General features: G+C 34.0%; 5 protein-coding genes across 11 annotated transcripts; 3 read left to right on the top strand and 2 right to left on the bottom strand.

Moving 5' to 3' along the window:
- Positions 1-22,999: 22,999 nt before the first annotated feature.
- On the top strand, positions 23,000-35,246 carry LOC147391440 (Vacuolar protein sorting 55 (VPS55) family protein). Of its 4 annotated transcripts, XM_086457897.1 has the most exons (6): positions 24,091-24,188; positions 24,301-24,344; positions 29,614-29,781; positions 29,903-29,942; positions 33,942-34,023; positions 34,917-35,246. In XM_086457897.1, the coding sequence occupies exons 3-6, from the start codon at positions 29,683-29,685 to the stop codon at positions 35,107-35,109; spliced, it is 414 nt and encodes a 137-aa protein (XP_086314023.1). In that variant the 5' UTR covers positions 24,091-24,188; positions 24,301-24,344; positions 29,614-29,682; the 3' UTR covers positions 35,110-35,246. The 4 variants fall into 4 exon arrangements, with proteins under 4 accessions (XP_086314022.1, XP_086314021.1, XP_086314023.1 ...); XM_086457896.1 differs by lacking the exons at positions 24,091-24,188; positions 24,301-24,344 and adding an exon at positions 23,000-23,146; XM_086457895.1 differs by lacking the exons at positions 24,091-24,188; positions 24,301-24,344 and adding an exon at positions 23,006-23,163.
- Positions 35,247-38,874: 3,628 nt separating this feature from the next.
- LOC147391439 (5'-3' exoribonuclease 3-like) lies at positions 38,875-59,442 on the top strand. The gene is made up of 23 exons (XM_086457329.1): positions 38,875-39,255; positions 39,333-39,435; positions 39,529-39,605; positions 41,226-41,417; positions 41,516-41,635; positions 41,739-41,801; positions 41,928-42,074; positions 43,249-43,413; positions 43,862-43,939; positions 45,505-45,582; positions 45,921-46,055; positions 46,172-46,243; positions 46,336-46,431; positions 46,944-47,014; positions 47,316-47,444; positions 47,528-47,604; positions 47,693-47,733; positions 48,010-48,084; positions 48,188-48,345; positions 52,615-52,719; positions 53,665-53,740; positions 56,739-56,821; positions 58,493-59,442. The coding sequence occupies exons 1-23, from the start codon at positions 39,052-39,054 to the stop codon at positions 59,007-59,009; spliced, it is 2,862 nt and encodes a 953-aa protein (XP_086313455.1). The 5' UTR covers positions 38,875-39,051; the 3' UTR covers positions 59,010-59,442.
- A 2,166-nt stretch (positions 59,443-61,608) lies between these two features.
- Positions 61,609-70,109, bottom strand: LOC147391438 (UMP-CMP kinase 3-like). Of its 2 annotated transcripts, none has more exons than XM_086458910.1 (11): positions 69,929-70,109; positions 68,681-68,744; positions 66,170-66,224; positions 65,465-65,582; positions 64,371-64,527; positions 64,047-64,127; positions 63,803-63,910; positions 63,511-63,720; positions 63,237-63,300; positions 63,018-63,070; positions 61,609-61,764 (listed from the first exon to the last, which is right to left on the bottom strand). In XM_086458910.1, exons 2-8 carry the CDS (start codon positions 68,705-68,707, stop codon positions 63,628-63,630), a joined length of 639 nt encoding a protein of 212 aa, XP_086315036.1. In that variant the 5' UTR covers positions 68,708-68,744; positions 69,929-70,109; the 3' UTR covers positions 61,609-61,764; positions 63,018-63,070; positions 63,237-63,300; positions 63,511-63,627. The 2 variants fall into 2 exon arrangements, with proteins under 2 accessions (XP_086315036.1, XP_086315035.1); XM_086458909.1 differs by having other exon boundaries at positions 63,652-63,720.
- Positions 70,110-76,489: 6,380 nt separating this feature from the next.
- SUA (suppressor of abi3-5) lies at positions 76,490-89,106 on the bottom strand. Of its 3 annotated transcripts, none has more exons than XM_086417075.1 (16): positions 88,871-89,106; positions 86,314-86,451; positions 86,072-86,112; positions 85,027-85,786; positions 84,864-84,935; positions 84,669-84,761; positions 84,507-84,586; positions 83,672-83,822; positions 82,465-82,552; positions 82,285-82,376; positions 82,134-82,202; positions 81,863-82,042; positions 80,297-80,477; positions 77,936-78,928; positions 77,426-77,616; positions 76,490-76,929 (listed from the first exon to the last, which is right to left on the bottom strand). In XM_086417075.1, exons 2-16 carry the CDS (start codon positions 86,359-86,361, stop codon positions 76,750-76,752), a joined length of 3,219 nt encoding a protein of 1,072 aa, XP_086273201.1. In that variant the 5' UTR covers positions 86,362-86,451; positions 88,871-89,106; the 3' UTR covers positions 76,490-76,749. The 3 variants fall into 3 exon arrangements, with proteins under 3 accessions (XP_086273201.1, XP_086273200.1, XP_086273202.1); XM_086417074.1 differs by having other exon boundaries at positions 83,672-83,825; positions 88,871-89,105; XM_086417076.1 differs by having other exon boundaries at positions 83,672-83,825; positions 85,027-85,768; positions 88,871-89,105.
- A 15,825-nt stretch (positions 89,107-104,931) lies between these two features.
- LOC147391436 (tubulin beta-1 chain-like) lies at positions 104,932-105,246 on the top strand. Its single transcript, XM_086459066.1, has one exon. The coding sequence runs from the start codon at positions 104,932-104,934 to the stop codon at positions 105,244-105,246; it is 315 nt and encodes a 104-aa protein (XP_086315192.1).
- Positions 105,247-110,367: the final 5,121 nt, after the last annotated feature.

Below are 110,367 nucleotides of genomic sequence, written 5' to 3'. Positions count from 1 at the left end.
ACAAGTTCTCTCTGTCTCTCTCTCTGTCTCTCACTCTCTCTCTCTCTCTCTCTCACACACACACACACATAATAACTCTAGTGTGATTTCTTTTTTCTCATAATTTATATTTGGATCAAGAAAATTGGATTGACAGAATCTAATTAATGGCTGAGATGCAACAACGGACACCAAGTTCAATTTTTCGCTTAATATTCTCGTTCAAAAAATAGAAAATAACTATACTACATTTTAAAGTACTATCAATATATTTCGGAATCACTGGCTGTAGCTATGCTATTTTTGAGTCCAAAGATCGACACTACGTGGATTTGGAATCGCCACCATACGTTTCTAGAAAGAATTTTAATAAATTGACGCGATTTTTGCCGAACGTGCCTAACACCCCTTTCTCTCTCCTGCCCATAATGGAAAAAAAAACTTTCTTATCTGATCACCTTGTGAAATTCAAAAACATTATCAGATGCAATGGAGTTGTAAAGGCCAAAATGTATGAAGTTTAAAAATAAAAAATTTTAAATAATTATTTTTCACTGTTGAATTTGATTTTTAAATTTGGGTGCTCAATGGCCATCCATTTTCAGCACCTTAGATCAATATAGAAAAATAATATTTTTTTAATATTTTTTTTAGTATGAATATTTCATGAAATCTAAAAGGTTGTGTTGTTTGATTGTCAATGAGATCATCAATATGGGCCCAACGACTCTTTTTAAAATTTTAAATCTAAAAAAATAAATATTTGGACAGCGGGCAAGAAAGAGAAGTTCTCTCTATTGTTGATGTCACTCACGCAACATGTCAAACGTTTGTTGGACTATGAGCAAACACTTCAGGAGGCATCAAGGCCGTGCCCCAAAAACTACATCATATTATCAGCACTCTTTTAGAAAATGGTGTGAATGGTCACCCGAAAAGTAATTTTAAAATTTTAATTTATTTGGGTATTATAGTGACTCCCGTGCAGATAAAGTAACCAGCTTACTTAAAATCTAGATAAGGGGTTCGATTAGATATCGGGGAAGGTATTAGGCACCCCTATCTCTCCATAATCTTGAAAAAATGACTATTTTAGGAAAATTATAAATAAAATAAAATTCGAAAAAGCGACGATTTTGTATCCTTAAACATAAGGGAATTTTGATGTTGGCCTAGATCATGAGAATCACCTCATTGAAAGAGATCATTCTTACTCATGTCTTGGCTTAAGAACACAATTTTGAAAAGTGTTGGCTTCTTATGATTATGGGCCCACTCTTATAAAATGAGGAGGGGCCAATTTCCTTTTGCCTCAACATAGGTTTTAGCGGCGGGTGCATAAAGTGTTTGAGATTTAAAACAATTTTTCTTTTGAAAATTATTACAACCCTAACTCTTTCGATCGAATTGAAGTCCAACCTACCGGGAGTAGGTGATGGTGTTCATTGCATTCTAAGGCCTCTTAAATTGAAATTAAAGAAGGAGAGGGGTAGAAGAGTGTGATAAAGAAGGGAGAGGGGGCTACAATTAAACTATACCCTAATCTAACACACCTTGAAGCTTTGACTTCTTCTTATTCTTTTTTTCAGTCCTTGATTAAATTTTTTTTGTTGTGTTTTAAGATATAAAATAGAGAGTAAGGAAGTAGAAAAAAGTATGGGCTTTAGTTAACAATTTGTAAGAGCTTAGGATTCTTTTAAGGGGATTTGATAGTATAGAATTTTTTAAAGGGAGAGGGATTTTTTATAGGTGTGAAGTGTTTCTTTTAAGGTTAAAAATGTCAAAATTAGAAATAAGTCATGAAATAGAATATGGGAAGTCATGAGTTATAAACATATAAGTTGGAAAAAGGCTAAATGATGTTAGGGAGGGGTAAGTGTGGTAAAAAGGCTAAATGGATCCAATTTTCCATATTACAAGATCCATTGGGTTGAGTAAGATTAGGCAAATTAGGTGTGGGTGTTTAGGTTGAGAAAGTAAGTTAGGTGTGGGTGTTTATTAAAAGTTATGGTTAATTTGAAAAATTAAGTTATGTAGTAAAATTGAAAATGTTGAAAAAGTTGTATGGTTAATTAAAAAATAGTGAAAATGTGTGGATTTTTATTAGGAAAATGATAGTTGTATTAGCTTTTGGAAAGTAATGTGAGATTGGATGATAAATTTAGGTGGTTAATATGGAATGACATCCATAAAACAGAGGTGCCCATTGTTCTAATTCTCAAGAACCGAATGAGAAAAAAAATATTTCAAATCAATATAAAAACTATTCTACTTTCAAAAAATTAATATATTATCTACAATTATTACCTTAGTTATAATTTGTTAAACTAAAGATATGCGTTAATGATTTTTTTTCAAAAATAATATTTCATCTTTTTCTTTTGATGGGTAAGTTGGATTTGAATCCACGACCTCAAAGTTGTTTTGCAATGTGTGAAACCAATTAAGTTATGGGTCTAAGCCCAAAAAAAAAGTTTATCTAATTCAAAAGTAATAAATTTTTAGAAGAGATAACTCATTTTAAATTTCAATCTATAATTTACATGAAAAATTGAAGAAATTTATATAATATGCATTAATTTTGAAATAGAAAAATACTTTAAATCATCTATAGTATAAAAGAAATGACAAAATAAATCGATTATGGGTACTCGTTGATTAGAACCTAATGGTTCTTGTTCCTATATATCAGTTCGGTTTCATTCGATTCCAATAAAAAGGAAATCAAGACTAGGATTTTCAATTCCAATTTTAGTTTGGTTTCAATTAAATGAGTACCCATTAACACTCTACCCATAGTTTTTTTACAACTTTATAAAAAGTATTGAACATTTTTTTTTTAGATAATAAAATAAGGAATCAAGATAATCTAACTTAGCCATGTGGCATACTCAATTGACACCCCCAACATGACAGGCTTGGAAATCATAGATCTGCTCTCCTAAAATAATTTTTGTGGTTGAAACACCAAGCACTAACGTAGAACTATCTTGCAAACATATAGGAATTCCAATAGCACACGTGCATATATTAAAAGGGTAAAATCGGTATTTCATAGTAAAGTCAACTGGTCACGAGTTACGACTTTGTTCTTGCTGAATAAGAAAGGTTATCTTTTCTCTCACGCACCAAAATCTAGCAACACATGTTACTAATTTTGTTCTTACTATATAAGAATAGTTTTTCTTGAACCCAATCTCATGTCGTCTCCACATCTCTATCTCCTCTTTACCTTCAAACCCAATGTACATCTATATCTCTCTCTCAACTTGACATTGGTTTCTTTATTATTGGAAAAAGCATCTGAATCGGAAAAAACACATCAAAACCCTCTCTCTCTCAAACCTAATCTCTCTCGTGTTCAAGTCTTTGGTTTCTTTTATATTGGAAGGAAAAGGATCTGGATCTGAAGAAACCTCGATCGCACCAGCCATTGCGCCCTCCACGTAATATCTATGGAATGAATGGAAAAACTACACTCTACCCTCCCTCAAACCCCAAATGGGTGTTTCCTCTCTCTCTTCCAATTTGATGTTACGCGAGGGGCGTAATGTTTGATGTGAATCGAGTCGCCAATACATTCATTTTCAACAAGTCGTCTTTCTCTCTCTATCTCTCTCTTCCTCAACGCTTTTCAAGAATCGTCAAGATAAACAGATTGAAATGGGCTTTTGGAGGACGAAACGAGGCGGCGGAAATCTGAGGCAATTTTCAAGAATCGTCGAGATAGGCGAGAGAGTAGATGGTTGGGAGGCGCTTCCAACGGTCATTTTGTGAATCATCATTAGAAATCCCAAATCGAGGCTCTGCCATTACAGAGATGAAGAAACAAGGCGTCTTCAATATGGTGCCTTCGCGGTCTCCAATTTGACGGTAAGTTTTTTCTGAAAGTTGAAGAAAAAATAAGATAAAGAAAAAGAAGAAGAAAGGAGGTTTTTTTTTGTTCAAAACCCAAATTTGTCTAGTGTTGAACAAGTAATTTTTATTTTTATTTTTCCCCTTTTTGTCGGTATCAATTGATTTTGAATGATTTTTTATTTTTATTTATCATTAATTGGTTGAAGAAATGAAACTGGTGAAATCAAAATTCCTATGATTATGTGATCTTCATTTATTCCCTTTGTTCTCAATACCTTGTGGGGGCTTAAAAGTGATGTGCATGGAAAATAATTCTTTTTATGCTTCTTGAAGTTCTCTTTTGATTATATTTAATTTAATTGACAAGAGTAATTCCATCGAAAACCATTTCCTCTACTCTTCCAATAATCTTAGCCCATGTATTAGTATCTCAACAATTTCCAACAATTTTAGTTTGGTTTCAATTAAATGAGTACCATTAAAACACTCTACCATGTTTTTTTACCAACTTTATAAAAAGTATTGAAAATTTTTTTTTTTAGATAATAAAATAAGGAATCAAGATAATCTAACTTAGCCATGTGGCTCTATCAATTGACCCCCCCAACATGACAGGCTTGGAAATCATAGATCTGCTCTCCTAAAATAATTTTTGTGGTTGAAACACCAAGCACTAACGTAGAACTATCTTGCAAACATATAGGAATTCCAATAGCACACGTGCATATATTAAAAGGGTAAAATCGGTATTTCATAGTAAAGTCAACTGGTCACGAGTTACGACTTTGTTCTTGCTGAATAAGAAAGGTTATCTTTCTCTCACGCACCAAAATCTAGCAACACATGTTACTAATTTTGTTCTTACTATATAAGAATAGTTTTCTTGAACCCAATCTCATGTCGTCTCCACATCTATATCTCCTCTTTACCTTCAAACCCAATGTACATCTATATCTCTCTCTCAACTTGACATTGGTTTCTTTATTATTGGAAAAGCATCTGAATCGGAAAAAACACATCAAACCCTCTCTCTCTCAAACCTAATCTCTCTCGTGTTCAAGTCTTTGGTTTCTTTTATATTGGAAGGAAAAGGATCTGGATCTGAAGAAACCTCGATCGCACCAGCCATTGCGCCCTCCACGTAATATCTATGGAATGAATGGAAAACACTACACTCTACCCTCCCTCAAACCCCAAATGGGTGTTTCCTCTCTCTCTTCCAATTTGATGTTACGCGAGGGGCGTAATGTTTGATGTGAATCGAGTCGCCAATACATTCATTTTCAACAAGTCGTCTTTCTCTCTCTATCTCTCTCTTCCTCAACGCTTTTCAAGAATCGTCAAGATAAACAGATTGAAATGGGCTTTTGGAGGACGAAACGAGGCGGCGGAAATGTGAGGCAATTTTCAAGAATCGTCGAGATAGGCGAGAGAGTAGATGGTTGGGAGACGCTTCCAACGGTCATTTTGTGAATCATCATTAGAAACCCCAAATCGAGGCTCTGCCATTACAGAGATGAAGAAACAAGGCGTCTTCAATATGGTGCCTTCGCGGTCTCCAATTTGACGGTAAGTTTTTTCTGAAAGTTGAAGGAAAATAAGATAAAGAAAAAGAAGAAGAAAAGTGGGTTTTTGTTCAAAATCCAAATTTGTCTAGTGTTGAATAGGTAATTTTTATTTTTATTTTTCCCCTTTTTGTCGGTATCAATTGATTTTGAATGATTTTTTATTTTTATTTATCATTAATTGGTTGAAGAAATGAAACTGGTGAAATCAAAATTCCTATGATTATGTGATCTTCGGTTATTCACCTTTGTTCTCAATACCTTGTGGGGGCTTATAAGTGATGTGCATGGAAAATAATTCTTTTTATGCTTCTTGAAGTTCTCTTTTGATTATATTTAATTTAATTGACAAGAGTAATTCCATCGAAAACCATTTCCTCTACTCTTCCAATAATCTTAGCCCATGTATTAGTATCTCAACAATTTCCAAAAAGGGTGTTTTACTTTTATTCTTTTGTAGGGATATACAGAAATAATTTAAAATTAACATTTGTACATATAATATTTTTTTTTTCAAACTAAAGTTTGCGACGGCTAGTAGTAAATTCCATTATATTACAAGTTCACATCATAAGTGACCTTGTTATAAAATTAGCTCATTCGGTATGGTGTAATTTTTTATAATAAAAATCGCTTTATCAATAAATATTTTATTGGATAGATTTTCACTAGATACCGAAATCTATTTGTTGTAATATTCAAATGGATGCCTTGACCGAGCTGCTAGTGCTCGAGAATTGTAGCATATGTGACCTCAACATTTGTAAAAAGGTTATGCCTAGCTAATAGGTTGAAAGAAGATGGCTTAGAACTTGGTGAGTTGGGGACGGAACCAGAAGTATAAGGTGTGAGAATTCTTTTGAATGTTGTGCCATCACAGATCACACCAAATCCCCCATTTATAGGGTTTTGGGGGTGTATATAGAAGGAATTTGTAAGAAGAAGGAGTGTAAAATTAAAAAAAAAAAAAAAATCTAAAAATAGAAAATATCTAACAAAAATAAATTATTTAAAAAGAAAAAAAAATCCTAATTATGCAAGGTTACTCTATTAGGATAAACATGGATGTGGAAACATATAAAATGAGGGATTCTATCCCACACTCTATAAAAGTACAATTCAAAGGTATGTGATCTCTCAGCATTGCAATTTGGTTAAAGACCCCTCCACCGGGGGTCCCAAAGAATTAAAATATAATTTAATGAAGAACCCTCCATTAGGTGGTTCTCTAAAAATAAAAAAAAATCTTTCATTCTACGTTAAATTTAAAATCTTAATTAAAATACTTAACCTTATTTTGAAGAGACTTAATCAAACTCTAATTTCTCAAAAAGCTCTATAAAAAGGAGCATCCATAATCTAAATTCGTTGGTCAAGAAAAATCATAGAAAAGAAATGACAAAAACTTTCCCAAGCCTTTTGAAAATCTTAAATCTAAAGTCTCAAATCCCTACCTAACACCCAAACCTCATTTTTTACTCAAAAAACACCTAGAAATTCTTAAAAAACACCCGTAAACCCTCAAAACACTCAGAAAAGTCAGAAAATATTCATATCTAAGAGGAGAATACCTCATCTCAGATATCGAAAGCGGGTCTAGTGACAGAAAAAAAAAAAAAAAACAGAAAGACTCGTACGAGGAACACTCTCCACTAGTTCTGAGGAAATCGATCGTCGCAATCACCTAGATAAAAAAAAAGGTATTGTTTTAATTTTAATTTTTAGGTCGTTATTTTTGCAATGTAAATGTTTTGAAAAGTAGAAACTGGCGTTCGTAGGGCGGAATTGGTGCCTGACACCTTCCAATCTCATAATGTGATATCCAGACCCGCTCTTTTCATAGATCAGTACTTTTTTATCCTTTGTGGGTTAAAATTTTTGGAATGAGCTGATTTTTGGTGAGGATGATCTCTATGGCTAGGAGATCAAACTCACAAAAAATCAACTCATTCCAAAATATCTAACCCCATCAAAAGTGCTTTACAAAAAAATGAACAGTCCACTATTCTTCAAATTGTTTCAATGGGGCTAGAAGTTTCAAAGTGGACTGTTTTTTTGTGAGGATGATCTCCTCAGACAAAAAAAATAGAAGATCATCTTCACCAAAAATAAGCACATTCTGGAAACTTTTAACCCATAAGACAAAAATATTGGTATATGGAATGCTCGGGAAGAACTAGGGTGCTTATTTTCAAATCTATAATTCGAGCTAGTTAAGACCAGGGTTCGTATAAACTTTTTAAACCTTCTTTGGCAACTCTACATAATCCATATTTTAGACTTTACGGTTGATACAAGTTTTTCCTAAAAGTTAATTTGATCCTCTCTTTTAGAAACATAAAATAGAATAAGTCCAACCAATAGCAATGACCATAAAATAGAAGAACAAAAGTAAGTCAAACCTCTTTCAAAAAAAAAAGTAGTTGAACTTGAAATGAAACCCTTCAAGAACAACCTTTATGAACTAGAATTGGCCCAGAGATTTTGTTGTATTCAAATTAGGTCTGCAACTTTGGTGGGTCAAACACGAACCCGAAGGGTTCAACGTGACTTTGGGCCACGTTTGGCACAGTTAGCTAGGGTTCGGACTCGGGTTGGGAAAAAAAGGTTTTGACTGAATTAAATCAGTTTGGGTTCAAGCATATAGACATTAGGATGCCGACTTGTCAGAACCCAAACTTAATATGGTTATAAATTAAAAATATTTCTAAAATACCTTTGTTTTTTTTCTCATTCACAATTCACATTGTGAGATATTTATTAATTGGATATATTTTATTTGATTCATTTGGATTGCTCATGATCAGGGTCTAGAAAGTCGTTTCTAAAGCCTTAATTACATAGACTTTATCAATGAATTGAACACTAAATCCCCTTATTAAATATAGTTCATTGTTAGTTAATAATAATTCTTGTTTTCAATTTAATGATGTAATTCAGAACTAATTACTGTTATTTACGTGTAACAGGAATTATTCGCGAAGTTTCAAGGAGAATCAAGAAAATCTGAAGTTACCACTATGATCCGGGATCCAAAACAAGACCGTGAACCAAAATTCAAATCAATTGACCAAAACTTTACCACGGTGCCATAGTCAACGGCAACGATGGGGTCAAAAAAAAAATCAAGCCTCGAAATTCATATTAAAACTCAACAGCTGAAAGAAATTCGTATTGAAGTAGAACTTTGATACTTTTGTAATCACTGAATGTTTTCGAAACCCTAATTACCCAAGAAATATTAATTTGATCCCTCTAGAAATATAAGCCTAGATTAAAGGATATGAGATCTCCAATCTCTCCCGGAGGGATCTCTCATTTCCTTGGAGATCAATTTCTCTTCTTTTAATTTTAGATTTTTATTTGATGTTTCTTAATTTATGAAAATTGTAAGGAAATTCTATCGGTTTCAATTCAAGAATCAATAAAGATTTTTTTTCTCTCATCTCTACTTTTTCTTTTCATGTTTTTTTTGCTTTATTTTTTACTTTATTATCCTTGCGATGACTGTTGGTTCAATCTCAGTTAGATCGATTGAAGAAACCGGAGCAAGACTTTGTCAGTGTTTTGATTGTTCTCGTAATAGCTTAATAGTTTATTGTGATATTGTTAAGTATTTATTATTAGGTTGAATATTGAATGTTTCTCAAAGTTTTGATGATTTCTTTCTTTGATAAGTTCAAGAAGAACCATCTCTCATCTCCCTAGAGATCAACTTCTCTTTTTCTATTATATTAGTTTTAGTTTTGTATTTTTTGTTTCTTAGTTTTACGAAAGTTATAAGGAGACTCTGTCGATTTCAAGTCAAGAAGCAATAAAGATATTTCTTTTTTTTTTACTCTCTTCTCTTTTACATGATTCTTGTTTTATTTTTAACTTTAATGTTCTTACGATGACTGTTGGCTAAATCTCCGTTAAATCGGTTGAGGAAGCTAGAGCAAAATTTATTAATATTCTACTGTTCTTGTAATAGCTTCATAGTTTTATTGTGATAGTATTAGGTATTTATTATTAGGTTAACCATTGAATGTTTCTTAAAGTTCTGATGGTATATTTCTTTGATAAGTTAAAGAAGAACCATACTTTACAGATAACACTTAATGTTTATCTAATAGTTTTGACCTAATTTATTGCATACTTTTGATATTGTTTCTATTATAACTGTTCGATATTTCGATCCACAAAGATTAGCTTTGTTTAATGGATCGAGATAAACAGATAATCGAAATTCATTGATAAAACTCGTGAAGGTGGATCCAATTGATCTACACTTCTCTATCGTATTTTTAAGTCTTTCTTTTAGTAGTTTATTTTAGATAAATCTCTTTCAAAAATTATTTTTAATTATTTCCATAAACTTGAATTGGATTGAAAGTAAAAATACTTTAGATTAACGTTGTCTCTATGGTTTGACCTTTTCTTACCAAAGTTTTCTTTTGTTCTTATTTTATCATCATCTACAGCATCGAACAACTCATTATTTCAAATTGACTCAACTCTATAAATCCAATTTAAGTCAATTTTCGAGTTTTAAAATTAGGTAAAATATTTTAAGCCCATGGACTTTTACTAGTTCAAATGTTGAGGCATGACCACAAACTAAGATGGATCAAGCCCAATGGAACCTAGACCCACATAGAGTTTCACAACCTGATATTGGTAGGCTTGAGAATAAATTGGTGGGGCAAAGGCTTGGTCCATTCCTTCTAATAACTTCAAATATTACTTATTAGGTGCACCTACCACTTGGCTTTGTTATGGAACCAAAATGAAGTAACCATATAAAATAAAAATATATTTAAATAAATAAAATAATATTAAAGTAAATTTTATTGGGACTGACTAGTTGCACAAATTGCAACCTAGTTTAAAAGCTCAAGCTTAGGTTGAGCTTGGAATAGTGAACTCAAGTTGAGGGCTTTGTCAATTGAGGTGAGCCTAGGTCTACCATCCAACCACCTAAGTTGTGAAAGCACCCTCAATCTGCGAGTACGGATCTGTTTTTTTCTTTTTTAGGAGTTACTACCTAGTTTTTATGGTCTAGGAACCAAAAAATGATTCTAAACAAATAAGGAACATAAAACTACAAAAAAGATTATAGGTGCGGGGATCACGTTACGGGATTGGAAGGTGTTAGGCACCAATCCCACCCAAAGAAAATCGGTTTCTACTCCTCTCAAATATTTACATTACAAAAAAGGCTTAAAAAATAAAAATTATCTTTTCTCTATGTTCTTTCATTTTATTTCATATTGATCTTGTGATGATGTGTAGATAATCCCTCTATTAGAGAGGTCGAGGAATCTCTGAGCAAGATAATCAAAGTTAGATGCCTTTAATCTTTGTTTCATGGGAGTGTAAATGCATTAATTGATTCCTTTTATGTAGTTAAATCTCATATGTATGTTGATTTATCTTAACTTATATTAGATCAAGTTAAATCATGTTTTACCAAGATGATTAATCGTTGGTCTTGTGAGTTTTTAGCAAAAGGATTCATGGCTTTTATTAGATCTAACGTATTTTTATTAATTCATATTTTGATCCATATCTCTAAGTCTTCCATTATTGTTGGTTGCTTGTTTATGGTGGTATCGATATCTCTAAGTCTTCCATTATTGTTTTCATTAATTATGCACTCTTGATTCCTTAGATTAGTTGAGTTAATCATTCAAAAATATTTTAAGACCTTTTAGTTTTACATCAAAAACAAGTTGAACACTTGTTGTCTCTATTGATTGAACCTTACTTGCCAAAGTTTATATTTATTTGTTCTGGACCATTTTAATAAGCAATCTACAACGAACAGATGACACGAAAGAAGTTACATTAATTTGTGATAATCTCTTAATAAGATTTGAGATGAAGGAATTCGGGGAGCTCAAACACTTTCTTGGTTTAGAACTAAATCGATCTAATAAGGGAGTGTTCTTGTGCTAAAAAAATATTCTACAGACTTGTTAGGCAAGTTTGGGATGTATGACTACAAGCCAATTTCAACTCCAATAGAAATAAGTGGAAATTTGAGAAATGATGTGGGAAGGCTACTAGACGATAGAACCATTTATCGCTAGTTGGTCGAAAACTTGATTTACTTGATGTTAATACTGCCAGATATTGCTTATGCAGTTGGAGTAGTAAGCTAGTCCATACAAAGTCTGAGGAAGCCACAGTTGGATGTAGTTCGACGCATTTTACGATACGTGAAAGGCACAATTGATTTTGGGATTCTTTATGAAAATGAAGTTTCATGTGTAGTTACGCAGGTAACTTATCAACATGAAGATCCACTATTGGGTACCTATAAAGATTGGGTTCAAGAGAACCTCACTAGACCAAAAGACAACAAATAGTGTCAATTTTAAAAACTAAAGCCAAAAATAGAGCATCAACAAAGATAGTGCAAGAATGTGAAGGGCTCATGCAACTAATGTCAAACATCAAGCAATAGTGTAACTATTTAGTTGGGCTATATTGAGATAATGAGAGTACAATTCGTTTGGAAGAAAATGCAATGTTTCTCCCTTGTACGAAGCATATTGAAGTACATCATCATTTCATCAGAGAGAATGTACCGAGAGGTGATATCAGCTTTCCCAATTAATACGAAAGAATAGATGACGCACATCTTCACAAAAGAGTTATCTTTCCAAAAGCTCTCCAAATTTTGATAGCAGCTTGGTGCCATGAATAAAGAATCGACACTGAGGGGGAATGTTAGAGGCATCGTCGACTCTACCACCACCGGAGGGGTAGGGCCAATGAATTATGAATTTTTTATTTAGTTTAGTTATATTACCATTATTTTAATTGGTTTAGTTTACGTAAGAGTTGGTTTTCAAATTAGATTAGGACTATTTTTAAATAAAGTTAGAGTTGTAATTGAGTTAGGATTTTAAGATTTTATTATATATAAAGGCACCAAAGCTGTGGTTTAGTATGTGTTGAATTTTGTAGAGAAAATAATAATATTGTTTTTATTTTACTTAGAAGTGTGAAAACTTCTTTGAATCTCTTCTCATTCTCTTTTACTTGTTGGTTGGTCCTTGTTGTTTTGGACTCACATGAAGTAAAGCCATTGATAATTAACGTATGTTTGCGAAGGAATCTCAAGAACAAAAGATTGGCAGCAATAGTTACAGTGTTTGGATCACAAATTATGACTCAATTGTGGTGTAGAAACTTCAACAAAATCACCTAATGAGCAGGAGCATGAAAAGAAGAAGAAGCAATAGCATCAACTACTATTGTAGATAGAACTTGGTCAAATCACTTTAGTGTTTGAGAAGAAGGCCGGCCATTGTAGTCGAGCGTCTGCAAATCGAGAGGGGGGCCAAACATTGTGTTTGAACCTCTAGCAAATTGAGAAGGGGTCGGACATAAAGAGGGGGGACGGACATTATGCATGACCCTCTAGTGAATTAAGACTAGGTCAGACAATAAATCCGCACCTCTTGGAGAGATCAACAAAAAGGTTCAGCCAAGGTGGCCGAACCTCTCTATATTTTTTGAAGTAAGTCTATGGGTCAGATCGGGGTTTATGTGGATCCAAGCATCTGAATTTAGCAATTTTACTAATCCCTAGGAAGTAATATTTTTGGTTCCTACACATGTGATCCTCATCTATATAATATACATTAATTCATAAAATACAACTGTGCATAGTCTTTAGGCAATAGAGAAATTCCCAAAAAGGTTAAGAAAAGTTGAAAAATTCCCAAACAATAGACTATTAATTTTAATTCCCAAAACAGTAAATTACTATTTTCACAATTATAAAATTTTGGTTAAAGTGGAAAGAAAAATCTATTTTATAGAAGTGTGAATACTTTTCCTATTAAAATTTTGTGTGTAAACGGTTAAAAGAAAATAATGTTTTATAAAGTAGTAAATTTGGTCTCCACTTTAACAAAGTTGTTTTAATTCCAAAAATAGTAATGTACCATTTTTTCTATTAAAATGAATAGTCTACTGTTTTGGAAAATTCTCAATTTTCAGTGCGTGTTTCAATTTTGATTCTTGTTAATTCCGGGTCTAGTTCCAAAATAAATGGAACCAGAATAAAAACCTCCAAAAATAAAGAGGTGCCCATTGTTTTGATTCTTAATAATCGAATGAGAAAAAAAAATATTTCAAATCAATATAAAACTACTCTACTTTCAAAAAATTAATGTATTATCCACAATTATTACCTTAGTTATAATTTGTTAAACTAAAGATATACGTTAATGATTTTTTTTCAAAAATAATAGTTCATCTTTTTCTTTTGATGGGTAAGTTGGATTTGAAACTACGACCTCAAAGTTTTTTTGCAATGTGTGAAACCAACCAAGCTATGGGTCTAAGCCCAAAAAAAAGTTTATCCAATTCAAAAGTAATGAATTTTTAGAAGAGATAGCTCATTTTAAATTTCAATCTATAATTTACATGAAAAATTGAAGAACCTTATATAACATGCATTAATTTTGAAATAGAAAATACTTTAAATCCTCTATAGTATAAATGAAATGACAAAATAAGTCGGTTATGGGTACTCGTTGATCAGAACCTAATGGTTCTGGTTCCTATATATCAGTTCGGTTCCATTAAAAAAGGAAACCAACACCAGGGTTTACGATTCCAATTGTAGTTTGGTTTCGATTAAATGAGTACCCATTAACACCTTACCCAGAGTTTTTTTTTTTTTTTTAAACTTTGTAATAACACTGAACATTTTTTTTGGGATAATAAAATAATGAATCGAGATAATCTAACTTAGCCACGTGGCATACTCAATTGACACCCTTGACATAACAGGCTTGAAAATCGTAGATCTGCTCTTCTCAAGATAAACAATTATAGTTCTCCATAAAAAAGTACATTTTTGTATCCCAAAGAGCACATCAGGGGTGTCGATTGAGTATGCCACGTGGCTAGGTAAGATTTTCACCAGTCTAAAGTAATTTTTGTGATTCAACCACTCTCGGACTCCAAGCACTAATATAGAATTATCTTGCAAACATATAGGAATTCCAATATCACATGTGCATCTATTAGAAGGGTAAAATCGGTATTTCATTGTAAAGTCAACTTACTAAAGTTCTGGAAAAATAAAAAATAAAAAACACATATGTTAGTATGTTACGAGTTACGACTTTGTTCTTACTGAACAAGAAAGGTTTTCTTTCTTAAAAATTAAGCGCCTTAAAAAATAAAATCTGTTAAAATTAAACAATAAATACCCTTTCTCTCACGCACCAAAATCTAAGAAAAACACATGTTACTAACTTTTGTTCTTACTAAATAAGAATAGTTTTCTTGGACCCAATCTCGTGTCGTCTCTACATCTATATCTCCTCCTTACCTTCAAACCTAATCGCTCTCTCTCTCTCTCGTTCAAGTCGTTGGTTTCTGTTATATTGGAAGGAAAAGAATCTGGATCTGAAGAAACCTCGATCGCACCAGCCATTGCGCCCTCCACGTAATATCTATGGAATGAATGGAAAACACTACACTCTACCCTCCCTCAAACCCAAAATGGGTGTTTCCTCTCTCTTTCAATTTGATGTTACGCGAGGGGCGTAATGTTTGATGTGAATCGAGTCGCCAATACATTCATTTTCAACAAGTCGTCTTTCTCTCTCTATCTCTCTCTTCCTCAGCGCTTTTCAAGAATCGTCGAGATAAACAGATTGAAATGGGCTTTTGGAGGACGAAACGAGGCGGCGGAAATGTGAGGCGTTTTTCAAGAATCGTCGAGATAGGCGAGAGAGTAGATGGTTGGGAGGCGTTTCCAACGGTCATTTTTTGAACCGTCATTAGAAACCCCAAATCGAGGCTCTGCCATTACAGAGATGAAGAAACGAGGCGTCTTCAATATGGTGCCTTCGCGGTCTCCAATTTGACGGTAAGTTTTTTCTGAAAGTTGAAGAAAAATAAGATAAAGAAAAAGAAGAAGAAAGGAGGGTTTTGTTCAAAACCCAAATCTGTCCAGAGTTGGAACAGGTAATTTTTGTTTTTTCCCCTTTTTGTCCGTATCAATTGGTTTTGAATGATTTTTTATTTTTATTTATCATTAAGGGTATGTTTGGTAACACTTCTGAAGTCTGGAGTCTGAAGTCTGTTTTCTGAAATCTGAAATCTTATTATGGAAAAATTGTTTGTTTATCATTTTTAAAATCTTCTGGTTACAAATAGAATTTTAAAACATGATGACCATTTTGACAATAATACCCTTTTATAATTCTAATAAATTGTTAATCGAAAAACATAACATGTTATGCATAATAAAACCATCCACACGTTTAATTTCGATTTCTAATACATCGAACACCCAAAAAATATTATTTTCAATTTTAATTCATACTTGAGAAATTATATCCAACAAGATAATACTCAAACAATAAATAATCATTTATTTTCTAGTTGAAAAATATAGGATTTTTAATTATGAAACAAGAGAAAGGAGAGAGACTTTGACAATACAGTTGTAGAGGAAGGAAAGGTAGAAAAGAAATGAGAGCTAGAAAAGTTCAAAATAAGGATTTTAAGGCTCGTATAAAGAAATGATAAGTGATAGAAATTAAGGTTTTGAGGAGGGTATTTTAAAAATAAAAAAAAATTTAGATTTCAGAAGTTTCGTCCAGCATCTTTCCATCACTAGTTCAAAACTTCTGAATTTTGGTTCTGAAGTCTGAAATCTGAACTAAAACAAACGGAAATAAAGCTTCTAAAGTCTGAATTTTAAAGGTGGACCACCTCCATTCAGACTTCAGAAGTGTTACCAAACACACACTAAGGTACAACGCAAATTCGAATTCTTTTTTTTTCTTTAGAAAAATTGATTTACAGTATTTTGTTGATCCTAGAGAACTAAATCTCCTAAACTTTTGTTGTATTGCTCACTCTCTATATATCATGTAAGTAGTCACCCTTCTTCTCAAACCCTTTCTTGTTCTATTTTTCATTTTTATGTTTTTTTTATATAATAATTTTTATTTGCTTCTGTTTGATCGCTTACTGTGAAAATGTACAAATTTTTGGGTTCCGATTTTCTCTTTTCGTGTTGTTTTTGGCATAATTTGTAAGGTAATTTGTACTGTTTTTTGAAAAAAAAAAAAAAAAAATCAGAGGTGTTTGAATATAAAATATTATAATGTATTGGAATATAAAATATTATAGATGATATTTATATATGTAATGTACATTAAATCTTGAATGTATTTTTATAAAATCGAATAAAGATCAAATTGGGACTGATAAAAAAATACTATTTTTTCTATTGGATAATACTTTATTTTGGAAATCTATTTCTTTTTTTCATATTTTTGTGCTTGGGTATAATATTTTTCATTGCCACTATTAAAAATATGAGGTTGGAACAATAGATTTTTTGTAGCTTTTCTGACATAGATATGAGAAAGGATTTCCAGTTTTGTCGTCGTAAAATGCCATTGGAGATGCTTTTGTGTTCCCTATGTACTCAACCATCTCTTATACAATGTTTGTGTGGCCATTCTAACTTGAAAAGATCAACATATTGAATTTTTTTCATAATTTAATCGTTTAATAGAATGCCAATTTATATTGTAGTGGATCTGCCCTGTTGCGTTGAAAACTAACATTACTAATCAAATCTGCCTTGCTTCAAATGTCCAAAAACTTGAAACTATGATAGTCATACGACACAAAATGAGATATTTGCTCACTGAAGGAGATCCAGGAGTACAAAAGAAAAAAAAAAAAAGGAAATGTTTGAAGCTCTCAATTTTCACTAATCAAGCATGGACGAATTGATTTATCAGGATTTCTAGCTGCATGTATGGTATATTTGAAGGATGGTACGTAGATGCATTTTCTCCTAGCAATCAATTTCTTTGGAAGTTGCTTCCAAATGCTTTTTATTTATTTATTTATTATAAGTAAAGATAGAATTTTATTAATGTATCAAAATGGAGGTTAAGATGATCATCCTTAAAACCAAAGCCAAATCCTACAACAAAACAAAATACTCCTTGCTAAGATTACAAACAATGTCCCACCTTACAAGAAAGTTCTTCCAAATGCATTTTTTCTGAGCATATGAAGGAATGTACACAGTATGAAAGCCAGTATAATGTTAAGAATGTGGTCATGAAGGTTCAAGGGGTGACGTTCCATTGGACATTGAGCAAACAAGTGATGAAAGGAACTCATTTTAAAGACCTTGCTTAAGCATTGGAATCAATGCGGAATAGAATCTCTCTTTACACGTCCATACGAAAGAAGTGCTTGCCCCTCGCACAACTTTTGTGATACAAGAAAGAATGCATGGCTAACTTTCATTTTAGAATCACTTGTATGTATGTATTTCGATCTGTTTATTCAACTGTGTTGTGAATCCAAAAAGAAATCTTATTTGGTTTACTTTACCTATTTATAGATCTTTGGAGATGGAGAATTGACAGTGAAGTTGAACATAAAGGCCCGAGCCTTCTCAGCATCGGCTAAGGAAAAACTCGAGGTTGTCGGTTGTACTCTCACCATATTGCCTGGCCGGAAGAAATGGGTAAAACATTCGGTTGCTAAAAATCTCGCTCTTGTTGACGAGTACTTTGCCAAAAAGAGAGATGCTGCTGCTGCCACTGCTGGAGCTGATCAAGCTTCCTCTTGAACCACATTGACAACAAGGTCAGTCGTAGCTTTTCAATGCATGTTTCCTCTCTTTTTTCTGTAAGTTTTCGTATTATTGTATTGGATTTTGATTATGAGACCTCTTTCCCAGTGGTGAAGAATTGTCTTTTACGGAGTGACAAATCACCCCAAGAAAACCTTCCCATGATTTGTTAGTAATACTTATTGAATTTATACGGGAGCGAAAATGGATAAATATAGTCACTTATTGATGTATTCAAGTTACAAAAATGGTCGAATATCTATCAATGATGCTTCTGGGAAGACAAGAGGGATATGCATTTTTATCACAATATCAAGATTGGACAGCTAAGGAGGAAATGGCTGGTAGTTCTTCTAGTCTTTCATGGTGGAATCTCGTTCACCATCTAATGCAGACTCTTCCTCTTCAACATAGCTTGTATTCTGATCCTCTGTTAGTCTATATATTCTTGATTTGTTCTTATACATCCGTACCCAACCTTAGTGAATGATACCCTAGATCATCTTATTCTCCATCATTCTTGATTTGTTCTTTTTCTTTTTGTTTGGTAAGTCGGGGTTGATAACTTGATCAACCCAATTCATTCAAACTAAAATGCAAAGGTTGTAACATCTTAAAATTATCGCACAAGATATTTGCCAAGAATCTTTCGTTGACTTGATGAACAATATACCCTAGATCCTCATATTCTCCGTCAACAATCCTACTTTTTGAAACCCTAGAAATCTTTCACATTTTATTTTTCTTTTTGATCGGTGTTGATGACTTAATCAATCCAATTCATTCAAACTCAAATGCAAAGGTCATTACATCTTAAATTATCACACACAAAATTTTCTAGAAATCTTTCTTTCGTTGTTTCTTGCTTCCTTCATCTTTATCATCCTCATACTTAGCACCATAATCAACGGTACCCTTTGAATTGGGCAGACACCAGTTCGGTCTGATTTTAACAGCAATGATCAAAATTCCATGACATAGACCAAAGAGGAAGTAGGGGTGATGATCGTTGCGGAGTAAGTACAAGGGAAGACCGAGATTTAAAAATGGGTCCAGAAGTACTCAGATCAAAATTAAGGACACAATGATAAAAGGGGCAAATTTCAATGGAAAGGAATGTGTGTGAGCTCAAGTCCATGATGAAATTAATGGTTGAATTCAATGGCCAGAAATCACCAATCAAGTTGATTTATGGGGTGTTTTATGTGATTATATTGTCTGGATTGATTTCTTTAAATTTCCATTCCATTTCTCAATTTTACAGATAAGGCTGTGATGATGATGATGATTGCTGTATGCAACATAAGAGAATACAACATGTTGATTATATCAAAATTCCAAAGGCACTAATAATTATAGTTGATCATCGGTATGTTTTGGAAGTTGGACTAGAGTGCCGAGCAATTTAGTTAGGGCACCCAGGCCATAGCCAAAGTTTTTTTTGTCCTATGTGGGTTAGAAGTTTTAGATTGAGCTAATTTTTTGTGAGGATGATCTCTATGGTGTAGGAGATCAAATGAACAATCCACTATTCTTCAAATTGTTTTAATAGGATAAGAAGTTTCAAAGTGGGCTGATTTTTTACGAGGATGATCACCTCAAAAAAAAAAAAAAAAATCATCCTCACCAAAAATAAGCATATTCTAGAAACTTTTAATCCATAAGACAAAAACATTGGTATATGGTATGGGCAAGAAGAACTGGAGTGCCTATAAAAGTACCCATTTTTAAGTCTGTAATTCGAGCTTAAGACTGGAGTCCGTATAAACTTTTTAAACCTTCTTTGGCAATTCTATATGATCCATATTTTAGACTTCACGTTTGATATAATTTTTTTTTTCCCAAAAGTTAATTTGATCCTCTCTTTTAGAAACATAAAATAGAACCAGTGGAAACAAGAGCAATGGCCATAGAATAGAAGAACAAAAGTAAGTCAACTTCCTTCACAAAAAATTAAAAAAAAAATAGTTGGACTTGAAATGAAACCCTTCAAGAACTAATTTTATGAGCTAGAATTGGCCCAGAGATTTTGATGTATTCAAATTAGGGTTGCAACTTGGGTGGGTCAAACACAAACCCGAAGGGTTCAACCTGACCTTGGGCCAGTTTTGGCACAGTTAACTAGGGTTTGGACTCGGGTTGGTGGAAAAAAAGTTTTGACTGAATTAAATCAGTTTGGGTTCGGGCATGGATATTAGGATGCCTGACTTGTCAGAATCCGAACTTAATATGGTTATAAATTAAAAATATTTCTAAATATATTTGTTTTTTTCTCATTCACAATTCATATTAGAGATATTTATTAATTTGATATATTTTTATTTGATTCATTTGGATTGACTCATTATTTCAAATTGACTCAACTCTATGAATCCAAATTGAGTTGATTTTTGAGTTTTAAAATTAAGGTTAAATATTTAAGCCCATGGACTTCTACTAGTTCAAATGTTGAGGCATGACTATAAACTGAGATGGATCAAGCCCAATGGATCCTGGATCCACATGGAGTTTCACAGCCTAATATTGGTAGTCTCGAGAATAAATTGGTGGGGGCAGAGGCTTGGGCCTTTGCTTCTAATAACTTCAAAGTAACTTATTAGGTGAACCTACCACTTGGCTTTGTCATGGCACCTAAATGAAATAACCATAGAAAACAAAAATATATTTAAATAAATAAAAGTAAATTTTGTTGGGACTGACTAGTTGCACATCACCTAGTACTAATTGCAACCGAGTTTAGAAGCTCAAGCTTGAGTTGAGCTTGGAATAGTGAACTCAAGTTGAGGGCTTTGTCAATTGAGGTGAGCCTAGGTCTACAATCCAACCACCTAAGTTGCAGTCCTAGGTAGGATCTATTAAAATTTAAGAGTGATACATCTGAGGCCCATCATTTACTTCTTCCCTTTTTAAATTTCTTTAAGGGACTGATTAGTTGCACACCACTATCTCTCGGTTGCACTTTAACCTTAAAAATGTTCCCATTTATTTTTAAATCTATATCTTAACATATTAGCACCATTCTTGTATTTGCACATACTTCTAGTCGACATTGGCTGCCCAACTTCCATCGAAGAAAACTTGTTCCCCATCTTTATGATTGTGTAAATGCATTTCTATTGTTAATTTGATGATCCCAAAACATTTAGGTTCATACTCTACTTTTCATCGAGCATGTTTGGAAACGGGAGTTGGAGTTCCAACTCCCATAAGAATTCTAATTAGTTGTTTGGTTCACTAATCTCATAGAGCTGCAACTCCAAGAAGGTCCTCAATTCCCATTTTTAAAAGCCTATTTTGGAGAGATTTTCAACTTCGGGTAAAAATCTTTAATCCCAAAAATCAAGTTGACTCACTTGAGTCATCTAATATATAAATCATTCAACTCACTTTATATTATTTATGATCTAGATTCCTATTTAAATAATAATAATATTTTAATAAAATAAGGTGATTAGAATAAGGCATAAAATGAATCAAATTTTATCTGAAATTCAAACGATCTAAATTTATCAAGTTTTGGACCCTTGGAGTAGGTCCAAATAAAGATATGGGTTGATGTCCTTCGATCCGAGTCGAATCTAGGTTAGATACGAATCCATCCCTATATCTGCCTAGATCCGAATGATATAGAGAGATTTACTAGGCAGACCTATCTATCACAAATTTTTTACAAAAACTGCCTTCGTTTATCAACTTTGTTACTTGAAAAAACCTTACTTTATGAATCAGTCTAGCATGACTAACTTAGTAAGATTTCAAATCTTACTAAGGGTTGTTGGGCCAATCCAACACTATAAACTTCAAGATTTTATAGAAAATCCCATATTTAAAATAATAATAAAAAAAAGACCTTAATGAGTTTGATCGTAGGTGTTGCAAATGGATGGCTACTGAAGCCCCAAATTTAAAACTAAAATTTCACAAAGAAAATTAACTTTTTTTTATTTTATTTTTTTCAAAGTTCTCAGAATGTTTCCTTTTTTATAATCTTGTGTCATCAGATCATGTTTTTGATGCCACAAATTGATGTGGTTAGAATCCACTCCAAGGTATGTTAAGCAATAAATTAACCGCAATAATTTGAATTTTATGACGTAGATCCTAACTCCAAAGTTTGTTGAGTAACAAACTTGGTAATATGGGGTTTGTTGGTAACAAACTTCATAAAGTTAAGCTCTCTTGGAGTTGTTAGAACTCCAAGGGAGTTTTTGTAATTAAAATGCAACAATTAGGTTTGCCAGGTAAATCTCTCAATGATATATTGCTTTGAAAATCATTTTTTTTTTACTTTTCAAATTATCTTTTATTTACAATAAATAGAATAATAAAATGAATAAATAAAAATATATTGAACAGTTCAAAATTATTTGAACCAAATTAAGTAATTCGATCGAGTCAGATCCAAATCTAGATTTAGTGAAATCAATATGGTTTGAGCACGGTTTTAGCTAATAAGATGCAAATTGAATTTAGTTATCCGAATAAAAAAATCGGATTTGAATATTGATATACTCATATTTGACCCAAAGTCAACCTATTTTGAGCCTTAGATAAAAATATGTTTCACAACAAAATTAATCATATTTATTTAAGATAATACATATTTTAATTATTAAAAATTAATTAATTAATTTATCAAAATATATAAAATCTAATTGACTCGGTTGAATTTTATTGATTATGACAATATTTTCTAAGTAATAAAGGAATTGTATCGATCTGAGTCAAATGTGAGAACAATTCATCAATTGAATTACCATAGGAAACCAAACATTGGAGTTCATTTAAGGAGTTATGATAAATTCAACAACTTCAAATCCAACTAACTCATACTTCCAAACACACCCTTAGAAGTGATTAGTTCCAAAAGATCAACAATTATCTTTTTTTACGTGCATATGAAGAAGAATAAGGGCAAAAAACGAATTTTACCTTCCTTTTTTTATTTCTTTTAATGCGAAGTGCGAACACACTGATGGAGTGCAACTATCAATGGGTGATGTGCAACTAGTCATTCTCCTTCTTTAACCTCCATCTATCCCAAAAAGTGGCAGGGGGAATTGAAACCCTAAGATTCAGGACAAAAGTATTTTGGAGAAGATTCTTCGATGTAAGCGAGCTCCTCTGGTACAATTTCAAATTGATTTTTTGTTTTATTCTCCAATTTCTTGGAAAGAACTCGAGATCGATTAAGCGATCCGTCTTTCTGGTTCTCGCCGAAGAAATGGGAATTAGACTCTCGATTTTTTCTCATTGTTGATGAAATCTATTTTGAAATAATGCTTCTCATATTGTTGATTCTGGGTGTTTAGATCGTTAGTGATTGTTAATTTGTTTGAATTTTATTTTAAATTTCCATGTTTCAAATGAGAAAAGTCTGAATTTTTGCAAAAAAATCAGATATTGGACTCTTATTTTTAATATGTTTATTCGAGTTGTTATTATCTTTAAATTTTTTTTTTTTTAAAATTAATTTGAGTTTTATTCTAGTATTTCATGTTTTAGATGAGAAAAGTCTGAATTTTTGCAAAAAATCTGACATTAGACTTTATTTTTTATATATTATCTGTTTGAGTGTTAATTATTTTCATTTTACTTGAATTAATTTGAGGAGATCTTGCTTAACCATGAGAATTGTTGAAAAGAACTTCAAAATTATCTAAAAATACAAAAGATTAGCTACGAAAATTGAAAATAACTGAAGATATAAGAATTGTGGTATTCAGTGAAATGGTAAACTAAAAGAACTAACCCCTCGTTCTGAAACATTCTCTGTTCTAGGCATGGATCTTATAATTCGTACCATCAGCAAAACAAACCAATCCAATGGTTGAGCCAAAGTTGGCAAAAAAAAAAAAATTGGTAATTTAGGTATACCCCTTACATTGCCTAATCACATACCCTTGACAGAAAATGAGCAAAATGCCCTCATCTTCAACCTCTTTCCAAAACCTCTTGATTCTCCTGCTAAATTCCCTTTGTCTTTAACCTTAATTGCATCTTCATTTTCAGTCTCAAGATTCTATCTTCAAATCTTGAGAACAAGATAAGATTTTCAGGGAAGTTGAAGAAGTTCGATTCTTGGGAAGAAAATTCAAGGGATTCGGGCAAGAGTTTGAACGTATGGTTGAAGACGATGGATTGCGTACAAGGTAAACTAGGCTAAGAACAATGTACCCTAGTGCTTGAAGAGTTTGATGACAATGTTTTTTGGCTAGAGGTTGAAAATGAGGGCATTTAAGTTGTTTTCTTTTTGCCTATCAGAAATGATTGTGATCAGCTACACGTCACCAATTTGAAAACACAAGGTATCTCACATATCCATCAAAACTAGGAGGGTATGCCTTATATACCCATTTATTTGTCATCAATATTTTGTAGCATATTTCGTTTTCTTTGTTCTCTAGTCTCGTGCCTACCCAACCCAACGTTTCTGGTAAACTGTGATTATTCGAGAAATTAAATTATTCATAAAAAGAGAGAAATTGCTCAAAAGATTAGAAGAAAAACAAGGAGGGAGAGATTAAGTGCAGTGTCATTTATATATTTGAAGCCTAGTGATTGAATGAAGATGTGTTTCCATTGTGATATGTGACCAATGCATACTATGCAACCTTAAGGAACATTTTACAAGATGACATTAGGACATTTAATACTTTATGAAGCAAAATGTTGAGCTATGAAGAAACTAGCAGTGCATGAAATGAGTGTAGCCAAGATGGATGAAATTACTAGAAGGGGTACACCTAAAAAATGAGTGCAGCTAAGGAACTTAGGAGTCGCTCCAATGGATGATAAATTGAAAATTTACAATGAATGAAATTAGCAAAGATTGGTGATGTGGAGCACATTGGTGCAAGTTGCGTTCTCAAATAAGAAGAATAGGATGTTTAAAGGATCGTGGGCTCTATTAAAGATGTTGGATTTGTAGGCATATGCTTTGATTATGAATGAGATCTTTAATAGAATGGGATGGCAAAACATGATTATTGGTTGATTTCAAAAAGTTGGGACAATGCATAAATGGTGATGATAATCTATTGATACAATTTAATTTAATAGCATGTGACCTAATAAGTACCCTGTGTGAACCTTATATTACATTTTAAGTTTGAAATTTATTTGATGGGTCGTTAAATTATAGACCATGTTTCACATAAATTTCTGGAATAGTTATCATGGGGGATATTCCATTCTACCTTACCTCATTTCATTCTTGACTCATATTTAACTTTAATTGTCGATAGTTGTACCTCCAAAGATTATTTGACAATCAAGCTAGTGGAGATTTTAACAGAGTTTACGCTTTGGGTTTAGAGAATTGTGTACCTTTGCCTTTAAATGAGTTGTCATTTATAGGGAAAGGGCTTTTGGATTAATAATATTTTGTTCTATTGTTATCTATTATGTTGGGATTGTTGCATGATCATTGTTTGTCCTTGGGCATAGTCTTCTTAAACGGTGTGTGGTTTGTCCTTATTCACGTCATACTTTATCGGTTGTCTATTTAATGTGTATGGGTCATTGCGTCTCTTAGTCTTAATATACGAGACTAAGTGATTTGATGTGCATTAAATGTGTGTGTGCGAGGAAACATATGTATTCTCAGCAAATAGGTCTTAATGATATAACATTTGATAGTTATTTAATGTGTATGCTAAGTAATGTACTTCCATTTTTTAGAAGGTCATGGTGTTAGGTGTGCATTTAATGTACACCTCTTACTATTGTTTGTATTTCTTTGAATGCTTTCTTCAAGTTAGCTTTTCATAAAAATCGACTATACTTTGAATCCACACTTGGCCATTTGTTAAACTATGTACAATAACTTTGATTTTGGCCTTGGACCCTCCTAATGTCGGATCAAGAAAACACTTTCGACTATTTTCCAATCAAGCTTTAACTGGTAGCATGGATCTTAAGATTCTATTGTACAGTTGAGATGAGGTAGATTTTATTTACTTCACATGAGAGGAAGTACAAACACATCAAAGGTGTTTTTAAAAGAAGTACCCATCTTATTTATAAAGTAAGGAAGGTATTGAGGTTCATTGCTTATCATAAAAAGGAAAATGATTCGTCTTGAAGCTTAGGTCTTGAATAATCCAAATGACAATACAAATTAATGTGGTTTCATTCGATGCACCATTCAGAGAGTAATGCATGTCCCACTACCAAAGGATAGGTCGTGAAAAATGATCATGTCCCACCACACCGAATTTCAAGTGACGTACAAACCCAAATCAGACACATGTTGTGGTGTTTTATTTCTTAGCCTTGTTTGGAGTCAGATTGTTTTCCATGGGAAATGCTTTCACTTTTTCAAAGTTAACTATACCTCGCTGCTGGGATTGGCGTTGTAAGAGGGTGTTGTGTAACATCAATCCTTTTGTTATTTGTTGGGACATTTGCGAGAAAAAAAAGTGCGAGCCTTTGAAAGCAGGTAACAACTTATTGACGAGATGATCACCTATATATTGGGATTCGTATTCTTTTGGTGTAAATTCCATTAGGAATTTAGGGGACCTTTTGGGTAGGTGGGATTGAGTTTATAAAATTTCCATTTGATTTACTCACTAGGTTTGATATATATTTCTCTCTGACCTCCTTGTGTAGTTGTATTATTGGCTTGTACATGGTCCTTCACCTCCTTCTTGAATCTCACGAAGTTCAAAAATCCTCACCCAAGGTACTGTTTTATCTCAATATGTGAGACCAGAGTCTCCCATCTCGAGAGGGGGCATTTACGGGAACAAATAAAATCTACCTCATCCATATCATAAAATGACCCCTCGAGATATATGCTACCCATTAAGCCAACTTGGAGACAAATAAAATTGTCTCCCAACTTGACACCAAATGGGATCTGAAGTCAAGAGTAAAGTAATGCATCCTATTCCAACCAATAACAAAGTGTGCAGTCGTGGTACAATTGACTTTCTTATAAGGATTTCTTGAGGAAAACACTTAGAAAAATACATATGATAATAGGAGTATGCATTAAATGCATACCTAACACCATGATCTTCTGAAAAAGAATTGGCACATTACTTAGTGTTCATAATAAATGTAGTATTAAATATAATACCACTCAGACCTGTTTATTGAGATTGACATATAATTCCTCGTATGCATTTTTAATTACACACCAAATTACTGTCAAAACGGACACATGCAATTACCCATGCATGTTAAATGCTCACCGAACAAAGTCTAACATAGTGAATCATGACTAACCACACACTACAATGTTACAACACCTTGCACTCAAGAAATTGAATTATGTCAAAGGACAAAAAAATGAGTATTTAATAATTATAGTTAAATAAATAACAATAGAAGAAAATATAGTAGCTTCAAGGATCATTACCTTATAATTAATAGTTCAGTTGAAGGTAAAGGTACGCAATTCTCTAGACCCAATGTCTAAACTTTATTGAAATCATTACTGACTTGATTGTCAGAGAGTCTTTACAGGTGCAATCACTAATAGTCAAGAATGAAGAAGGGTAAGGTAGAAAAAAATATCACCCACACTTCTTATTGGGTTTATTTACTTAGTAATAAAGTAAAGTGATTCTATTCAAGCAAGGTATTAATGGCCAAGTTTAGATCTTGGTATATATATATATATATACAAAATAAATAATAATTACAGCCTCATATACATCACATATGTACTCTAAAAATAGCCTACTGTACGATGTTCTTATGCCTAACAATCCTTAAAGGGTACCTTAGTGAGTTGGTTGGTTGAGGTTGATAGCAACCATAAAGATTCATCCTTCTTAATGGGTGATTGGTGGATTATGCTTCAAGCAACTACCTTCTTTTAGTGAATTCTCACCAACTCTTTCTTGGTGGCTTAGAGAAGGATTGTCGAGCTCTAGGCTCTATCAATAGTTGGCCGAATGTAGTGTCAATGTGCTTAACTTGACTTGTTCAATCACGAGTTTCCAAAAAGATGCCAATCATTCTTTCATACATCTCGCCAACCTACATTTGTTTTGTTCCCTCTTCAACCCACTAATTAGTGGGCAAAGTCTCTCCTCACTAATATATTCTAGAAGGTTAATCTTGAGTTTTCTAGGATCCAAGAACAATTGGAAAACCAGGATGAATACCCTCTAAGAAGTATAAGTGAGTCGGGGAAGGAGGGTTGATGCATAGAGGATGGAATGCAGGCACGTTGTAAAGCTAATTCTTTGAGATTCTAATCAACTAAGGCATGGAAATCAGTTAGTATGAATGTAATTTACTGTTTATGGAATTTATTCTGGTAGCCGCCCCCCCCCCCCCCCCCCCCCCTCTTTCTTCTCTCCTGTTTTGCAAATGAGAATGAGAATGATCAATGTTGGGCCTTTTCCACTAACCATAACTTTTAGGATTTTTCCCTTATTTCTTTTCTTCTTCTTTTTTAATCCCTTGATGGTTTTCTGGTGTAGATGTATATAAGAGTGTTAAGAATATGAGGAAGGAGTAGGGAAGGGAATAACGAAGAGACAACTAAGAATTCAAAAAAAGTTGAAAGGGAAAAGATAGGAGTTAAACAACATTTAAGATGACTAAAGAAGGGAAATAAGGAGAATGAAGAGAAGGAAGACGATCATGATTTGGGTTTTGACCTTGGGACTTGGATCGTCTAGAGTTGAAACCAAGTTGGTATAGACAATCAGGATGATCTGGGGTTGAGTCAAAGCGAGCCAAGACAAGAAAAAGAATCCCGTCCTCTGTTTTCTTCCATTTTTTTTCTTTCGATTTTTTTCTTTTTCAGCTAAGCCCATAAAAAAAATTAGAAGTGTTTGGCTTTCTCTGGCCTAGGTTGACTTTGTCATAGTAGGCTCAGTTACAACTCACAAACAAGTCAACTAAGTCGAGAGAAATTGATTATCAATTACGATTCATGCATGGATTTTAACCCTTGCTCAGATGAGACCTAGATGACTCGGGCCAGTCAAATCAATCTTAATCAAGAGTTAAGCACTCAAATAAGGCAAATGAGTGGAGTAAGAAAAGTTGAAAAGATGAGCTAGATAATGGAGAAGAAAATAAGAGATGAAGAAAAAGGGCAATCATGTTAAGATATGGAAAAGGTTTTACTCCAGTTGTCAACCTTACGTATCCTTCATCTTGGCTCGGGACTGACAATTTAGTGTAAGAGAAACACTATGCAGACGGAGATGACGAAGAAGGTGATTGCAAAGGTTATAGTGATCAAAAAAAGCCTGCACTGGTTGAATTGCAATCACACAAGGATCAGAGGAGGACCACAGCATATTCTGACTTGGGATCAATTGGTACAATAGAATGAATAAGCAAACTATAGCAATGATCTTATCTCTTTTTATTCTTCTCAAGTTGACTAACCTTTCTTGGTTTTAGAGATCCTTTATTTTCTTCTATGAACTTGAGCTTTGTACATTTGTATTTTATTATTGTTATGGAAAAACTCACCAAGCATCCTGTTATTGTTTTTTATTAATGCAGATCATTTCTATACCTTTCTGTTGAGATATTTTCCTTTTATTTTATTTTTCACTGAAAGATGGTACTAATGGAAGATTTTTTCGTATATAGCCAAATAAGCTCTGCCTTTTCCGTTGCCCCCCTTTCCAGTACTTTCTATACTGTGAGCCAATTTAGATAATGGCAGACTTACCAGGTTATGTGGTTGCTTGCTTGCAAACCGGCAGACTTGCTTTCTTGGCAATTTTGGTCTCTTGTGGAATTGTATTACAGATTCTGGTTAGTAGTCCTCATTCTTGTTGATCGCCCATATATGTTTTGCATATCAGCAGATTGATAGCCAAATTCTTAGGTGCAGATGTTAGATTATTCTCTAATACAGCATGTGTGATGTTTACAGGCATGTGCTTTGTACCATAATTGGTGGCCAATGCTAACAGGTAATGAACTATATAATTAACATTGTTGTAAATCATTATCAGAAATCCTTGTGCAAGGGGTTGTCAACAAATCTACGTAGAATTTATACTATCTTTGTTGATTCTAGGTTTTTTTTTTTTTTTATATACTTGGAAAGTTAAAACTGAAAAACATGATACATAATACGAATTAACCCAACTAATTTATATACTGAATTATGGGAATAAAAAATTTCTCGAAAAGCATATATTCTTGCAAGGTTCTTATAGTCTTTGTTGTCAAAAGCTGCGCCTAGGCCTAGACGATCCAAGCATCTAGGCCTTACCTGCATGAAGCGGGTGTTTCAAAAACTGGGGTTAAAATGATACTTTTATAAAATAATTTTGTATAAATTGTGTTCTAAAGGGGTATTAAATCAATTTTAGAATATAAGGTGTGTCAAATATTTAGCTAAATTTGATTTATTAAGAACTAATATTTTTTATGCTTGATTAAAATATTAAAATATTAAAAGAAAACTAATATTTTTTAAATCTTAGATTTTCATATTTTATCATTTATTATATTGTGAAGGTCTTTTTGTAATTTAAAATATTAACTAAAGTTACTTTGAAGATAACATATAAAAGGTTATTTCTATTATTTTAAGAAACTAAAAACTAACTAACGTGATTACAGCCTTACAGGATCGTGAGATTGTAATTTAATTTATTTTGATAAAGATGACATTGATAATAGTAAGTGAGATGTAAAAGTGGGGGCATTTTTGGTCTTCCAAGTTTTGGTGTCAACAAACACCTATTCAGCCTTCTTTTATTATAACAACAAAGATTTTTGGACATCAAATTACTTAAATATTTGTCGTTACCTTATTTTCATTTTTATACTTTTTTTTGTGTGCTTATCGTGGGTATCCCCACCCTTCGGATGAGACTAGTCCCACAATCACACACACCACCCCCTTGGATAGTTCTCCATGCAACTGGTTGAGTCGAGGGTCAACCTGACCCTGGAGGGTGGCTCCAAGGAATTCATTGCTTCGTGGGGTTTTGAACTCTTGACCTACTCTTCCTGAGGAGCTTATCAAGCTCGGCTTGCCACTAGGCCTACTCCTTGGGGTTATTTTTTTACATATTGTGTTGACTTACAAGTTGGCTTAGTAGTTGGTAACTTTGGATTATCTTGGTAATGACATTTAGATTTTCTTCTTGCTCCCTTTTTGCAAGACCTTTACCATATATAAATATTTAAACATAAAAAAAAATTAAAAAATAAAAAGAAAAAGAAATTGTTGCTTAAGCCCCATCTAGCACTTTGATCAACCTTGCTCATAGGTATAATGAAAATTTCAATTTTCAATTTCAAAAATGACAACACTAGATTTCTCACTGTTACCCTGACCACAAGATAACTCTACTAGTGAGCATCTTTGGTAAAGAATGTCTATGGGCCACTTTCCGCTTGTTAAAGTGAATAGGTAATCCCCAACAAGAGATTCACAGTTTTTTATGTATAAGATACCATTCTAAATGCTGAAATTCATTCCATGCTGGATTTGCTATATCCCGGCTTTGATAGATCATGTGAGAAATTAAAAACTTTAGGAAAAATTACTTAATGGTCCCTGGTGGAAGGTTTTCTTTCTAATTTGTCCAACTTTTAGGGGTTAGCAAAATAGTCCATTTAGTAAATCCCTAATTTTTAATCAGTCCCTCAAACTCATTTCCCTCCATTGTTCAACAGTGAAGTAACGAAAATACCCTTTTTCTATATGGAAGTCTTTTTGGTCTCTTTTGGCACTCTTCTTCTACCAAGAATACACATTTGCTCCAAGTCCGCCATTTTCCACAAGTTTTCTTCCTCTTGGACTGCATACATTTTGAAGTAAGTAATTATTCGATTGTTTACCTTTTTTATTAGGATTTAAGTAATCTAGCTAGGTCTTATTGTTTTCCAGTGTTTTACAAAGCTATCATGGTTCATATTTGCCATTAGAAGCAAAAAAACGAAGTTTGTATCGTGTTTTCGCAAAAACCCAAAAGTCGCAAAATTGGAATTTCAATGTCGAGCTTGACAATTTTTTATATATAAATTTTTCTCGAGCTCACAATTGTTTTTATAATTGTCAAGTTCAACAATTCTGTAGTTCAAACAAGAATTTTCGAGCTTGACAATTTTTCTAAATAATTGTTGAGTTCAACAATTTAATTAAATTTTTGTCAAACTCAACAATTTATATATATAATTGTTGACTTCACCATTTTTATATAAAATTCGACACTATAAATCCGAAACGTCAAATTTGTTTTTCAATTTTTTGAGTAAAATACATGGAAAAAACCTTTAAAAAAAACATGGTAAAATAACATTATTACAAGATTTCGAACAAAATGAACCAACTTTGATGGATTTTATTCAAAAAACAAAGCAATAGATCAAAAAAAAAAAAAAAAAACCCTAACTACAAAGTACCTCATTAAAATACCTTAAAAAAAACCTTACCAAAATTGGGTTTTCTTCCTTCTTTCCCGTTTTATGTTGGAATGCAAACTCCAAATCACGTTTTTCTACAGGAAATTAGACGTTTATTCGTAGGGTTGCAACCTGGGTGGGCTGGCCCGAACTCAACCCGATTGATGGGTGAGCTGGGCCGAGTTATGTGGAAGATGAGTTGAGCCTAGGTTGGAATATCTCAACCAGATTTCAATTTGGGTCGAGCTCTCAACCCAAACCCGATGCTATATACTAATATATAAATATTTTCATATTAATTATAGATTTTTTATGTAGCTTTTTTTATTCCATCTTATTATGACTTTTATTTTAGTTAATATTAATGTGAACTTTGGTTTAGTATGATTTGTCTAAGTATTATCTCAATGATGGATTTGAAGGTTGTATGTGAATTTATTTACTAGTAGTTTTGTTTTTTTTTATGTTGTATATCTTTTTTCAAAATATAAAATATGAAACTATTTGCTAATCAAAATGAAATTAGGGTTATTCAACGAGCTCAACCCGACCAAACCACCCAAAATTATCTAACTCGGGCTTACCCGAACTCAACCCAATTTTAAAAGATCAAGCTCGGTTTGAGCTTGGGTTAGTGAACTTAGGCCCGATGGTCTGGTTGAGTTGAGCTCAGATTGAGGGTTTTGCTACTTGGGTTGAGCCTGGGTTCACCCTCCAACCCGCCCAGCTTGTAGCCCTTAGGGTAGTTTAGGAAATTTGACCGAAAAAAAAAATGAGGGAAATTATTTTGAGGGACTGATTAGAAAAGATGGGTTTACTAAATGGACTATTTAGCTAACCCCCAATAGTCAGTGACTAATTAGAAAGAAAACTATCTGGCAGGGACCATCGTGTAATTTTCCCAAATTTTTATTGTTCATCTGAACACCATGAAAAACAGTACAAGACAGGGATAAGTTGTACAATTCATGTATATTTGCAAACAACAAAACATGAATCCTTATCAGATGATGGATCAGGTGATTCCTGGAGTTCCAATATACTGGCAGATCTGTTTAACCATTTTGTCACATTAGGTCTTGTTCCAATACCTGTCCGCCCTTTTTGTTCCTGCCAAATATGACCATGTGGCACTCTCTCTTGGCCCAGTGGCCCATGAACTTTAGGCCCACCCCTAGATGGAAGTTCACACCAAAAATCAGCTTGATTGATGATTTCTAGCCATTATGAGTTTTTCATCAAGGGCAGATCTTTTGGCCCAAAACATTAGAACTCTAATCCTTGATGAAAATTGCTCAAATTCAATGGCTAGTTATTATCAATCAGGCTGATTTTGAGTGTGAGGACCCAAGAAAGTGTGGGCCAATAGTAATGTAGTGTGAGGGACAAAATGGTATGCTATGTGGCAGAACTGGATGTCCTTCTGACCAACATGAATATTATAACGTGCTTATCTGATTCTGTCGATTTCATATGTTAATTTAAAATGCAGTATCATGTCAATTTTAAGATTATTGATTTAATGTTGGAATTTTGTCTTCCTGCAGTATTAATGTATGTTCTTCTTCCCATGCCTTTGATGTTTTTTATGGGATCCAATACTTCTTCCTTATCCGAAAGTGGGAATGGGTTAGTCTTTTTTATTCAAGTTCTTTTATTTGTATTTTTTCTCTACTTTTCTTTTTTCCTTCTGGGTATTATTTTTCAGTGGCGTTCAAGGACCATATAAGAAACCAAACATTTATCATTATGTGGGTTAGAAGTTTTGGAATGGGCTGATTTTTTGTGAGGATGATTACTCACCATAGAGATCTCCCTCACAAAAAAAGAATCCATTCCGAAACTTCTAACCCATATATGTATTAGAAAAACCAATCTGCTTCTCTCATTTTTTTTTTCTTATAGGTAATTTTGATGTACACCTTCAGGTTTTCATGAAAATTCGAGAAGAACCCCCCCCCCCTCAAAAAATAATAATAATAATAATAAAAAAAAAAAAAATTATATATATTCAAGGGTCAAATGTTAACCTCAAGAGGTTAAAGGCGATTGATTTTTTTTTGTGTGTGGGGGTGGGGGGTTGGGCATGGGTTTGGTTTCTGATAAGAGGTTGAAGATGACCTAGGATTTTGTGTAGATGGGATCTAGTTTTGTAAAGAGAAAGTATAATTGTGTCTTCATTGTATTCTGGAGGCCACCTTGTCCTCCTTATTAAGAAAATTTTCACTTCTCAAAAAAAAAAAAAAAAAAAAAAGTGGAAGAAGGCATCCCCGTTTTTTTTCTTCCACTTTTTTTTTGTTTTTTTTTGTCCCATGGAAGACCAAAGTCGAGGGATATGTCATCAGTTTGAAAACACGGTCGGTGGGGTATCTAATTTTCACCTTTCCTTGGTGGTGAATTTAAACTTGGTAACTGGGTTAAGGTGCATACAACGTGATGATGAGTACAATCTTTGTGGATAGAAATAATGAAATATCAATTGAATTTGTTATTTTCTTAGCTTTCGATGCTTCTTATAACAGCTGGTTGGATGCTGCCAAGTTCTTGACTGGAGCTTCAGCGGTAGGTAGCGTTGCAATACCAGTTATCTTAAAGCATGCCAATGTTATCGGTTGGGGAGCCCTGGTAATGGAACTTTCATCCTTTTTCATTTTAGTGACGGCTATACTTTGTTTCCTTAATATGACTGAAGAATCTGAATACAACATGTTCTGACTTTCAAAATATTGAACCATATCACTTCTGTGTCCCCCTTCCATTTCAATTGTCAGATCCATTTGTGAGCTTCTTTCCTCTCTGTTTTATTGTAAAAAATAACATAAATACTGATTAATTACATGTAATTCTTGGTATGTAAATGAGTGTTTTTTTTTTTCGAGGAACAGGCACTTACCCTTTGTTCTTGGTATGTAAATGTTATTTCTTTGTGGTACCCATCTTGGTTTCAATGAAATTTGAGATACCCCTCTAAAAGACAAAACTCCAATGGGGATTAATTGAAAATATAATTTATTGGAGTATGATAACCTCTCAAATGAAGTATTGGATGTTCAAAAAGTGATTTCTTTAAAATGGATTTTGGTAAGTATGTGAGCAAACAAGATGTTTTGGACAAATCCTTTTTAAATACATTGAAGTACCTTTCTTTCTTTCTTTTTCTCACTACAATTGCAATTTGAATTATTAATGGCAAATATTTAAGTGAAATTGGACTACAAGTATCGTCAATTTCTCTCTTGTTTTCTATAATTCTTGTCAATCACTTCTTCCAACCTTCGACCTGTATGTATAGGTTGGATTAGGATCGATGCGAAACAACTAAACCCTTCATGTGCACACCTTGAAACCTATATCTAGCCATTGGACCATATGGATGTTCACACATTAAATGGTAAGAACTGAACCAAATTGACAGACATTTGTTCATTTAAAATGTGCTTCAAAAGCAACTGACAGCATCATGCGCATGCATGCAATCCTGGTGATCACACCTATAGCTCATTTGCTCCCCACATTTTAAAAATAAGAATAATGGGTAAGCACCCATTCATTAGTTGGGGAGAAACTCTCTTCCTGTCCCATGTAATTAGATATTTTCAAAATTCCCACAAAATAAAAAGTCTTTGTAGCTTTAGAAGGAAAAAAAAAATTAGAATTATGGATTAAGTCACCGGGGGTTAGCTGAGATGGTAAGGAGCGAGCCCCTCTACATAAATGTGGCTATTTAAATGCGTGTGGCCCCAGGTAGATTAGTCTCACCAAAGGTGGGGATACTCCTTAGGCTATCAAAAAAATAATAATGATTATGGATTATAATTTTTACAAATGCATAAAAAGGAAATAAACTACCAACACCATTGGTGAGATAGGGATGATAGCATTTGCTGGGTTGGTACGAGAGAAGGGGTCTATTCGGTAAGGTCTATGTATGCTACGGAGCTCCCTTCTTCCAACTCCACATTCCCAGTTTCTTTTGTTTGGGATATTAAGGTACCTTCTAAAGTTTCTATATTTGTGTGGCAAGCGTCGTTTGATAAAGTCACCATGTTGGATCAATTGATCAAGAGAGCTCTTCAAATACCAAATGGTTGTTTGCGTTGCTCAAGGGGAGGGTGAGACTGCGAACCATTTGCTCATTTATCGTGATCTTCCTTACGAGGTTTGGGTTCATTTCGTCGGTCTCTTCGGTATGAAGGGTTGTTTTCCAAGGTCAATAAGGGAACTTTTCGCAACTTGGGGATCGTAGGGTAGCCCCTTCAGAGGCACAAAACGGATTCTTTGGAATTTCATCACATTCATCATTTGTTGGGGTATTTGGAAGGAGAGAAATAATCGTACTTTTTAAGCGATAGAATTCCCGATTCTTGATTAACTATTGTCAATTTTGGGACTTTTGTTCCATTGTGACAAATTATATAAAGTTTTTAAAGGCATCTTCTTTGAGGATCTCCTTGTCAGGTGGGATATGGTTTGTAATTTAAAGGATCCCTAAGCAGGTCTTGTCCTTTTGTTAAGTTTATTCTTCTAGGCCATCTTGTCCTCTTTTTAATAAAATTTAAACTTATAAAAAAATAAAACGAACTACCGACATTATATTGATCTATTCAAATAATGATAAAATCAAGAACAAAAACATAAGAAAGCATTAAGAGGACAACTCGTCGAGTATTTGTGAAGAATGTATAAATTCAATCCATCAACCATGTTCATTGTATAGAGTCTTGATTATGAAAAATTTGCGACGTTTAAATCAAAATGTTACACACCACAAAATGAGGAATGTTGACGGTAAATTTTATTATTGGGACAATTATTTTCTCTTCAATAAACACAGACAAAACTTTGACATAAGGATTTTTGGTACAAATTGATAATTAATTACCTTGAAGACTATCACCACACCAACTTTTACTAATGCCACACCAATTCTTATTTAAATCACCAAAGAATTGCACACTATTGGTAAAAGTTGGTGTGGCAATAGTAACTCTATTAAATATTGGTTTCAATTGAAAAATATACAATCGTACTGGAGTGACCCCAAGTTGGAACCTCATACCGCACTTCTTATCATGAAAGTAGAAAGGAATCATAGATGCTTTTCATTTGTTGAAGTGTGATATGAGATTCCAACTTGAGGTCACTTCAACATTATTCAAAAAAATATTGATCGACCCCCACAAGTGGGAGTAAAAACACAGAATTTGGACAACAAATAAGTACTGTTATCGCTTTTATATAAAGAAAAATCTTAACACTCCATAGTCGATACTACTAATTGTTTATAACACACCAATTAATGAATATATGAAACATGGGAAAAAAGAGAAAGAAGGAATTATTATGATATTAATTCTACAACAATCAACCTTCAATTTCTTCCTTAGGCTGGTTTTTTCGTTGTCATAACAAGTCCTATTTTAGGTCTCTAAGAACTCTTCTCATCTAGTATCAAGGTCTGATTGAAAAAGAGAGCTGCTATTAGCACACCAACTTTTACTCAATACACCTCAATTAAAAATAAAGAAAATAATTAAATAGTTGTCAATAAGTAAAAGTTTGGGTGCCAATAGAAGCTCTTTCTCATTTTATTTTTTTCTTCTAAATTTCTGTTTTTTGGATTTAAGATTTTATATGAGACTAAGCATAATTGTAAACAACTCTTGAAATTGTTTGAACAAGTATTATAATGTTTTGTAATGCTTAGATAATAATTTGAACCAAATCTTTGTGACGTTTGAGTGACATGTTTTAATCTTTATTGAGGGTGTGATGAGTAATCTAAGAAATTGGGATGTAATAAGTAAAAGTTGGGGTGCTAATAGCAATTCTCTTAAAAAGTTTAAAAATGATAAAAATAAAATATGGAAAAACAATGCCATCATTAAAAATTAGTATTAATAACATTACTTATCGGTTCGGATACAGCAATACTTGAATCTAAATCTGAATTTTTATCTGATATCCAAATTCGAATTTGAATCTGACGGATATTTCAAAACTCTATCCGAATTCGAATCCGATTATCTTACCGGATATCGGATAATATCTTATTAGAATTTGAATAATTTGTATATAAAAAAAATATATAAATTTTCCTTATCCAACTGATTTTTCATTATTAAAAATATATATTATATTATTTGAATAAAAAATTAATCAAATAAAATAATATATATCATATATTATTTCGAATCAGATATTATTAGATTCAAAATGTTAATATCTGAATTTATATCTAATAAGGATTCAAATATAAAAACTATCTAAATTCAAATCCGATACTCAAAATTTTTGGATAATATCTGATTTTTCGAATTCGGATCGGAGTCGAATTTTCGACTATCTATTAACACCCTTATCCATGATAGTTCATGTGAATGGAGTGCTCTTAGCAAATGTTGGTGTGGCAATAAAATATTTCTTTCTCCACGTCATCTAACCTAAAACCAGTCTCTATTTAAACTATAGCTCCAGCAGCGGTTGTTTTTCTTTTGGAAAGAGGCTTCTCAAAGCCCTAATCCGCGCCATTGCTGAACTTCTCTGTACTCAAGTCAAGCTCTACTTCTGAAACCCTAACCCTAGAATCACAAAATCTCTCAGTTTTTGCACTTTTTGACTATAAAGATCTGAAGAAGCATAATCTAATAAGCTAAAATGGGGATTCCAGCATTTTATCGATGGCTGGTCACAAAATACCCACTTTCAGTCGTAGATGTGCTCGAAGAAGTTCCAGCAATCGTTAATGGCGTTAAGGTTCCAGTTGATACAAGCCAGCCAAACCCTAATTGCATTGAATTTGATAATCTGTATTTAGACATGAATGGAATTATTCATCCGTGTTTCCATCCCGATGGACAGGTAAATGTCAACTTATTTGAATTAAATTAATGCATTTTTTTTATTTTTTCAAATTTTTATTAGTAATTCATCTCCAGACTGCTCCGAAGACATATGAAGAGGTTTTTAAGGCTGTTTTTAAGTATATAGATCGCATTTTCGCAATGATTCGGCCTCGGAAGCTTTTGTACATGGCAATTGGTGAGAGATTCTCTTTCTGAAACCATAAAAACATGTTTTTTTTTTTTTTTTTCAAATTTAGATTCAATGTTGTTGGCGCTTAAATATGTGCAGATGGTGTTGCTCCACGAGCGAAGATGAATCAACAGCGTGCAAGGAGATTCAGAGCTGCGAAAGATGCGGCAGATGCTGTGAGTCTAGTTTTACTTCTTAGTAATTAGTTATTGAATAGAATAAAGTAGTGATGATAATGGGGAATTTTTTTTTCTTTTTCTGAAGATTCTGTGTGGAGTTGGGGAACTGGACTGACAGGGCCAATCAAAACCATCCATCTTTTATTAGATTTAAAGCCAAAAAAAAAAAGAGAGCCAAACAAGCGGAAAAAAAAAACCAACGAAAACATGAGGATTCTATACTCTTTCATGTTATTCACCAAATCCCATCGAACAGAAAATCCTCAAAGGAAAAAACTTTCGAAATCCCTTGAAAACTTGTCAATGATGAACTCTTGCAAAGATTGCTCCTTCCCTTCAAGCACCCTACTTTTATCTTCCTTTTTTTTTTTTACATAGGAAACACGCTACTTACTGTTCCTTTCTTTCCAAAAGCCCCAACAGATGGCAAAGCGAGTAATCCTTCAAATTTTCCTTGTAGCATTCGAAAACACACTAGACTACCTCCTCTCCATTAAGGATGATACAGAACTAGGGATACACCAAGAAAGATGAAATAGGGATAATAAATGGAACCAAATTTCATGAGCCAAATTGGTGAGATGGACAGGATCATGTCTCAAGAAGCTGAGGTCCTGAGCTCAATTCCCTCCCTTGGTGGCCACCATAGTCACCAAGTCAGGGTTCAGGAATAAGTCAACGAGGGAAAAAGTCGAAAAATACGAAAAAATCGAAATAGTGTTAGGATAATGTATTTTTTTCTACTAAGTGGTATTATCATTTATATCGTCAAATCCTACTTTAAACCATAAGAAAAAATGGACTGCAAAAAAATCCCTTTTAAAAAGTGGTGATGAAATCACTTTTTTTTGTTTAAATCATGACTTTTTGAAAAAGTCGTGCTTTAATCACCAGTCTTTAAAATCGTGATTTAATCACAACTTTTTGAAAAGTCAGTGATTTTGGTAACTATAGTGGTCACCCCTTGGAATTTATCCATGTGCACTTGGTACATTTGGAAGGGGTGACATGCATGCCTCGTGGTATTAGTCGGGAGCTCTAAGAGGCCCAAAAACCCAAGGTATCAAAAAAACTAATCACGAAGCAAATGACAATGAATGAAATTGTATTGTCTTCTTTGGCTTTATTGTTTTATTGGTGTAAATTTCACAAAGGTTTTAGGGGTGTCTTATTTGAAGACTTCCTTCTTAAGTGTGTAATCTTAGTGAGGGGTAGGCTATTGGGGTGGTTTTTGGTCTTTTGTTTATTATATCTGTTGCTCTCGGGGGGGGGGTTTGCCCCCCCACCCTTCTTTTTTCTCTTCAATAAAACATCTTTATGTATAAGAAAAATGAAAATGAATGGACGAATAATTAACGCACTTGCCCTTTGTATTGGCCATGTGAATAGTTTTCGTTTCCATGTCATCCCTTATATTATATTCTACCATGTAGTGTGTGTGTATCTTGCAACATTTAGCATCCTTTCTTTTTTCTTCCATGACTGCATAAGTGCAGATTGTCACTTTGGAAAAAGCTTTCCTCTTCTTCAATACTTACTACTTTTGATGCTACTTCTGTTAGTGTTACTGCTAGTACTTTTTTTTTTTTTTTTTAATTTGTAATTAAATTCTCACAGGCCATGGCAGAGGAGAGGCTGAGAAGTGCCTTCAAATCAGAAGGAGAAAAATTAGCTGTGTTGGAGCAAACTAAGATGTTGGATTCGAATGTAATCACACCAGGAACTCAATTCATGGCTACCCTGTCATCTGCTCTTCAATATTACATTCATCTGAGAATGAATTCTGATCCAGGGTGGCGGGGCATCAAGGTAAATCCAATATTTTGCTGTACTTGTCTCTGCTATGTTATTTTCATGGGTTATAAACAATGAGTTTGTTTGAATGTGAGTATATTGGAATTTTGAAGGTCATTCTTTCGGATGCCAATGTGCCGGGTGAGGGAGAGCACAAGATAATGTCATACATCCGCTTGCAAAGAAATCTGCCAGGGTTTGATCCAAACACACGGCATTGTTTATATGGTTTGGTAAATATCATTGTCTTTTTTTAATCTTTGGTGTTTAGTTGTTAAAGCTAGTTCCACTGCTAGCTTGAGCTTATGATAAGTGTTTGCTTTGTTTTTCTTTTAGGATGCAGATTTAATCATGCTCGCATTGACTACCCATGAAATACATTTTTCAATTCTTAGAGAGGTGTGTGTTATATGAGGATTTGGATCTGCTCTCTCATGGACTTCATGTTGGATGCCTAACATGAATTCTGGTTTTTTGTATCACAGAAAGTTCTGTTAGCTGAGTTTGATTTGGTATGTTGTGTAGGATGTCCGCAAGGCCCAAGCAAATGACAAAAAGCGGAATTTTGGGAAGAATGCACGTGTTAATCAGCAGGAAAAAAACAAGGAGTTGAAGCTAGGGGAAGTGGAAGGAGAGGACAACATTGACTACATCTCGAAGCAGCAATTCCAGGTTGGTGCTGTTTTTATTAAAATATGGACTTTGTAGACTTGTTCAAGCTGTGGATTATGAACTCACGTAGGTATCTGCCTAATGACTTGGGAATCAAATGAAGGTTGCACAATCAGCTGGCAACACTGAATGCTCACGGATGGATATTGCAAGATGGAAATAGAACTTACATTGATAGGTTATAGTTGATAACAATGCATAGTTTACTAATAAAAAAACATAATAAATCTGATCGGAAGTAGTGCCCATAGTTATACCTTGGGGATGAGGTTCCTACCAATGGCCTTCTAGTTTAAAATTGAAGAATGTTGATGGATAGTTTTATGAGTAATAAAATTGGCTTTGGCAATGAGTGGTGTCTAGTAAGAATGGGGATGAACAATCCATAATACTATTGTTTCATCCGGCCACGGTTTAGAAAATATTCTCTCAAAAGGTATAAATTTAGGGTGGGAAGTGGTGATAGCATATGCTTTGGTGAGATTTATGGTGTGCAGTTTAGACTTTAGAGATTGAAATAATGAGGATTCTTAGTTTCCCCATTTTATTAATCTTCTCAATTGATTTTATGGTAGTAACAGTATGAATAAGCAAACAAGGATGCTTGATTATAGTGGTAGTTCTTGGTCAAATTCTTTCTTTTGTACTCCAGCTATTTCTTCTTAGGCTTCTTGTTTCTCCTTTAGGCAATGAAGTGAGAAAAGGTCCCATATTGTCCAAGACCTTATACTTAAAGAGAGAATAATTGTCAGTGAAATTTATCATTTTTAAATAGATTGAGGTGTCCCATTTTTTCCTCTTTAATATTGGAAAGAAATCAAATTTATTGAAAACAGGCCAACGAGGCTAAAAATATGCACAAGAGTGCTAATGAGGGAGAGAGTCACAAAGGACCAAACAAAAATAAGCCTACAGAATAATCAAGGCCCAAAGGAAAAAAACTATGAGCCTTACTATTTTTAACTTCCACTTTATGGAACCCATATGGATAAAATTTTGGATGATATAATCACACACTAATTCATCTCAGTATAATCACCAAAAATCAGCCTATAAAAAAAATACCAAAAATCATGTAACTTATTTTGTAGTCTTGTAGTTGTTTTTGTGACCAAGTGCTACTCTGATAATATGTATGTGCTTAACTTTAAGTTTTCCCTATTTTCTATTACAGTTTCTCAACATTTGGGTTCTCAGGGACTACTTAATGCATGACTTGAGAATTCCTGATCCAGCAGTGACAGCAGATTTGGAGCGTTTGATCGATGATTTTGTCCTCATGTGTGTGTTTGTTGGAAATGATTTTCTACCCCACATGCCATCTTTGGAGATCTCTGAGGTTTGTGAATGGTGGAAGAGGCTAATCTTTTTTATATTTCTCACACTAGCTATTTCTTATAATTATGCATGCATCCTTCTATTTTAGTGATCTTTTATGAATGGTTTTCTTAAAAAGAGTTAGTATGTTCCATCCTCAATACACTGTTACATAAAGTTGTTAAATGTTATTTATGGTCTTTTCTTTATATTTATTAAGTTATTAGATATCTCTAAGGTATATTTTTTTATTTATTTTTTATTTTTTTATGTATTTTTTGCTTATATTTATTTTGTTGAAACGCTTATTATCTTATTAATTTTTTGGTTTGCTTGAGAATAAGTTTTGCTGCAAGTGTGCGATTCTTGTTTTCTTTATCATGCATATTGTGATTTGGGAACGACCCAATGGACAAAGCCATTTTTTTATATTAAGTTATGACATATTTTTGGTGTTCACTTCGTAACAGGGAGCAATTGATCTACTTATGACTGTTTACAAAAAGGAATTTGTTCGAATGGGTGGTTACCTGACTGATTCTTCTGAGGTAAGCATACGATATTTTGTATTTTTCTTGATGTCATTAGAAGACATAAATTCAACTTTTAGGTGTTCAATATGGTCAAATTGTGATCGCGAACTTTGTTGTGAATATTCCTCTTTCTGACCAGACAAAGGCATAAAGCTTGCTATATTCTTTCAATTATTCATAACCTAGCTAGTAGTTTGGAGGTTTATATAGCACGATATTAGCTTCTAGAGTATGTAAGTCGCTCCATCCAGGGGCAGAGCCAAGAAGGGGCCAGTGGGGGCTATAGCCCCCACTCACCTTTTTGAAAAAAATACAAAATTGGTTATTAGCCCCTACACTTCAATCCATATTAAAAATAGCTCCGTCTTTTTCAAACTTACGTTATGTAAAGCCCCACAGCCATTGCACTCTAAAATGTTTTTAGAGAAACACTTTCCTTACTAACTTAAATCTTACTAAGGGTGGTTGAGCTCAAATGGATTACCAAAATGGCAATTCAACCCACAAACCTTCTAGATTTCATGGAAAAACTCATATCCAAAAGAGAAAGTAACAAAAATCAATTTTTTTTATATTTTATTTTGGGCTTGATCCAATGTTTTGAAAATGGACCACCGAAATCCCACCGAACCTCTAAACTTAAAGTTAAAATTCAACAGTGAAAAATACGTCTTTTTCAATTTTATTTTTTTTCAAATTTCATCAAAAAAATTTTCTCTACATCCTTGTGGCATCAGATCATGTTTTTGGATGCATCAAGGTGAGCTCAACGACACTTAGTAAGATTTGAAATCTAGGTCATTGACGAACCTAAGATATGTATAGAAGGAAATCGAGTTTATTGGTCGACCATCGTAAGCAATTAGCCCCCACTGGCCAAAAATCTGGGCTCCACCCCAAACTCAATGACATATGCACTTGTAAAATTCAAAGGAAGGAACTTATGATACACGTGCAGTGGTTCACTCCGGTTCTAGGGAAATTGCTAGACCGCGCAGACAAGTGGGCAATGTCCCCGGTTCTTCCACACCTCATGAGAAAACATTTTTGTATTTGTGATCTATAACATAAAAAAGGGTGTTATTGAAATTGAGATCAAAAGTGAAAGTAAGTTACAGGAACTTGAGTTTATACCCTTAAGAGAGCTTCAATGAGCAATAGTTGTATTCAAATGCTTGCATATCATTAATCTATGCTTATATGCATACATTTCTATAGGTAACAAATGTGTATTATTAAAACTATTGAATAGTTTCTCATTTGGCCACTTGCGCCTGAACCATGTTGATGTTGTAAGACTTAGGACTTATCGCATTTTCTTATTTATAGTCATAAATTCATAATCACAGTCTTCGATGCTTAACTACTTGTGTTATTGGTACAGGGCAGCTTTTGTCTCTCAGAGTTCATATTGTTGGTTTTTGTTGTTACATTATACTTATGCATGTATTTATAGATTATCTATTACATGAAGCGGAGCACAACAAAATCTTTATCTGTTGTATGTGCTTCATCTTGACACTGTTATCTTTTCTTTTACTTATTTATTTTTTGTAATGTACACTTGTTCTATTCTACAGGTGAATTTGGAACGTGTTCAGCACTTCATACAACTTGTGGGATCTCATGAGAATGCCATCTTTCGGAAACGTAACCAGGTTCTAGTTTTACACTTCATTCTTCCCGTTAAGTTGATGTTTTATATTGTTGGCCCTTCAAGAATTGGCTCCTTTAATGGTTTAAAACATAACTGACTGGCTTTTTTCAGCCGATGTTCATGCTTGTTCATTTTATCCTTCCTTTACGTCAATTGTTGAGGATTTGTAGAGGAGACCTAATTGTTCCTATTGGACGTCCTTTTTAAATATGGAAATTGAACCAAAGCCATCCTTGAAAAGGGTTACGAACTGTGAAGATGATAATTGCTACCAAGAAAGGCTCCTGTTGATGCATTTCTTAAATGTGGGGCTATATCTTTTTTTGTTTGTTTGTTCAGGTACAAAAGGAAAGAGAGAAAATCTTTGAGCGTTTATCAAATGGAAAACGTGGGAATGGCAAACAAAAACAGAACTCTGGGAAACTTTGGTACTCAGACCTCATTCCATCTCCAATTTGTTCAACATCTCAAAGTGTGAGTATCCAATTGATATTTAAAAATTACACCAATTAAGACTTGTTATTCATGGAAAAGATACAAGATGATCAATCATGCAAGTCTCACACTGATAACCCATGTTGAATGTACAGTCTTGTGCGAAGGAATCGCAGAGCCCCATCAACAATACAAGACCTGATGATGCAATTGCAGTGGTCGACAATGTTAGTTATCTAAGCTTTTGTTTTTCATCCTATTTTAGAAGTATGTGGTTAATCTCTGTAGCCTTTCCTGGGACTCAATCCTAATTTAACAGATAAAACTAGGAGAAGAAGGGTGGAAAGAAAGATTCTATGCTGAGAAGTTTGAAGCCAACACTGAAGATGAGCGTGAGAAAATTAGAAGACGTGCTGTAAGCAAATTCTTATTTTCACATTTACTACCTTTTTAATTAGAAAAGTCTGCATGGGTAATTTCTCTTACTCATGTCCTCAACGTTGCAAGTTGCAGCTCTTCCATCTTGACCACTACATCACGGGGCCAGACCCAAATCATGTTACTGACTTTTTTTTACTTTTATTGTTACTGCATGAAGTGAACCCACATAAATGGATTGACCACATAGATGAAGATTCCATTTGCTATAACTTTCTGACATTAGATCACTTTTGCATGCCTTCAATTTGCAAGTATCAGAAGGAACTCATTTTTATAGGATGGTTCCTTGGAAACTACTATTTCTATTCCCGTTCCTTCTGGTATGGTTTTTTCATGTTTTTAATTCGCAAAAATGAGAAAGAAAATGTTTTTGTAGGGGATGGTTCCTTTGGAAACTGCTATTATTCCTATTTATTTATTTTTTCTGTTCAATCTGATTTGGTTTTATTCAATTTTAAACTGTTTGTATATTTGTAATATCTGTAGGTATTGAAATATATTGAGGGAATTTGCTGGGTGATGTGCTATTACTACCAAGGAGTATGCTCCTGGCAATGGTGTGAGCAACTGTGGTTCACTTATGATTTTTCCAATTGGATGGTTATTTATTTTTTATATTAAATTTAGAGAGCTTCTATTGTCACGCCAACTTTTGCTAACGCCACCCCAAATGTGATAATTCTTTGGTGATTTACATATGAATTGGGTTGAAGTCAGTAAAAGTTGGTGTGGCAATAGAATCTCTCCAAATTTAGTCTCGTTATATTTATATTCTTGAAGAGACTTCTATCTTGATCCATACCTCTAATTTTGTCTCCGATGGTTAATGATTTATTTATTTTTATCTTAATTCCACAGGTTTTATCCTTATCATTATGCTCCATTTGCTTCTGATTTTTATCATCTTGATCGGCTGGAAATCCATTTCACACTGGGGGAACCCTTCAAGCCATTTGATCAGTTAATGGGTGTATTGCCTGCTGCAAGGTTCTCAACTGACTTTGTCCCCCTTTTTCTTAATAATCCCTCCAGTCGTCAACTGAGGCCTAATTTGTGTTGTGCATCCATAGTGCACATGCACTTCCCTTGTTTTACAGAAAATTGATGACAGATTCATCATCACCGATTTTGGACTTTTATCCCGATGGTAGGATGTTACAGTAAAGATAAACTTACATTCTTACAGTAATTAAATGAGGCTCTTCGGTAGAAGCTCACAATGACATTTTGTGCAGATTTTGAGCTTGACATGAATGGAAAGCGTTTTGCATGGCAGGTAATGCTTTATTCTATACTTAATATGCACACTAGTTGTCATGTGCAATGAAGGCTAATTACAGCCCCAATGAGGGAATGTGTAAGTTGAAGATTCCAAAAGGTTGAGAGGAAGACCGAAAAGAACTTATATTATTTGTAGTAGAAGCACATGACGGAGGAACAAGATTTGTTTAGCCGACCTCAAATTTTTGGGACTAGTCTTTGATGATGATGATGCTTAAATTGGATGATATGATTCGGCTTCATGACTTTTTACTTTTCTATGGATTGACAGGCTATTTGTAAATTGCCATTTATCAAGGAATCCCGGCTTCTTGCAGAGATTACAAAGGTGGAGGACACCTTAACGGTAATACTCTATTTTTGGATGGTTATTCATATTTCATGCCTCTATTATTTGAGTTAAATTTTTGGAAGTACCATCTAGTCTGTAACAGAGCCTTTTGTTCTAGGATGAAGAAAAGCAAAGAAACAGTTTGGGTTTGGATGCGCTGTTTATCCATGTTTCACATCCTTTAGCTGCGAAGATTTTTTCTTTTTGTAAGCGAAAGAAAGACCATCCAAAGTTGCCTAAGGCTAAAGTCAAGCGGAAAATTAATCCAAAATTCAGGTTTGTAGTCTAAGATATCATGGAACAATAGTAGATGCTTTTTTTAAAGTCACATTCAGAATGCAAATGGTTCTATCATGTATTTTTTATGCTATCATTTAATTCATTAATTTGTTATGAAGGTTGAAATTAAGTTGTGACATTTGACAAATTGAAGGGAAAAATATCCATTCGATAAAGCATTGATATCTGTCTTTAGATCCTGAAACACAATGAGAAGGGAAAAATGTCACTGAACAATCCAATTTCTTTGAAAATTGACTCACAAAAAGAAAATTAAATGGAAAGTTAGGATCATAAAATACACAAGACAAAGAAATACTAGGATTAGGTTGTGAAGTTCCTAACCCAACAGCTTTTGAAAATGACTCATCAACTAATTTAATGTTTTGACAAGAAGATGGAGAAAGAAATGATAACAGGTGAGAATTACCTGTCATATCATCTGATGCACCAGAATCAATGATCTACGGGATCGTAGATGATAATAAATAAGTGGATGCCTTACCTGTCTGGGTTAAAATAGCAGTAGTTGATGAGTTGTAGACTAGTTTATTATACTCCTCTCGAGAAAGGACAATGGATTCCTTCTCAATACTCTGATAAGATGAAATAGTAGGCTACACAACATCCTGAACTAAAGATAATAATGCTTGAGGAACAATCGGTCTCCCATGAAGATCCCAATGAAAGTCAATAGTGTGTCTATCCTTACCACTATGGGTACACTTTTGGCTTCCACGATCTCTCCTTGAATCTCTACTATCACCTCTACCTCCACGACCACCACCATATCCTCCACGACTACCTCTGTAATCACAACCACCACGATCTTCAAGAGTAGCTAAAACAGAACGATAACTCGTGGGTTGGTCCTATCTAATAGAGCGACTCTCTTTAGCCTGGAGAAAACATATGTCAAGGAAAGAAGATCAGGACTTCTTTTTAAAATCTAATACTTGATTGCATCATACTCTGATCAAAGGGATGAAAGAAGACGAATAACATCCATATCCTCTCTTTGCTTATGCATTTGAAGGATGTCACTAGAAATAGGTTGATATTGATTTAGTTCTTCACGCATACACATCAATGAAGCGAAGGTCTGATCCAGAGGTTAATATTGATTCAATTCTTCATGCATACGTAAGGAAAAATACTGCTGAGTGATTTCATAAATTTAGGTTATATTGTTGGATCCTGAATACATGTGCCTCACTTTTTTCCAAATCTCCTTCGCTGTATCCAAAAACATAAAGTTAACACTAATGTGCGGCTCCATACTATTCCACAACCAAGTAACAATCTAAGCATCTTCCTGTTCCCATACATCAATGGTTTTTTCATCAAGAGAATCGGATTTTGCTTTGGTTAGATGAGATCTTTTATCTTTCGCCTTCAAAAATATCTCCACTACCTTCGACCATTGTATGTAATTATTTCCACCTAAGCAAATAGAAGTCATTTGAGTTCCAACCAAATCAGTAGATATACCCAAGATAGTCTTCTGCTCCATGATGAAAATTGCTTTATAATTTTTGGCATTTTCCCCACAAAATTAATTTTCTTTTCAGATATTTTTGTGAACGATTTTCTACTACCAGAAAATCTCCTCTACAAAAATGCCTTATAGCCAAGATCTGCGAAATACATCCAAAAAAACATAGAGAAATCTATCCTAGTGAACTCGGAAGTTTCTAAAACTCCTCCAGATAGAATCCCAAGGTTCCAAAACTCTTTCCAGATAAAATCGCAAATCTCCAATACCTCTTAAGATGAAGTCGTAGGGTACCTTGAAGGCTAGAAATACAATCTGAAACCTAACTACCACACCATACCACAACCAACCACTAATAACTGATGAAAATCCCTTGACCTATGATCACATTAGAGATATTTTCCAACCACAAAAATAAAATCCTCCAAATAGAGGATTTTAACCACCACGAAGATAATAGGTACAAATCAAATATAAAAAAATCTGGTTTATACCAAGAGAAAAGAAGAAGAAAATGCGAAAGAAGAGGAGAGAGAACCAAAATTTAATCACTAGAGAAGCTCTAATACCATGTACAAGATCAAATTAGGGTTTAAAGAAAAGAATGGAGAAAGTGGGAAGAGTCAAACTTAACTCTCTTACTATAAACCGTGGTCTATATATAAAACTAGAAAAGAAATGAACTTAACACATATGCCCTTATGACACATATATAAAATACCGATATATCTAACAAACAAAGGTCGTGTCGATGAGATTGTTCTTCACAAGGGAGATTTCCCTGGTAGGCGTGATTTGAAAGCTTTAGTTGTGTCCATGGTGGCTTGCTTCACTTGGATGGCGCTAAGGATAAAATTCTACTTGGAAGTTTTAGAGAAATTAAGGTTTGGGTTTGCTCAAGGAAGATGAGAAAGAAAGAAAAATAAGAGGAAGAAGATTAGGGAAAATTAGCTTTTCTCCTTACAACATTGATGTCACGGGGTCCATGGGTCCGAAATTTGACACCTATGGTCTAACTTACAAATCCACGCCCGAGGGTGAGGTTTAAGTATTAAATAAAATAATGTGGCAAGGGTTGTAGTTTATTTTTACAATATGGAACGTGAACCAAGTCTGGATCAATTTTCAAGTGTTAAACCCAAAAACTAGGTTGCTGGATTTTATTTTATTTTTTTAAGAAATTGCACTGCTTGACCTTTGGTCACTCTAAAATTCATTACTTAAAATTTTTATCTTGAACGATCTTAATTCTTTTTCCTATATGCTTTTAACTTGATTATCTAACAATAAAAAATACAAAAAATACTTACAATTTTTAGTTTCGGATTTATACATACTTTTTAATCAATGTTTAAAAACCCCGATTTTTGTTTTAAAATATGCAATTCCAAGTTCGCAGATTTTTAAAATGATCAATTCTGGGTGAAAGGGGATGTGGCTTATATGTTTGGAAAGACCAAGAAGTTAGGTTTTTTAGAAAATACAAAAGAATGATTTGTTAATCAATTCTTCGCCAACATCTCCTTTTATTTTCTTCGTCGATTAAATATCTGAAAATTTTTAATTCAACATGAGTTTGAAAACTCAATAGGATTTCCTTCCCGAAAATTTCAACGATAAAACAAATGCATAGCATATTAACATGCAAATCACTCAAGCATTTCATCGTTAAAATATAGTAATACATTCAACATATGGCTCGATTTTCACACCAGCTTGACCCTACTCTCATCTTTGTCCAGTACACATGCACCAATGCATTCACACATAATCTATAATCATCACATTCAAGCATTAAAATCCATGTTTATTCATCATGCATTCATTAATTTATAACTAATACCATCATATACACATGCATCCAATTTATGGTTAAAGTTTTAGAAAAGGAAATAACCTACTTGATGCTTGGGTGACAAAAATCACTAAATCTTCAAGCTTCTTTCTTCTGATTCGTGTTTCTCTACTTCTACCACTGATCCACGAGCAAGAGAGTGTATATTTTGAGTTGATGGCAAATTTTCAGAATTTTGTTTTTATTTGTTCCAATCAAATGAAGGGAGATGATGAAGTGAGAAGGTGATAATTGTGATGGAAAATTGAAAAGGCCATGGTTTTTTAAAGTAAAAAGTATCCCTACATTCAACCCATAGTCCAAGTTGCCACCTATCTCTCACATTGTTTCATTAGTAATGATCAAAATAATTGTAGAGTGGCAAGTGTTTAGAGCCAAGTCTGAATCAGCTTTTGAAATATCAATAAAAAATTATGCTAATGGGTAATAGGTTAGTGGAGTAGTTCTCTTCAACTTTTGCATAGTAAGAAGGCTACCTCTTTAATTGAATTTGGCTAGTAAGCTAAAGAAGTAGGTTGGAATTTATTCCCCTACTAATACGTAAACCATCCTAGTAGAATCTAGACAAAAGAAAACATATTTAATATTTTTTCAAGGTATTACACTTGATGTATATGCTAAGTCATGAGTTTACTCAGTTTTTAGTTGTTTAAACATATAGTTGACCATGCTTCTACTAAACAATCAGCATTTAAGCGGGACTCTTTGTTGTTGTCGTTGGGTAATTGTTGTGGGGTTGGTTGGCCTTGGGCCTTTTGTTTGTCTTTTTTTTTTTTTTTCTCGCTTGTGTTCTCTTGTTGTGGGGGGCATCTCAGCCTCCTTTTTTCTTTTTCTTCTTCTTTGATTTAATAAAATTTGTACTTACAAAAAAAAATGTTAGAAGCTATTAACTGATGGTTACTTCTGACACATGCAGCGATGGAATGAATGGATACATCTACATATCTGATAAACCTGTTTGGCCGCTTGAATTCCATTCACCAATTGATGACATGGAGATAATAACAAACAGTAAAGTCATGTAAGTTTCTTCTTTTCGGGTTTGTTTGGCCGCAATAAAAAAAATTTTACATATCCTGAATTGGATTTTCCTTGATCTTGTTGCGAAAATTCCTTAGCTAGATTGACTTCCATATTGTTTGTCTGACATTTATCTTGACATAGGGTTAAACTACATGTTTTTCAATATGTATTACAAATTGCAATCTTAATACAATATCTTAAATAGTAATTAAAAATAAAAATATCTCATTGTCATAATAAATATTTTTCATAATTTAAAAATAATAAATATCCTTAAAAAAATTATTTCTAATTGAGCTCCATCTTAATTTGTTCATGTTTAATCTTTGTTTAGTAAGATTTTAAATCCTTTTAAGAGTTGTGAGCTCACATCATGGCATCCAATACCATTGGGGGATGCACAGGAAGAAATTTTAAGAAGTTTGAAAAAAAATCTACAAAGAAGTTATTTTTCACCATTGAATTTTATTTTTAAATTTGGGAGTTCAGTTGCCATCCATTTTTCTACACTTTTGATGATGCTCAACATATTTTTTTTTATTTTTTTCTCTTACGAATCTATGGTTTCCATGAAATCTAAAAGGCTGTGTTGTTGGATTTCCAATGTGGTAAGTCATGTGGCTTTGGTAAGAAATTTTTTTTTTTTTTCTAGAGTCGATGAGATAATAGAGACATGTGGGGGAAAGGAATTCTCCACCCTTTTGGTGGGACTCCCCTTTCTGGGTTTTCTTGGCTACGCTCTTCATGTGTGTGACCTGCTAAATTAGTTAAGTACTTATTACGTGTGAGACAAATGCAAAATGCCTGGATAGGGTATCTTACACGGTGATTTGGATATTATAACAAGGGAAACAAACAAGGCCTTCAATTCTTGCTCTAACCTAATTGTCAATCACTCTTCTTCTATATCTCATAAAATTTTGTTGTCCCATTCTTTTTGCAGATCTGTGTTTTATAAATACCCTCTTATTCACCCTCACGTCCCCAGGCCACCAGAGGGGGTCGTCATGCCTAGGATGGTATGTATTATGATTCTTCTTTGCTTCTATCTTCAATGACTTCATTCGATGTTTGAAAACTACGGAAACTAACCATGGACCGAGCCCACTTAGTTTTGAACAGAACCCAGCATGCTTTTTTAAGACTTGGATAAGTACATATAGTTCTTCTGACGCTCAGCAAGTGAGCTATGATTAACTATGTTTTTTTTGCATCACTCGTTTGATGATTGAAGCTAGACCTTCAAATTGAAAGAGTTTGTTCGAGTAGATTTTCTACCACTATTAATGGCTGTTTTATTAGTGCATTTACTCGGCCTAGTTAAGTAGCCTAGATGCAGATGTGGAGCCTATATAAATAACATTTTAGATGATCCAACTGTACAATTAATTATCCATATCTTGGAGCCCATTCTCATAAATTTCAATCCATTCTAACAATTTTAACCTCATTGAAAATTGATTTAAAATTAAAAAATCTGGATTTTTCATTTCAATTGTTTTTAAAGATAATTTTTTACAGGGTTAATAATGTTATAATGGATTTATTCTTTGTGATAATGATTATTATGTTTAGAATTGACCTAACTTACAGTTGGATCGTCTAAAATGTTACCTATATGTGCCCTACAAACAAGAGTATCCCTGGACTGATTACATATCCCTAGACTGATTATTTAGATAAGTACAACAAGAAATGAGAAATGGTAAGGTAAAGGTATTCATGTAGTATCAAATGTCGATGCTGGTATTGTATTATGTGTATGCATGTACACTGAGCATATTATATTATCTGGATATTATAGTGTCCAAGGTTTAAAATGTTGTGACACGTACTTGAAGTGGTTTGCCTTTGTGATGCTTTGGCAAAGCATCAAGGAGGTCTGAGGCATAAGCCTTAATCTAAACTGAAATGCTCTAAAAATTCTAAAATATAATAACAAATTTTGGAAAAATTAATTCATCGTCGAGAAAAAAAATGAATAAAATAAGTGTAGTGTAGTCAAGGCCAGTGCCTCAGGCACACCTCAAGGCGGGGCAGACTGAAGAAGCCTTAATAAATGTGAGGTGAGCCAGTGTAAGTGAGCGTACCAAGGCGCACGCCTTGACTGCACCTCAGTCAAGGTGCAAGGCGCACGCCTCACTTAAAATTGAATAAAATAAATGTATTTTATTTTTTTAGTCTTTACATACAAAAAAGATTTATTTGGAATGTACATTTTCTACCATTAAAAATATTTAGATTTACATTTTGTCATTTGTATTTGGCCCAATTCCATTAGGGTTGGATTAAGGTTTAGTTGACTTGGGCCCACTAGGGGTATAGGGCTGATCTAAGGTACAACCCAGCTCTTTATGGATGGGTTAGGGCTCAACCAAGCCGAACCGAACCCACCCATTGTAAACCCTAATTGTTGTCATGTTGTAGTTGCAACAACACATGTTGTTGACTTGCTTATACTAACCTTTTTCTTGTTCATCCTCTCTACTTTTTCTACTACTACTGACGCTTCTTCTTTTTGAAGTATTCAATGAATACTTCACTATATTTACAAAACTCATATTTGTACATGTTATAATTGAAAAATATTTAAAATCTATCTTTCACTATTTATTTATTTTTTGAATATTATAACCTATAATTTTGTAATTTTATTGTGCCTTGCTTCACTCAGGCGTGCGCCTCGCCTTGCACCTCAGGCACGAAGAGACCTTTGCGCGTTTCACCCATAACTATACTGAATAAGCATATTTTATATTATTTTCAGATTTACCTTAGCAAGTGGCATTTTTTAGCCAAACACTTGGTATCAACAGTCACCAAGTTAGGTTTCGGGAATAAGTCAGCAAGGGAAATTTTCAAAAAATTCAGTAAAATCAAGAACAAAATTGGAACCAAATCTCATATTAAACCACAATAATAAATCACCAACCCCCATATAGATATCATCCTTGCATTCAGAACAAGTAACCACAAGTCCCCAATGCGTTCAAGGTTTGTATTATTCAAAATATAAAAATATTCAATGTCATCCTCATTAACTAATTCTTTATCAATAAAATGGTCACCACCATTTCCATCAAGTTCATCTTCTCTTACTAGTGCTTCAGTTTTTGTTTTAATTTGATTTAATCGCAAAGTTTGTGATTTAATCACGAAGTTCATAAAAGTTCAAATTTATGAAAAAGTTACGATTAAATCGGTGAAGGAAAAAAAGTCACGATTTAATATAAATCGGTACTTTTTCAATAAGTCAGAATTTGGTGACCATGGATATCAATGTATTATCACATTTAACCCTTAAATAAACATAAATTATTAGCCAAATGCTATTTGTTTAAATAAGGAGCCGAAATCAAGTATCCTCTAGCCCATGTTTTTCCAAATCCATCCACCATGGTCTTACAAATATCAAAGAAGAATAACAAGAACAAAACAACAATATAGATTTTGCATGCTTTTGTGAGCAAAAGGGAAAACACCAAATTTACAATTGCAAACCTCAAAATAAAAGTAAAAAAATAAATAATAAAAATCTACCCTCATCCATGGGTTGAGGTTTTCCATCAACATGACTGTTGGGATGTTAGGGATTCCTAAGAAAATGTATCCCTAGGAAAATATGTGTTAATTCCTAGAAGATTAGAACTGATCTCTAGGAAATCAGTGATTTTCCTCAAGTCCGGTCGTGTTGATGGAGAACCTCAAGTAAGTTGAGGCTATAAAAGACCTTGAAGTAATGATTAATTGCTTGTATTTGGTGAGTTTGTTGCAAGAAACTAGGAAGGAACGGAATCGAAAACCAGTGATCCTATCACCACTTGTGTCTGTCTTGCATGTTGTTTCAAAGTGTAAACCTCTTAACCATCTTGTGGTGCTCCATTTTAAACCTTAGTAGCAACCAGTTATTACATGACCAGCTTGTCTAGATATCTTATCAATTATCAAATCTGACGTAATTATTTAATCTCATCCATCTGTTATTTATGCATGTGGTTTTATTGTTTTTGTTCTTAGTCTGTCAGAAAGCAGGATATTTTACCACCACAGCCGTTATGGCATGAAGAATCAGCTGTCCGTGGACGAGTATTTTTTGAAAGGTGATTGCTTCCAACTAATCCCCTTTTACTTGATGAATAAAAATATAAAAAGCCCAATTATCATAAACAGTAATCCTCAACAATGGATATGAAAATAAGATACATGGTGCACATACATGTCAGAGCCCACAATTCAATATTTTCCCACTTAGGAGATCCCCTTGTTTAAAAGTGTCCATATCAGACAACCTAAATTGGATGAAAGAATTTAGTCGGTCTATGGTACATGTTTCTCGACTGTGACCAGAATTGTTTATGGATACCAGATGAGTGCAGTAGATTGAATGGTTAAGATCATCTAATTGGGTTGGTTATTAATGTTCCGGAATTCCTAGATTGGACCAACCAAATGTGGGTTCTGACACCTCTTGTTTGTGTGCACATGTACATAGAGTTCTTAGCTTAAGTCATAATAATCTGTTTGAATTAATGCATGAACCTAATTAAAATTAATTACTTGGTAATATTTCAGTATTACAGAATACGAAAGGCAACTTTTGTGATATAAAAACCATTTACAACTCTTAGATTGGACCAACTGAATGTGGGCTACACCCTCATTTCTGTATGTGTTACATGTCCTGGGATTTTCCACTTTATGTCATTATGGCTGATAATAGTCTGGACCTAGCTTTTGAATTCAACTAAGTTCATGCTAATCATAACAATCAGTTTGAAATTGACTTTCTTTTTGTCGTTGTTGGTTAAGCTGGACATGAATGCACGATTGCACCATTGCATTTCATTATATGTCAACCCAGCTATGGCTATGGGTCCTACCCTCCAAAGTTGAAAATTGACAATAATGTATGGATTTTTAAAAAAGAAGTTAAATCGTTATAATTCAGACTTGGTATTACAATCCATGTATGGAGGTTGCTTTAGTCTTATGAACACCATTTGGATTTTAGGATGACATTGGATACTTTTTAGTTTTTCACCATAAACATCTACTTCTAAACATATTTCAATCTTGTGTTGTGTAATTAGATCTAAAATTTGTTTGTAATATTTTTTTAGAAAAATATATTCATATTTGATAAACTTTTAAACAATGTAAGTAAACATATCTAACAATAAGAAATGTAGTGGCTGATCGGTTAGATGTAATTGTCAGATATTAGTGGAAATAAAATATAATAAGATAGTTACCTAGTTACAATCTTCTTTTATAATAAAAAGAAACTTTTCATTAAAATATGAAAATTTAAATAGATTAGAAATAATTTGGAAGCCTGGAGGCACTACATATTGTGGGCTTATTTGAGAATAGATGTGCTCTTTTACAATTTAAATATGAATATTCATATTTTAGAATTTATTCAAAATACTTTATTGATGGAAATAAATTACTACAGTAATTATTATCATTTTTAAAAAAACTTAAATTATGACCTGGAGCAAGTCTATTCTAGCTCTCAAATAGTTGTATTGGAGTAAGTATAATTTCATTTTCATTATGTTCTGAAATTTCAGTGTGATTAATGCATTTTTGCAAGAACTCCCTAACTTTTGTAAAGTTCCACAAATTAGCTTCAATTTATTACTGACTGAAGTTCACTGAAACCAAAGTTTAGAACCTTGCTGGAGACTGTTTTCTCTCGAGACGTGTTCTTGCTTTCTTATGTTCTTTTATACTCATTCTATACATGTGCACTTCACCTTGTGCAGACCCGTTCCAAAGTCCATCTCGGGCTCTAGTTTGTCGCAGATGTCTCATCGGCTTGTATCACAACATTATCTCGTGCCAAAGAAAAAAACTGGGGGGCCTGCAGAATTAGATGGCCGTATTACCAGAAATGTCTCATCACATCAGCCGAATTCACAAGCAATGATTAATGTGAAAAAGATGGGGGATGGTAAAGGAATTCAAATGAATGGCACCAAACTTGGGAAAAGGAAACAGGGTGATCGAAGCATTGAAGGACAGAAACTAAAAACTGCAGAGCCTGCAGAAGTAAACGGTCACATTTCAAAAGTGATGGTTCATGAGAAAAAGATGGAGAATGGTGAAGGAATTCATGTGAATGGCACCAAACTTGGGAAAAGGAAACAGGACAGTCCAAGCATAAAAAACAAGAAGCTAAAAACTGCGGGGCCATCAGTAACAAATGGCCACATTACTAGGGATATCACATGTCAGTTGAATTCAAAAGAAATTGTTCACGAGAAAAAGATGGGAGTATGATGAAAGTCACAGAATGACACCATTTCTGGGAAATGGAACAAGGCAATGATGGGCATGGCCAAAGCATCGAAGGCAAAACAAGAAAACATCACGAGAAGTCTTTGGAACAGTTTTGATAGATTGAGGTAATCAGTTGCTTGAACTCGTCAGTTTTTATGTTTTTAGTAATTTAGAACAAGCCAATATAGAGTGGCCAAGGCTGGTCACATGGGTTTTTATGTTTTTAGTTACTTAGAACAAGCCCAATATAGAGTGACCACGGCTGGTTATAATGTTACCTAGGCATATGGCATGGGTGCCACATGTCAAGGTGTCAACAAATGTTTGGCATCTAACTTTTGAAAAATTCAAATACGGTGATACCACCGTACAGAACATAAACATGCATTAAAAATTATATTTGCATGAATACAATTCAAAATATTTATAGATACTCCTGTATTGAGAGAGAGCATGATGGAAGCAGGCCAAAAGAATAAAATATGCTAAATGATTGATGTGTATTTTTCCAAAAGGATACTCCCATTCTAATATATTGAGACAAGACACTTCGAAGATTTCTTATGGTTTTTTTGTTTGGGGGGCATATGCTTATAGAGTTGAATGTCAAGATTTATTTTCTTAAAGAGTGGCTGTGGTACATTAACACTCTTATTAATTTTCATCTCGTTAGTGTGTGCTTTAGTTCCAATGGAAAGCCTGCCCCTCTGGCTTGTAGGGCTTTGTTTATTTTGTTGTCGGTGTCAAGGAACAAGTGGAATAAAATCGATCACTTTTAGATATATTTATAAATAAATAAATAGTTTTCATACCCTTAAAATCAATAATATTATTATTTTCTCAACACAAAAAAAAAAGATTATATATAACTGAATAAGTTGGTCAAGTTTTTTATTGGACTTTGGGGGGGGGGGGGGGGGGGGGGAAATCTTATGAGTAGTTAAACAATATGCAAATCCCAACAAGAAATAACCGCCAAGCCAGTACATTTTTTGTGCAACAATACTGTTACCTAAAATCGAAATCTTCAAAGACGATCCGTACTTTGGAACACTTGATCTTTTGCATGGACCATAATTAATAAATTTGCGATTGATTCATGAATTAGACATGTATTACTCTTTCCGATCAAAACTATCATTGAATTTAAAGATTTAAATTAATTCGTGAATCTTTGAATCCCTACGATTAAATCGTGATTTGTACATATATTTCGTAAGTACTTTATTAAAATACGTTGTATTTCCCTGTTCTCACTTCAAAACTCAAGACTCAAGAGAAGGGGAAAAAAATCCTAAGTTAAAAATTGCCCCTACTGACCCATCGTGGAGTTTACTTGTTAAACGTCTGTTGTCCAGTAAAATTTGTCTACTTTACATTAATAACTTTTTAGAAACGACAAGAATTTTTTTTTAATTTAATTAAGTCATGGAACATGATGATTTTGGCATTAATTAGTATATCATATTTTATTTTTTTATTTACATTGATTATTAGATAAATTAAAACTCAATCTTTAATTGCAAATATATATTTTATTAGATAAATGTGATTGTGGATTGTTTATTTTTTTACGTAAGGTATTTTTAATTTAAATATTGATAATTTGATTAATAACTTAAAATTGTCAGGTCATATCATATGTTATATATATCCGAAATTTTGAAAGTTTTATAAATTGTTGGATCCAAATCATTCTCGAACTATTTCTACATCGTATTTTTACCGTCCTACGTTTTTTTTGCCAAATTTTAGAACAAACCGGTGCATCACTATTTCAAATGATACCCGATTTATTTCCGTACCGTTTTTTTCCCATCCACCGAATTGCTAATTATGGCATGGACAATAGTCTAAAATCAGACAGATTATTGAATAAGATTTTAAATTATATTTTTGATGCAAAAAAATCAGGCATTACCATCGAGACGAAGTTAACTCATCCGAAACATCTGGTCTCATATGAAAAATCATTTTCAAACATATTAAAAACATGTATTTATATTTAAATATTATAATTACTTTTTTTTAAGTAAAATTTAATTAGTAAATGTTCAATCATAAAATATCATTTTATACAATTACATTTTACAATTTTAACACATAATTTAGTCACATGAAAAGAAAATCAATGAGTTTCCAAAACAAGTTCTCCTTGGACTGATACTGTGACACTTCTTGATTCACTTCTGTGACTATTTTCAGCATTTTTTTTAAGGCTGCTATTAGCACCCCACAACTTTTACTTATTACACCCCAATTAAAAATAAAGAAAGATTGGGTGCCAATAGAAGCTTTCTCAGGGTTTTTTTTTTTTTTTTTGGTAAGATTTCTATTTTTGGATGTAGGATTTATTGAGCCCAATCATAATTGTGGACAACCGCTGAGATTGTTTGAACAAGTGTTATTATGTTTTGTAATGTTGAAATTGTAATTTGATCCAAACCTTTGTAATGTTTGAAGGGTGTGTTTTAATCTTTAATTGAGGTGTAATAAGAAAAAGTTGGGAGTGCCAATATTAGCTCTATTATTTAATTGGACAGATTAAATAAATAACCCACAATTACTACTAATTATTAAGAACATTGAAGCACAATGATAATCATACAACGGCATGAGCTTCATTAACATCAACTACAACTTTCTTATATAATAAGTAGAGAGAGATGTATGCTGGCATGGAAACACACGTTCTCTCTAGTAACATTATATGTGTATTATATATTAGCACAAGACTCAAGTAAACCCCCAACACCTGCAAAATCAACATCAAAACCCATCTCATCGTCTAAAGCTTTATATTAAACAAGATTCAAATCACAAATTCTCAGGAGAAAGATAGAATTTCATAGGGAAAATTATTGAACCATTTATATATATATATATATGCCAACTTTTACTAATGCCACACCAATTCCTACATAAAATCACCAAAGAATTGCACACAGTTGGTGTGGCACTAGTAAAAGTTGGTAAAATATTTTTAAAAACATCCATATATAAGAAAATTTGTTTTTGCGGAATCAGTTATTTGATGTATGGCCATTTTTGGTCAAAATAAATAACTACAAAATTGGGTAAAAGGGAATTTTTCATATTAAAAAAATTTTAAAAATTTTTAAAAAAAAAAGGCTGGTTCAGTAACTTTTGAGGAAAATTTAAAAGAAAAAAAAAAAACTCTAGTAAAACAACTAAAAGAATAACTAACCAGCAACAAAGGTAACAAAATATGGAACTTTCAGATATACCCAAACCTCAGCTGATAAACTAAATAAGAAAATATTTAAGAGCATCTTGTGGTAATTCCAACATAATCCTCCATTTTCAAAATGAAGATATGCCCTTCAAGAAAATGACTGAAATATCCTAGTCTAAAACCTTGTGCCAAAAAATAAGGGTTTGAAGGAGGAAATCTTGAGGTTCCTAAATATGAATCCATTTTCCATAACAGGAGTTAGCTCTGGAATAGCCTTGGGATAAAAGCTTTGGCTTTGTTGTTGTTGTTGACAACTACTGTATTTTAGGGTGGGGTTGTCTTTGGCAAGACATTGAAGGTGCCAATGTACGATGGTAGTGGTAATACCAGACCTGGGATCAAAACAGCACCTTCACAGTCGAACCTAACTAAAAGAGAGTAAAGACAAGGGGCACTTTGGTCAGTTTTTGTTAATCTCTCTTGAAAGATCAAAGTCAAGGGTGGGTGGGGGGTGTACATCAACAGTTTGAAAACCTATAGGGGTTCCTCTAATTTTCATAAAAACCTATAGAGGTACCTCAAACTTGCCCTATTTTTCAGTGAAATTCTTAGCACCTTCATCAAAAAGATATCCCATTTTCTGTTTTTAAAGAAACTTTATTAGCCATTGAAGTAAAGCTCGGAGTAATGTTTATCAGTTCTACACAAGAACAAAGCTACCTGTGCAAATCAACATATTTATATTTGTATGCATGTAAGCAAAGTATATCATTAGTTTTAAAGAATTCTCAAAGTTGTGAATTATGTGTTACCTCAATCCAGGTTATTCTTGGCATCATGGGTGCAGTTGTGATATCTATGCAACCTGCAGAATCAAAACAAACAAGAAAGAGAGTATATTCAGTTAATTGTGTACGTGGAAAGTTTATATTCTGGATTGGTTGGTCAACAAGTCAAGGTAGTATTATAAATTTGTCATTGGAGATTCAGATAATTAGGTTCAAGTCTGTTTTGAACTTTTTATAGCTTACAGGATACCACAATTCATAATCCCCAACACCGTGTTTTCTGTACTGGGACCATAGTCACCAACTCCTGCGAGTTAATAGAAAAAAATTGCAATTAAATCGGGAAAAACGAAACATAACCTCAATGCCCTACCTAGTAAGAAAGAAGATGAACCCACAAAGCATCAAATAATGAGGATAACATTGAATTTGAACATTTGAGAAATCCAAACTTGGATTCATGATTGTAAATTTTAATAAATATAAACCAATGAATGTGTTGTGGACCAGTAGTTACCTTTTGTGGATGTATGGATGATATCAATAAGGAATTTAATTTCATTGTTTGGTGTGTTAAAAAAAAGGTTGGTGAGGCAATATAATTTCTCTTCGATTATGGCTTCATGAATGTTAGTCAAGGGATTGGCACGAAGGAGACCTTTCCATGAGTAGAGAAAACTTTGTTGACTTCCTCACAGACCTCTTCAATAGGCTTTCCAGCATCAATCTGACAAGAAGCAATACCAGTTAGTAGTTGAAATCAAAACATACATAACTTAGTGAAGAAGGACATGTAAACAAGAAATTACCTTTCGAACCTTTCCCTTCGAAGCATAATACTCAATCACAGGGAGACTGGATTCCATAAAAACCTTGAACCGTTTCCTTATTGTCTCAATGTTATCATCTTCTCTTCCCTTCACTCCCCAGAAAAGAAGAATAAATCAACCACAAAAAATTTTAAAAAATGGGGAAAATCGAAAGATGACTGAAGCTATCAAGAACACATTGTGACTAAAGTAGTAAAAAAGAAAAAAGTTTTGTTTGCCTAACTTGGTTCCTATTCAAAAGGCGCCTCTCCATCTCCTCTTCAGGACAATCGAAAAACAGCACAAACTCTGGAACAATTCCCGTCTGCCAGATAATCCAGAATTATCCACAAAATATTAATTAGAAGAACTCATAATTATAGATGAACAGCGAAACGATTCATGTTGCTGAGTCTAACGGTGGTTGGGATAAGGCACTGTGAATGATGGATAATGATCATGAATCAAAATTAGCCATTCCATTTGTCGCACTTCTCTTTCATAAATATGGAGCTACTATGGGATCCAGATTAAGTGTTAAATTGTGAATTCATGACAGTTGGCTTACAACTTTCTCGAAAGCAGATCGGTTTTCTTCGTTACGGGGGAATCCATCGATAAGGAATTTGTCGTTATCACTTTCAAGCATTGCCCGTTGGAGAAGTCTAATTGTAACCTCTGGAGGGACAATCTTTCCTTCGTTCATCATATTCTGGATCATGGTACTGCAAAAATATCCAAAACATTTAGAGACCAACAGTTTCAAAATCAGTATTATGTACAGCTAGAGCAACATTTAATGAAAATCGAAATTGTTAATGAAGGAAATAACTTCCAGTTGCAAAGTCAAAAAAAGGACGAATACTTGAATAAGGGCATCAACATCACCAACTTGCCAAGATGCAGATCTATGAGTGGTATGAAACATGAATAGGGGGAAGAATCGAACAGAGAGACAAGTTTCTTTTAGGCTAACCCGATTTTTTGGATAAGGCTTTGTTGATGATGGTTAGTTAGGAAGTAGGATCATCTATCTTTTAAGTTTCAGCCGAGCCATCCAATGTTGGATGCCTCAAGTGGGAGGCCCTCCACTTGAACACTTCTCATATAATGATATCTGACCTTATATATGTTGGATGAATTCATCTAAGTAGGTTTAGTACTGATAAATCTGGGGGTCCAACTCAAAACCAAATGGCAATGAGTGGAGACGCCCAAGAGCTTATAAGGAGAGAGACAAGGCAATGAGTGTCCGATGTGGTACTAAACTCAACACCCCTCTGCACGTGTGGGCCGGATTGGACCAAAGCACGTGAAGATGTGAACTGGGTGACGTGGAGGAGAGAAAGGCATGCTCTGATACCATGATAAATTTGGGGCTCCAACTCAAAACCAATTGGCAATGAGTGGAGACGCCCAGAAGCTTATAAGGAGAGAGAGAGAGAGAGACAAGGCAATGAGTGTCCGATGTGGGACTAAACTCAACAATTACAAACTTTTAACTATAAGTCATCTATAACTTTTTGTATTGTTGTCCAACAGATATCAGTGATCAGAAGTGATCACAGTTTCCCGTGTTGCAAAAGAAGCTAACCACAACCATTGTGTATGTAACATGGATGAATCGGAAAAAATTACAGAAATAATGCATTGCTATAGTACCCATTTTCAGAACCAGATTTAATCTCTGCTCGAAGAAGATCACCAGCACTGAGATGGGTGAACCCAAAGTGTTGGACAATATATGTACATTGGGTACCCTTTCCACTGCCTGGACCACCTGTTCAAATGTAATCATAACCAGGATCATCAAAAGTGGTTTACATATTAACGGTAAAAATTGGGAGTCCACGATTCTTCAACTTGTAAACTGCGGTTAGAAGTTTCAGAATGGGCTGATTTTTTGTGAGGATAATCTCCTCACCATAGAGATCATCCTCACGATAAATCAGCCCATATAGGACAAAACACTTTGCTACGTTATTTGCTGTTGAACCTGACCCTATATATGCATATATATAGTAGTTTCAATCAATTAGGTGATTCAAGTCAGAACTGGTCATAATTTTGAACTGTGATGGATAGCAATTTAGCATCGTGGGTGAGGCTCAGACAACATAATACATTCTTTCATGTCATTAAATTTGTAAACCACTGTCGACAAACACAAGGGACTGGGAAGGAATCATGTTCATTAAAATATCATCTACAATAACAACCAGTGTTATAGTGGTAATAGTATAAGTTGAGTTATAATAGAAGCTTAGTTTGTGAGAAGATATTGTAACATGTACACGCAGAGACTGAACGACATATGATTAGTTGCAGAGTGAATTATAACTACGCTCAGAATACTTAAATGCTCACCGAGTACAAAAACAACTTTGACCTTCTTCTCGTTCAACAAACTTCTGCTCACATCCTTCAGGGAAAAAAAACAGATAAAGGACAAAATCAAGATGCAAGCCTGATACTTAATATATCAGATAATGGACAAATATCCTAATAAAGGTGTCATGCATGATTCCCTTCAAAACATTTTTGTTATTCTCATAGAGCCATAGCCACATTTATTTGGTTATCTATCAATAATTCAATATATTTTTGCAATAAACGTTCACATATACCTAAATTTGGGAAACTAGTTGTTCAAACTTGCAATTAGGAAGGTATTAAGCCTTACAACAGCGAGTTAACAGCATGAATACATCATAGTCTAGTACAGCATTTTGCTAGTCCATGTGACTGCTTAAACTGAAGTGATCACTCAGATTTTACAACTTCTAAGTGGCGTGGATGTTTCATATCTACACGATAATAGCACTATAAAAAAATAATAGCAGTATAGCACTACAGCCTCTTTCTTGGCTCTGGAATTCAGAGACCATCTCTAGAAAGGACCAAAACATGTTCTAGACTTTAGGGCTGTCAATGGATCGGTTTCGGACCGGATCAGGTCAATTTGGTACCAATCCAAAAAGAATCAGATTGGATCTGGATCAGACCAAACCCAATTTGATGTATAAAATCTAAATAAACTTCATATATTTAAACAAATATATAAGTTATATAACTTTTTAACATTTATCGGATCGGGACATGGTCAATCCAGATCTGGTCCAATAGGATATCAGATAGGAACCTTGTCCAATCAGATCCTTATTGGAATCTAAATCATCAGTCCAGACCCAAAGTTATCGGATCAAAATAGATCAGATTTTGGATTTTGAGTATGATCCGATCCATTGACAGCCCTACTAGACTTCAATGGTCAGGACAGTTCTACATACTTCCTAATTATTGTGCAATAAATCAGGAGAAGAAAAACAGATTGGCTCTTTGTTCATTGAACACCTTAAAGTGTTTGGCTGCTCCTTTGGTGGTGGATATTAGTTAGGCTTACATCAGCAAGCATAAAACGCCCAAAAAACATTGGAACTATTGGACAAAGTACAAGTCAAATGTGATCATGAAGTGGGGCGGTCAAATAAGAGGCAAGCAACGAAAATGCAAAAACATCCTAGACAGTGCAGCAAAAGGAGTCTGTCAGCCTAGATATGGTAACACCTCCGAAGAACAAGCAAGAAAAAGAGATTTTCCATGGTCCATTAAGTAGATCCATGCGTGAAAATTTCATGCGAAATATTGCATGAAAGATGCTAACAGAAGATGAGCTTTAATAATTTGGCAACGTAAAACCACGAAAGTAAACTAAAACTAGGTGTACAAGATCTTCTGAAAATGAGAGGCAATCATATACATCTGTTTTTTTGTACATGTCAAAAACTTATCATTAGCGCTATGGGATCTATTTTCTTTTGGCATAAATCCTTCAAGGAATTTAAAGGTGTTTTCTTTGAGGATTTTTTGTTACTTGGGATCGAATATTTTCTAAAGACACTAGAGGAGTAGCTCGAGGATTGTCTTCTCTGCTTTACGTTTTTTCTTCTCTTTGCAGGTAGATCTCTCGACCTCCTTTTCTTATATTAATAAATTTTCTGTCCATAAATAAATAAGAAAAAGAACCAGTCTCATTGACGATATGATTGTAAGCATTGACTGTTCAAGGACTCAAAAAAAAAAAAAAAAAAAACCCCACCTTCCAAGCAAATAGGCATATATATGTATAGATCTTGTTGTGAACAAAAGGGTAAGCATAATAACAGACTCCGTGTCACTTAATTCAGCTGGTAAGCCACTTTTCATCCATTCCATGTGATAAAGCATTAATATAAGTCCGACGGGATTGGGCTCTCAAAATTCATGAAAGAGAGATGTTCCACTTTAATTTTTGTTGTTTTTGTTTTCTGATACCATGGGTATCCCCACCCTTCGGGTGGGACTAATCCTGCAGTCACATGCACCGCCCCCCTTGGAAAGTCCTACATTCAACAGGTTGAGTCGAGGGTCAACCAGACCCTGGAGGGTAGCCCCAAGAAATTCTTAACTTCGTATGATTTCGAACACTTGACCTACTCTTCCTGAGGAGCTTATCAAGGGTCGGCTTGCCACTGGGCCAACACCTTGGGGTTAATTTTTGTTGTTAAATGTGCATAGATTTACCTTCTAACACTTGTGTGGCGGATAGATTTCATATGCTAATATACATGATGCAAATTACAATTGTACTTCAGACTCATATTAAGGCAGTCATTTCATGGCATCAGGGTGGCTGTCAACATATCAAACATCTCGTGCCAAGCTAAACACTGAGGAGCTTAACTAGAAAGTCAAGCTACCTCTTCATATCACAAATGAAGAAGAAAATTGTAAATTGGTCAACCAAATTTTCCAAAAGCAATGGCTATATAGCTAAATTTATTATACACAGATTGCAGACCATGCGAAGATGAAACATATTTGAACACCGGAAGATACCTTTGTAGCATCAACAGCAGTGTCCATGGTTGCCAACTAAGACTAATGTGTTTGAATAAATTATCTGCATATAATAAAAAACATTAGAACATATAAATTTTTACAACTCAAAATGATTGTAACAAGATCTTTAACGAAAAACATAAAAAATAGAGAGATTGGTCATTAAAAAAATCGTAACTGTTTATCATTGATCTGAATATTTTGAGGATGACTTAGAAAAGGATTCTCTTTCATAAAATAAATTTGTTTAAGTTTAAAGGCCTTTCTGGATCACCATTTTTGCATCAAAATAAGATACTTTCTGCATGAACGGTAATTGAATCCACAATTATTATTTTTTTTTTAAATTTCCAGGTTGAATCATAATTGAATCCATGAATTCAAAGACAACCGAAGAAAAAAAAAAACTTGAGTTCCGATCTTCATAGATCAAGCTGTTTCAATTGGATCCCTTGATTCTTAAGAAATATTGAAGAAAGATCACACAACATCTAATCGAATTCACTGAATAAAATTCAAATCATTTGATCTACAGCATTAATAGGAGGACTTAGAAAAGGATTCTCCTTCATAAAATAAATTTGTTTAAGTTTAAAGGCCTGTCTGGATCACCATTTTTGCATCAAAATAGGATAATTTTCATAAATGTTTATCATCGATCTGAATATTTTGAGGATGACTTAGAAAAGGATTCTATTTCAGAAAATAAATCGGTTCAAGTTTAAAGGCCTGTCTGGATCACCATTTTTGCATCAAAATAGGATACTTTCTGAATGAACCGTAATTGAATCCACAATTTTTTTTTTCCAGCTTGAATCATAATTGAATCCACGAATTCAAAGACAACCAAAGAAAAAAACTTGAGTTCCGATCTTCATAGATCAATTTCAATTGGATCCCTTGATTCTTAAGAAACATTGAAGAAAGATCACACAACATCTACTCGAGCTCACTGAATAAAATTCAAATCACTTGATCTACAGCATTAATAGTACAAATAACACCATATCTGCTACAGAGAAACAATAAACATCAACTCTGCGAAAGATTAATCCGCAAAACTGCCGAGATCCACATTAAAACTAGTAAATCAAAGAATGCTATGTTCTAATTAGAATAACAAACCCTTGGGAAGACAGATAAGAGTTAAATTTTAACTGATATTGCTCCTAAAAAATAAAAGAATTGAAGATTGTATCAGATGGGAAGAAACGTAGATCGAGACGATAGAAATCCGAACTTAACCTGATCTGCAAATCTTGAGAAACAAAGATTTCAAATTTGGAGGTTTAGTGGAGAGAAGAGCAGAGAGAATAGGAAGAAAAGAGAGGGAAATGAAGACTTGAAGCTCGAAATTAGGGCTTTATGTAGAGGTGCTCAAACGACTGCCTTCAGAATTCCCAAATTCCCATAAATATTTTTTTTATTAAACTTTCTGATTATGGGGAAAATAGCTCATGTTGCAACTTCAAATTTTGATTATAACAAATGAGCCCCAAACATATATCTTAATTATATTTTCACCCCTGATATAGTGAAAGTGTGAGAAGTATCTCCCTCCCATGTACTTCACTTAATTAGCAAGGATCATTTTCCATGAGACACTTGTAACAAGACTAAGTTAAAGAAAATAGGTACCACTCTGCATCCTCGAGAAAATCAACGATAATATTTATATTGTGGACTTATCGAAAGATATGCACATTTTTCCTTACCATCCCAATGATAGAATTTGTTTATTTGTGTTGAACTCGAGAATGAGTTCTTTTCAAGAACGGGGGCTGATGTATGACATCTACAATTCTAATTAAAGGGTCAGGTTCAAGGGCCGTCTGAGAAACCGTCTAAGAAAACTTTCGACGGTAAATAAAATTTTAAAATATGGGTTAGAAATTTTGGATTGAGCTGATTTTTTGTGAGGATGATCTCTATGATGGGAAGATCATCCAAAAAAAAAATCAGCTCAATCTGAAACTTCTAACCCCGTTAAAAGTGATTTAGAATGTGGACCGTCGATTTTTTACCACTTTTTATCACTAATTTGTAAATCACTTTTGATGGATTTACAAGTTTCTGATTGAGCTGATTTTTTGTGAGGATGATCTTCTCATCATAGTGACCATCCTTGCAAAAAATCAGCTCAATCCAAAACCTCTAACCCTTATTTTGAAAAACGAAAGTTTTCTTAGGCGGTTTCTCAGATGGCCCTTGAACCGCCCCCCTAATTAAAAGGTCTTAAGTCAATTCTTGATTCTAATAGAATTTGTTTTTTTTTTTCTAGTTATACTAGGATTTTTATTTCATAATTACTTTGAGGAATACTATTTGTTGTTACTTTCTAATTTGTTTTGTAAGTTTTTTATTTTATTTTTTAAATTTATTTTTTTATACTATAATTAAAAGTACTTAGAAATGTCCAAATTGAATTATAATAAAGATTAGAAAGTTGTTATTATGTTATAAATAAATTAGAAAATTTATTTTTTAGTATTTTAAAAGAATTATAAGTTGTCACAATGAAATTATCTATAAAAGGAACTTCAAAAATAAAATTCAATACATATTAATTCAATTCTTTTTGAAAATTTTATTTTCCCTTAGTTATTTAATTTGTAGTTCTTTGCTTTATAATTTTTAAGTTATTATTTGTTTATCAATTAAATCTATTGATTTATTTACTTCTGTTTTATCAGATATATAGTAATTATAATAAGTAAAAGTTGGGAAGCCAATAAAAACTCTCTAAATTAAATATTAAGGAATCCAAAAAGGAAAGTGATTAGTCTTCTACAACAAATCCTGATAAAATAGTTGCTCCACAAATCCTATAAATAAATGATGAGTCTTGTTAACATGTGCCCTTATGGCACACACTAAAGTGCAATAAATACACTTTGAAAATTGGATTTTGTATCGAATATGATCTTGAAAATTTTATTTTTTACCAAAATACCCTTAAATTTCAATTTCCAAAGCATATTTATTGCATTTTAACATGTGCCCTTAGGGCACACGTTAACAAAATCCATAAATGATTATTTCTCAATAATAAAAAGCACTAAACAAGCCACAACGATACATAAAAATCAAAGTAATAATCATTATTATTTACCTTTTATCATTTTGTTCTTCTTTCTTAACTTCCATATGCTTTTAAATCTTGAACTTGAGGGTAGAAGTAAAATTAAAAAATAGGGTATTTTAAAAATACTCTTCTCTAAAATTTATGATATTAGATTTACCCCCTTGACAATAAGTCAAATGTTACTTTTTCTTGATGATTTAATAGTAGAATTTTGATATTTTTCAAATTTTGATTTAGTGATATAAGTATTTAAAGAGCATTTTGAAAGAAAAAAATCAAAATTTCACTGTTAAATCATCAAGAAAACACAATCTTGACTTACGGTAAACGGGTAAGCCTAATTTTATATTTTGCAAGGGAATAAACCTAATATCACCAATTTTATAGGGAGTATTTCTAAAATACCCTAAAAGTAATCCCAATTACATGAAAATAAGTGTATTTATTAAAATTTGATCTCGATCACACATCACATATCACGAGAATATTTACATTATGGAGAACCTATTACATTATTCTTATAGCTAGTGATTTGGAATCCAATTCCAAAAAGACATATTTTTTATTATTGGATTCCAAAGTAAGTCCATTTGGTAAGAATATACTCTCTTTTTTTCTTTTTCTTCAGTTTAAAGTTACACCTTAATTACTATCATGCCATTGTGTTGTAGTGGTGGTGATTGGTCAAGTGTAGGATTAGATGTTGGCCCAAATTTTGGATTCGGTTACAAAATCACTGTTTGGGATTGTAGTCAGTTTCTATAGCTAATGGCAAACATTGGAAAAAGAAGCTAAGAAGTGTGTTTTACATGATTTTTAATCTCATCCGCGACCGAGTTGATTTGTCCGAGTCATCTTAGCATTGTTCAGTAACAATACAGAGATACACAGGGTCTCAACGTTTGCATCATCTCGTGAGATAAACAAGATGTCTTGACGATATTTTGAAAATCTCGACTGAGTCAACTGAGATTTTATAGATTTTCATTAGAATAATTTTTTTTAAAATTAGAATTTAATATTTATTATATAAATAAAAATAATTTATGACTGAACACATTTTTATCTACCTTATTTTATTAAAAAAATTATAATTATTTTAATTCAAATCTATGTATTTCAATCATTATAAACTGAGTTAAATGATTTGTCTCGTCTAAAATGAGTTGACTCATTCGAGACAACTTGACTTTGTCCATGGACAAGACGAGAAGTCGAACCGAGTTTTGAATTGAAGAAGTGTTGCATATAAAAATCAGCAATTATATTTTTTAAACAATTGTTTCCGACTGTTGGATTCTATTAAAATGATCAAATGTCCTTATATGAAGAATGAATCACCATATATTTTTAGGACCTCCTAAGGCAAATACTATATTTTTTTGTGTCTATTAATTAAATTGATATTTTAGAAACACAACCTGTTAAATTGGTGATATTAGATTTATCTCCTCACAAAATGCAAGATTAGATAACCCCCTTTGACCACAAGTCAAAGCTACTTTTTCTTGATTATTTAATAATGAAGTTTTTTTTTTTTTTTTTTTTTTTTGTGAGAACGCTCATAAAATACATAAATTTGAAAAAAAAATTCAAACTTTCACTATTAAATCATCGAGAAAAATAAAGGTTGACTTAAGTCAAGGGGGTAAACCTAATATCATCAATTTAACAAGGGGGTGTTTCTAAATTATCATAATTAAATGACATAAAAATATTTTATTTTATATAAAAATAAAAATATAACAAAAAAATAATTATTTATTTTAAAAATTAAGTACAATAACCCTATGTAAGCACAATAATTATAAATAACATACGAATTAAAACTAATATTCTTTTAGAATGTATAAGATATGACATCCTAACAAGGCATTTATAACTATAATCCACTTTGGATTCATGGCTCAATTGGTTTTATAGACATGAGATGTCTATCATAGAATTTCAATATTATGTTGTTTGGAGTCCTCATCATTCTTTTTTGGAAATCAGTGTGAATAGGCACTTGAATTAAATTTTTAAGAAAATCATTTTTATGGCATTGTATTGACTTTTGTTCACGGAAAAGAGTATGATCTACCTAAGATCTATGTAAAGAGATTCAGTTAGAGAATGGAGAAGGTATTAGACACTCCATTCTCTCCACATAGGGTGGTTACATTTTTTAACTTGACCATTTTTTTGGATAATTACATAAAGGAACAACAAAATGCATAAGACTCATGAAGGGGTGAGTGTGTGCACATGATAGGAATGTACCTATTTTAAAAAGGATTTAATGCTAGTGTTAACATGTGAAAATATTATATAAAAAATGATATCTAATGGAGTCATCACATTTTATATGAGGTGAAATGTTGGTTTAAGATTTTAGAGAAATTTCATAGATGAAATCCCCTTAAATTTGTAATCTTGATGATACATACCTAACTAGAAACTTAATGTTTCTACCCTATCAAGAGGGTTGCATATTTCTTCATCATGGTCAAGCATGTGTGGTGTGTATGCATAGTGTATATTATGATGTTGAGAGATAAGTGGGTTGAAAAAAAGTTTCAACATCCATTATTTTTGCCAAACCCCCCCAAGCATCTCATACCCAAAATTGAGGTTCAACCTACTCGGGATGAAAGAAAGTTCTCCATTACATCCTAATAATTTAAAAAATAAATAAATAAATATGATAAAAGAAAATGTAAGTACTTAAAATAAAACTAAATCTTAACCCACATTGCCCTTTGATTGTCTTGAATAGAAGAATTTGAAGTTGAGAGCTTTGACTAAGAATTGAAGGTAAGAGATGAGTAATGGTTTTTGTTTAAAAGCTTAAAGGTTGAAAAATGATTGAAGGAGTTGAGTAGGGATTTTGATAAAATTTAGTGTTGAGAGAGATGGATTTTGGAACATGAATTGGTCATAGGAAATGGAGATATTTATAGAATTTTTTAGGATAAAGTGATCTAACCTTAAAAATAAAAGAAAATAGACATAAGATTTTGATTGTTTCTTTTGAGATTTTTTATTTTTATAAGGGTAAAAGTAAAATTTGTAAAATTAAATCCTAAAAACATCTTTTATCTTTGATTTTTTAATAAATAAAGGTAAGAGAATAAATGTGTCAAGTGGCAATTATTATGCAATATGAGCTCGTTAAAGAACTTTAGACCTTTGATCGAAATTAACTTGAGATTTTGAAGATTTTGACTTTTCCTAATAAGTTCGTGCAAATTGGGATGTCTACAGATTGGACATACTGCAACTTTGAGGTAATGGGGTTAAGTTCAACTCAATTATCTCAAAATGAATGTATGTATATAATTCACCTTTTCAACAACAATTTTTTCAATATTTGATTGTATGTATCTTTATTACCTATCTTATAACTTCAAATAAATGTATGAATATGATTTTGTCGGGAAAATAATGCATTTGCTTAAATATTTCTACGTTGATAATTCAAAGTCCCAAAACTTAAACCATAAATCTAAATCTAAACCCTAAATCATGTGAAGGTATATAATTCAAAATTATTTTGATTAAATCTAAAACCTCATAACCTAACCTAAATTCTAAATCTAAGTCTAATCCTCAATCTTGATTTAAATATGGAAAGCCTTTGATGGCTTTAAAAGAGTCGAACATTTTTCAAAATAAGGGTTAGAAGTTTCGGAATTTGCTGATTTTTCGTGAGATGATCTCTATAGTATAGAGATTGTCCTCACAAAAACTTCTAACCCTAATTTACAAGTTGAAGAACTGTGAACAGTCCAATTTTTATAAATCACTTTTGATGAAGCTAGAAATTTCAGAATGAACTGATTTTTGGTGATAACGATCTCCTAGAACTTCTAACCCATATATTAGAAAATTGGTTGCATAATGCTTGGCTCTCTATAAGGCCTCCGAACACCACCCTTTTAAGTATTGGTATCAAATGGACATCTACCCTACTTGCACTGAAATTAATGTATGCAGCCAAAATATGATCTTGACACTTTAAAATACCTATCATGACATTGTTCTTCCTGATAGATATTTGGAATCCAATTCCACATGGACCAAGCACTTAATTATTGGATTCAAAAGAAAATCGATTGGTGGATAAGAATATAACTTTCCAAAAACGACCAAAAGTTACACCTTAATTACAATTGTGCCCTTTTGATCAATTGGTGATCAAGTGTTGGATTAGATGTGGGTCCAAACTTTTTTCTAATATTACCTGTCTGCTTTGGGTAGTGTGCAATGTAACATTCAAAAATTGTTCATTTGAAGCAAGAGAATCAGTGACTAAGGCTTTCTTTGGTTTTCCCACAAATCCCTGCAAAATTGCAAATTTTCTTTTATGAAAGTTCGTTGACAATCTTGAGGGAAAATTTTCCGATCAAAGTTAACAAAATATTCCTGAAGTGTTTATTCCTGTTGGGTAGTGCAAATTTTTTAGAGCTATGGGCAACTAGGCACCTGCAAAAGTTTGCAATAAGCTACAACCTAATATGTAGGACTCAAATAAGATCGGACCAAACCCGAAATCCAACACAAACATAGGATGATGGATCCATTTCACAGAATTCATTATGTGATTTCATCATAATTGCCAAGGTAAATCTCAAGGATGAGCAAACTAACCCAATTATTGTTATAATCTCATACCATAGCTGAATTAAAATTTCCCCAATCTAACAATCATCAGAATAAATGAAATCAAACCACAATAATGGAATCACAATCCAAACAATCACTTTTATATTCTTGTAGAATCGTGCAGTACAATCTAACTCGATCCATACATGATGATGATGATGTTTCCATTTGAAAAAAACGTGTTTTCCTTGCTCAAATCAGCAGAAGTTTTAAATAGCTAGAATTTACAAAATGAAAACGAGTAGCAAGTTCCCCACCAACACAAGTCAAAAAACCAAAAACAAAAAAAAACAAAAAAAAGAGATAGATTTCACAAGGCATATTTATTTTCACCTTAAGACATCTCGCGGAACCTAGCAAGAGCTTTCTTTTGTATGAGAGTCCGGTAACTATCTCCCGCCTGCATCTCCAAGCTCGGGTCCACCTTCCTCTGCTGACTACCAAGTCCTGCTCTATCTTCCTTGCCTTGTGCTTGAACTGGCTCTGTTATACCACTCCCATCCTTCCCTAGTCCCTGTGTCCGTCAAAACAAACATAAAATGTAACTCAAAATTCATCTTACTTAACTAAAACCACCTCCTTGTCTTAAAACTTCAAACCATGATAAACAGTAGGGACCACACAAGCTTGTTCTATTCGTGTGTGTAAAGCAACACAAGTGCCCTCTACATAGAGCAGATGAATGGCATTCTCATAATTTACAGGGCAGTTCATGGTGTGCAAATTTACCATAACACTTTCACCAGGACACGTGTTCAACAGTACTTTTTCCTACATGCATGTGTCGTACTAGCGTTTCAGACTGCCTAACGCAGGACATGGGAGTTTCAGTAGTTTTTTATCAGAACCAAAACCAAACATTTTTCAACACACAGATGAGAAGTTTTGGAATGGGCATCCTCATCAAAAATCAGCCCATTCCGAAACTTCTAACCCATAATACATTGAAAAATGTATGGCTTTGTGTGTGTATATATACATATATATACAGAGAGAGAGAGAGAGGGTACCAAGCCTTCTTGCCAGCCCATGTTGCGGAGCATCCGGTTGCCGACATTGCTCTCATCAATGGCTCTGTCAGACGTGATCACCTCATAACTCTGAACATTGTTATTGACATCTCCTGTACTGCGTCCTCCTCCAACCCCCGGGGGAAAGGGCATATCCGACAAAGTACCCTTTCTGACTGCCAAATCTCGATCTTTGACAAAGAAAGCATAGTAAAAACAACATGTCTAACAAAGTTAATATGGATCTTAGATAAACCAAGCAATGAACCTTTGCACTCATCGGACAAATTTTTATCCAGAAGCGGATTTTAAAATATTTTTTTTAAAAATCCTAGGCTATCTACACTGGCAGCACTTGTAAGTATTCCCTTAAGCTTCAATGGTGGGTTCACGACCTTTTGAGGGATCGTTACGGTATTATATTCAATACCAATTCCTAGAGTGAATTGCATTACATGACACAGAAACATGGGGCATGGAGTCCTTGCAAAAGAAATTAAGCACGCTTACTTGAAACCCCAAGCCCAAGATCAGACAGATCGTCTCCAATAGAAGAAGAAGATCCATATAGGCTCCTCCTCTCAGCAGCACGGTCCCTGTATGTTGTTGTCTGAGGTTGCTCCTTATGAGTAGAAGCCTGCTGTGGCATCTCAGAAAACCTCCTCTTACCACTCCCACCAGTCATGGGTGACACATAAGAGCCTAATGCAGACAAGTCTGTTCTGAAAGGAGTGACAACGTTCGGATTCGGAGTCTCTGGATTTGCTGATGTTGTTCCTGCAGAGCTCGAAACAACAGTTGCAGAAACCCCACCCAATGATCCCGAATACATTGTATCAGATTTCACTACCCCTCTTCCAGATCCTCTAATCACCCCCATTAGTGTACCCCCTAAGCTGTTACTAACAGGCCTTGGCTTAACCAGAGGATCAACAGAAATTGGCGTGGTTGAGGTATTACTAGCCCCGCGACCCAAAGATGTGGATGTAAATCCCGAGCCGGTTGTAGCATTAGCATTATCCTTAGCAGTCACAGTATCAGTTTTGAACTTGTTTTTAGTTTGTCCTCCAGTATTGGCCCGTTCATCTGCTGAAGAAGACAGTTGATTGTCGTCGAGAACAACACGAGCAGCCTGACCTTCGTGATTCCTTTGCTTCCACATGGTTAAAACATTACTCATCTTCTTCTTACTAGCTAATATACTGCTCTTCGATGCTAGTCTTATCTCTTTCAACTTCTCCTTCTCTTTCTTCTCTGCAGCTAATGCAGCAGCTGCAGCGGCTTGGACCGCATCTGGTAATGAGGCAGATTTCTCACTCAATGTTATGGTAGCTGCAGGTGCAGATATCACTACTTTTTTGTTACTGGTGCCATCCGATGTTTTGGAGGGTTCATTCGTTGGCTTTACGGATGTCTTGTCATTTTGATCAACGCAAGGGACGTACTGCTGAGTTTTTTGATCGTAAGAATACCAAGCTCCATTGTTACCATCATAATAAAGACCTGCATTATAGAGGCTCAAGACCCAATAGGAGAACTTGCAGTCATTCCAAAAATAATATTCTATGACAATTTCTAGGCTCCTAGTCATGTATTATGCTCACTCTCCATAGAAGAGAAGAAATGAGAAATGTACTCTTAAACATAAACAATAATATAGCTAGATTAATTAAAGCCTAAACAAGATTATTTCCCTCAAACAAATTCGAATTTCACTCACTCTCCTAATACTATCAATGTGTGTCAAGACTCACTATTAAAAGCACCCCCTCCAACTGAAATAATACCTGCAAAGCAGATTGGATTGAATTGCTCTCTTTCCTGAAACCCAAGGAAACTTGCAGCATCACCCACAGAAAAGTTTCACACATAATTGAGATTAAGATTACACAAAGGAACATTTTTGGCATCTTTTTTTTGTTTTTTGATGAGTAAAATTGTTGTAGAAAAGCAAGGGAAGGCCGAGGAGACCATCACATCAAGAGAACAAGTTCAAAAGCAACACTATATTACTAACCCGATCCCGAACTAGAACTAGGAAATCTTTTATTTTTCTGATAAGTAACTAGGAAATCTTCAAAAAAAGACCCCTTTAAATGCTTTAAAAACTTAGGCAATTTTTTCTCTTAAAACATGACTACCAACTTATCAAAAATAAAATAACTATCAAACATTATCAAGTGTAACCATGATTCTCCGAGCCTCAAATGTGTTGCAGTGTATACCACTGGTACATGCTGTTGTGCTTCTTATTCCAGCAGACATTTACGGTGGTATAAAGAGTGTGTTCTCATGCTTGTTTAAATATTTCTTAACATGCATGTTTCGTGCGGTTTCTTTAATTTCCCAAAACTTAATAAAGTTTCTCTGCATTCCCATGGCCTTCACAACATATTCCACTTCCAAAGGGAGCAAAACATCAAAGACACCTACATTTAAAACCCATCATGGTTTGTCCTAAACAAAGTATCATTAAAACTCCAAAAAAACCATTGTATAATTTCTGAGATGAGAAAATTCACTCCAAAAATAAATCATGCAGCCTAAACGTCAAACTGTTTTCTTAGCAAATTCTAACTACGCAGCAAAAAGCAATTTTATACGACAGTACATCATAAGAAAATAATGCAGACACTTGCCACAACAATAATAGACAAAAGCCACCATATCGAAATGGCATGATTTACTATTGCGGATCCAAAATAAAAATGGCACGCTTTACATGTTTATAACATAACAGTGAAATAAAAAAATCCAAGTTACATACCAATAAATGTTTTTTTTTTGCCTGTATAGTCATCAATATTTCCAGTATACACTAGATTGTGCTGGAAGATTGTTCATAATTGCCATAAAAAAACAGCAACTAACCTGAATTTCCGTCATAGTAGAACCCAGAAGCAGCATCATAATAGTAGCCAGATGCTTCATCCCATACAAAACCAGATTGAGGGGCCGAACCATCTTTTTCTCCACTGCCTTGCTCCTGCCCACCGGCAGATTGTTTCTCATCCGGATTATATTCTTTTGGCGCCCATCCAACAGCATCATACTAGAATGATAAAATAAAATTTTAAAAAAAAATCGTGGGTATTTAATTTGGTGTTTCATTCATACTTTCCTTCTGAAACATTTGAAGACATTCATTCAGTTAGCCTGCTCGCCATTGTAAAGCTCACAATTGGAAAAAAAAATGTTTCATCCTTCTAGTACAATCCTCAACATCAAAAAGTAGCAGTAAACAAAACACCTATACCCACCCAAAAGACAAAGAAACACCCCTACTAGATCCATAGAATAATGGGAATCATTTATTCAATTAAAAGCTATTCGTTTGGGTGAGCATTTCACAAATGTGAAGGATCAAGCGAAACTTGCCTACTTGGTTGTATTATCATCAGATTCAAAAGAAAAACCTAGTATAATAGAAAAGAAAGAAATGGTGATTTTTTTGCTTTATATACACACCCCTCTGGAAGTGGGAGGAATCCTTGCGGAGACACCCAAACACCACAAACAAGAGTATCAGGTTAAGTGGCAAAATTTGGCTATTTTGATCCATTGTCCTTTGGTGCGTAAAATTTGGATTCATTTCTTGTATCTTTTCAATTGTTCGTGGGTGCTTCCAAATTCAGTATCGTCTCTTTTCCAAGTTTGGAACCAAAATATTTTTTGCGGGTAAGAAGAGGTACCTATGGTCCATTACCCTTTTTGTCGTGTGCTGAGTAATTTGGCATGTAAGAAATCGAAGAGTTTTCAAAGGGAAGGCTTTGGAGTTTCAAGACATTATTTTGGAAGTGCTAAGTTACATGTTGTTTTGGAGTAAATTGGAGCAGGAATTCAAAGGGGTGCTCTTTGATGATTTTGTATTTAAATGGGATTCTTTGTGCAATAATTAGTTGTGTAAATTTTCTTTTGTGACGTATGTATCTTGCTGTATTGTGGCTGGTTATCTCAACCGGTCTATTTTTCTTATTAATACAATTGATCTACTTATCAAAAAATAAAAAAAAAAGTGGCAACTCAAGAGTCTCAGTCTTACATCCCTGGGAGCACACCCAGGTCGTTGAACCACTGCTGCACCACTCAGATTGTAGCTATGGTGGATTCAGCAATGGATTGATGTATCTGCTTAACAATTTTCATCTTGAAGGATGGTGAGGTTGGGGGGGGGGGGGGTGTTTCTCTCAAGGCAATTACAGTAGATTCAAGTTCATGTATACATCCATGGAGACTTTCCGGTGTTAGATAAAACAAGGTATTAAGTCTTGTGAAAAATGGTAATTACACATGCCACAGCACTGTATAACAGAGGTCACCAACAATGAAAAGTAGGTACACCTATTGAAAACTTGAACCCAAGCATCCAACATACGGAAGAACCTGGATAAGTTAAACTGGTAATATTGGTGCATGAATATCCATGAAAAAGAAAACCTGCTGAGAAAATGCTGCAGCCTCAATAGCAGCAGCAGCAAGGCTACTTGAATGTGAAGCCCCAAACGCTCCTAATCCTGGTCCATGGATACTTTTTGCATATGCTACACGTAAGATTTGACCGTTTCTCTCAAGGGTTGTTCCATTTGTTGTTTCTAGAGCTTTTGTAGCATCTTCCACCTAAAAGAGATGAAGATATAAAACAAATACAATAATACTTCATAAAAATTCAAATTGGGAGAATAGGCACACAATAGCAAGGCAGGCCTACCGAATGGAAATGGACAAATGCAAACCCCCTAGAGACATGGGTGAATTTGTCTCTGACAAGGCGAAGATCCTGCAAAGAAAAAATAGTTAACCATCGGTGATAACGTGACTATAACAGTACAACAGCAAACCAACAAAGCAGTATTGAATACCTTGATTGGAGCATGTTTGGAGAACTCGTAGCGAAGCATTTCTTCGTCGGCATTCTCATCCAACCCACGGACAACTAATACATGAGTAGGGCCTGATCATGGAAGAACAGTAGTCATTCAGAATTTATATAATGCTAAAACATATATTGCATGCCACTGGAAGTAGCAGACTAAACGTACCAGCCTCCGATCCTTTCTTCCCTAGAGGTGTAGGATTGGACGATGCTACATCAGCTGCAGGAGCATCATCACTTCGCGCCTCGTTACACTGCATTTGCAAGCAAGGTAATACTATTTAGATAATTGACTCAGTAACTATGATATTGAGAATTTTTTCATTGGAGTGATGATTTATCGATCAAAACATAGGTGTTATCGAATTAATCCTACATGAACAACACATAACTCCACATAAAATCAACCCTCCACACATGTACCTTTTTTGGTGGCAAGATGCCATTATTTAACTAATACAAGTTATAAGAGCAAAGATTAGTCCTTATCAGTGTTAATGTCATTGAGTTACAACAACCTTTCTGAGGTAAAATGGGAACTCGCATAGTTCATTCTAACTACTAAGTACGATATTCTCTGGGTATAGAAGTATGAAAAATAAAATCCTATGCTGTATTAGTATCACCTATATCCATCGCAAATGAGCGATCATGAACAATTAATGATTTTGCAAAATACCAAATGAATAATCATTCTTGGGTAAATTTGTATCACAGGTGTCCACCACAAATGAGCTATCATGCTGAGAACAAGGCCAGAAAGGAATACACGAAAAGGTTTCTTATTGCCAAACTTTTGCTTTTTGTGCAAATCAAACGGGGAATCAGTGGACTATATTCTATTCATTGTCCTATCTCCTCGTCTCTTTGGTCTCATTTGTTGATCCTCTTCGATTTCAGTTGGTTGGCCCTAATACTGTGTTGTCTCTATTTCAAAGTTGAGATCATTCTTTGTTTTCTAGAAAGAGAAAAACCCTTTGGACACTTCTACCATTTGCAGTGTGTTTTGGAGACTTCTACCATTTGCAGTGTGCTTGGGGGGGGGGGAGAGGATTTGATTGGAAAGGAATATGAGATTTTTCAAAGGCATGATATCGTCGACTCAGTAGATCACTATAAATGTCCTTGTTTTCTTGTTTTTTTGGTCTAAACTCTTTCCAGAGTTTAAAGGTGTATTTTTTGAAGAGTTTGTTCTTAGATGGGAGTCCGTTTGCTCCACATAGGTTTTTTCTTTGTTTGAGGTCGCTCACCTCAAAGGCCTTGTGTCTCTTTGTATTTTATTCTGTCTCTTGAAATAAAATTATACTTATCAAGAAAAAAAAGGAATACAAGAAATTATACACAGTATGAGCATCTTCAAAATAAAAACAAACCTGGAAACAGGATGTCCGTCGGGCAAAATTCACACAGCCACAAATGGTGCACATCCAATCAGAAGGTGGTGCAACGCTTCTGTTCCCATGACTTGATTTCCATGCATTATCCTGCCCCAAAGAAGGTGCACCAGTCCCACCAGTTGGCTTGCTACTGTAGCACAAGAAAGTTGTCAGCGGCAATGAAGGATGCTTGTACATGGAAGATATCATAGGAAATGACAACATATATTCTGATTGATCATTTTAGTAACGTTTCAAAAAATATTATTGGCAGCAAATATTTATAACTGCATTCCAAAATATATTCAGATTGATCATTTTAGCAGTGTTTACAAAAAAAATATTATTGGCAGCAAACATTTATAACTGCATTCCAAAATAGTGGCAACAAAATGGAACTTGGCTTGCTGCCTTCAATTTTGAATTAGTTTCTCAACACACCAAAGGAGAGGATCTTCATTTTACAGAGGACATACTAAGACAGAGGGTTCTCCAACCTAGTAGGAAGATAAACAAGTGGGAATCCACACGATGAATGAAAGCATCGAGAAAATTATGGATGAATTAAAGATGAAATTCATGTTCTTATCCATTGACCTTTCACTAGAGAAGTTTGGACCATTAGGATTGATTGAACCTCTTTCACTCGTATGGTTGAACCCATTAGTATTGAAAGTATAGTGGTACTGCGGAGCTAGCTAATGTGTTCCTTACTTTAATAAAGTAGTTAGTTATAAGAGAACATAAACCAAATAGAAAGCAATGATAAATCAAACTTTTCAATGATGACCAGCACATAGACCTTGTTATCTTTCTTTTCAATATCACATACCTGTACTCAAAGAATAGCTTTCTGCCATCGACAACGAGACCATCATCTCCAATTCCATCAATCATTGCACGTGCCGCTCCCTGGGTCACAAGAATGAGCTTTCTCAAGATGTCAAACTTAAAGTGGAGAAGAAAACAGTAACTAGTTATGCACGGTGGGTACCACAGAAGGAAAATCAATAAAAGCAAATCCACGGGAAAAGCCAGAATTTCGTTCTTTAATTACACGCACGTGACGAAGGGGTCCCCATTCAGCCTGACAATAGAAGCCATTCAGAAACAAATGATTCATGAGTAAAGCAACAAAAATCATGAGAACAAATAAATTCAGAATATGGAGTTTTAAGAAAAAGTATACAAGAATCTGATATAGATCTTCCTCACTCGTCTTCTGTGACAACCCCTTCACAACAACAGTAGCCGATGGGGCCTATAATAAAAAAAAATCCAGCTCAGACCCTTTAAAGTACAAGTACCAGAACTATAATACAATAGAATACAAGATTGTGCTTTCAAAATACCACTGAAGTATGCTCGTGGCTTCGTTTTTCATCACGATCCCTACGTTTCTCACTCCTCTCATGTCGACTGTCATCATAGCTATCCTCTCGATGACTTCGACCATGGCTACGACCTCGAGGAGACCTTGATCTCAGTCGATCATCATGCCCGTGAGACCAAGATCGTTCGTGCCTTCTGTGTGGACTCTGATCTCTCTCTCGACTAGGACCTCTCTTATCAGACTCACGATCACGAGACTCGCGCCTTCTCCAACTACTGCTTCTCCTACTACCTCTTTCATAATCAGAATCATAACTCGACCGGCCATAATCATAATCTCTCTCACGGCTATCCTCCCTAATTTGATGGGGCCGATGTCTATAGTCATATTCATCAACAGAGAAATCATCACGATCACGTCCTCCAAACCTAGCAGGTCTATCGAGCCCATGATCACGATAGCTATCAACATTACGATAGCTATCCCGAAACTTGTCAACTTCTTTAAACGTATCAATTTCACGGTACTTGTCGGCTCCACGAAAGCTATCCATCTCATGATACGAGTCAAGATATGGCTTCTCATGTCGTCTAGATTCCCTAGGGAGTGTGTATTCTTCATCAAAACTTCTCCTTGGATGAGGCCAAACACCAACAGATGGTGGGGGGGGATAGTTATCCCTCTCAAGTGCTTCTCGATGGAAACCACTCCTTGGATAGATGTTGTCCCTTGGGAATCCCTCATCAAGAAATCTCCTACCGCTATATGAAGCACCAACACTGCCATTATCATTTGAAACAAGGGGGGAAAGAGAAACATTGTGATATGACAAAATAGCATAGGTAAAAAAACTAATTCACATTGGAATAAAAAAAATTAAGAAAAAAAATTCATGAATTTAGCAATACAAAAACAGCACATTTAGTTAAATTAAGTATAGTCTTAACAACTACACAAAATATCTACCAACTTAACTCATGCAAATATCATCAGAAAAAAATTCAATACATGTTTCACCCAAGCAACTAAAATACCCATGTTAGGAGAATAATCGCAGCACTCACCGGAAGTCTGGCTCATGGACTGCTCCATATCCCTCCAAAGCCTGTGCATTCAAGAGAATAAGTGAAGTCAGCAACTAATATCATGGTATGGGGTAGGAAATTCATTTTTCCTCACTGGCCCACAGCTTTCTCTCATTGTCCTTTTAGGATGAGATGCCAGTAAAAATGGAGGACAATCACATGAGTCCTAATTTCTTGTATATCATCCCGGATAGGTGATTAAGGAGGAAAACTGCATTTACGCTGTTATTATCCCATCCTTGCTGAAGCACATAGCGTCCAGGATCCATTACTCACAAAGCCCACCAGAGTTACCCCTGCAAGTAAGGCTCTTGACAATCTTTCAGAAGTTTTGATAGCAGGTTGTTGGGAAAGCTTTCCTGTAATGGATGCACAAATAGTCATATTTACGCCAAAAAACAAGAACTAGTTCTCACGACTTGGCCACCTTTTCATGGAATCCTCAAAAACCAAATCCCCGCACAACTCTTCAAGTTCTCACAACATACAAATTATATGGTCTTGACAGAAGAAACCACCATACAACAAATGAACAAGTCCAACCAAATATATTAACATGGAAACAGGAAACCAATCTCAAAAAATCAACTTCGAAACCAAACAGATGTGAGACATGATGCTTACTGCCATAAACATGGCTCCACAGAGAATTCAAAGAATGGAATACAAGAGCAGTGCTTCTTCGGCAGGAAAAAAGAAGGCAAGTGGCTCGAAAGATCATATACAACAATATATTAATAATTAGGGTGTTTTAGAAACTTGGTGATATTAGGTTTACCCCCCTTGCAAAATGCAAGATTAGGTTTACCCCCCTTGATCGTAAGTGAACGTTGTTTTTCCTGATGATTTAACAACAGTGACATTTTGATATTTTCCAAATTTTGAGTTAGTAATTTAAGTACTTAAAGAGCATTTTGGAAAAAAAAACAAAAATTTCACCGTTAAATCATAAAGAAAATGGAACTTTGATTTATGGTCAAGGGGGGTAAGCCTAATCGCCTTTTGCAAGGGGTAAACCTAATATAACCAATTTTACAGGGGGTGTTTCTAAAATACCCTAAAAATTAAATCCTGCATTATCTAAATAATTTTGAACCGGGCATGAGAGTTGGTGATATTCCATCAATTAACAACACCTTGGATCAAAGAGTCCTGCAACTACATTTCAAAACTGCCAAAAAACCCACGAAAAATAACCAAAGTAAAGAACACTCATGAGCAAAATAGCAAAACTAGCTTAGGAAACAGTTGCTATGCAGTAAGAGGAGATGTTGCCATAATAAGGGTGCCAATGTGTACCCAATTAGCCAAGATATCAAAAGGGAATGAGCCAATTATTCATGTTCAGGCCTGAATACCCTTCGTAAACAAATTTTCACAAGTTTCCTGCTCCTAATGCCCAAGGGCTTTTTAGATCTTACTCCATCTGATCGGGTAGAGTACAAACTTTCATAGAAACCCAGTAAACGGGTTAGGCTTGGATATGCCAATACCCAATCCAGTGACACTGTTTTTGTAGGCAAATTACCGCTATCACTCCTAAACAAAAACCTGATAATAATTGAATTCCATTCCAGTGACGTTGTCTACTGTGTTAATGGACTTCAGATAGTCGGTTAACAAACAATACAGGTCAACGTAGCAAAACATGCAACAGCTAATACAGCATACTTGGAGATGCCAATACCCATTCGACCATTCAATTGACACTGCTTTTGTAGCTAAAAGTCGGTTAACAAACAATACAGCTCAATGTAGCAAACGAGTAACAGCTAATACGGCAAACTCATCATATCTCTGCCCCCCCCCCCCCCCCTACATATTGAATAAAAAGAAGTATGTACAAAAGGCAGTCAAGATGACTGGGTTTGCAACAAATAACAAAAAAAACTAACTTGAACACAAAGCATCCCACCTAAATACAAACTCTTTTTGAAAAAAAAAAACACCTTTGAAATCTATGAACACTTTACACCAAAAGAAAAGTAACCCTAAAATATTAATAACAAGCTCCCGAGTTGAGGATTCCTCTCCTTGGAAAACTCTCGTGTTCCTCTCCAACCAAATCCCCCAAAACAGTACAAGGGGGAGAAAACTCCAAAATATTTTCTTCCTCACAAAAAAAACAGAGCTTGATCCCAACATTGTAAGACAGAAAAAACCGATTGAAGAGGTCTAAGAAGTGGGACTAATGAAATGAGGTAAAGGGGCAATGCAGTAAAATGCGGTCCACTAATTCTCCATTAGACTTTCAAAGGAAGTAAAAGTTAGGCATGAAGATGCCTCTTTTTTTCAAGCCCTTAATGATCGAGGCTGGAAAGTGTTTATGAGGTTGAGGGGAATTTTGCAAAGCTGAGAACAGCCTACCCAATCTTTGTAGCCTAACCCATAGTAATCCAACATTTACTCTGACTATGATCATCTAAACGGTAAAGCAAGCACAACCCATAATCATCCGTATATCAATGTAAAGGAAGAAACACTATAATAACATAAAGGTTAAGAAATTCAACAAAATAAAACACGCCCTGCCATCGCAATGAGCTAATTACATCAATTCCTCTCTATTTTTGCACCAAAGTCTAATCTTTCAATAATTAGGTGAATCTAACCAACTAAAACATACCAAAAAGAAATCGATCAAAAAACTCAAACGAATCAACAACAACAACAAAAAAAAAGCAAATTTGGCGAGAAACAAACGAAAAAAATAATTCATAAGCGCATGAATAACTATAGATGAATGAGAGAACAGAGATACGGAGGGATTGGACTTACAATCACGACGGTCTTGATGCTTAAGTTCTCTTCTGGCTCCTTTAACGAGAAGATCTGATGCAGAGGAAATTAGGGCAAATAGAAAAAAGATCGATAGAAATTAGGGCAGAGAAAGAGAAGAGAGATGGAATTTTTATGAAGAATCTTGGAGACGGAATTAACAAAATCCAAACCCTAGGAATGAGAGAGGGATTGGGGGAACGGAAATAATATTGTTGATCGGATATCCACACAAATGTATATATATTACTTTGGGTGAATTAATTAATAGACCTGTGGTACGGGGTTGGTTCGGTTCAAACCGATAACGAACCACACTGATAACTTTGGACTAGGGGTGCAACTTGATTCGGTTTGGTCGATTTGAGGTCAAATTAAAATCGAATCAAATTCCATTGGAACCAAATTAAAGTTGACTTGGTTCGGTTCGATTCTACGAATTGCCAATATTTTATAAATTGTAAGTAATATTTTTTAATGAAAAAACAATCATAAAATTTCATACAATAAATCACAAATCTATTTAGAAAAGATCACTAATTTATGTCCTAACCCTAATATAATTCATAATAATTATTATATACATATATATTTATTTATTGCATAGGGGTTCGATTCTTAGTTTGGTTCGATTTTATATAAGCTTGATCCGATAACCGAACCTAATTGATCGATTCTCCGTTTTCGTAACCTGGAACTGAACCGCAACTTGTTACAAACCGAACCAAACCACCCCAAAGCTATTGGTTTGGTTTGATTCTCGATTTGAATTGGACCAAGTCGCACACCTACTTTGGATTGGTTTGATGCAATTTGGAACAAATTGATGTTTGGTTCTGACTTAACAAATGGAAAATCGGTCAATTCGATTTAGTTTTTAATTCAAAACTTGTATAGAATCGAACCAAACCAATAACTGAACCTTAATAACTTACTACTTTTTAGGAGTGTGAAAGTATTAATCACTTGTTATATGAATTTCATGTTATTTAATATATAGGTCCCATTAAACGACCAACGTTAGGAAGTCAATGCCTTCGTAAAAAAAAAAATCAAACGAAACATTATGTAACTTAAAAAAAAAATTATTGAAAATAATTAAAACTAAGAAAAGCTTACAATTTAAGAAAACTTATGGAGAATAAATCTACCTGGATAACTTAATTAAATTTAATATTAATATTCAAGTTATTGCCAAATAACTCAAATAAAAAATCCAACTAAAGAATCTTGACTATAAATATTTTTTATTAAAAACCCTTGAGAAATAGATCTAATTAATTGGTCAAAATTTTATCCCTTTAAAATATTTTATTGCACAATGATTCTCCATCACGATGAGTATCTGATATAATACATTTTTTTTCAATAGTACCAGACCATGCCGAACATGATGGATAAAGAGAAATAACTGAAGAATACTTAGGATCCAAGTTGTTGAAGAGAAATTTATTAAAAACTTTTAAAACACATGCAAGAACAAAAAAATACTAAAATTAAATCTAACTTGTTTAATGTAACTTCATCAATTTCCCTAGAACGAGAGATTAGTTAAACATGATCATAGAGACACAATAACAAAAATAAAGAAAATATGTATCTTTATTATTGATGAATTTTGTGAAAATTCTTGAACACAATCTTCATTACCTTCCAAAATTATAGAAAAAAATAAAAATAAATTCTGGAGCAAAAAGATGAATAAAGAGATTAGAAGATGAGAAAAGAGAGGGATCGAAGAGAGAGAAAAGATAACCAAAAAATTAGATAATTTGTCTTTTTATAGATAAAACTAGATTTGCTTTGACAACAAGTTTTCATTATTTTTTCGTCTAAATTGTCTCTCATTCGCGAAATAGATATATCTTTCTCTCTCGATTAGAATTTTAACCCCACTGATTTTGCTTCATTTTAGTAATTGAATCAAAAGTTATGTCCAAAATAATGAAAAACAACAGATTTTAAATCTTTGATTTGTCACACGCTTTCTATCAATTCAAAGTTCAAAATAGCATTTTCTTCGTTAAATATGAATTTATTATTTTCTAAATCAATTTTTTAACCCTACCAATCTCATATTATTTCGATAAATGAATCAAAAGTTAAAGGCAAACTAGTATGATGTGTCCAATTTAAAGTGAAGAAAATTTTAATTTTGTTAATCTAGGACCATCAAATATCTTGAACCATGCTTTCACTTTGACTTTGATCTTGACATTTGCTTTTGACTTTGGTAGTTTTTATACTCTTTGATTCTTCAATTTTCATCTATTTGCTAACATAAAATTGACATATAATTAAACCCTTGAAATCTATGAAAATACATATAATTTAGTTAGTAAAATGTAACTTGTAATGAATTAATTATTATACATGATTTAATGGAAATTTTCTAGTTCTACTTTAGAAAATACGGTTAAGTGCTTTATAAAATAATGAAAAAATACATTCTTATAGACATGAGATGTTCGTTATGAACCTTAATGCTACATTGTTTGGAGTTGCCATCATTCTTTTTTGAAATGAGTGTGAATGGGTACCTAAAATGATTTTTTGAAATTGATTTGTGTCATTGTAGTAACTCTCGTTTATTGGAAAATACATGGTCTACCTAGGATCTAAGTAAGGAGGTTCGATTAAAAAATATGGAAGATGTTAGACACTCCATCCTCTCCACCAAATGTGATTACTTTACTTGACCATTCTTTTTGTAAAATTAAATAAAGCAAATAAAAATGCATGAGAATGCATGCTAAGGTGGTGTGTGTGCATTGAGTGAAATATTATTTTAAACAAAGGGTTGGATTTTAATGTGACATTAGGGGCATCTTATGGACAAGGATGGCCCATGTAATCACATTATTTATATAGATATGAATATTGGTTTTGAACCATTAGAGAGAATCCATGGTGGAGTACCCTTGAGGCCACAACCTTGATACATGTATGCATAGCTAGAAATTTAGTATTTCATCCCATCAAGAGGATAACACATTTATTTATCATTGTCATACATATATGAGTATGTGCATTGTGTACAACATGATGCATGAGATATGTAGTAAAATAAGAGAAAAAGCTTCAACCCCCACCTTTTCAATTGAACCTTAGTCCAACCTACCGGAGATGGGGGATGATATACATTACATCTTAAGGGATTTCTAATAAAAAAGGAAGATTAGAAGTAAAGATACAATTTAAAAAATAAACTTAAACTAACCCACCTTGTCCTTTGAGGCTCCTTAAATGAACTTGAGTCTTGAAGGGCCTTGAGAATTGAGTGTTTGGGTTGAGGGTAGATCGTTAGAAATGAGGGAGTTTGTTGATTAAAGGTTGAGAGGTGGATGAAAGTTCTTGAGTAGAAGGTTAAGTCGAGAGAATGTTAAAGTGAGTAGAAATTTGAGTAGAGTTTGGGGTAAAGAGATGGGGGCTTGAGAGCATGAATTCTTAATAGAAAATGAGAATATTTATAGAGTTTTTAGATAACTTTTGGGGATAAAGTGTTACAATCCTAAAAATAAAGAGAATGGATATGAGGTTTAACTTATTTCTTTTTGTATTTTTCATTTGTATGAGGGTAAATGTGACATTTGTAAAAAACCCTAAAAGTATTTTTTAATCTTTAGTTTTTTGGTAAATAGAGGTGAGAGAGAACAAAAAGTACTTTTGTAAGGGTGAATAGGGGAGTGACATGTGTAAATGTAGAGTGGTAGGTGAAAATTAGACCTTGGTTCATTTGTAAATAACTCATAAAACAAGGGTAGAAATACATTTTTGAAATTGACTAATGGAAAAACAAAATTACTTTTGGGTGATTAGGGGAGTGACATGTGTAGAAGTGAAGTAGTAGGTGAAATGTGGCGTCCCGCCAAACGCTAACATAAATCCCTATGTCAGATCTCGAGGTATTAGGTGGCACTTCGAAATTTCGGCATGGTATCCTCTGTTTATGTTAGCATTCCAAGGCGTTCAACCTGCACCTGATAAACGACATACAATCATACATATAAACAAATAAAATATAGTACTAGCGGAAGCCTATATACGTCTAATAACGTACGATAGATCAGAGTGCGGAAGAAGAAATTTATACACAGGATTATACAAAAATTTCTCGCTCTAACAAAAATCCGAACGTTCAGAACAAAATCTATAATACTTTCGGACAAATCGATACCACTAGGGGGTCCCAATACTCACCAAGTAACGGACTCTGACTGTCTATCTGACCCACCAGATGATTCTCACTCATGTTCTACACTTGCTTCGCTAAGTTTCGGATCTGAAATTTAAAAAAAATGGAAAATGAAAGGGTGAGTAACAATGGTTACCCAGTGAAGAAATAAACAATTTCTGCCAATAACCTCTTATAGCATAAACGAATAAGCATACTAAATCATTTTAACATATGCAAAGTTTTACAGAATAAATTACGATTAACTGGTACCTATAACTAGGGATAAGCAACTAAACATTTTAAAACTGATATTACATCAATCAACAGTACTCACTATAGCATTTTCTTTATATACAAATCTAATTGACCAAATAGAAACATTAAATATGCATTTCATTTTATATATCAAAGTAAGCAACAGATACATAATACATTATGGTGGAGTATTGGAATTAGAGAGTTGGGATTCACGACTGGATCGCTCCTAGTCGGGACATGATATTAGAATTCTTCTCTGGCTTTTAGTTCCTAATTTTGTGGCCGATCGTTGTACTTACCACACTTGGTTGACCATTTATCTAGCTCAGGCTTGCCGTTTGACGTAACTGTAAGCAATGAGTCTCTTTTTGATGTGTCAGAACGTTCTACTACTATAGATTATTAGTGATCACTGACTAATCATCTTCGTCTATGCCTATCTAAATCGTCTCGACCCGTTTTCTACCAAATGGTGAATAGGGGTCTGATTTGTAAATTGGGGATTTTTAGAGAATAAGGAGTCGCCATCTAGTTAGGTCTAGGAACCATAAATAACTCCAAAATGGATCGGATCGGTCCACAGATCAGAGAAATGGGTAAAGGTCAAAGTACGGGATTTCGGAAGGTGTTAGGCACCGAACCCGCCCAATCGAGATGATCGGTCTCTACTACGATCCAAACTATCTTACGGTCAACGGGTAGAGACTAAAGTCAATATTATGGTCCAATCATCATCATCATCAAATTATATTGCATGTGCTAAACGAATCTTAAGGCCAATATTCTCCAAATATCGCATAATTCTCGAATTCCGCACAAAATGAAAATATTTGAAAAAGTCTTGATCCCGATCTATGCTCCAAAGTTCACGTGGTAATATTTCAATTACAAATCCGTATCCGCAAATAATTTCCCAATTAATTAAAATAAGAATTTGCGAAAATTTTATAAGTTAGAAAATCATGAATATGAACTTTCTAATTTGGTAGTTCATGGAGTTTCTAAACTCGAAATTGGAAATTTCCTAAATTGGGAATTTATGAAAATATGAGAGATTTCTAAATTGGAAACTTAAAGAAGTAAACTTCTCAAAATAGAAATTTATAGAAATGATTTCCCAAAATAGAAAATTACCCACATATGATAGATTCCGAAATTAGGAATTCACAAATACAAATTTTCCAAAATGGATATTCATAAGTATGGATTTTTCAAAATAGACATTATGAATATGGGTTTTTCAAATTAGCGACTTGCAAGTATGAATCTTCTAAGATAGAAAACTATGAGTATGCATTTTTCACTTCTACTTTGGAAGACAAAGAATCGATGGGAGTGCCACGTACCAATTGTATGAAAAAACTCAACTCTAAATCCCCCATATACACAAAAAATCAGTGAGTTGACTCACATGGCAAGTTAATAAAAAATCTAATTTTAAACATCTTATGTGAGCAAAAATCAGTGAGTCGACTCACGTGCATATTATTTAAAAAGAAAAATCAATTTGAAACCCCCTGCACGCATAAACTCAATGACTTGATTCACAACCACGTTATTAAAAAAATCGATTTTAAACCCTTATGTGCACCAAAACTCAATGAGTTGACTCGCGTGGACATTTTATTAAAAAATTGATTTTGAAATTTGCAGTGTGTACAAAAATCAGTGAGTCGACTCACATGTTAACTTTATTAAAAAATCAAGTTTGGAACTTCTAAGCACATAAAAAAAAAAAACAAGTCGACTCATGCAAACTCACAAATTAATGTTCATGAATGAAACCATCACATAGAATAACACCTAGAGGAGAGTAAGAAAAGGAAATAAAACGGACTTACCACTTGCAAGAATGTGGTTACGCAGAGTTCCTTCAAAATTATTTGATTGCTTATTGCTCGAATGTGTGAGAAAGGGGGGGTTGCTATGTGAAGAAGAGGAATACGATAAAAGCTGTAGAAACACATGGCTAAGAAGAAGCGAGATGGGGGCTGTTTATAAGTGGAAAAACTAAGTAAAAAAAAAATGTAATGAAACGTGATTAGTGGGGGTTGTTTATAGGCTGAATATTTGAGAGAAAAAACGTGATGAAGATGGCTGAGAGATGTGATTAATGGGGCTACTAACAAAGAAGAAGGAGTTTGGGGCTGTCAATGGCTCAAGGTTGGGGCTGCTTATAGAGGAATTTGGGGCTGCTAATGGACCACGGTTGGGGTTGCTTACGGCCACTGCCATGGCTGAAAATAGAGGAGGAAGGAGGTGGATGTACGTGATGATGTTGGAAATGGCGAAAGTAGCAGATGGTTGTGTTGAAGACGTGGAGAGAGGGGTTGATGCAAGGCTATTTTGAATGGGGCTAAAGGTGCTGCTACGTTGGGGTGTAAAAGAGGGAGAGAACAGAATGTTGGGGAAGTTGTTGAAGCAGAAGTTAGGCAGCAATGGTACAAGGGTATTGAAGTAGGGGACGAGAGGAATGAGTTGCATGTTTTAATGGGGGATGGGACAATGGACAGCAGTAGGACGTGAAGGCTGTGAGAGAGGTGAGGCGCAGCAAGGGTGAATTGCAGTGGGGTGGGAGTCAATGGAGAAGGAGAAATCCAGCCATCCTCTTTTTGTTTCTTCTCTTTCTTTTGTTATTCTTTTCTTTACCTTTTTTGCTATTTCAAGAATGTTTCTCCCTTTGTTCACTTGCTGCCGTGTGAGAATTGTGAGAGAACAAAAGATAAAAGAAGGTAGCCTCCTTTTTGTGTTCTTTCAAGGATGTCAGCCCTCCTTTGATGGATTCCAAAAAATGTCAACCTCCCCCCTAAGATAACATAGGATTCTCTTTTTATAGAGTTCACTTTCTATTTTTCTCTTTTTCTAAACTTTCTCTTTCTTTCCTTTTTGATATTTTTATTTAATTTTTTTCTTTTTTATTTTAATTGCTTTTTTCTTTGACCGAATAAAAAAGAGAATGTTTCTCTTTTAAAGTTTAGAAAGAATGAGACCATGATCCCACACTTCGCAACCCGTGGTACGTTGGTGATGAAGTTTTTATTTTTAATTTTGATTTTGATTTTCATTACGTTAAAATTTCAAATTAATTAATTTTTAATTTTTAATTTTGATTTGATTAAGTTAAAATTTTAATTTGATGGGTTAATTATATTTCACCTTTCGATCTTGATTGGTTGATTGAGTTTTGATCTGAATATTGATTGGTTGATTTTAATGTTAATGGGTTGATCAGATTTTAATTTTAATGTTACTCGGTTGATTTAATTTTAATCTGGCTATTGATTGGTCGCTTTTAAATTTGGTTGTTGATCAATTGGATTTTATTTTGATTGTTAATTGATTGATTTAAGTTTTAATTTAAATGTTGATGGGTTGACTAAATTTTGGATTGAATGTTGATTTAAAATCTTCAAGTTGATCGTTTGAATTTTAATTTTTGTTTTAATTTAAAAAGTTTCAAGTTGGTTGTTTTATTTTGATTTTCCTAATAGTCAAGGTCTCTACGAGCAAATTGGACATCAAGGGGCGTTTTGGTCAGTTTTTGATTTTTTTCACAAACTTCTCCAATTTCATCGATTTGGGTCCCGTTAGACTTGAAATCCGAATGCAATGAAGGTACTTTCGAGATTTTTCGGAGGTCCAAAATTCATGAGGGGTATTTTCGACATTTTATCGATTTTTATCAATTTTAGTGAATTTTGACGTGAAGTTTTTTTCAGTCGCAATGTGATTATTTCTAAGTCTCGAGGTCATGTTTTTCCTATCGTAGCGAGTTCTTTAAGTTATCCAAATATGTAGCGAACCTAAGCGTACGTGCTTGCTAAGTCGAATGTAAAGTGTAGCGATCCTAAGCGTGCGTAATTCTATGTCGCGTGGTCAGGAGAAAGAAGATAATAGAATTAAAAGACGGAGGGAATTGGAAAGAGGCTTCTCTCAAGCTTTCGAGTTCTTTGCGCTCATCATTAGGAATCCACAGCAACCGTATGACGCATCGTCAAGTCAGGCGGATGTAAAAATGGGGTGTTTACACTATCAGGCGTGCATGTGATTCCCAAATGTACAAACCATTCGTATACGACCACCTTTACATTACAAGTTCACTAGTAAAGATAGAAAGGAATAACTCGGATTCCAGTTGTGACTCCACTCTCATATGCGTCTCATACCACGTATGAGCTTGGTGGTCCCTACCGTACATCCCAAGATAGTACATCACTCCGGATGATATGACGCACTATCTCTTCAGGCATTCACAGGCTCTTTAACAGCTCACAAAGTAGCTACATATATATATATATATTATTTTCATTTAAAAACAAAAGAAAAATTAACAATACAAGATTGAGAATGGATATCCAGTTTTCTACCATGCAAGTGTGGCCAACCGACCTAAAATAAATAACGGAACGAAAACGTAAACAGCGCCTCACGCTAACAGAAAGTAAATAAACATGCAACCAGTAACATTATCCCTGGATATCCGTTCACCAACCTACACACAACACAACAATGTAAAATGCAGACATCACCCCTTGGGTGTGACTCTGACATTTTACCATTTTCATACCCTTTTTTTCCTTTTTTCGAATTTTATAGTTTTAAATCTCTCAAATAAAATATCCACTTTCTGATATTCATCAACTCAATATAAGTTAATTGAATATCAAATCATTTTTTCAATTACGAAATTCATTTTTATCAATAACATTGAAAAATTACAAAACTTAGATCAAAACGGGGTCCGAGTAGTGCACAGGACCCAACTGACGGAAATAACCCAGTGAGATATCCTACTCACGTATATTTTCTTATAAAATATAGTTAAACATATCAAACATGCAAGTTCTGGCGTGAATTTGAAATAACCAATTGAATTTTATATTTTTGGAAACTCACCATAAATTTTTAATAAAATCCTAAATGCAATTTTCACAATCTACGATTACTAATAGAAATTGAGAGTTTCTTACAATTTCTAGGCTACGGAATTGAAGCACGTGCATGAAAATCGAAACGATCGGCATGAAAATCGAGGTAACTCGTACTTCGAGACTACTGATTTTCGAAATCAGCCCGGTGATTTCAAAGATCTCGATGTTGTCGTCCTTTCTCCCTTCTACGACGGAGGATGGTTTGACCCTAAAACGGATGAAATCCGAAGTCGAAGTTACAAAACCCCTGTATATATATATATATATATACGACTATTTTTTTGATGATACAGGGTGAAAAAAACGAGAAAACAGAAGGAATTTTGGTGGATTTTCTAGAAAACACGACTGTAGACGTTTCTCCTTTCTGCGTTGGTCGATGACGACGAGCCGTTTGTCGTGGATCTGAGATTGAAGAATCGAGGGAAAATCCAAATTTAAAAAAAAAATGTTGGTTGGTTTGGACGGGTTGGGGAAGATGAAGTAAAAAAAAAATTTATTTATATAAAATTTGGGACGAAATTGGTATTTCGTCTATTGTTTCGATTGACGATAACTTGACCGTTTGGACCTCAAAAGTGACGAATGAATACTCTATTTCACCTAATTTTTCGTTCCGGATCTAATGGTGTGGTCAATTTCTTTTGTCTCTAACCAAAATTTACATTTTTTGCCTGAGGTAACCCCTAAAATTGACGTCATTTTCGTTTTTGAAGATAAATCGACTTTCTGTGCTTCAAAAATTACAAATAAATAATCTATGTTCAATAATTTTTCGTTATGAACCTAATGGTATGAACGAATTTTAAAAATTCTTACTTTATCAAAAAGTTACTATTTTAGCCTGGTCCAACTCGATAATCGAAGATTTTGTAATTTTTCTATTCGGACTCGTACTTGAGCGTGTTTACAGGTTAAAATATGTTTTTTAATCATTTTGAATCCAATGATGAGGTCAGATTCCAATAAAAATGATCAGAAACATCCTAAAATTTTATCCCTAAGTCCCACTTTCAAGATTTTCTCAAAATTTCATTATTTATTTTCTCCTTGAGATACAAATTGAAAACTTGGGATTTTACATGAAAAGTAGACCTTGGTTCATTTGTAAATAACTTATAAAGAAATGATGGATGTATATTTTTGAAATGAATTAATGGGAGAGCTACATGTATGTGTTCACCTTTTGAGGGTATGATTGGAAGTTCTTTCAACTTTATATATTATTATCAAAGATCAAAGAACCTTTTTTGGTTTAACTATACTTTTTGATAATGGTATTCTTGAGTTTTTACAAGAGAAAATTGACTCTCTAATTAGATTAAAGCATTGGGTATTGATGGCTTATGGGAGATCAACATGTGTCATCCTTTGATGGGGGGTGGGAGAATGGGCTTAGTGGATGGACTTGTGCTATGGTCTTTGGGTTAGGAAAGATGGACTTGATTTATGGATAATAGGATTAGGGTTATGGAATTTGGGTTAAGATCTTAGGGTTATGGGCCTTGCTTATGGATTTGGTTTGAGAATAGGTTTAAGGTATATATCGATTAATAGGGAATGGATATGGATCCGAGTTGGTTCATGATAGGGGGTAGGAAATTAGAGTGGATTAGGGATAATGTTGAGCATGCAAAATTATATGATATGATGCATCCATGAAAGTGATGTTAAGCGGCAATGCGGGCCCGTTAAAATGTTCGAGTTCTTAGTTGGAATCAATTCGAAAAAAATTGGATTTTCCTAATTGGTTCGTGCAAATTGGGGTGTTTACAACGCTTTTAGGCACTTAACAATATATACATTGTGGGACATGTCAAACATTTACTAATACACTAAATCTGGTGTCGGAGCTATGATTTGATCTATAATTGTTATTCGAATAAAAATGATCACTCCAATGAACACAACTCAAATAGTCAAACCACCACTACTTCCACCATTAACAGCTAAACTATCACGACAAGTTAAAACCATTTAATGTTCACCGCCACCTTAGTCACACCACACTCACTAAACACATACGTTATTTATCACATAAAAAGAATATACTTCTAATTAATGGAAAAAATGGACATGATACATCAAAGAGAAAATTGTACATTCCCATCATCGATTTGAGTTTAATAACACGTACATCCAATAGACCCTCCCACAAAAATGATATTCTACAATGATATGATTGGTTTTGCCAAAAAATTATCATTTATCAACAAAAAAAAAAGTGGAAATCATAGAAGTTAAGAAGGTATTTACAATTATGTGACTTGAAGTTTAGTTTGACATAATAATTTACAATTTGTGCATGAAAACATGAAAGAGGATTATAAAAAATATAAGGATAAGCTAAGAAAAATGGGATAATTATGTATTTGACATCATAACCTATAGTTAAGACCACCAAAATATAATTTAGACTTTTGTCGGAAAACACCCAACAAATATTTATGAACTATAGCTTTACATAATAGGACATGTTTGTTGATTTGTTGTATAATTTTGACATGGTTATGATTATAGACTTGGATAGGATTGATTACTATAATAGGACACGTTTATATAGACTTGCATTACCAGTCAAAGTCCACATGGATCCTTGGGGATAATACAACATTGTATGGTAGTTGATCCTATGGCCACTTTACTTGGTTTAGGAGTAATGATTTGTCCACCAAAGATAATTTAATTTTTACATAGTCGTAGTGTTCTATTTGCTTGGCATCTTTGTATAATCTAGATTTTGAAGTTCGTTGATAATAACTGATTAGAAGATCACTATTATATTAGAAAATACGATGGATTTCATTTACTCTTTGTGAAAAGTTGAAGCACCTAGTCAAAGTGTAGAAGGTGTTGTATTAGAATGAACATGCATTGTTGTGGATTCCAATGCAAAATGCTCCTCATTGAAGTTGTATTTATAGGTTGGGCATGTATTCTTGATCTTATGGCGACTGGTTTATTGATTGTCTTTATCAGTAAACTTACTAACATTGTGGATAGGTATGTTTTGCCTTTAGTTTAAGAAAAATACTATTGGCATCCCAACTTTTACTTATTACACCCCAATTAAAGAGAAAACGTCGTTCAAACAGTACAAAGGTTTGACTCAAATTATTATCTCAACATTGCAAAACATTACAACACTCGTTCAAACAATTTTAGAAGTTGTTTACAATTATGATTAAGCTCATGTAAAATTTTATATCCAAAAAATAGAAATCTAGCAAAAAAGTGAGAAAGAACTACTATGAGAACCCAACTTTTACTTATTCTCAATCATGATATATCCTTATTGTAACTACGTGATTATTGAGTCTAAAGATCATTGCTACGTGGATTTGAAGTACAAGTTGTGAGTAGAGATTAAATATATTAAAGTTTTATTTTGAAACAGACTTCAACCCCTACACTTTCGACCGAGTCGGAGTCCAATATATTGGAGGTAGGGGAAGGTTTTGAGAGGACAAAGTTTTTTTTACAGATGTAGATGGTTACTTTAAAGTTTAGAATGATCAAAGTTAGAAGGTGAAGGAAAATGACATGAGTTTTAGGCATGGGGTGTTTGTCATTTTGATGTTGTGGAGGGATAATTTGGTAAAGGGGATAAGTAGGTTATTTTTAAACTAAATCTGTAGATAAATTCCAATTGTGTTGGTTAGGCAATCCATACCTAGGTTAACTGTTGATTAAGGTTGAAGGGTATGCGTGTTTGGTTAAAAGAATGACTTGTGTAAGGGATTATTTAGTTATGTTTTGGGAGGGTGAATTGGGTGATGACATTAGGCCTGTCAATGGATAGTTGAAATCCGAATTCGAATTCGAATTCGAAAAATTGGATATTATCCGAAATTTTCGGATATCGAATTCGAATAGTTTTCAATATCTGATAACGTTTCGGATACGAATTCGAATATAGGTGAATTCGAATTCGATAATATCTGATTCGAAAATATAATATATATATATATATATATTTTAAGTATAAAACATTAAAACTTCGGTTCTGTCGAACAGAACTCAGCCCTCAACCCTCAGCCCTCATGCTCATCGTCTTCAACCCTCATCGACAGCCCTATGGCTGGCCTGATCTGGTTATGACAACCCTCGTGTTGTCTTCAACCTTCATCGACGGCCCTCACGTGCTCAACCCTCAACGAGACATCGACAACCCTCATCGTCTTCAGCTGAAAACACTTGTCATCGTTGGAATCTCTCTCAACGGCTCACCTTCGGCATCGGCATCCATTGACAGGCTGAATCGGCATCGGAGTCTCTCTGTCTGTCTGTCTCTCTCTCTCTTTCAAAAGCTTTTTACAGATCTCATCGTCTTCCACGATCTCAACCCCTCGCGGTCACTGTCGGAATCTCTCTCAGCGGCTCACCTTGGGCATCGGCGTCCATGGATAAGCCGAATCGGAATCTCTCTCTCGTCAGGTTAGGATTTTTTTTTTCCGATAAATTTCAGATAATTTCGGATAATGTTCGAATAGTAAATAATTTTAGATAATTTCGGATAATTTTCGGATAGTAAATTTCGGATTCGAATCGAATAATATCAGATATCTGATAATTTATTCGGATACGAATTCGAATATTCGTTAGTGGTATCCGATCGGATTCGAATTCGAATACAACACTATCTGATCGGATATCTATCCGTTAACAGGCCTAGATGACATGTGACAAATGGTATTGAAATGAGTGCGTTAGGTAAGTTGATTAAGGAGATAGGGTGTGAGGATGGCTTGTGATGAGGGTTTGGATGAAATGATGAGATTTGATGATGAGAAGTGGTGTGACTTGAGGTATGGGTTGTGTAACTTTTGAGAGTGATGATTGGGTTAGGTAGATTGATTTTTTCGATGGCGGTGATGACAAACACTCCCCTTTGTGAGCACGAGCTTTTTGAGGGCTTGTGGATCCTGAATAGACACTAATGGGGCTTGGGAGGTAGGGCTTATGGATAAATTGGTTTAGTTTTAGGAAGGGTTGTATTGGGCCTTTGTAGGTTGGGCTTAGGATTCGGTTGTGGTTTAGGTTAGGAATTTGCTTGGAATTAGGGGATGAGGTGGGATTAGTTTAGGTTAGGGCTTGAGTTAAGGTAGTATTAAAAAAAAGTATAGGGTAGTTTTAGGAATGGCGGGTTTTAGATAGGCTTGAAGATGGGCTTAAGACTAAGTTTTAGATTTGGAGTTAGGATAGTGATGGGTTGAAGAGGTGGTTGGATTTAGATGATGAATTAGTCTTATGGTAGGTCCCTTGGCTATTGGAAATCTTAGGGCCTTTGATTTGAGAAAAAAATTGAATTTTAAAGATTTGGGCCTTTAGGCCTGTTGATTAATTGTTTGATAAAAATATATTTTTGTAGATCCTTTTTGAGTGGGGGCTGATCAAATTGGGATGTCTACACTTATCACTTCATGACTAATATTCCTTTTGGTAAGTGCAATTGAAAATGCAAAAAAATTGTTTAATTTGTGACTCACATATCCCTTGTTTCCTTGCAATCAAACAAGCCTGTCAATTTTTATTTGAGGAGATAGTCGGGCCAGCAACCAAGCATACCTGAAGACAACGAATGATACAAATAATATTTTGTATCAAACAAGATTGGAAAAGAGAGTAAAATTCATTTATGCAAAACTGTCACATTCTTGTACCATATAAAAAATGAATGAGAAGGAAAAAAAAAAACCTCTACATTTGAGGGAGTACAAGAATACCTCTAAAAAGTGATAAAATACAGGAAAGTTATTTGAGAAGTTTCAGTCACTTATATTGAAAAAAAAAAATTTGGAAAAAATAATAACAATATCAAAATTAGAAGAAGAAAAACCATCAGTTGATCTTTTTCATAAAGTTCAAATGATATAGTGGTTGAGGAATACTTACATCAATAGTGCATGCTGTAAGACCTGATTTCTAATGATAATCAACTATGGCATAATTAAGAACAATGAAAGCTCCAACATACCAGGGAATGGCAACAAGAAAGAAACTAATTACAAACCTTGCAAAACACAATTATTATGTGATCACCAATTTCATGTAATAGGCACGATATTCACCCCTACATGATGGAAAATAGTAAATAGGTCACCTAGTATGGTTCTTAGCCCACCAACATTTTTTATAAGTATAATTATGGATTTCAAAAACATCAATTTTAATGATTAAAAAACATTGCATATAGATTTCAATGCAATAGATTATGTTCTAGTACATATGAGACGTGCTTCAAAGATCCACACTCAAGCTACAAGGCCACGGTTTGAGAGTGAAAATGTCACCTAATTCATCAGAATGCCAAATAAGACACATGCATGTTGAATGACAATGGTTTAAGTGAATGTGAAGATAATATATATATATATGGGGACGGTTCGAGGGACGTTTTGAAAACTGCCTTGGAAACCCATGACTGACAGTCGTCGGATATTAGGAAAACAATGGCTTGGATTTCTAATTGGAAACAGTTGGAGTGAAATTGCAGTTTTAAAAAAGTGTCTATGCATTTTCAATAAACTCCCTCTATTTTTCATTACATTGAAATTAAATCCCTGTTTTATCTCAAAACTCCGGTTTCTTTCTCTCAAGTATGTTCTCTCTATAGAGAACATAACAGTTTCATAAACTCCATCAAACCCTTCTCTCTCACAAAGCTCTCAATAGGAAACCCTCTTCATAAGAAAATGTGGGATGCTAAGAACATGATGTGTGTAGCAAATCCCCGCCATGGCCGTTATTTCACAGCCTCAGCAATGTTCAGGGGTAAGATGAGCACCAAAAAGGTGGGTGAGCAGATGATAAATGTGCAGAACAAGAACTCCTCTTACTTTGTGGAGTGGATCCCCAACAATGTGAAGTCGAGTGTGTGTGATATCCCACCCACCGAGCCGAAGATGGCATCAACATTTATTGGGAACTCAACATCAATCCAAGAGATGTTCAGGAGGGTGAGCGAGCAGTTCACGGCTATGTTTACTCGTTTGGCAAAAAGTTGTTGATTTGTTGCAACTTACCCATTATCGTGGCTTAAAAACAAAGGAGAGAGAGAGAGAGAACTAGTTCATTTTCGATCGATGGAGTCGAAAACGAAGGATGTTTTCTGTCGAGAGCAGAATGAAGGGTGGTTTCTTATCTGTGAGAGAAATTCGTTTGAAATAGAGAGTGAGTTGAAAATATAAAGAAAAAGAAAAGAGGGAGTTTTTTATAAAATCCTAAAACTCCGTCTCTTATTTGGAAGAGACGTTTGAGTGCATCTCAGCCGTTGTTTCGACAAAATCTAACGGCCCTCATACATGGGCTTTTTATCTGGTTTTGAAGACGTCCCTTGAACCGCCCCCTATATATATATATATATATAGGGTCGAGTTCCGTAGACCCCCATTACGACTCACCGTTTTGTCTTATATGGGCAAAAATATTTGGAATGGGCTGATTTTTTGTGAGGATGATCTTTATGGTGAGAAGATCATCCTTGCCAAAAATCAACTCATTATGAAACTTCTAGCCCCATGTTTACAAGTTGAAAAATTTTAGACCGTCAAATTTTTGTAAATCAATTTTGATGGGGTTAGAAGTTTTGGAATGGGATGATTTTTTGCCAGGATGATCCCCTCATCACAGAGATCATCCTCACAAAAAATCAGCCCATTCCAAACATTTTGCCCATATAAGACAAATGGTGAGTCGTAATGGGGGTCGTAGGAACGACATCCAAAAATGGTTTACAAAAAATGGACGGTCCACGATTTTTCAACTTGTAAAGTGGGGCTAGAAGTTTTGGAATGGGCTGATTTTTGGTGAGGATGATCTCCTCACTGTAGAGATCATCCTCACCAAAAATCAGCCCATTCCAAAACTTCTAACTCATGTAGGACAAGACACGCTTGTTAAAGTATAGGGTAAAGCTTAGGGTGAGGAACGGGACCCATATAGGGAAATGTTCAGCACCCTAAGTTTTACCACACACTTTAACAAACGTTTTTTGTCCTACATGGGTTAGAAGTTTTGGACTGAGCTGATTTTTGGTGAGGATGATCTCTATGATTAGAAGATCATCCTCCCCAAAAATCAGCCCATTCCGAAATGTTTAGCCCCATGTTTACACGTTGAAAAATTGTGGACCGTCCATTTTTTGTAAATCAATTTTGATGGGGTTAGAAGTTTTGGAATGAGCTGATTTTTGGTGAGGATGATCTCCTCACCATAGAGATCATCCTCACCAAAAATCAGCTCATTCCGAAACTTCTAACCCATGTAAGACAAAACGCGTTTGTTAAAGTGTGTGGTAAACTAAGGGTGGCGAACGGGACCCTACCCATATATATATATATATATATAATATATATATATATATATATATATATATATATATATATATATATATATAAAAGTCCTGTTCAGCAACAAACATTTTGGCAAAACATTTCTCAACAACATGAGTTAGAGGTTTTGGAATGGGCTGATTTTTGGTGAGGATGATCTCTACGGTGAGGAGATCATCCTCACCAAAAATCAGCCCATTCCAAAACTTCTAGCCCCAGTTTACAAGTTGAAAAATCGTGGACCGTCCATTTTTTGTAAACCATTTTTGATGGGGTTAGAAGTTTTGGAATGAGCTGATTTTTGGTGATGATGATCTCCTCACCGTAGAGATCATCCTCACCAAAAATCAGCCCATTCCAAAACCTCTAACCCATGTTTTGAAAAATGTTTTGCCAAAATGTTTGTTGCTGAACATTTCCCTAAATATATATATGGGTCGGGTTCAAACGACACACATTGCGACAACGTGTTTTGTCTTATATGGGCAAAACTGTTTGGAATGGGCTGATTTTTTGTGAGGATGATCTCTGTGATGAGGGGATCATCCTGGCAAAAAATCATCCCATTCCAAAACTTTTAACCCCATCAAAATTGATTTACAAAAATTGGACGGTCCAAAATTTTTCAACCTGAAAACATGGGGCTAGAAATTTCATAATGAGCTGATTTTTGGCAAGGATGATCTCCTCACCATAGAGATCATCCTCACAAAAAATCAGCCCATTCCAAACAGTTTTGCCCATATAAGACAAAACACATTTTCGCAATGTGTGTTGCAATGTGTGTCGTTTGAACCCGACCCTATATATATATATGGATTAGGATCCTTATACACATAAAGCTACTCATAAAGCTACAACGTGTTTTGTCTTATATGGGCAAAAAATTTTGGAATGGGCTAATTTTTTGTGAGGATGATCTCTATGGTGAGGAGATTATCCTCGCCAAAAATCAGCCCATTATGAAACTTCTAGCCCCATGTTTATGAGTTGAAAAATTTTAGACCGTCCAATTTTTGTAAATCACTTTTGATGGGGTTAGAAGTTTTGGAATGGAATGATTTTTTGCAAGGATGATCCCCTCACCACAGAGATCATCCTCACAAAAAATTAGCTCATTCCGAATCTTTTTAACCATATAAGACAAAAACGTTGTAGCTTTATGAGTAGCTTTATGTGTCTACGGAACCCCACCATATATATATATATATAGGGAAACTAATATGACCGAGGGAATCTGGGAATAACATTGAGAATAAAAGAAAGACAATTGGGAAGCTTTTGGTCACTTATATTAGATTTTTTTTTTTTTTTGTTGTTGTTGTTATTGAGAAAAATGACAAATTGAGAAAAAATGATACTTTTTTGAATCATAACTGACATGTATTGCCTGTAAAAAAATATATGCCAAATGATAGAAACCACACTCAAGACGCTCTTAGAGGGGATTATTCATCATCTAAGAGTTTAAGCTCAATCACATAACATAGTCACACAATTACCCAGTCAATGAACCTCAATTGTAAGGAATTGTTAACGGAAACTTGCAATTCACACACATGCATGAAGTTTGATGACTTCAATGATGGTCATATAACATAATTTCACAGATTATAATTGGTATATTTTTTATGTACTATTTGAAAGAGATACCCTCTTGTGTTTTGAAACTTATGCCATGCCTATAGAAATTAAATCAGACTAACAATTCTCTTTACCCAAACCAATACCAAAATGGGTATCATAATTCCCAGATAAAACCCAAACCCATGTGTTATTTCTTCATTTAAATCTTCCAATTTCAAGAATGAACACCACAAAATCATACAAAATTCATTTATTATTATTTTATTTATTATATTTTTTTTTTTAAGAAAAAGAATGTGTAGGTGATATTATAACATAGAATCTCCTAAAAATCTTACAGTTCAAACTAACTTGCAAAAATAGATCCAACTAAAAACCAAGTAAGTTAGGAAAAAAAGTTACCAATAAAGGAAGGGAAAAAAAATTCTCCACTAAAAACTCATCACCATTAAAGCTCCCCGAATCAGATTTTATAGCTTCAAGATCATTTTATGTTTAAAAGACAAGGAGATTATAAAGAAATGATTCACAAACCAAATCTAAAGTAGAAACCCAATACTCCAAATCCATCGCATCCCAAAAAGCCAACAAACATATTTGAAAAGAAATAAAAAAGTGCTGACCTTTGAACAACCGTTTAGATTAGGAAAGAGTAAGGGGTTTTTTTTTTTTTAGAGAAAAAAAAACAACCGTTTGAACTTCGAAGAGACGTTGGTAGGTCAAGCAGATGATTTTTTCCCCTTTACATAAAAGCAAACATGTGAAGCAAACGAATCAAATTCGTTTAGATAAAGGAAAGCAGGTGAAGCACGCGGTATTCAATACATAGCAAAATCGAAAGAGGGGTGTGCTCCCCTTGTGATCTCAAATTCGATTCCCACCAGCTACTAATATCAGTGGTCACGGATCACAGGATTAAAATCCTGTTTTGCAAGCCTTGTTTGGGGAGGAGGAATAGTTGGTACACGCAAGCTGGCTCAAATACCCTTCTAATAAAAGAAATTGAAAGAGGGAAAATCACGTCTTTTGCGTAGGGTGTCACCACGGTTTTTATTTTCGGAGGAGGTGATGTCACATTCATGTTGAAACATTGAGTCGATGATTGTAACAAGATTGAATGTGACTTTTTGGATGTTAATTTCAATGATTCATGTTCAATGTTGAGATTGTTTGGGCCTTAATTGGCTCAATTTTTTAACGTTGGAGGATTCGAATCAACGGTTGAGATGAAAAGGAAGCAATGATCTTTAAGTAAAAATGATCAAACAAATTTTATCAAAAATAAAGTGGGTCTTTCACGCGAGGTTTAAATCGATATTTGCACCTCCTTGCACACAACACGCACAAAGGATTTTTTTACGGATTATAGCCCCAAACACAATGGATTTACAATCCTATGGTGCATTGGGACTCCATGTGTGTGTGAGGCACATTATCTTTCTCACTTACACTCAAGCAAGTAGGAGAGTGAGAATATTTATAAGTTGATCACAAGTCTTATATTTATCTGATGTGGAATTAAAAATTTAAGAGTTATCTCTACAACTCTCAAGAGAAAGCAAATCAAAGAATTTTCATTTTTCAACTATTACAAATAAGGAAAATACATTTTTAGCTAAAGTTTCACAAAAAATGAAAAAAATCCTACACTCACCACACTCAAGGGAAAAAAATGTCTTCAATTCAAATCTTGCCCTCAGCAAAACTCAATAAATAATAATAACTATGAATCTTACAACATTTGAAACGTCATATATTATCCAAAAATTTCAAATATTAGATTTGAATTCGGATATTAGTTTAATATTCAAAAATCTTTCGAATACAATTTGATTGTTGATACATTTCGATCTAATTTAATAAATTATATAAGTAGGTGACATGTACAAATGCACATATACCTATAAGGATCTTTTTATAATTTAAAACGATTTGGAGGATAATATAGAAAGATAACTTTTATTGCTACACTAACTTTTGCTAACACCACCCAATACGTGTGCTAATTATTGGTGATTTACATACATGGTTTTAGATCTCGCTCAAAAGTGAGATGAGTCGGTATCATCCACGAAAGAAACAAATAGACAAGGTATCTCAACTGTGCTGAATCTCAGGAGATAAATGAGATGTCTCGGCCGAGGTTTTAAAAATCTCACCTGAAACATAAAATTCAGTTGAGTAAACTAGGATTTTGTGTATTTTTATTTA

This window comes from Akebia trifoliata, chromosome 11 (assembly GCF_017979445.1).
Source record: "Akebia trifoliata isolate Shusen 1 chromosome 11, ASM1797944v1, whole genome shotgun sequence".
NCBI lineage: Eukaryota > Viridiplantae > Streptophyta > Magnoliopsida > Ranunculales > Lardizabalaceae > Akebia > Akebia trifoliata.
Note: the sequence above shows the minus strand (reverse complement) of the source record. Positions and strands in the feature narration are given on the sequence as shown.

Coding starts and splice junctions, on each gene's coding strand:
- LOC147391440 (XM_086457896.1), top strand. CDS start 29,683: ATGGCAGACTTACCAGGTTATGTGGTTGCTTGCTTGCAAACCGGCAGA. Junction 29,782..29,902: donor GAATTGTATTACAGATTCTG/GTTAGTAGTCCT, acceptor TGATGTTTACAG/GCATGTGCTTTGTACCATAA. Junction 34,024..34,916: donor TTATCCGAAAGTGGGAATGG/GTTAGTCTTTTT, acceptor TTCTTATAACAG/CTGGTTGGATGCTGCCAAGT.
- LOC147391439 (XM_086457329.1), top strand. CDS start 39,052: ATGGGGATTCCAGCATTTTATCGATGGCTGGTCACAAAATACCCACTT. Junction 39,256..39,332: donor GTTTCCATCCCGATGGACAG/GTAAATGTCAAC, acceptor ATTCATCTCCAG/ACTGCTCCGAAGACATATGA. Junction 48,346..52,614: donor AAAATTAATCCAAAATTCAG/GTTTGTAGTCTA, acceptor TGACACATGCAG/CGATGGAATGAATGGATACA.
- LOC147391438 (XM_086458909.1), bottom strand. CDS start 68,707: ATGGACACTGCTGTTGATGCTACAAAG. Junction 65,583..66,169: donor CAAAGTTGTTTTTGTACTCG/GTGAGCATTTAA, acceptor ACATTTGAACAG/GTGGTCCAGGCAGTGGAAAG. Junction 64,528..65,464: donor AAATCTGGTTCTGAAAATGG/GTACTATAGCAA, acceptor ATATTTTTGCAG/TACCATGATCCAGAATATGA.
- SUA (XM_086417074.1), bottom strand. CDS start 86,361: ATGGATCCTGGACGCTATGTGCTTCAGCAAGGATGGGATAATAACAGC. Junction 82,377..82,464: donor GAAGAAAGGATCGGAGGCTG/GTACGTTTAGTC, acceptor TTCCATGATCAG/GCCCTACTCATGTATTAGTT. Junction 76,930..77,425: donor TGGGCTGGCAAGAAGGCTTG/GTACCCTCTCTC, acceptor TGACGGACACAG/GGACTAGGGAAGGATGGGAG.
- LOC147391436 (XM_086459066.1), top strand. CDS start 104,932: ATGTGGGATGCTAAGAACATGATGTGTGTAGCAAATCCCCGCCATGGC.